At 45.0% G+C, this 144179-nt stretch overlaps 1 protein-coding gene across 1 annotated transcript; it reads right to left on the reverse strand.

Annotated features, from left to right (window-relative positions):
* Positions 1 to 12802: 12802 nt before the first annotated feature.
* Positions 12803 to 116687, reverse strand: TGFA (transforming growth factor alpha). The gene is made up of 6 exons (XM_082641934.1): positions 116625 to 116687; positions 81567 to 81620; positions 30350 to 30470; positions 17690 to 17839; positions 14776 to 14885; positions 12803 to 12821 (listed from the first exon to the last, which is right to left on the reverse strand). Exons 1-6 carry the CDS (start codon positions 116662 to 116664, stop codon positions 12814 to 12816), a joined length of 483 nt encoding a protein of 160 aa, XP_082498060.1. The 5' UTR covers positions 116665 to 116687; the 3' UTR covers positions 12803 to 12813.
* Positions 116688 to 144179: the final 27492 nt, after the last annotated feature.

The raw sequence follows: 144179 nt of genomic DNA on the forward strand, positions 1-144179 counted from the left end.
GAGGGGCACGCAGTGTGGGGCGGGCCTGCGGCGGCAGAGGCCAGCATGACGTTGCAGCAGCCCGTGGCGCTCCGTGCACTTTCCCGGGAAAGCTGTCCCCGGGTCCCGGGACCCCGGCAGTGGCGGGGTGCACAGGCCCCCCGGAAGGCGGGGCGGACAGTGACCCGCGCTCGCACACAGGCCCCGCGGCGGCGGCGGCAGCAGCAGCCCCAGCGTCCCACGCCCGTCTCCGAGGTCCGCGCCTTACCCGCGGCTCGCGCCTGTCTCCGGCGCTTCCCCAAGCAGCCCTCTTAATGCCCTCTCCTCGCGCACCACGAAACAAAAGGGAAAAAAGTCTCTTGCCTCTTCGGCAGCTCCAGACCCTTTCCCCGGACTCCCTCTGGGCTAGCCGTGGTGCACTAACCCCTTCAGGCTCTCTTCCTGCCGCCAGCCCCAGTCCTCTCCCTGCGCTCCGACTGAAAGCCGATACCCGAGCCTCAGCTCCCAGCCCCGCCCGCCCCGGCGGCCAAGCAGACAAGCCTCTCGGGCTGGTGTGTGCCTGAGGGCACCGATCCTCTGTGCGGGAATCTCTCCGCTTTGCCCTCCACACCCCTGTTGCTGTGCTCTCCTCCGCTACTCCGAAGCTTTCCCCCTCCGCCACCCGCAGTCTCCGCCCGCGAAGGGGCTTGTAGTGTGTGGAAACCTTTCCTCCTTCACGGCTCCCTCCCACTGGTGCAGGTCCCGTCCCTATCCTATTGTCTCTGTTTATTCTTTTTTTCTTTTGCCCTACCCAGGTATGTGGGGAGTTTCTTGCCTTTTGGGGGGTCTGAGGTCTTCTGTCAGCATTCAGTAGGTGTTCTGTAGGAGTTGTTCCACGTGTAGATGAATTTCTGATGTATCTGTGGGGAGGAAGGTGATCTCCGCGTCTTACTCTTCCGCCATCTTCCTCCGGGAATCTCTAATTGTGGTTTTGATTTGCGTTTCTCTGATGATTAACGATGTTGAGCATCTTTTCACGTGTGTTGGTCATTTGTATATCTTTGGAGAGATGTCTATGCAAATCCTTTGCCCATTTTTATTTCTATTTTTAAATTTTTAAACTTTAAAAAATGTTTATTAATTTTTTTTTTTTTTTTTTTGGCCACAGAGCTTGCAGGATCTTAGTTCCCCACCAGGGATCCAACCCAGGCCCCCTGCAGTGGAAGCACAGAGTCTTAACCAGTGGACCACCAGGGAAGTTCCTGCCCATTTTTAAATTGGGCTCTTTTTCTTTTTACTGTTGAGTTATGAGTTCTTCGTATATTCCAGATACTTGACTCTTACTGGATATATGATTTGAAAGTATTTTTTTTCATTCTGTGGATTGTCTTTTCACTCTCTTGATGGCATTCTTTTAAGCACAAAAGATTTTAATTATGATGAAATCCAATTTATCTAATTTTTCTTTTGTTGCTTGTGCTTTTGGTGTCTTACTTAAGAACTGTTGCCTAGCCCAAGGTCAAAGATTTACTCCTATGCTTTCTTCTAAGAGTTTTACAGTTTTAGTTCTTTAGGTCTATGATCTGTTTTGAATTAGTTGTTATATATGGTGTGAGATAGGGGTCCAACTTCATTCATTTGCTAGTGGACATCCATTTGTCGAAAAGACTGTTCTTTCTCAATGGCATTGTCTTGGCACCCTTGTCTAAGATCAGTTAGCCATAGATGTATGGCTTTATTTATGGACTTTCAATTCTATTCCCATTAATCTATTCTTAGGTCAATTCTCCCTTGTGCCAATGCCACACTGCTTTGATTACCATTGCTTTGTTGTAAGTTTTGAAATCAGGAACTATGAGTCCTCTTACTTTGTTCTCCTTTGTTTTAGCTACTCTATGTTGCTGGCAATTCCATATGAATTTTAGAATCAACTCATCAGTTTCTATAAAGAAGTCAGCTGAGATTCAGAGAGGGATTGCTTTGAGTCTGTAGATCGATTTGGGGTATACTGCCATCTTTTTTTTTTTTTATGAAACACAAAGCATATTTACTCTTTTATTGGCACAAGATGAGCATTATTGAAGGATCAAATAAGTCCAAGGAAAGTGAAGCAGAGACCATGGGACTGAACAGTCTGTCCTTAACCAACTTCTCTTATTTGTTGAAATTTTAATGTAGCAGATCAAAGAATAAAGAAAAATAAAGGCTATAACAGAATTATGATCAACACCTTATGCAAATAATATTATTGTGCTTATACTCAATAGATACGATTGTATAGACTATACATAGCCCCAAGGCACATGTCCTTTTCCTCCCTCCACATATATGCATATTGCCATCTTAACAATGTTAAGTCTTCCAATCCATAGACATGGGATGTTTTTCCTTTACTTAAGTCTTCTTTAATTTCTTTCAGCAGTGTTTTGTAGTTTTCCAAGTTTAAGTCTTGTAATTCTTTTGTTAAATTTAATCCTAAGTATTTCATTCTTTTTGATGCTGTTGTGAATGGAATTGTTTTCTTAATTTCATTTTTGGATTGTTAATTGCAAACGTATAGAAATACAATTAGTTTTTTAAGTATTAATCTTGTATCCTGCAACCTTGCTGCAATTATTAGTTCTAATATATTTTTAGTAGATTCTAATATGTTTAGTAGATTCCTTAGGATTTTCTATATACAAGATCATGTAATCTGAACATAGAAATCACTTCCTTTTTCTTGCCTAATTGCCCTGGCTAAAACCTCCAGTACAATGTTGAATAGAAGTGGTGAGAATGGACGTCCTTCTCTTGTTTCTGATCTTAGTGGGGTAAGCACCCAGCCTTTCACCATTAAGTATGTATTAGTTAAATGTGGGCTGTTTGTAGATGTTCTTAATCAGGCTGAGAAAGATTCTTTCTAGTCCTAGTTTGTTGAGTGTTTTTTATAATGAAAGGTTGTTGGAGTTCTTCAAAAGCATTTCTGCATCTATTGAGAAGATCACGTGGCTTTTATTTTTTATTCTATTGATATAATGTATTACATTAATTTATTTACACATATTAAAATAACCTTGTATTCCTGGGATAAATCTCACTAGCTCATGGTTATAATTCTTTTTACATGTTTCTGGATGTTACTGGGAGTTACTGAATTCAGTTTGTTAGTATTTTATTGAAGATTTTTGCAGTCACATTTGTGAGATATTGGTCTTTAATTTTGTTTTTGTTTTTTTGTTTATTGTGATGGGACATAACTTTTTTTTTTTTTTTTTTTTTTTCTTTTTGCGGTATGCGGGCCTCTCACTGTTGTGGCCTCTCCCGTTGCGGAGCACCGGCTCCGGATGCGCAGGCCCAGCGGCCATGGCTCACGGGCCCAGCCGCTCCGCGGCATATGGGATCCTCCCAGACCGGGGCACGAACCCGTATCCCCTGCATCGGCAGGCGGACTCTCAACCACTGCGCCACCAGGGAGGCCCTGGGACATAACTTTTATATGAAGTCTGAGAAGTGGGGAAGTGAGGAGAGGGAAGGGGGAGGAGAGGAAAGGAAAGAAAAATAAACACTGAACTAAATTGGGTCTGAAGTCTTCCAAGCAAAGGAGGGTTATATTAGATACATTTCTCAGACTTTTCCCTAGATAGAGTGGCCTGCCTAGTTAAAATTTCTGCTTGTCATAGGGTCACTTTTGGTGACATATTTTCAGCAGGAAATTGGTCAGTTCATGGAGGTTTAAAAGTCATTAGCATAAATGATTAGCATTCTTTGAAAATAAATTTACTCACTATCTGTTATTATAATGCTTTATCATTTCGAATTTTGAGTTTTGGATTTCTTTACCTTTTTTTTTCTTGTTTGGATTTGTTTGTTCAAAGAAAGCACACTTGAATTTATTTACTGAATCAAATGTTTTTCTGTTTTTGATTTATTTATTCCTGGTTTTATCTTTATGGTTTTCTTTCTTCTACTTTCTTTAGGCATTTTGTTGGTTCTTTTGTAAATTATTGAATTGAACATTTAGCTATTTTGTTTGTTCTTTGGTTAATTTAATTAAATAATAAAGATGATTTTACTTCTGAATCAACTGGCTACAGATTATAAATTTTGATATGTAATCTGTTTTTGTTGTTTTGTAGTCAGTTTTCAGTTTTATATTTATCTATCCGTCTCCTGGCCAAAATTATTTGAGTCTTTTCTTAATGAAAACATTAAGTTGTTGTTATTGTTGTAGCTGTTTAAATTCATATGATTTATTTATAGCTTTAGTATATTGTCTTTAGAGAGTGTGAATTGTACACTTTCTGGGTCAACCTTAAAGTTTGCTGTTTCAAGGTGGATGGCCTGGGCTTCCCTTGTGGTGCAGTGGTTAAGAATCCACCTGCCAATGCAGGGGACATGGGTTCGATCCCTGGTTGGGGAAGATCCCACATGCTGTGGAATAACTAAGCCCCTGCGCAACAGATACTGAGCCTGCGCTCTAGAGCCTGTGAGCCACAACTACTGAAGCCCATGCGCCTAGAGCCCGTGCTCCGCAACAAGGGGAGCCACTGCAATGAGAAGCCAGTGCACTGTAACGAAGAGTAGCCCCCGCTCGCCACAACTAGAGAAAGCACACGCGCAGCAACGAAGACCCAACGCAGCCAAAAATAAATAAATAAATAAATAAGTAAGTAAGTAATAAATAAAAGAAAAAAGTGAATGGCTTTGTGAGAAAAAGATTGCTTCCAGTGTTTGATATATGCCCTTTATTCCATGTCAGTATTTCAAATATTCACTCAAGGAAACATCCCAGTCACAGGTTGAATGCTTTTGAGAGTGTTTATGACAGCTCAGAGTTCAACTCAAAGAGCATAGCATTGGAATTGGGTTCTCAATATGCCTTTACTAGAGTTACATCATCTGTACTTTCTTTTCCAGAATGGAAATAACCTAGTGTTCACCTGTATGTATATATTCAGAGAGTAAGGCTTGGATATGGCCATAATTAAACCCTATATGGATCAGCCAATCATATTCAATTGAGAGGTATTTATGTCCACAGTTCCTTAAGTGGGTAGAAGGTCACCGAATGTTTGGAATGTATTTCTGATCCAATTGAAGATTGCAGTCCATCAAAGTGTAGAGGATGAAGCAGATGAAAATGACAGCCTATACTGTGCGCCAGATACAGTTCTAAGCTTTACAAAATTTACATATTTAATCTCTGCAATCACTTCTGAGGGTATCCCCATTTTATGGTGAAGGAAACTGAGGTGAACAGATATTAAATAAATTACCCAAGTTCACACAGCTAATAAGTGACAGATCTGGGATTTGAACTTAGGCAAACTGACTTTCAAGCTGTGTTCATAACATTAAGCTACACTGTACCAAAGATTAGCAGCAGAAGAGTGGTCAGAAGACTACTTGGCTTTGGGAGATCCACAGAGAGTTTTGGTGTCTTTTCCTGCATCCCTACTTTCTCCCCCACATAATCTAGAGGGAAATAGGAAGATTTTCAGATTGGGTATGGAAGGAGGGCAGGGGAGAATATCCGGGTTAGAGTGGTCATAGAGTCTTTAACTTTTCTTCTTTTGCTTCAAAGGTTGGGAAAAAAAACATGGTAGCTCAGTCTGTATACATACTGTATACATTTTTTCTGAGAATAACACACTTTTGTTTACCTTCAGGGTGTGCCCAAGAAGTTGGTTCTTCTCATCTTCTTTCCAATTTTAAATTAAATAAATGTCCATGGGTATAAATGTTTTTTTTCTAGAAAGTGCCTTACCTGTTAGGAGCACTATATACTCTGTGTTCATTTTTGCCTTATGTGTTTTTGAAACAATGCCATTTGGCACACACATGGCACATTTTAAGTTTTTATATCTTCCTGGTAAATGTAACCTTTTAGCATTATGAAGTGCCTTGTGGTACACTTTATCTTATGTGAGTATAGCCACACCAGCTTTCTTTTTACTTGGCTTTTTTTTTTTTTTTTTTTGCGGTACGCGGGCCTCTCACCGCTGCGGCCTCTCCCGTTGCGGAGCACAGGCTCCGGACGCGCAGACTCAGCGGCCATGGCTCACGGGCCCAGCTGCTCCGCAGCATATGGGATCCTCCCGGACCGGGGCATGAACCCGTATCCCCTGCATCGGCAGGCGGACTCTCAACCACTGCGCCAGCAGGGAAGTCCCCAGCACTAGATTTTTTTTATTCCAAGAATCAGGCTGAGCAAGTGGGAGTTTATAAGTTTTACCTCAACAGCTCCCTGAGCTAAACGGGCAGGAGCTAAATAGGCAGGGACTGGAGGTTCAGAAAGAATTAGTACCACCCTAGGGTGACACAGCCAAAAGCAGGGCTGCAGCCAAGCCCAGGTCTTCACCTCCGGGCCTCCTTCCACCACGGGGACCCGGAGCCCCTGTGCTCTGTTTGGGGGCTTCTTTTACAAAGGCAGGTGGGAGCGCCATGCTGCAGGGGACGGTGCCGCTGCGTGCTCTGCCCTGGTGGGACAAGGTTTAAATGATGCCAGCTCTTTACAGCACAGTCCTTCTGGGATGTCACATTTCTAGACCCAAGGAATCCTTCCCTGGAACAGGCAGGGCAGACCAGCCCAGGGAGTGGAGCTGTTCCCTTGCCCAGTTCTCAACTCCACTCCCCTGGCCCCCCTGAGAGGGGCTCCCCTGCCAGACTTGGACTTGCCCTGGAGGACTTCATGGCAGCAGGGGCTCCTCCCGTCCTAGGGCACCTGCATGTTCAGCTGCACATCAGGGCCTGAAGCTTCCATTGAGGTAAATATCCCTGGAGAAAGGATTTTTTTCCTCTCCTGTTTACTCTTCAGTATCAATGTCACATTTTCATTCCCAATTGCAAAATTTGGCTCCTGAAAAGCCATTGCCCAGTCGTGCATAACCTCAAGCATCAGACACATGGTACTCCTCAGGGGGCCCTGTTCCCACAGGTGTTATCTCACTTCTTTGCTTTAGATGATCCCACTTGAAAGGAGGTCCAAGCCTCCCTGTTTCCCCAGGGCTAACATCTGCTGGATATTAAGGGATACTTAACCATGGACTAGGGAGGGACGCCCTGGATGGGTATCTCAGCTCCAGGCATCAAACCTCTCCTGTGCCACGTGCTCCCTGGGGCTTGGCATATTCCAGAGGGCAGTAGGGATTGGATTAGAATCACGGGGAGAGATTTTTAAAAGATGCTCAAGCTCCACTCCTACAGTTCTAGAATTCAATTGATCTGGGGTGAGAGGCACTAGCTTGGTGGAAAAGGCATTGCTCGACCCAGGGGTGTGTGACCACGGGCATTCCTGTTTCTGGAGGTGAAAGGCAGAGGCAGAAAGCTCAGGGCCTGCAGAGCAAGTCCTGTGGACGGCCAGTGTGGAAGAGGGAGTTTCAGGAGATGGGGAAAGAGCACTGGGGCTAGAATTCCAGGCTGCTGCTGGGCAAGGAGCTCCGAGCTAGAGGGGAGGCAAGGCTAGGTCACACCCCAAGGCCGGGCCAGGCAGGAGTCAGGGCATACAGCAGCCAGGCAAAACAGGGGTCTGGTGTAGGCCAACAGCATCCCCAAAGACTGGGCCCTAATGATCCAGACCATGGATTCAAGCTGGCAACTGCAAGTCACCTGGATGAATGAGGGAAGGTCTGGCTGATTCCAAGTTCATGGGGGCTTTTTCCTGGATGGGTCCTCCCCTACCACCGCAGACAGTCCAGTGCACCTGAACGGCTACTAGACACCGGTAACGGCAGAGGCAGTCTTGGCAGGTGGGCTTGGACATCAGGGAGGAAGAGAAGGAAGGGGGCAAGTAGAGAATCCAGTGGTTTAGAAATCGGGCCTGGAGATGTCCTTGAAGACTAAGGTCACCAGGGGGGCCCTGAGTATGGGTAGAGGTCTCTCCCTCCCTCTCCCCAGAGGTGAGTAAAGGCTCTGCTGAGGGACAGATACCAGACCAGGGCACTCAGAATAAGGTGCTGCCTGGATCACTGTCTCCCTGTAGGTTAGGCCAACCCCAAGCCCTTTGAGGCCTGGACAACGGGCTCCACACACCCTCCCCTCACTACAAAGAGCTGAACTTTCCTTGGGACCAAGATCTCACTCTGTACAGCAGCTACTTTGCTCTCTGCTGCTTCTCTACGTGCCCCTCTTACTTTTCACATGCGAGGTCCACACATGGGTTGGAAGGGAAGAGGGTTAACCATGGGAATTCAAGGGCAGCGAGGCTTGTAAGAATTGGGTTGGTAGTTTTAGAACAATTCCTTACAGTTAGAAGCTGAGCCGTGGGGACTCGGGGTGTGGTAGGAGATGGACAGGCCTGTTTTTCTCTTTAACTAGGCTGAGGAGAGAAGATCCAGATAAATGCAGGCCTTACTTCAACACCGTCCTGTCTGATGGCCATTAACTTTGAACACTAAGAGGTAAATTGTGTTAAGTTTCGCTTCCTCTGAAAAGCCTCTAGACAGCCTTTCCTAAAAACTGTAGCCCCACATGAATTTGCGCTTCACTGAGTCCTATAGCACAGTGATTCTCGAACTTGAGCATGTATCAGAATCATCTGGAAGGTGGAGGGGGCATGGGGCATCTCGAGAGTTTTAATAGGTTTGGGGTGGGGCCTGAAAATCTGCATTCCTAAGAAGTTCCCAGGTGATGCTGATACTGCTGGTCTGGGGACCACACTTGGAGAATCATAGCTGTTAACACATACTCTCTACCTTAGAATTTCGGGCGTTATTTGTATTTTGGCTGGAATTAGTCTGGAATTATTTTCTGCATGTCAGTCAGTCTCAGCCAGATTTTGATTCCTTTGGGGCAGGGATTGCATGTTTCATCTTGTCTTTCACACTAGTTAGTGTATTGTTGGACACATAGTAAATGAAATACTCATATATTGAGAAGAACTTCAGGGAATTTGGTTTTTACAAGCAGACAGGGACCAACTAAAGTTAATTTTAGGATTCCCACATTTTGCAAAAGAGCATCTAGTTTTTTCTCATCGTTCACATTTGCAGAGAAAAATCTTAAATGTGCTTCAGCCATCTCCCAATCTCATGAAAGAAAAGCTCTAGTCTTGATTTAGGAAAAAAAAAAGAGTTCATTCCTTCATCCTTCCAGACAAGGTACAGTACAACTGAACAACAATACACATTACTGAAAAACACAACTGCATTTTACATTGCTCACTACTCTTTAAATAAGTACAATTCAGACATTAAAGAACTGCTAATCCCATTAACGCATTACAGAAATCAAAATTAACTTACCACACAAAATAAATTAAAACATTAAATATTAACCTTTTCAGTGCAACATATACAGAAGTCAGAGTAACAAGTTCTAAAAAAAAAAGCATCAGGTTTGTTATAATAAGGTAATGAGAAGTTGAACACTTCAGTAAATTATTACACTAGGAAGAGGGGCTGCGTCCAGTACTATGTGTGTGTTTGCCGTGAGATGTTTTAGAAAGCCTGGTAAAATCAGTGGCTCCAGAGAACAGGTCTTATGTTAGAACACTAAGAACAAACATGGTGTTCATCTTGTTTCTGTGATGCCCCCCTCAGTCCTGGGCTTTTGAATCATCCCCTGACCCCTCCTCAGCTGAGCAGGTTGGGAGGAATCAAAGCCCAGATCCTACTAAGGGGTTGAGGTCTCCTGAGCACTGTTCCTGCCAAAACTGCCTGGAAGAGTAGCCATAGCCAGCGGTTCTTGTGCACCGAGGCAGCCCAGACCTGGGAAACCTGAAGATGCCAGACACTTTGTCCACTTGCACAGACCAGGCTCCCAAGAAGCTCTGGAAGCACACCTCCTCCCTCATCAATATGGATGGGAGAATGTCAATCCCGCCGTCTCCTTTCATGGCAGATAGACTCTGGGGACATTCTGCCCCCCTTCTCTGCTGGCACACAACAGCCAACTCATATCTTGCTTGGTGGCATGTGTATCCAGATGTGTCTTCCAGATCAGGACTGGTTGCTGTCTCTCCTTTCATTAGCAGAAGATGTTTCCCGCCAGTATGCTTAAAGAAGTCACAGCCTGTAGAGCAGTGGGAAAATCCAGGCCCCACAAAAGGTTTGGAAGCACCCCCTCCCCCTTTTTTTTAAACGGGGGCTTTACATTTCTCCTGAGACAGACATTGGAAACGGCCGTGTTCCCTGCCCCCAGGTGTGTGGCTGCTTACCAGGTCAGATCTTGGGAATGATTCTCTGATCGTAATGAACTTGGCTTTCTAAAAAGCAAGGAAACATGGGGAACCTACGGAGATGGATTAGGAGATGATGTTTAACCTGAAAAGGGGGCGTTTTTACAGCTAACCAATGCCAAAGAAGTACCAATGCCATTAATGGCATAGGAATCCAATGCTTGTTGGTCATCTGATTTCTAAGAGAGAAATCACTAAAGCAGCAAGGTTCTCATATCCTGGAGCATGGAAAAAGGTCCAACCAGGCCTGCCTTGACCCCACCTCTGCTTCCAACTCTCTTCAGACCTGCTGGTTTACAGAGGACTGTTTTGAGAGGTACTTCTAGGATGGCACACATTTGAGCCCATTCACTGCATGGTTGTACAGGCACAAGGAAGGGGGCAATGGCAGCTGTGACTTGCTGGACTGGAGCATTCACAGACCCTAAATATGAGGTCCCCACAGGGAACAAAGAAGGTTCCCTCTGCTTCCATCCTTATATTCTCACCCCTCTGCAAAGGCTCTTGGACACCTAAGGACTGGACACTGATCTTCCCACTCAGTAGGTGAACAAAGCCCCACAAGACATTCTCAAAATCAGTTCATACTCTTTAAAGGCAACCAGACCTCAAATAGTCTCTAAAAGACTGAGTCAAGATTGTCCTAAAGTAAAAATGTGATCAAGTTAAAAACAAGTGATGCTACTCCACTTTCATTAGTCTCTCTGAACCGGAATCAGACTTTCAGTAGAGCCTGATAAGAAAAGTGAGTGCAAACTGGTGTCCACAAACCAGTGTCAACTGCATTGGTCTCCTATGGTCAAGCCTCAGCCCACAGATCTGCTGCTGTAGGACCAGCCTAAGGAATGCAAACTTAGGCGTATTTTCTTTTATGACTAAAACCCGGGAGCTGTGGTCAGTTACACTGCTGGCGAACGGATCCCATTTCTGCTACGGGCGCTTTGGGTGCTGCATCATTCAATGAAAGTGCCAGAATTAAGAGACGTGTCCTATAATTGTCTCAACTGTAAGAAATACAGAGAAAATTCACTGAAGGAGACATACTGGGGCAGAAGAATTCGAGGAAGACAAAATGACCTGGTAGGAATTTCAAGCCAACTTGACATATTTTAAAGGTCCCTTTCACGATGTGAGGCGCTACAGGCACTGAAGGGTTAATAGGTAGAAATCTTCCATTTTTCAAATATTAGTGAATAAGAGTTCCCTCACATATGGAGTCTACATATTATTTCATTGTTTTCCCGTTTCCAAATTTGAGTGACAATTCCTAGGGATGAGCTCCCACCATGCAGTTGGAGGGAACTGAAATTTCCCACAGGCAGACCCACTGGGTTGGAAAGCACCCAGGAGGACAATTTCTCCTTCCCTGAGGGAAAAGTGAGACCCACACGGTGGAGATGGCTTGTTAGAGATTTTGTTAAAAAAAAAAAAAAAAGGTATCCTGGATGGAAAAGAAAAAAAAATGTCACTGGAATATTTCTCCTAATGCTTAAAAATAAATAGGAAAGTTCAATTTCTCCCTTTCAAAATAAAACAACAAATCAACTGAGGAGCAACATGGAAAATAAGTGACTGGTCCCCCCTCATGGATGCAGCCCCAAATGCCCGCGGCCCTCTGTTAATGCTCTATTTCTAAACAGATTCTCAGAGGGCCCACTAGACAGTTAGTATGTTGAATAACAGAGCGGGGTAGCCTGTGCTTCCCCCACGTAGAGGCACACACAGGCATTCTTCCTCTTCCTTGACAAGATGCCAGATCTCCACTGCTAGATTTGCTAACTTTTCAACAGGAATGTATCCTGGGGCATTTACTAGTTTTGCGTATTAAATGGCATGACCTCTGAACCCCAATCTTTGCTCCCATCAGCAACTCATCCTCTGCTTCCATCTCCACCTATCCTGGTGGTTTTTCCGAAGCTTCAGCTGTTCCAAAGAGACCAGACATTTCTAATCAGTCTAACTTTTTGGCCAGCAATACATACATCATTAATGTAGACGTCTGAAAGGGTTTTGTGCTTTTTACATTGACTTGAGATTAAAAATAACACCATCGTCCATCTAATAAATAAGAAGTTATCTCTGAGGGTGGCAACAGCTCGGGAAGGTCTTCAACATCATGTGTCTGTGGAAGATATCGGGCTGGTTGAGGGTTTTGTGGACAGAGGACAGACATGGCTCCTCTTACACTGGTGTCTTCACGTAGCAAAAAGCAGTTATGCCTTTGTCCACCTTCTTCCCCCATAAGCGGTAAGAAAAAAACGGTAACAACTATAGGAATCTCCAGTGTCAGGCAGGATGGAGACTGTTGTGGGGAGATGGGCCCATTAAAAAAAGCACAGCCTGGCATCCGTGACTGGCAGAACACACCTACACACACCTGGACGCATATGCCAACGCACACACCTCATTAGGTAAACAGGAGGTCCACCCCATGCCGTTCATTTCTGACCAGTCTTTAGACTGTGGTCCACTTATTTCTTCTCCAGGTCACACTGGATAACCCCAAGCAGACAGAGTTGTGGACAGAGTTTTGAATGAAGGCCCACAAAAGACAAAAAGCCCACACAGGCGAGGGCAGGCAGAGTAGGAAAGGTCTGCTGGCCCGTCCCAGGCAGCCCTCGCCGTGCCATCCTCAAGAAGCTCTTTCTTTCTCAGGCTGCCACAGGCCATTTGGCAGAACTCCTCCTCTGGGCTCTTCAGACCACTGGAAAGAAGGAAAAACAGGTTAAGCTCTGCAGGCCAGACCCCAGCCAGGCTGGGAAAACTGGCTTCGGACAGAAACTTGGGGATGCACCAGCCAAAGTCACCAGGTTCTTTTGGGCGGACAAGTCCACCTTCTGCTGGTTCAACCTCAGGGGCAGAAGCTCCTGAAACTGCGCTTTTGGCGCCAAAGGAAACAAGAGAATGGGGATGTGCGCTGTCATGAGGGCCTTCATTCAACTGGAGGTGATTCAACCTCGTCTGCGGCCAGTTCCCTCATCAGGGGTGGCTTAGTGGGCAGCTCATGAGCTGGTCAGGGCTCTGGCAGCAGAATGGCTTCCCCCGAGGCTATATAAGAATGGACCCCCTTGTTGCTCAATGGGTGGGCCCTGAGGGTATCCTCTGTGCCTGTCACGGGGAGGCAGCGTGTACCCATTCCCCAGGAGCTCCTGAGTCCAGCCCAGCCTGGACATCTTCCTGCTCTGGCCCCTCCCATGGTTCCTCTGGAGGTGGGAAGGTACCTGTCAACTCAAGGAGAGGGGCGTCAGCCTTGGTGGCCATCTCTGGAAGGCCAGATCCATCCCCAGGTTCAAAGCTAACATTCTCTCAAATGTGGGTAGGGAAGAAGTGACATTAACAAGAAATTTACTCTATCCTAAATGACTCTGCCGAGGTGCAGACCGATTGCACAAAATCTACTACAAATTTTCTTTAAAAGGCATACAGTTTTCCTATTGGTGCTAAAAGACAAAACAAAAATATTTATCTTCATTAGCTCAATGGATGGTCCCCTGAGGTAGTGGAGATGTGAGTGGGGCCTTCAGAGGACTTGGGTCTCATCCTAGCTCCCCCAGGGACTCAGGGAGGCACCCATGCAGGCCTTTGGCAGACTCAGTTTACCCACACCCTCCTCCTTAAGGCTATCGTGAGAATTAATGAATCAGCACCTTCCTAAATCAAAAGAGCTGCTCATGCACAATTACCATGGCTCTTGAAATGAAGACCAAGTGAACGGCGCTCCAGGGCCTTCAGTTCCCTCCAGGTCAGATCACCAGGAGGCCTAATGAACATGGCAGCATTCCAGCTTCCCAGGCGCTTTTCTTCCTGTCTTCTCCATGCAACCGTGAGCTTCTGGAATGCTGACTGTGCTACAGCCATACCACTCTGAACGCGCCCAATCTCGTCTGGAATGCTGACTGTTTACTAGAGAAGGACACCCCCAGGTGGACGAGTCTGGGGTGATTGTCTCCTGATCCACTACTTCCTAAAAAGGAACTCTAAGTTTCTGACAGGCTTTGTGGGTCAACCCAGTGTTCCAGAAACTTGTTCATGTGAGACTTTTCAGAGCCTGTCTGGATATATTTGCTATTTGACTCAAGGAGCCCTGAGCAAGGGATGCTCGGATGAGGGTTCCTGAGATGTGAGTTTGGCCTCATATCCAGATGTCCAATCTTTTTTGTGGATGTTGGAGAAAATATTCAAGCAACAATGGTAAACTGAATGAAGATCACAGGATTCTAAGAGTTTAGAGTCCTTCAAGACCTTCTACAGGCCAAATCTCTCATTTCACAGAGGGGAAAGGGGAGATGATTTCTCAAGGGAAAGAGAATGAACATCTGTTGAATGTCTACAGTCTGTGACACACTAGGTACTTTATATCAGTACTTATTCAATTTGCACAACATCTTTTTAACAAGAAAACCAAGGCTCAGAGAGGTTAAGTTACTTGTTAAAGGTCACACAGTCACCAGTAAGGATAAAAGAGCTCCCTTCTGAGTAAAACACACATTAGAATAAACTAAACCTGACTCGGTAGGATGAATATCCTCTTCTTTTTCTCCCTTCTTTCTGCTTCATCCTCTAAGAACTTCTGCCCTGACCTGGAGAAGGTGGTCCTTTTCTCTACCCAGTAGTGTCTCCCGAGGGAAAAAGGCCTTTCCTTGAGGCAGCCCTTTTACCTGTTTCTGAGTGGCAGCAAGCAGTCCTTCCCTTCAGGAGGGCACTGGGCTTCTCGTGCCGGCAGATGAGGGCCCGGCACCATTCACAGTGTTTTCGGACCTGGCAGCAGCTGCAAAGGTGCAGAGAACACGGTCTTGGCAGAAGCCTGGCAGGGGTGCCCAGCTGGCGCAGCATCTGCCCGAGGAGCCTGCTGGGCAGCTCTGGGCTCTAACCCAGCCTTCCCATGGGGTGTCCGGAGGGAGAGACACAGCAGGGGGCTGAGGGCTTTGCAGGGTGGTGGCCTTTGGGGCAGGAGCTGGCCACCTGCGAGAGGACCTGTTGGCCACCCCAGAGGACCAGCCTCATTCGGCTGCTCTGCTCTGGGCTGGCAGGGTAACCTGGCAGGCAGGTACCTGGCTCCAGCTGATAGAGGGGACCGGTCCCCCACTGGCTGCTTGCTCCATAAAGCAGCAGTTGGGTAACTCCAGAAATGCTGGAGCAGTCTCAGAACCGCTGTCAGGACTGGGCCAAAGCCACCACTTCAGGCTAGCCAGGGCTGGGAGGGCTAGGGATGGGGTCATCCATCAGGAATTGCCAGCAGAAAAGCTGGGACTGTGGGTGGGCTGCAATGGACCCACGGAAGGAATGGAAGAATAAATCATGCATCTCCGTGGCTTCGAATCTTTTTCTGAGGACTAACATTCTCTAGTCGTGGCAAACTCATCCTCTCAGTGAACCCAAAACCCGGAGTCCTAAAGCATCAGGACCATGAATGCTCCGGCCTCCCTCTGTGGGCAGGAATGAACAGTCTGCAGAGTTAGCACAAAAAAGGAACCAGAGAACCCAAGAGAAGGGCAGAAAAGAAAGCACTAAGACATTAATTACCTACAGACACTGATGGTTGTTTCCCTTGGGATAGCATGGAGGACTGTTTCCACTCATTCTAACCCTAAGGTATATGTAACCTATACATCCAGTGTCTGGGGCTGGGAGGGGTCTCCTGGCTGACATGAGCCTGGAAACAGATGAGGAAACAAGCCTGTTGCTGTGCTTCCCTGTTGGAGCCTGGTGACATTTCATGATCCCCACCCCAGCTCCTCTCTCTCGCACTGCCCCAGGAGGGTTACTAGAACCCCTGAGTCTTTGGGCAGCAGAGCTGAGAAGGGACCCTGGGACATTTCTGCCCAAGCTGATTCTGCCAGGGGTGGCCAGAGCAATCTCCCGGGCCTGGGTCCCTCCTGAGCCACAGAGTCCGGGTTGGGACCAGCTCACCCCATGCGAGAGGGACCTAGGCCTTGACTCCAGATCTATCAGTGACTGCTGTCTTGCTGTCACCTAGCCAGGAGGGCTTGCCTCCGTCACTACCCAGACAGGAATGGCCCAGGGCAGTGAGATCAAGGCCTCTAGGTCCCTCTGGCATGGGATGAGCTGGTCCCAACCAACTCTGCCACTCAGGAGGGACCCCGTGCCCCGGCAACCAGCAGTCTGGCAGGGGCTTGGTCTCTCAGGGATTCTGAACTTGATCTCTGGCAAGGATGGGCTTGGAAAGGACAGAGGAGAGATGGGATGGCCGCCTCCCTGGGGATTCCTCCCTGGGAATCAGAGAGGCTGCCCAGGTACCCTGGGTTGTTTCTGTCTTCAGATAATATGGCAAAATGAGCTTTTCCCTCCCCCTGGGGAGGCCCACATGGGCACCGAGTCTTGTTCCTACGGCTCTGGGACACTCCTGGCCACAGAAACAGGACTGTGGGAGTGATGGGCGCCCCCACATAGCCAGCCGGCCATGAGAATCGAGGCTAGTGGTCATTAGGTTGCTCCTGCTTCCCCAGGGGGTCTTCACAAGTAGCAGAACCTGAGCTATGCCCCAACCTGCAAACATGTTTTCCCAAGACACATGGGAGTAGAACAGCCCAGCTGAGACCTCATTCCTCACCCTTAACACTGGCTTGATCCAGGAGGATGTGAGTGGGCTGCGGCTACTGTCAACAAGCTGGGGCTCTAGGGGCACCCCATTCATTCCCAGAACCAGGAGTGTGTGCTTTAGATGCTCCAACAGCAACAGCCAATAAACAAACGGGACAGAGACTCTTATTTATCTGTCCAAAACCCAGGCAACCCCAGAGGGCTCAAGCCTGGCTTCCTGCGGGAACACGCACTGCTTCCTCCAGGCCTGGCTAGAGGGGCCTGTCTACTTACTGTTTCCACCATGAGCTACTCTACGCTGAGCTAACCGCAGCCTTTGGCCAGTCTGTCGATTTCTTGTGTGTGTCCAATTAGGTAGCATACTCTGAGGGCTTGCTCTGTGACTTAGAGGTCTCCAGATATTTCCAGGGAATAAATCTGGCCAGGTGTTGGAAATACAGCCCTAGGGCCTCTCCCTTTGAAGAGCAGTCCAGTCGGGAGATATGGGCAAGCAAAGGAGGCTAAGAAACACCGGGAAAAGGGCTCGGTTGGTCTAGGGCTCAGGAAGGCTTCCTGGAAGATGCCAGGCAGAGACTGAGTTTCGGAGGAGGAGGAAGAGGGCAGAGAAGTAGAGAAAGGGGGAGGCCTGTCATAACAGCAACAGTGGCTTTACGATTCGCGAAGTGCCTTCTGTGGAGAGGAAGCGAGGCCGCTACTGCCCACGGGAGGCTGGGAGCCGTTTCTAGTTCCCTCTGGAACCCCCGCACATCCCCATGATGATGGTGAAGGCTCCAAGCCCACAGCAGAGAGAGAGCACCTTTGGCTCTGCTTCCAATGGGGCACCTCCCAGGATGTGTGCTGCAGACCTGCCAGGATGTGTGCCTTTCACACAACTTGGCTGTCACCAAAGTTCCTCTTTGCTTTGCTAACACTAATCAGACATCACAGCAGTAAACTGTCGTGGTGGCCCTGTTATGGCCCCGGGAGGGCCTGCAGGTGGGGGTCCCGGCCTCAGGGGTAGCAAAGACTCACTGTATCAGCACACACGTGATGATGAGGATGGTCAGGGCCACGATGGAGACCACCACCAAGGCGGTAATGGCCTGCTTCTTCTGGCTGGCGGCCACCACGGCCAGGAGGTCCGCGTGTTCACAGCGTGCACCGACGTACCCAGAGTGGCAGCTGAGGAAGACAGGAACATCAGCGTGCTCTCCAGGCAGAAGTCGCATTCTCCCCACTCCCCAGGAAGGCTGGGCCGGAGGGGAAAAGCCCAAAGGGGCCCCTCCAGCCTTTGCTATTGGAGGCAAAGGCATCAGCAGAATTTCTCCTACTCCCCTACACAGGCTCCTCTTGTTTGGAGAACAAGGGATAACTCACCAGCTTATCATCTGAGGGGAAGGTGCTGCTGAGGCACTTCGTTATTACGGTAACCGTGCCAAATCCCGGGGGAGTGAGGAGGGCGGCAAGTGTGTCCAAGACACGGAGCTCATTTTGGCAGTTCATAAAAATCCAGGTTATTTTTAAACTAAATGTGTGTACTCAGAATTCCTAGTGATGAGAGAAAGACAGCATGCTAAACCAGCAGGAGACAAAGACTGTGGTTTGCTTTTTTATCTTCTTCATCAAGTTTAATTAGTTCTGCAGACATCTACCAGGTGGGGCGTGTACTGGACTAGAGGCCAGCACCACTATCTGGTAATCACAGCTGGCCTCTCTCCGCTAGAGGATTAGTAAGGGCACAAAACGATGCATGTTTATGAACATGCAAGTAGCCTGTAAGGGGCAATACCAACACAAGGGGATGGTATTACTTGTATTGCTACTATTCAGAGACTCTTTGGCATCAGTCATTTCCGTAGCGGCCTCCTCCTAAGAGCTGACGGCTGAAGCTGCTTCTTCCACGTAGCCCTCACCTATGCTAAAACTCCCCCCACCCAGATTCTGGCTGGGGCCACAAGGGGTTCTTGCATGGTGATTTCTCAGGACATGTTCTAGGCATAAGGAAGCGATGGTCATTTTCTGATGCAGGCCCCCCTTTTTTTTCCCGCCAAGCATATGATTCTTCTCAGTAGAAGACACTTAGCTTACACACAGGTCCCTTTGTCTGGGGTGACTTTTTTATTGTAATAAAAATGTTTGATCACCACTGCCTTCTCAGGTGGAATAGCTTCCTTCCCACAGGGGACTTCCTTGAGGGGCAGTCTTGCACCAAACGTCACACTGGATTTAAAGGTTTTTGTCCCTCCCCACCACCCTTCGGACAGGACAATGATAGTTAAACATTTTTTTTAAGAGTCTACCTTTTGATGAAATAGCCAGACTGTCACCTTCACTTTTAGATTAAAAGGCTTTGGAAAGGCAAGGAAAATGAAGGGGGATTAAGGGTCCTGGTATGCCTGCTCTCGTGCAGGGCCAGCCCCAGGGGCGTTGCATTTGTGATTCCCTTAAACCTGGGCTCCCGGGCTGCCAGACCCCACATGCCAGAAGGAGTCACAGGACAAATATAGTGCGTTTTCCTGGAGTACAGGTTTTGCTCAATGCTAGCACAAATTGAATCATTTTCAGGTACTGTATGGGTTTAAGGTTATGGCAAACAGGAGATACTGCAAAAATGGCTGCTTAATTAAGGCTACAACCTGGGATACCAGAACATATAGCTTCTGTCTTTAATGCTGCTTAATGGAAAAGTCTCTCATTGGTGTTCTTTATCCCAAAGCCCAACTGTTACGTACCTCCTTTAAAGATATTCTTTAGTTTGAATTCTTTTGTCTGAACTTGCTTTTCTGTTAGAGGTTAGTTGATATTTGACACATGTTTTCTCATTTAGTCTTTGCACAGAAAAGTCAAGTCACTTGCCTGTGCCCACCCTGCCAGGGAAGAGAGAGAAATCCATTCCCAGGTCTGCTGACCCCAGGGTCCGGGTTCTTGCTCACTCAGCAGGGCTGCTGCCCCTGCATACTATCTGGGGATTGTGATGAGAATGCCGCAGATTCAGCTCTTGATTAAATCTGGCTTTTGGTTTAGCCTCCAATCTTGAAAGTGTAAAGGAGATTTGAGGTTTTAGGTTCAACAAGGGTGCAAAGGGTTTGCAGTCTTCAGTTAGTAAGGAAGCTGGGGAGGGCCAACCGGGATGGAAAATGCCATGCAGAGTTCTCTACAGACCCGAGGAGGAGAGAGCAGGCTCCAGAGAGGAGGAAGATGCAGGAGCTCTGGCAAGAAGACGTTGTTTGAAAAAGGATCTGGACCACAGACGTGTGAATAAGAACACAGACTCTCACAGACTTTGGCTAGGAGGGCGATGACTGGGGGCTAGGAAACAGGGGCAAGTTTGCTTTTGTTTGGTCTTAATAACAAAATCATTTTGAGGGCAAATTCAGGGAACAGCTCAGCCTGTAGGCTGGGGAGAAAACAAGGCGCTGGCCCCTTCCCACTAGGGGGGAAGCTGACGGTGGACTGAACTTGAGACTGAGAGGCGATAAGCAATAGGCACAGGTGATACACAAACTGAAGCTGTGGGTGTCTACAGTGAATCCTGCACAGGGTCCCTCCTCCAACCCATCCTGAATATTCACCCTGCACCCGGATGGCTCCCACCTGGGTTGCGGGCTTACTCCATTTGGTATCCAACACTCCTTATCTGCAGGACCCTAATCCACCCCCTCTACTTTATCTCCAGTCACCTAAGTTTCAGCCAACCCAAGAAGTCCCCCCACCCCCAATGTCAACTAAACTAGTGCCTAGCACATAGGCACTCAGGAAATGTTGGCCTGTGAATGAATGAATGAATGAATGACTACCTTCCCCTTGCCCATCTCAGCTCCTGCCACCTTCTCTGCCTGGAATATTATTCCTCACTTTCTTCCTCAAACTCCATCTCAAAGACCACATTCTCCAAGAAGATATAATTTAAAGACTCACTCATTCATTTGCCCAGTCATCCATCTATCCATTTTCCATAGCTCTTTCTATGGATCTCCCTAGCCTCTCCTTCTCTGAAGGCCCTTAGGACTATGCCCACCTCTCTGACTGCCTCTCCCACCAGCCTCACTTTAGGCCAGCCTCCAGGCTCCTGCAGGCAAGACCTAGCTCTACAAAATCTCTGGTGAACCATAGAACAGAAGAGGGTTGGGGAGCCTGGGCTTTGGGATTGATTGTTAGGTGTCTAACCAGGAGTTGCAGTCAAGCCAATGAGACTTCTCTGTAGCTGGGTGTTAGTCTGCTTCCTCCTAGGGAAGGGTAGTGTGATGAGGATTTGCACAGCTATTCGTGAAAGGTCCAGGCTATAGGAAGAGCATCCCAGGAGGCAATTTCACCCAGCTAGAGATGTTCCTACTCTAACCTGCAGGCCCTGGGAGAGGAGGATTCTAACACCTCCTCAACTGCTTTGTTCTGGAAACCCCATGAATTAACAAATCAATGCTGGGGACTCTAAGAAATCCCATTTAAATAAAATAGTGGGAGCTTAGTGCTAATTACATTACCTTATCAACGAAGGCTACGCTAAACCCCTACATGAACTATCTGTTAATCCCAACAATGACTACTGCATGTGAGGTCTGGGCTGCTGTTTACCTTGTTTTACAGATGGGGGCGGGCAGATTCGGGAGTTAAAAACCTAAGGATCTCAACTGTGAAGGAGATCTTTCTCGGGTAATGCAAATTAATCCAGAAGATACTACTCTGGGATAGTGATTCAATGGCAAACTCACAAACTGCACAGCAAAAAGGAAGAGGGGTGGCTGATTGCCCCATAAAGAGGTCTTCCTGCTGTGGGTGTAGCAAGTTGCAAAGATGCCCCCAAACGGTGCCGTCTTAACTCACTAGGGAAGATAACCCTCTAGGCTGGGTCACATTTTGCTGACTTTCCATGTTCTTCCTGCCATGTGTGTTCTGGGCCCTTTACAACCAGCCTGGCCTCAGTACTGCCCCGGCAGAGGTCTTTCCCATTAGGAAAGTCTTCATGCCAAAAAGAATGCCTCTGTCCCCTTAGTGTCACAGCTGTAAACACTCAAACCCCAGTCTCATTGAGTTAGGGAGCTCAGCTTGCTTCTGAATGAAAACTTCCCCAGTGAGGCATGGGGAGCTCCTGGGTTGCTGCCTAATACACGAGACTCCAGGTCATGGCCTAGGTGAGCTCCAAGAAGAGCAAGTCTTAGCACCAAGCAGCCCAACTGCAACTGGGAGGCAGAACAGCCTGTGGTCCAGATACTTGAGCTTCTCCCAGGGCCTCCCAGATCAAAATCTCTCTGAAAATGGGACCCGGGTGTCTTAAAGAAAAGGCCGAAGGTATTCTGATGAAGCCCGAGTTGAAAGCCACCGTGAAGGTTTACCAGTGAAATCAACTCTGGCTGCCCATTGGAATGGCCTGGGGAGCTTGAAAAAATCCTGATGTCCAGGCCACAGCCCAGGCCAACTAAATCAGAATCCCTGGGAGTAAGGCCTGGGCATCAGCATTTTTAAAGCTCCCAGATGATTCCAATGGGTAGTCAAAGTTGAGAACACAATTTAGACTTTCTGGCCTTAGGGTGGAGGGAGGTCCTTTCTTCTCCCCAGTCGACTGTAATACAGGGATGCTTCTCAGTTGCTCCTTACTAGCGGGGGAGCAAGAAAAGGTTTGGTGACATACATTTAAAAAAAATTTCCCAAGCTTCTACTAATATTAGACTTAATTACACAATTAATTTAGCATAAGTCACACAACGAGGGGAAAAGTCACCTCACCTGGTCACAAATGAATCACGCTTGACTCAGCTGCTGTCTCTACCTCAGGTAGGCACTGCTTCCCACCTGGCTGTACATTAGAATCACCTGGGAAGCTTTGGAGACTGCCGGGGCCATGGTCATACCCTTGGAGATGCCCATCCAATTGGTCTGGGCACCCAAGTGACTCTAATGTGTGACCAGGCCTGAGAACCACTGAGGTAGAAGGTCATTTAAGGACACAGAATCAAGAACCAACAATTCAAAATCTGCCCCTCCCCCTTCTCCTTCCTCTCTTGCCCGTCTCTCTCTGGGCATTTCCCCAGGGTGGGAGCTGTACAGTGGGCCCTCTCATTCAGGTGCAGGAGAAATGGGAGATGCAGCACCTCTGTTTAAGAAAGGAGTCTGAGCAAAATAGGATTTTTTCTATCACGAAGGGGAATGGCACATGTGTAAGCCTGAACATTTTCTTATAACATTTGACCATTCAATTTTATCTGTCGAGAGTGGATATCGTCAAACACAGGACTCTGGAATGCTGATTCTGTCTTCATAATTCTGAAAATGAGGCTCTGGAATCACATGTAAGCTGTTTCCCCCAGATAAGAATAAAAAAGAAAGAAGTACTGAAGAAAGAAAGGAAAGAGTGTAGCACAGGAGGGGCAAGGAGCTTGTCTGAGCTGCAGGAGCCACCGTGGCTGAAGATGAAAGGCAATGGGCTCCAGCCAGGCGAGTCCCTGAGACCTTCTCATCTTTGTTACTGATTCAGTTTGGAGGTTGCTTTGGTGCTTTTCTTAGGAGCAAACTTTGTGGCTTAGGCCTCCTCATTTTAACAAGAATTAAATGATCAGTGATATGCCTTTCTCTCTCCTCTGCTGAGGGTCTTCAGACCTTCTAGTCCTGTCCAGTTGCTCAGTTTTTCCCCTAAGTCCCTTTTGTACCTGGTTCACAGTGCCTTTTAAAATTTTAAAGAAATAGGATAATGTATGTAGAGCTGTGCTCTTATAAGTGTGTTTTTTTTCCTTAAGGAAAATGTTCTCCAACTAGAGAAAGAATGTTTCTAAGCAAATTGGAAAGAACATACATCACAATATAATAGAACAGAAAGACAAAGAAAAGTCCACATTGTTGCACACCCTACTGGCAGTCTGATTGACAAGGAGTTCTTCTGGACTACTTCTATGTAGTTTTTAACATAGTTAAGGTTTTTAAAAAATACGATTTTGCATCCATTTCTCATTTAACATCTCTTCACCATTTTACTCTGTCATTAGCAAACTGCAGAAGTTGTTTAAAATGGTTGCAAAGTAATTTATACACGAGTTGCTTCACTGAACCCTTACCGTTTAGGCTGTATCCAATTTTGATATCATAAACAATGCCAGGGGATTATCTTTGTGTACACATTTTGTTTGCATTTGAGATTACTTCCTCAGGACAGGATCCCGCAAGTGGGCACAACATGGTACAGACTGTGGAGCCAAACTGTCATTCGTTTGAATCCCATTCCCCGCGTAATGCCTGTGTGATCTTGAGCAAGTTACTCAACCTCTCTGTGGCGCTCATTCTGCGTCCTTAAAACGTGATAGTAATAAAACGTACCTCAGAGAGTTATGAGCATTAAATGAGTTAACATCTTGTGAAATGCCTGACACAGAGGAAGGGCTGTACGAGTGCCAAAGATGTAAATAAAAGAATGGGAGCATTTTCAAGGCTCTTGAGAGACACTGTCTTCATAAACAATGGTGTTCTCTCTGGCAGGAGGCTAGTGCTCTGATTTTTAGCCACGCCTTTTGGCACAGGCCCCGAGATAAAGTTTTTAATATGGGGGCCAAGGACCAAGGTGACCAAGGGCCAGGGACCATGGTTTTAGAAAAACGTTTATACCAACTTGCCTTTAACATGGAGAAAATCCATAGGGCTGGGGTGGGAGTAGGGACACTGAGTCGCAGGACACCTGTATTGGGTTTACCCATTTTTGGCTTCAAGAACTGGATTTACCAAGTCCTAGAACCTCTCTGCTTGGGGCGCTTGGGAGGAGTGGGCTGGAGGGAGTAGGGGCTTCCTCATCGTACAGCTCTGGGTTCCATGGTCTGCCCAACTTTCACTGCTTCTTCAGCAGGACTTGGATCCTTCAGCTGTGGTGATGGCAACAATGTGCTGTTCACAATGGTGATCGTGCTGATGGTGGCTGTTCTTATGCTCTGCTAGGAACTGGGCTTCAATATTCTCTAATGTGCTAATAGAACTTTCCGTGATGATTCGACAGATGAATGGATAAAGATGTGGTACATATATACAATGGGATACTACTCAGCCATAAAAAAAGAACAAAAGAAGCCATTTGCAGCAACATGGATGCAACTAGAGATTATCACACCAAGTGAAGTAAGTTAGAAAGAGAAGGCAATATCATACGACATCACTTATATATGGAATCTAAAATATGGCACAAATGAACCTATCTATGAAACAGAAACAGACTCACAGACATAGAGAACAGACTTGTCTATTGCCAAGGGGGATGGGGAGTGGGGGACAGATGGATTGGGAGTTTGGGGTTAGTAGATGCAAACTATTACACATAGAATAAACAACAAGGTCCTACTGTATAGCATAGGGAACTGTAGTCAGTATCCGGGGATAAACCATAATGGAAAAGAATATAAAAAAGAATATATATATATATGTGTATCTGAGTCACCTTGCTGTACAGCAGAAATTAACACAACACTGTAAACCAACTATACTTCAATGAAAAAATAAATTTAAGAAGAACTTTCTGCGATGATGGAAATAGTGTCTGTATATGTGCTAATACAGTAGCCACTAGCTGCCTAGAGGTACTGAGTACTTGAAATGTGGCTAGTGAGACTGAAAAAAAAATTTTATTGGAGTATAGTTGATTTACAATGATGTGTTAGTTTCAGGTGTACAGCAAAGTGAATCAGTTATACATATACATATATCCACTCTTTTTTTTAGAGTCTTTTCCCATATAGGCCATTACAGACTATTGAGTAGAGTTCCCTGTGCTATACAGCAGGTTCTTATCTATTTTATATATCGAGTAGTGAGTGTATGTCAATCCCAATCTACCAATTTATCCCTCTCCCTCGTATCCCCTGGTAACCATAAGTTTCTTTCCTACCTCCGTGGCTCTACTTCTGTGAAAACAAAATTTTAATTAATTAAATAAATTAAATAGCCACCCATGGTTAGTGGCTCGTGTCTTGGACAGCAAAAACCCTGCATGCATCATGGTCACTGGGTCCTCATTGCAATCCTGAGAAGTACTAATCTTTCCATTTTATACACAAAGAAACTGAGGCTTAACGGTGCTAAGTCATTCAGATCTGTCTGACGTCCAAATCCATGCCTTTAACTGCTGCGTTATGCTGCCTGGTGTGTGACCCTCAGTACCTGCTTCCGCTGGGGGTAGAGAGAGGGCGTGCGCGTTCTCCAGACTTGTGGGTGCGTGATGTCTTAACGTCTTACCCCTACACCCCACCACCTGCTGGTTACTGAGACAACAGTAGATCTACATAAAGTGGCTCAAGCACCAACAAGAAAACCACTCCCAATCCTGATCTCTCGGGAGGCGTGTTCTTGGTCACACAGGCAATCTGCTTGCGCACTAAAGGCGGTCACCCCTCTGGGTGTTTGACTCTGTTCAGATCCCACTGGAATGTACTGTGGCCAGAGCCAGGTGGAATGTTTTCCTTGGCTGACAGCAATGTGCTTTCACACTTTGCTGTGGGAAAGTCAGGGAGTTCAGTCACCGAGGGGCATTTTTTGGATAGGTGAGACACTTCGATGAGTTGTCACTGGCTGCCAACACAGGAACCCTGAAAACCTGTCACCTGGGTGGCTTCCTTCAACTGTTTTCCTTTGTTTGAAGGTTTCTGCAGGCAGCAGACCAAAGGTTTGCAGAATCTGCCTCGGGGCAAAAAACGGTGTTTGAGTCCTAACCTTGCATTTCTATGGTTTTACTTACTACCTTTGGAAATTCTTTCCCTATTTGTTTTCTGAGGTGGTTGGCTCCTAGCAGGGATTTATTAAAGGGAGACCAAAGATACAATCTAGGGTTCATCTGAAGCATAAATGTTTCAGGATAATGTTCACTACCTTTGGTGATTTCTGACTAGTTATTTGTTTTAACTTTTTTTCCTTATCTCATATTTTAGTGTGAGATGTCATTTTAGTTCTCTGGAAACCTAAGGACTATTGTTCTTATGGAAAACAAAGCTTAAGAATGACAGTATTTTAGAAAGAGCTCCCTCTTTTCGGACTATAATCTTGGGCCCCTGTGGGTTTTCCTGTAAGGCCGTGACTGACACGGCCTTAACTTCAAGGTATGTCAGTTTTATTGACAAGGATGAGGGTGTCAGCTCCCTAAAGCTGGGGTAGTTCTAAGAGCGGGGACAGCATGTTTTGCTTTCTCTGCGTGGACTCACAGTTTTTGGTCTGGTGGGGATGAATGAATTAGAACATTCTTCTATGTACTGTAAATACAAAAAAGTATAAGGCGTGGCCCTGCCCTCACTGAGCTTACAAGCTCATGTGGCGGCAGAAGTGAGCAAAGCAGGCTGGCGTGAGCAGAACAGAGCAGGCAAAAGGAATGACTGGGGACCGACTTTGGCTTCAGTGTTGGGGACCAGCAGGAAGAGGTGGAAACTGGGGAACTGCGGGGTGGGGGGGCAGGCTGTGTTCCAGAGAAGCTGGGTGTCTGCCTGGAGATGTAAAACCTGACTTCCAAAATGTGGACAGCTAATTACAACAACCAAAGCACAAGGCAGACTCATCTACCATGGTATGAAACGTGCCTCTGGGCTGAATACCACCCCTGGGCCGCCAAGATCCAGCGGGGAAACTGGGGTAAAGAGGCGGTAAAGGCTCACGTGGCCACGCCTCCCCACAGATGGTCAGCTTTCCCACACTGCAGCAGGGTCTCCGCTGATTCTGCAGACCCTGCCCTCAGCCCACAGGAAGGATTCATTGAGAGTCTGTGCTGAGGGTAACGAGTGTAGGAATGACCCTGACCTTCCTCTGGAGGAAGGTTTACCTGCAGGGGGAAGGTGCCAACACCTTTCCTGGAAATAAGAGCTATTTGAGGGGAACTCTGTGAGGCTGAGACAGAATGCCCTCAGGGTCAACAGCTGAGAACATGGGTTTCGGGGTTGGAATTGATGGGACTGAACCCCAGCTCCACCACTTATGGGCTCTGGGGCTCCGGGCAAGTCGCCTCACTTCTCTCAGCCTCAGTTTTCTCATTTACACAATAAGGGCAAGAATCTCTACTTGAGAGGGAAGCTGGGAGGATGGGAGGACTCCATGAGTTACTGTATGTGGAGTGCTGGGAGCTGGGCCCGGCACACAGTTACAGCTTTTACGGAGAGCTTACTATTATTATTAACAGTAATAGTTAATAATTACTGGCTAGTTCTTTGTTTTATGGGGATGAGTGGGGAGAGAGACAGCCGGTCTTCCTGACCACCAGCACATAATGGTGTGTAAACGTGATGGACAGTGACCTCCCTGAGCCACGAGCGGGGCTTGGGACCTAGACTGAGCAGAACAAGGGACCCACCACCCCCTGCTCTCAGAAGGCTTTCACCAGCAGAAGGGGGCTCAGCCACAGGTAAGGTTACCTGCTGACCCAGGCTCAAGGCTGCCAGCTCTCAGAGTTTACAACAGTCCCTGATCTGGTGGAAAAACTGAACTTTAGACACACTTTTCATCAGAACTCCCCTCTCTCTCTCTCCAAAGAAGACCCCTCCCATCACACAGACCGGGGCAGCCTGAGGTCCCGGCACCGGCACCGCTGGAGGGGAGAGGGCCTTCCGCCTGCTGCACTGCTAGGCTTCCTGAGATCTAGGCCAAGAAGCCACCCTTCCTTCAGGGCCAGTGTTTTTCCATAATGACCAGGCTGCGATCAAAAATAATCCCATCAGCCTCCCAGAGGCTCCTATGTGTATTTTAATAAGAATAATCATCATGAATGATGAGGACTATTGTCATCACTGTGCTTTGTATTTAGGGGTGGGGAGGGCTCTTGGCTCTGCAGACGTGGCCTGGGGGCCTCACCCAGGCCTCCCAGGAGGAAGGTGGCCAGTGTGCCTCTCCAGGCTTCAGAGGCACCCCGAGGGGCCTGCCCAGGCTCACACAGCTGCACCTCAGGAAGAGGAAAGCCCTACCCACCACCACATACTGTGGCAGGTTTTCCCGGTCCCCAGTCTCTCCTGGGCTACTCATCCGATACCCTTAAGCGACATGGTTAAGAATGCAGTTTTAGGAGCCAGACAGGCTGGGTCTGAATGTGAGCTCTGCTATGTGATCTGGGCACAACTTCTCTGTGCCCACCTCACGGGATCATCCTGAGGATTACAAGAATTAACACATGGATCATGCTTAGAATGATGCCTGGCACGAAGCAAAGCTCAATAAATGCTGGCTTTTATTAACATTTAGTATTATTGACTGGTATTATTAGTTTGGATCATATGAAATTGCTGACCTTTAATCGTTTTTGACCTATAAAAATGGCAACTTCATAGACATGGGTGGTTCTTAACGGGGGCAATTCTTCCTCTGCCCCCAAACCCACCCACCCCCATCCTGGGGGACATTTGGCAAGGTCTGGAGACATTTTTGATTGTCACGACTGTTGGGGGGAGGTGGTGCTACTGGCACCTAGTGGGTAGAGGCCAGGGCTGCTAACACCCTTCAGTACACAGGTGAGCTCCCACAGCAAGGGGTTACCCAGCCCCAAAAGTCAACAGTGCCAAGGCTGGCTATAGGGCCACCTAACAGGACTCCACCACGCACAGATTTACTTCCCTAAAACACCCTTTCCCGTGACTGGCACAGCTCCCACTGCCTAGAGAATAAAGGCTCACTTCCAGCAGGCTCTGGCTTCCAATTCATCTCCAATCTTGTCTCCTCCCTACTGTGGCCTCACTGACTGTAACGGCAGGTCCCCCAACACTCCAGGCCTGGAGCAACCTCTCTGCTCTCCCCACCAGCCAAACCCCGACACCTGCTCCGGGAAGCTTTCCTTATGGGCCTTTCTTGCCCAGTCGGGCTGACCATGGCAATCACCGGTGGCTCTTAATTAATGTGACTCCTGGGTCCCATTCCTGGAGATTCTGATTCAGGGGATTGGGGTGGGGTTCAGCTATGTTTTCAGAAGCAGCCCCGGGGGCTCAGGCTCAGCCTGAGGTGGCAAATGCCACACCCTGGCCTGCATCTTTATTTCCAAGTTGCTTTGCTCTGTTACCACTCATGTACACCAACCCTCTGTTGTGCACTTCTGGCTTATTTTATTAGCTGGATGAGGGCAGAGACCTCATCTTAAGAGACTCCAGCTATTCAAAGGGTTCCAAACAAGTGCCTTGCCCTCCAGAAATTCTAAGTAGTGAATTAAACTTGAACCAAAATTAGGAGTTTGGGATTAACAGATATGCACTACTATATAAAAAATAAACAACAAGGTCCTACTGTAGAGCACGGGGAACTATATTCACTATCTGGTAATAACCTATAATGTAAAAGAATCTGAAAAAGAATATATTCTTTATATAAAAAATATATAGAAATAACTGAATCGCTTTGCTGTACACCTGAAACTAGCACAACATTGTAAATCAGCTATACTTCAATTAAAAAAAAAAGAAAAAAAATGTGAATCCAGGAATTTTCAGACTTCGTTGAACCCAGGAGTCACCTGAGGTGCTTGTTAAAAATGCAGATCCCCAGGCTCTAAACTCTAGGAGTTCTGCCTTAGTGGCTCTGGGCCAGGGCTCTGGAACCTGGATTTTTAACCAACTGGGTTTGAAGCAGGTTTCCCTTAGCCCACTGTTCTGATTCTCTAACACGTTGGCTCCAAGGCTCTCAGGGGCCTCTGGCATGGCTTCTGGAGGGAAGTGCTCTTTTAATGGGTTGCTGGCGCGTCTGCAGCCCCAGCACCCCAGAACCCCAGGGGACACTTACACACATGCTGGCTTGTCCTCCTGCACCAAAAACCTGCAGGTTCCATGGAAGCAGAACTGACTGTGGGAAGCTGGGCAGTCATTAAAATGGGACACCACAGCTGCGGCCACGGGCGGGTCTGCTGGGGAGAGAAAAGACATTCGGCTCAGGTCCAAGGCATAGCGAGACATCCCATGGGTCCACCCCACCGGACAGGGAGACTGGATGGCTGGGGTTTCTGGTCTCTACCAGTACCTCCTCTTCAGCTCTAACTTTCTAACAGCCAGTACAGGACCAGAGATGCCTGCATTGTGAGCTTTCCCGTGGGGCTTTACTTATTTACTTAACTTTGTAGAAAACAAACAATCTTTCCAAAAGACTGAGTGTAATTCAGAGACACCAGAGCAATTTTACTTTTAAAGCCTGTTCCCCAAGAATGACCTAATTTTACTTTTGCAAAGTGATAGTGATGATTTTTTAAAAGATAGCCTTCATAAAAATCTGTTTTAAAGGTAGGAAACCGGGCTTCCCTGGTGGTACAGTGGTTGAGAGTCTGCCTGCCGGTGCAGGGGACACAGGTTCGTGCCCCGGTCCGGGAAGATCCCACATGCCGCAGAGCGGCTGGGCCCGTGAGCCATGGCTGCTGAGCCTGCGCGTCCGGAGCCTGTGCTCCGCAACGGGAGAGGCCGCAACAGTGAGAGGCCCGCGTACCACAAAAAAAATAAATAAATAAATAAATAAATAAAAATAAAAAAATAAAGGTAGGAAACTGAAGAAAGGCACAAAAGAGTACTCTAAAGCCATTAACTTGATGCTGAGGAAGAATAATGATGCAAAAAGATGTTCATGATATATGACTGTAAGTGAACTAGTGCATTTCCAATGTGGTCTGTATAGTATGATTCTATTTAAACAAACAAACAAACAGAAATGTAGATGTGAAGAAGTCTGGGAAGGATTTACATGAACATGGTGGTAGGGCCTCTCTGGCCTCTCTGGCCAAGTTGATTTAGGCGTGATCATGCTATGAAGATGACTTAATGCATAGAAGTCCACCCAGGAGCGGCACAGGCAGTACTGGGAAAGCCTTGATGGGGAGGGAGAGGCAGCAAAGTCGGGTCCACTCAGAGCCCTGGTACCTCTAACTCTCAAGGTTTGGGGGCATCACCAAACCTCTCAGGCCAGCTGGAAGCACGGTCAGGAACCACACATGACCTAATGGCCAGCCCAAAGGGTACCACTTTGGATTTATTTTATTAGACTCCAATAGCCTTGTTTTGTCCAAATAACCCTTGAGACATAGTAGATAGCAATTTCAAGATGGCGTGATAGATGTTTCTGTTGCATCTTTCAGGGGGCCCTCTTATATTTTGTGTTTTGGGCATTTGGGGAGTGGGTCTTTCTCAAGTATTTTTTGGGGAAAAAAATATGTGCTTGGAGTTCTTGCTCTTTGAGTGAATTAAGCCCCAATTTCATATTGTGGGATTTTTGACCACCACGAAATAGTAAACTCATGTTGCTCTCTGTTGCTTCCAGAAGAATCATAATTTTGGAAACCTCGTAATTCCAGTGGAAAAAGCAGAGGCTAAAAATATAGCAGAGTCCATGATGCAGAGGGTGAGAGGGCACTCAGAGGTTATGAGTGTGGGCGTAGGAGGCAGAGAGACATGGGTCTGGGTCCTGCCTCTGCCGCCTGGATGCGGTGCTGAGCTTCCGCCCCTGTGAGATGCGGAGTCCACTGCCTCATCGTGGCCCTGAGGCTGAGCGAGGCCAAGCGGGTTAAGTACTGTGCTCAGCAAATCATCTGGTACGTATCGCTCAGCTGTCAGCTCTTCTGTTATCATCACTGACAATCCCACTATGCTAATGAGTCCCCACACGTGACAAGACCACTCTAGTATATAATCTCCCCCTCCCTCCATAAGTTCAGTGCAGGATAACTGAAAGTCCAGGTGGGTCCTTCAGCTACTAAAGATGGTGACTTTCACATGTGAGGACAAGCAGAGGAGCCCAGAGCCAGGTGGAGATGGCGACCCAGGGCTGTTGGCCGGCCCTGCTCTTGACTGCAGCACATCCCTGTCCAGCAGGGGCCTCTAGGACATGGGTTCCGACTGCCTTGGCTGATAACAGCTACCTGTGAGTCCCAGGCCCAGGTGGCTGATGAGTGACTTGGCCACTTGCTGACAGCGGACACTGGGATGGTAAGTTGAAGCTGGAAGGGTCTGCTGTAGTTCACATAACCAGTGTCTCTGTGCTGACTAAACTCGTCAAGGGGCAAATATGGAGAGATGAAGTGGCTGGAGATTAGTGGATCTAATTTGATTCAGACATTAAAAAAGGCTTTTGATAAGCTCTACAAAAGGCCATTTAGACAACCACCTCCAAGGGGCTAGTGGGAGTCCCTTGTCAGGGCTTAGAGCCGGGCTTCTTAAAATGTGGTCTATGGACCAGCAGCTTCACACCCCCTAGAACCTGTCAGAAGGCCAAGTTCATGGACCCCACCCCACACTATGGAATTAGGGTCCTTGGGGTGGGGCCCAGTAATCTGTGTGACAAACTCTCCAGGTGATTTTTTAAAAGTTGGGTTTACTGAGGTAGAATTGATATACAGTACCATTTGCCCTACAGGTAATTCTGAGGTGCACTAATGTTTGAGAGACAGGCTTGTATCAGAGGAAACAAAGGATAGAGACAAAAGCCCTCTCAGAGAGGTAAAATGACAGGGATCCTGAAAGGGATCCTTGTTGGAACTGATCATCTTCCAGCTCTTCAAACTCTTGTGTAATACTAAAGCCTGGAATCTGCTGAGGTTCTCTGTGGTCAAGTGTCAGGTCAATAGAAATACATTAAAAGGAAAACTCAGGATCTGCCTTTGGGAACACTACTCTCCAGAGCTGACAGGGGAGGGGTAGACTCGATGCCACGATCTCGTTTAACCTGTATTTATGGATATTTTGCCTCATCTCATAAATGACTTGAGGAGCTTTATAAAAATCGGTACCATAAAAAGGAGATGCAAATGGGAAAGATGTGTGTGTGTGTGTGTGTGAGAGAGAGAGAGAAAGAAAGAGAGAGAGAAACAGAGGGAGGTACGGAGGGAGAATTGGGTGGGGGGAGGAGGCAGAGGAGACACACAGACAGGAAGGGAAAGAGGGAAGGAGGGAGAGACAGAGATGGAGAGAAAGGGACAGAGAAGGGGCGTGGGGCAGACAGGATGAAACACAGAGAGGCAGTGAGAAAGGGAAGGACAGAGCAGAGCAAAGGAATATAAGGGCAGGGGTTGAAAAGAGCAAAGAACTCAGGTACCAGGTTACATATGAAGACACACGTCAGACAGTCACGTGCATGTGCTGAAGCTCCATGTCTCCTAGCCATCTAAGCAAGGGTGTACACAGTCCATTAAGTAGAAATGCACCCATTTTGCATTTGCAGGACAGACTCAGCTTTGCCCAAGTCTAAGGTCAGAGAGCAACTTCTCTTCTGCAGCTGCTTTTGAAGGGGACTTCACGTGTTATGGTGGACGACATCCTCCACGAAGACAACAGAGGGGCATCTGCCAATGTAAACCGTCTGTCGTTCAACAGCTCGCTAAGAGCCAAAGAGCCCAGGCAATGAGGAAACTCCCTGCCCTGGTCACAGTGATGGCAGCAAATGCCTGCTGGATTTGCTCCCTGCGGTCAGAGACCAGGGTGAGGAGGGGAGTGTGATGCTTAGAGCTTGGGCTCCCCCTCCTCCACAATCCCACCGTTCCCACTCAAGCCCAGGTGCTGAGGGGACCAAGGGAGCTTGATGCTAGTCAATGATCAGGATTACTAAAAGGCTGTTTATTTTAAACACCGTTTTCCTGATTACAAAAGTGATACATCACTGTGGAAACTTTTTGTAAATGCCAATGTAGAATAAAAAAACATCTTAGGGAATAAAACCCATCTTTAATCCACCACTTAGGGAGAACTATGTAACTACACGCTGCCTGTGTGCCTGCACGTATGCACGCACGTACGCACGCACGTACGCACGCACGTACGCACTCATGTAAACTTCCTGTTTCTATTCCGTTACACAAGCTTGTCCTCCTAATACAATCCCAAACATCTTAAGAGTGAGCATTTAGTTCAAGACTCTGCATTGGGAGCCCTCGTGATCCGTAACCCCGTGCGGTTCATTGTGTATAGTGAGGGTGGGTCCTGTTTCCAACAGCACATTCAGCGGCTTTGGGGGGATGTGGTTTGCACTGGGGAAGTGGACGGGGAGGAGGGAACCAAACACAGTCCGCAGGTGGGCCACATCCTGGCCCTCTGTGCTTGCTTCAACCTCAGTGGGAGGTGTAGGCTCCTGTGCCCGGAGGTGCTGGGCAAGCCTCATGGGCTGAGGTGCCTAAAAGCCCTGCACAGAGTGTGAAGCTCCCCACAGGTCAAGGGAGGCACTGCTCTTGTTTTAGTTTTTTTTTTTTTTTTTTGCGGTACGCGGGCCTCTCACTGTTGTGGCCTCTCCCGTTGCGGAGCACAGGCTCCGGACGCGCAGGCTCAGCGGCCATGGCTCACGGGCCCAGCCGCTCCGCGGCATGTGGGATCTTCCCGGACCGGGGCATGAACCCGTGTCCCCTGCATCAGCAGGCGGACTCTCAACCACTGCGCCACCAGGGAAGCCCTGTTTTAGGGCTTTTAAAGGTGTTTGCCTCAGACACCACTAGAATCAGCAATGAAAACCCCAACAATGCAGCATGCTGAGCTCACACAGACAAGCCCAGTCCTACTGATGTTCCCAGAAGCTTCAGGGGTGCTCTGGAGGAGAGGGACTCTGGGGGAGGCTGGGAGGGGAGAAGACAGTCACCACTTTCTGAGGGTGGGTTACGTGCCAGATGCTGGCCTTACATCCAGGCAGGGCAGGCGGTCACAACAAGTGGAGGATTTGCTAGTAACTTAAATAACAATGAGCTTTATAAGGAAATGCCCCAACTCCCAGCATCTTCCCAGAGAATGAGTCTCGAAGCCTCTCTGTCTCTCTCCTTTCCTCCTCCTCTCCCTCTCCCTATTCTTCCTTTACCCTCCTCTACTTTCTTCCCCTTCTAATTTTTCTTTCTCTTCTTTCTGAAAACTCAAGGAAATATCAAAGTGAAGGAAAGAGAGGCCTAGACACTTAAAATGGAAAAACCCCACCTCATTTAGAAAAGGAAGGCAGTAAAGGCCAACAGGGAAACTCCAAGGGGGCGACCCTGGAAGTCCAGGCAAGGGAGGATCGGGCTGCCCCTTGCCCCGGGCTCGGGACCCTGCCCTCTCCTCCAGGCACCAGGTCTGATTAGCCCGCAGGCTGACTGGAAAATCAAATGCTCTGGTTTGCGGAACAGACATACCAAGCCCATCTGCAGCTGGAGTCTCAAAGCCGCTCAGTTCCTGCTGCTCTGAAATTTATGAGAGGCCGCTCCGGCTTGTTAACCAAACGCATGTCTTGCAGACACCACTGTTCTCCCGAGAAGCTGTGAAAGCTTTGCCCAGAGACCACAGACCCACTCACAGGGGGCCTGGAGCCCTCACCCCACTCACAGGAAGAGGGTCTGGAATAGCAATCGAGGGGCACAGAAGCCACAGATTCGATTCACAGCAGGGGTCTCTCCAGTTCAGAAGGGCTGGGAGGCAGCCATCTGGACAGTGCCTTCTGACAGCCCTGCTCCCCTGGGAGCGGTGCCCACACCGCTGAGGTGATCACCCCCTTTAAAAGCTGCCCTAATTGGACTTTCTGCTGGGCTGGTCGCTGGGAGCCGACACCTCACTCTGTTCTCCAGGTGTTAGAAGTTGCGAACACATTTGCCTGTTGCAAAGCTTACATCATTTATAGGCGTTTCATTACTTCCTCAAATATCATCGCTAACTTTCTGACAATTTAAGAGTGACACCTGGCTTTTTAGTAGGAACTTTCAGCCAGGTTTTTGACTTGGGATGAAGTATTTTCTCTTCAGATGCTATAGTGGGAAAGCCAACTAATGCTTCTGGAATGTCTAAGAGAAAAGGCAGTAGATGAATTTAACGAAGATGGGAACTCGTCAGCAGCCCCGGTGAAGCTAGGGGAGCATATGGACCTGAGTGCATCTGAGATCCACATGCTGATGCTCCCAGGGCCAGGCTAGAGTCACAAAGTCGTCTAGGCTCAGTTCTGGGATGGAGAAGGCTCGCTTTAAGCTGTCAGTGGGCCCATTTTACAGGGATGGAATTCTAGGCTTACATGAGGCAATGCATGAACCTGCAAAATTAGCCAGCGTGTGAAGGAAAGCCTAGTACAGCAGCTTAACACCTGGGTGGCGGAAGTGCTAAGCCAGGGCTTAGAGAAATGGATGGTACAGAGCACAGGCATCTCTCCAGACAGAGACTGGTGAGCAGGGACCCTGGTCTCCCTGGGCATTTGGGGAGTGAGAAAAAGAACTATTAGAAGTTTTATAAATGATCCCAAGGAGGAAGAGCATTGTCAGTATCAAGCATGGTAACACTGCTGACCTTTGCCACAGAGAGGAATGTCCCACAAAGGAAGACAATTAATAAGGGCATTTCCTGGGCTTCCCTGGTGGCACAGTGGTTGAGAGTCCGCCTGCCGATGCAGGGGACACAGGTTCGTGCCCCGGTCCGGGAAGATCCCACATGCCGCGGAGCGGCTGGGCCCGTGAGCCATGGCCGCTGAGCCTGCGCGTCCGGAACCTGTGCTCCGCAACAGGAGAGGCCACAACAGTGAGAGGCCCGCGTACCGCAAAAAAAAAAGGGGCATTTCCTGAGGCTGTGTGAGGGGGCTGATGAACAAGGGGGCAGTTTCAAGCAAGCAGTGGAAGTCAGCAGAGTACAGAAGAGTCAGCCCAGCTACATTCACAGGAGTAGGAAAACACATCTTATTCTTAAGGCCTACTGGCCAATCAAGGGGAATTCGATTTTGCTGTATTTGGGATGTGTGTGGCGGTGGTATGACATAAATATAAGCACTCAACTCATTCACTATTAAAACTAAGGACAGTGGATACTTTAAAAATAATAGATATAAAGCAATTTGAAAGCAGTTTGGCTTCACAGTACCATCATTTAAGAGGGAGCGGTCATTTGTTTTAGTTAAGTGATGAGAGAAAAATAAGTAGCCCTGCAATTCCTCTTGCCATTCCACGGATGGCGGGGGGGGGTAGCACTATTGTTTTCACTACCATCCCCCACCCCAAGATGCTCAATTTCCTGAGAGTAAATCTTTTTTTTTTTTTTTGCGGTACGCGGGCCTCTCACTGCTGTGGCCTCTCCCGTTGCGGAGCACAGGCTCCGGACGCGCAGGCCCAGAGGCCATGGCTCACGGGCCTAACCGCTCCGCGGCATGTGGGATCTTCCCAGACCAGGGCTCGAACCCGTGTCCCCTGCATCGGCAGGCGGACTCTCAACCACTGCGCCACCAGGGAAGCCCTGAGAGTAAATCTTATAGTTAAAAGATATATATTTTTCCTATTACATGATCTCTGAATACAGATTTACTACTTTTTAAGCAATCTTTTCCAACACCAGCTACTTTTGACCCTATTTGATCTTCACATTTCCCTGGTTTTAAACTGACTTTAGACCCTACCCATACCTTCACCTCCACTTGAGAACACGGATACAATTTTATCTCCTAAAACCTCAAACCACCCTGTGGGGTAAGCATTACTCTTCTCTGTTCTTCAGATGAGAAAAGGAAACTAAAGATTAGATAAACTCGCCAGTGGACATGTAGCTAGGAAGTACTAGAGTTGGGATTTTATCTCAGGTCTCTCTGATTCTAAGAGAGTAAAGAGCTGTAGAAAATTAGGATACTATTCAAGTTCAAGAAGACAAATGCTGGGAAGGCACATAATCAAAATCCACAAATCACGTGGCAATGAGGAAGGGGAATTCTTAGCTTGTTAGGTAGTTAGGAAACTAGATTACTTTCTAGTAATCAGAAAGGGGCACTTTTAGGAGAAGCAAGAGGAAGTATTACTTTATCTGGGGGAGGAGTGGGGAACTATACATATGGGACTTATTATTCCCACAAGGGAGTAGTAGCTGAAAAACAAAGATGCAAAAGATATTTCTATCTGTACACAGATGATGCTTAATTGAGGAGTAGCTGGAAGTAGGGTGGGGGGCTGGTCCATAGGATGGTACTAAGTGGTCTCACAAAGCATGCTCCCCCCAGAGCCCCAATCTCTGGGCTACATGGTGCTCATGCCCTAGAAATCGGGAGCTTCTGGCTTAGAGCATAGCTAAAATGGACTCTGAATTACTTTTACAGCTTTAAACATGATGCTGGGGGAAGCTAAGGGAGCATCTGAGCTAATTTAATTCCCTCTGAGCATTTCTCTCTTCGGGTAAAACCCAAGGGGAATCAGATGTGATGGAACCAAATTCAAAGAAAGGTATCAGTGAAGAAGCAGACAACACAGACAACATATTTCCTATTTTCTTACAAAGGTACTGTTTTTAATAACACAACACCTGTGTGCATGTGCATGCGTGCGTGTGTGTGTGGTGGGGTGGGTGGAGAGAGAGAGAGAGAGAGGAAAACAGACACACATTCAGAGAGAAAGTCACCACTGGTATTTGACCCCCATGGGGTTCATCCTGCTTGTGCTTATTTCTAAGGCAAAGGCAGAATCTGCATCACTTTTGGTATCCTTTTCTAACCCAAGAGAAGAAGAGAATCACGTAACATGAACATAAAAACAATGTGCTAGGTTCATATCCCACCTAAAGCGGGCTTAGAGTTTTTAACTGGGCTTAGGGTTTTTAACCCAATGTGGATTTTCTGGGGTTGGACTATGATGATGCGAACGATGATGATGACGACCATTATTATGAATAGTAGCTACCATGAATACATTGTCTACTAAATGCAAACACTATGCCCAGCATTTTATACAGAGGATTCTGTTTAATCCTCACAAGAGTCCAGAGAGGTACTCATTACTACCCCAGACTACAGATGAGGAAAGTAAAGCCAGGGGAGATAAAGGATGTTCAATGTTGCTAAGTTTGCAAATGGCAGAGCTGAAACCAGAACTCATGGCTGGCAGTCTCTAAAGCTCCTGCTCGTCCTAATATGCCCCACTGTCGCTTCAGGGTGTGTGTGGGGGGTGGGGGGGGCGTGGAGAGAGAGAGAGAATGGGGAGAGGGCGAAAGAGAGAAAGGATGAGTTGAGGGTTAAATCCTTACGGGCACCTTCCACAGTTAAGACAACTCCTCCATTTGAAGAGTAAACAAATCAGGAATTACCATGAAATTCTCAGGGCTGTTTTTAGAATTAAAAGAGCTAAAAGTCCCAAGGCAAAATGGTTTTAATTAGCAAAGAGGCTTTAGGAATCGAAAATAAAATCTCAGTGACATCATCTGAAGTATGGGCTAAAACCAGACTCTGGGCGTATGTACTCATCTAAAGATGCTCAGCATACAGATTTCAACTTGGCCTCTCACCTGCGTCCAGCTTTCACCAGTAACACCACCTCCTCCTCCAAAGCGCATGAGGAAGGAAGAGGCGTGTGTGAGATGCCCCGAGTAGCCCCCAAACTGCATTTTAAGTCCATGAAGGATTAAAATGAGATGGAAATAGAAGGGAAAGGCACCACACATGGAAGATTACCCCTCCCCACCCAGCTCTTCCTTCTCCTCCTCACGACCCTGTTCTCCAGCCCCCTGGCTGCCCCTTCCCTCTCTACCTTGGCCTTAGTGATTTAAAGCAAAAAACCAATTAAGAAAATTGCCAGTCATGATCTTGCTTTCAAGACGTAAAGTCAAACCTCCCCTCTCTCTTACAATTTAATAATTTGATTTCAAAGAGACAGATCATCTTTCTTTCACATCATCAAACCAGAAAGCCCCTTATTCTAATTACATCCTCTTGGGTGTCAACCAGCATTTTGAAAATACTTCATTTCAAATTTCCATTTACAAAGTAAACAAGGATATCTTCGTTTGGCTCTCATCGGCCAGCTTTGAATCAAAATATGAACGGCTCTGGGAACTAGAGCTGAGTCCTGCTGGACGGGGAATTCTGTTTTGGCTTTGCTGGAAGAACAGCCCCGTTGGAGCCTGGGGCCACCTAGGTTTGCAGTCTCTGTGTGTCTCTGTTCTCCTCTTTATTAATATCAAAATTGTTAGGTAAAGTGGTTGGCAGGAAACCCTCAATCCACCCTTAGGAAAAAATGCTTCCTCTTGTTGAGTCTTTGAACCATAATCCCTTCAAACCCTCCACACTGAGTACATGTAAATACTACTGGGACAACTGTTTTTCTAGAACACTCTATGCGCTCAGAACTTTTTGACAGATGCCTTGTTCATTTACAGTCTGCAGATGCGGCCTGGGTAGATGAAGGACACTCCTCATTTTAAAGTGAGGAAATGGAGGCATCCAGAGGTAAATTTTAGGCAAAGCTCAACAGCCTTAAAAACATAGATGTGATTTTTGCGGCTGGGACTTTGTCCCATGACAAATACGTGGCTCTTCCTTTTCAACCTGGCAGTTATACTGATGATTTTTGGTTGACCTTAGATAAAAGCCCTTTAATTAAGATTATATTCCAAAAGGAAAACACCGAGACGTTGAGAGGGTGGTGGGATTATGGGCAATCATTTTCTCTTTCATAATTTTCCAAATATTATAAAATGAACATTTAGAGTTTGAAAATAAAAATTATTTAAAATTAAAACTGTACAACGTTAAAAGATACTTTAAACCATTTTTATTTTTCATTGTTTTACTCACAGATAAAACTGTAGTTTTATAGAAAATGGCCTTTATGAATCTAGATTTGAATCTGCATAAGATAAATCATGTTAGTGACTTGTGTTTTATCATTAAAGGGGCCATAAGGAGGAGGGATACACAAAATAAATGTTTAGAGAAGACAGAGGATGCTAAGATGAAAGATGTTTAGTAAAAGCTGACCTCAGCCTTGGCCTCTAGGTGCAAAAACCTCACATGCTCCCACTATAAACAACAATGAACCCCAGAAAGAACATGGCCTGTGTGATCCACTCCACTTCCAACTCCTACACTCATGTCGTTGTTTTGTTTGTTTTGTTTTGTTTTTAATTGAAAGAGGACATTTGGGAAACCATTCTATGAAGGAGGCAGGGAATGAGAAGAAGGAAAAAGTCTGGGGCAGAAACTCCCATGAGTTCCTCTAAACCTCTGTTGTTTTCCCTCCTGAACACACAGACTACATTTCCCAGACTCCCTTGCAGGTAAGTGTGACCATGTGACCAGGTTATGGCCAATGGATGTGAGCAGAAGTTATATGCACCACTTTGGTCCATATAAACCTCTCCAGTGAGATCTCTCTTTTTCTTTCCCTAGCTGCTGGCTAAATGGAGAGAACTCCTCCAAAGGCATGGAGGAGGGAGGAGCCACAAGATGGAAGGAGCCTGGGTCCTTGGATAACTGCAAGGAAAGAAGTCTGTAAGGCCAGGAACACCTGCACAGACTTTGAAATATGCAGGAAATAAACAGAGTTCAGGGCTTGTCTATTACAGCAGGGAGTGTTACTCAAGTGCTAAGTCTGAAGTATGAACAGTGTTTGGGGGTTAGTGAATTTCTGATGAGGGAGAAATCCTCTTAATAAATCATTTCCTTTTCTCCTCTTCTTCCATAGTCCCTTCTGGGAAACTCACCCAAAATACCAACATGTTTTACACTTAGAATCTCAAGTCCATTTGACCCTTACTGGAAGCCTCCAGTTTGAAGCCCTTGCTCCTCAGCTTATGGTATGTCCTGTCCTCTCTCTGGTCAGGTCAACCCTCACAAACCTCTACAGGGTTGGTAATAATCTTTTGGGGGCCAGGAGTGACTTGTCCTTGCTCAATGTTTATGCGACCAGCATTTGTAACTGAGCAAAGTATGGATGGAGCAAAGGCTACCTCTTCAAGTGTAAGTCTGAGAACACAACAAAATATAAAGCACTGTGGCCACAACTGAGAGCAGGCAGGGTCCAGCTGTCTTGTTTGAAATGACACAGCTGATGTGAGTTTACTAGATTATCAAAACTCTCTAAACAAAAAATTCACCAAGGCAGGAGAGCAAGGTGTCTACCACATCTTCAGTCTTCCTGATACAGAAGGTGGTGCCCTATAATTTCTCCAAATTGCCACATCTTGTATCTCACCAGTTACAAAATCTTAAATCATCTGCCTCAGAGTGTCTTGATAATATCTCATCAATATCACTGAGGGCTTTCCATCCAGGCTTTAGTTTTACTGGTGGTGTGTTACATAAAAAACAACTTTTTATAACAGCCCCAGAAAGAGTTTTATAATTTGTTATTTAAAAGGTAATACCTATTCATTGTCGAAATTTTAGAAAATAGAAAAATCCTAAGAAAATTACTCGCCATTGCTGAGAAATAACCACTGCTTTCACAGAACATTTTATAGATGCTTATGATTTCTAGTTGTTTTCCCTTTTTTGTTGTTGTCCTTTGCATAAGGGACTATGTTTCTTTGACTTCTTTTCCCTTGTAATGATTTAGATATATCTATTTATGGTTATCTTTAAATTAAAAATACTTAACTTATTTTCTCTAATTATCAATATTAAGAATGAAATTGGATGTTCCATTCGATATGGAATTCAGTGTACTTTTACTTCCTCCTTCCTCTTGTCCCCAGTTACCAGTTACTACAGCCTGATTTCATATCCCTTTTACATTATTTCTATATGTAACTTTTGTTTTACTAATTAATTGACACTTGTACTAAATATAACTAAATCAACAACAGTTACTTGGACACACATCATCACTGTTTTTTCTACACCATATCTTTACCATTTTGGGGGCTTTTAATCTTGATACAGCTGCTATCTAGCTGTGTAGGATCTTTGGACATTCTTCCAGGAAGGGCATGAGAGGGGTATGTCTACATCATGAAATATTATGTGTCTGAGAATATCTTTCTATGTTCTCGCCCACATTCATGGCTTTGCACGTGAATGACGACTTGGGTCACAATCTGTAGACCCCGTAAGGCCTCCTACCACTGACTTGTGGCTTGTAGTTGATGAGAAGCCCAAAGTTAGCTTTACTGTATTCTTTTGTAAGAAACCTGTTTTTTGTTTTCACCTGGACGCTTATGAGATTTTTTTCTTTGTAATGAAAACCTGTCAAGTCACATTGAAAGTTAATGCTTTCAACCTTAAGGACACATCTTTTTCAGCTTCAGAAAGTTCTCCTTAATTACTTCATTGATGACTGCGTCAACCTTAGTTTGCTTTCTTCTTTTGCAATTATTATTATCTGTATATTGGATCGCTTAATTCTGTTTTTCAGATTTTTCTCCTCTGTATTTTTATCTTTGTGTCCTTCTGAGCTCTAAGAGATATTTCCCAGGTCATTAAAAAAAAAATCACTGGGCTTCCCTGGTGGCACAGTGGTTGAGAGTCCACCTGCCAATGCAGGGGATACGGGTTCGTGCCCCGGTCCAAGAAGATCCCACATGCCGCAGAGCAGCTGGGCCCGTGAGCCATGGCCGCTGAGCCTGTGCGTCTGCAGCCTGTGCTCCCCCAATGGGAGAGGCCACAGCAGTGAGAGGCTCGCGTACCGCAAAAAAAAAAAAAAAAAAAAAAAAATCACTGATTTGATTTACTGTTACATCTAATGTTACTCATTAGTCCATTATGAATTCAAAATTAGGTGCCCTATTCTTCATCTCCTTGCAGTTGTTTTTTTACTAATAGCTCCCTGATGTGGTTTCATAGATGCAATGTCAGCTTCATTCTCAAAGACACGAATTAGAGATAATTCAACATCTTCTCCCATTTCTTAGAAGTAGAGACAGTCATTGAAATTCCTCACAAATATTCTTCTCATATAATATTGGGTTGGCCAAAAAGTTCATTCCGGTTTTTCTATAACATCTTACAGAAAACCCCGAAGTAACTTTTTGGCCAACCCAATAAATCTTTCATGTGGCCAGTAATTTCTTGCATCATTCATCTTTACAGATGAAGATCTACTTTGTAGAGTATGATGGAGAGTTAAGATAGGTTCCGTCAGAGACCGTGTGGCCCTGTTCAATATTTTTGGCCCAGATAAAGAGAGAAAGGGAAAAGTTTAAATATTGGCTTTAAATATCTGAGGCATCTGTTCGGTAGAAGCAGGAGACAGAGCAAGTACAGCAAAGGGTTTTATCTCTGGGACAGAAGCTTTTTCTTTTCTTCCCTTGTTTGCGAGGCACCCATGCCATGCCAGGAGTAAGAGCTGACGGAGTTCATCATTCAGTGTGGCCCTGACTGGTGTCCTTTCTTGAGGTGTAGACAGGATCCAGATGGACCTTCCCTAACCCCACTGCCACATGGCCAGCTCTCACCTACATACCCTGGCCTTCCAAGGTGTGATTCTGCTGCTGACAATCCCCTCACCTCCTGGAGGGGTGGATGCTGTTCTGGGGGGGATGGGTCCCATCTGAACAGTCACTGGCAGAAATTCTTCAGAGCCTCTAGTACTGATACAAGTATAGAAATAGTTTCATGTTCCACTGATCACTCATTTCAATGAGCATCCAAGGGCAGATGGGAGAAAGGAGGGGTGAAAGTGGTATGCTCACATCTCCCTTCATTTTCCTATAGACATCTTCTATTATGGGTGACCAGTGTAACACTCCCTCACCACCCGCCACCAACCCCCTTAAGTTTCTCCAGGAACTTCATTCTCAGTTCTCCCTATGGAATCCCCAGTGAAGTGTCAGCAAGTACTTTTGCATGCTCAGAGTGGACTGGTTTCCCCCTGGTAGATGTTTGAGCTTTACCTGGCCAGTATCTCCCAGAACTGCATACTCAACCTTCTCTCCAAGGTCTGCTGGGATTCCCAAAGAAAAAACTCAGTGCCAGTGTTCCTGCCTCTTCCATGATCTAAAGGCTTTGTCTCATAAAAAGTTGGGAATTCCTGGTTTTAACTCCACAGGCTAGGTGTAAATCAACCACATCAGAACTCTGTTCTTAAAAGGAGAAATGTAAGGGGATTCCAGAAACACCAAGGTCACTTTACCTCTTAATAGCTTCTCCAAGCCACACTGGTTCAGAAACAAAGATCTTATATTTTGAAGAAACATTTCTTTTCTATCGAAAGTAAAAGAAAAAAAAGAAAAAAGCCCTAAAGGGTCCCATCTCCCCAGATTCTTCCCTAACCAAGCAATGAAATATTACAGAGATGGAGGTGCTCAAATCTAACTTTCTAGCTAGCTCAGAGACCATCCCTCCATATGGTGTCCCTGAGGGGGGCACCCCACCTGTGCTTGACTTTTCTTATACACAGGGCTCACTACTCCCTAAGGCAACTCCTTCTCTTTGGAGCAGTTTATTGCAAGGAGGTTCCTCCTTAAACCAAGTTGACATATGCCTGCCTGAAACCTCTCTGTTTATTGGTTTGACTGTTGGAAGCCACACAGAATAAGTCTCTCTCTTCTAGAAAACAGTCCTTTCATGTATTTGCAGTCGGTTTCCAAATCTCTGAGACTTTGTGGTGATAAACCCAAAGATGGCTCCTAACGATCCCCAGCTCCTGGTATCCATGGCCTTGTGAATTCGCCTCCCACACTGTCTCAGGATTGGTCTGTGTGACTGATAGAATATGGGTGGTATGTGACTTCAGAGGCTAGGTCACAAAAGGCACTGTAACTTCTGCTTTCTTCTACTCTGATCATTTACCCTGGGGGGGAAGCTAGTTGCCAGATCATCAGGAGAGGTCCATGTGGCAAGAAACTGAGGTCTCCAGACAAGAATTATGTGAGTGAGCCCTTATCCAGCCCCCAGTCAAGCCTTCAGATGACAGTGCAGCCTTAGTTGATATCTTGACAGCAACCTGTATAAGACACCCTGAACCAAAACCTCCCAGCTAAGCTGCTTTGGAATTCCTGACTCTCAGAACCTGTGTGAGACAAATGTTTACTGCTTTAAGCTGCTACATTTTGGCATAATTTGTTACACAGCGATTGATAACTAATATACACTCCAATTCCTATAAATGTTCTTTAAGTGAGAAAGTCTGTCAACTTTTTGTCTGTCTGACATTTTTTTTTTAGTGCCATTCTTATAATAGTCCACTACAGGGTAACACTGATAATAACAACTATTACAAAAACATTTACCAAATGCTTTAGGTTTACATGCATCATCTAAGTTAATTCTTACAAAAGCCCTGTGACATAGTTCTATGACTCTAACCATTTTACAGATGAGGAATACAGGTTTAGAAAGGTTTAGGGCCTTGCCCAAAGGCACAGAACTAGGAATAGGCAGAGGGGAAATCCAAAAACAGGGGGTGTGACCCCAGAGCCCACACCCTAAAGCTCTGGGCTATGGGAACGGAGGACAGCAGGAATCAATCTCCTATGATCTGATTTCTACAATAATATAACTCAATTCTCCATCAATTTGCTAGCAGTTCTAGAGCTTATATAAGCTTGTGGTCAACTAAAGCCTCTAGCTTTTCTCCACATGTATGATTGTCAGACTTGGCCTCATATCCTTCCTAATTAAATAGTTATTCTTAACCTAGATACTGTTAAATGTGTCACTGTTCAATTTAACCTGGTTGGTTGGCTTTGATCCATTGTTCTAGCTCGATACTTTTTTTTTTTCCCCCTTTTGAGTCTTTATTCTATCATCCAATGCTTCAGCTATCATTCTGGGCTTTCGTCACCTCTAAAGTTGATAAATTTGACTTATATGTCTTTTTTCAAGTTGCTCATAAAAATCTCAACAGAAAAGGAGGACAAATCTTGCTGGCAAACCCTTGAGGCCCCCTCCCAGGTCAATATGAATACATCAGTGACCACTTTTGGGGCATGTTCTGATTACAAACTTCCTGTCTTTCCCAAAAGTTCACCTGGTGAATCTGTGTAGGGTATGCCTGGGGATTCACTCATTTAAGGGGGTCTCTACCATTGTTCCATCTTATTGATCAGCCACCTTTTTAACTCACGTTTCTCCATTTTGTACTACTGAATACTTTGATTTGGTCCTGTGCCTTGCTGAAATCAAACTGCGTTACCTTGATAACATTGTCCTAGCTGCATTTTCCTCATCAATCTATAACACCAAAAAGGAAATAAAGTTGGTCTGCTGTAACTCATTTTTGATGGATTCATTCAGAGGCCCAAGAATTCATTCTCTATCCCCTGTAATAGTTAGATCTGGAGTTTTTCTGAGAGTATCATCAAGTTTTCTCATCTATAGTCTAAAGAATCTTAAGGTGTTTACTTATTTAAAGTCAGAAACATCTTTGTCTTTTTTCAGTCACTGAGCAATTTTTTTTTTTTTTTTTTTTTTTTTTGCGGTACGCGGGCCTCTCACTGTTGTGGCCTCTCCCGTTGCGGAGCACAGGCTCCGGACGCGCAGGCTCAGCAGCCATGGCTCACGGGCCCAGCCGCTCCGCAGCATGTGGAATCTTTCCGGACCGGGGCACGAACCCGTGTCCCCTGCATCGGCAGGCGGACTCTCAACCACTGCACCACCAGGGAAGCCCCACTGAGCAATTTTTACATTTCCTACTACTTCTTAAAAATTCCCGACAGGGATGGAAAGATTTTTGCTACAAGAGTCCTCAGTATACGGAGGTGTAATTCATCTGTACCCCTGAAAATAAATTCACTTATGGCCTTAGGTGGTCTTACTAGGTTCCTCATTTGCCTTTCTATTTCTTATTTGCTATGTTTTATCTTCTATAGTTAAAATTTTAGCCAGTACTAGTCTTTTCTTGGTTCTGCACTAACCTCATTCCAGCTGCCCCAAGGAATGGACATATTTCTTCCTTCTTTACCTGTCTGTTCCCAAGTATAGGGTTAAAAAGTCATTTTCTTGTGTGGCCAATAGCCATGTGGGCAAGCCTCTGTTTCTCATGTCCTTCAGTTTTCCTGACATTCTCGTAAACACCTGCCAGCGCCCAGAGTAACACCTGGCACCCAGGAGGCACCAACGTGCTTGTTCACTTAACAAAGTGCCATTCAGTACTGGTCTTTGTCATCTCTTGGGGCATGTCTTTCTTTTGATCTTCTCTGCACCACTTATTAAATGGTACCGCAGAGACCTCCCTCTGCAGATGCACTTGGGTCTTCTTCAAATGTTTACTCTTTGTCTTTATCATGCACCCTCTGACTACAAACTTGGAACCATTATGAGCCTTCCAAGCTCCCCAGGCCATATTCCTTTTTAGAATCCTACTCACGGGATCACATTTGGTTTTCCTCTGAATTTCTGGAGACTCTGCTTTTCTGAAGTTGAACTATGCCTAATGTTTCCTTCTTTCCTGTTAGAAACTTTAAAATGACACAGAGACACACCAGCCTGTTATCCTTTCTGGTCAAGGCTGCATTCAAAGGAGCAGGTGTCTCTGTCTTCTCTACTTTCTGAGTGATACGACAGCTGACAGGTATGTAAAGAAATCTTCAGGTGTTTAATTTGTGGCACATTGAGACTTCCAGATAATGTACCAATCTGACATTTGCTGTTAAACCACATTCTATCCTTATGACTACTTTGTAATCAGGATCCATGCAGTGTTAATTACTTGGGTAAACCATCTACCCATAGAATTGACCCATGATGATATTACTTTTGGTATTCCCTTTTTATAACCTTGAATTAAACATCCATGTCTCTGTTGAGCTCATGCTCAACAATTTAGGGCTGCGTGGCAAATATTTCTCCACTTCCAAACGGCATCCAGATTTTCTTTTGGGGAATTAATTGTTCCACCATGGGTTTATACTGGTTTATGGCCAGACACCTACCCTCCCTCACAGAATTTGAATCTTGAGAAGACACAGAGATAATGAGGGTGGAGGTCATGCATTACAATGGCAGTGTGTTGAACACAGTTCTGTCCTGAGATGCCTGGCTCCCTGGAGGCACCTTGGTTACTGTTCATTTCCAAGCATGATTCTCCAGCTTTCTTGCTGATTTTGTGGGCTGTCAACAGCCTTCCAACAAGGTTGCTTCTGTTTAAGGTAGCCAGAATTGATTGCTGCAACCAAAAAACCCTAGTTGCTATACTCCAGGTCAAGGCATATTCTCCAATCACTTATTCCAGTGATGTTCTTCCCACCAAGTCTCCAATGCCCACAGCATCATGGAATCACCCATTCAATTCACTAGACTCATCCATTTATTTGTTTTTCAGAAACAGTCCCCTAACAAGCCCACATGGCATAAACCGGATTAAAATTTCAAGTTGAATTTATTCGTTGCCCCCAAAGAGAGCTCTGAGACTACAGTTACCAGAAGTTTTAAGTATTGTTGATAGTAATGCTGTGTTCTGCATTATTCTTGTTCTTTGCTAAGCTCTCCCTTCCTAAATTGATAAATATAACTGTATGGCCTCCTTTAATGTTTTGAGAAATTAAAAAATAAATTCAATATTGTGACTGAGAATTAAGAATCAACTCAAAGGGGCTTAGTGCTGCTTAATTTTCAAACTACACTTGCCACCCTCTCCGCAGCATCTGGCTTTATATTTTTATTTGAATCTTTATCTTTCTCACCCCAAAATTTCTGTTTAAGGACATACTGATTAGCTGGGGGGCTCTTTTGCCGAACATGTGCTTACTTCCTTGTTTATACATGCTATAGTCCATCTCTTGATGAAATCTTTATAGGCCATGGTCATATATATATATATATATATATATATATATATATATATATATATATATACACACATACACACATACACACACACACACACACACACACACACACACACGTATATATGAGAAAGACCAGACACCTACTAATTAGCTACACCGGGATCAAGACTGTACCCTTCAACAGGATGTAACAGTTCACAACTGTACTGCTTCCTCCTGGAATTGAGGACTCTAAGGGTCTTCTACTCTTCAGGTGGTGTCAAGGTGATGGTATTTGAAAGGCAAAAGCTCACATAACTAGTCTCTTAATTAACCTGTCCTGAATATATTTTTCCTAGCCTTCCAAGTCAGAAGCCATTGCTTTCTACTACCCACTGGAGTGTAGCTGTCCTGCATATACCCACTTGTGAGACGCTTTGTGTGAATGGGGAAGGTCTATATTTGCCTCTGGGCAACGCAGCAGAAATGTCCTCTGTAGACCTAGACAGTGAAACCACGAACACTCTGATCTATTGCTCCTTATGGGAAGGAGGGCCTGGGGAACAGGGCAGGGTATTTTACCTCCTTTGATCCTGGTTTGGGCACCTCTAGGGTGCACTCCTCCTAGTGGTACCAGGCCCTGACCACAGGCCACTTATATAGTCTCTCAAAGACAGCTGGGCAAATCCCACCCAGATTCTTACAACTACAACCCCTGCCTTTCTTTTGTCTTCCTTGTTTTAATAACTTTTGAAATTTCCAAAAGCAACATATGTTCAAGGCAGAAAACTTGAGAGAATAGAAAAGCACAAAGAAAAAAAAAAACTAAGTCACTTGTAAGCCCACCACTTACAGATAACCACTGCTGGCCCATCACTCAGGGATTATCAGTATCAGCACTTGGGAGTATAACCTTTGTCTTTATTCTGTGCCCCCACTCTGTCCCCAACAGGAATAAAATGATGCTATCATGAACATTTCCCCAACTCAGTAACATTATAGTACAAGGTAATCTTCAATAGCTGAAGTTTTCCACTGATATACATTTTCTCTAACCAATCTCCTCTTGTTGGACACTGTGATAGCTTCCCAATAACTCACTCTTGTAAATGATACAGAACTGAATACCCTTCTACATAGACCTTTGTTCAAGCACATTTATGATTATTTTCCTGGGAGCAGAATTGGTGTGACAAAGGAATGCTCATTTCTAAGACTTCTGAGGCACATTGTCAATCTGCATTCCAGGACATTTGTAACAATTTATGCTCCAGTGAGGAGATGAATGCTCCTATCCTTCCCAACACTGGATATTACCTTCCCTTTCCCTCCTTGCCAATTTCATGGAGGCTTATGGAAACCTCTTATATAAATTTGCATTTTCTTGATTACTTATGATGTTGAATTTTTTTTCATATTATTATTAGCATTTGTGTTTCACCTTTGGTGAATTAGCTGCTTATATCTTTTGTCCATTTTTGTACTGATATGTTCTTTCCTGTTTATTTGTAAGAGCTCCTTAAAATGATAGGAATGGGGCTTCCCTGGTGGCACAGTGGTTGGGAGTCCGCCTGCCGATGCAGGGGACACGGGTTCGTGCCCTGGTCCGGGAGGATCCCACTTGCCGTGGAGCGGCTGGGTCCGTGAGCCATGGCCGCTGGGCCTGCGCGTCCGGAGCCTGCGCTGCTCAACGGGATAGGCCACAGCAGTGAGAGGCCAGTGTACCGCAAAAAAAAATAAAAATAAAATAAAAATGACAGGAATGATAACTTGGTATCCTGTTATATACATATATATATGTATAGCCAATAATCTGTAGTTTGCGTCTTCATTTTGCTTGTGCAGAAATCACCTCAGTGTTATGATTAGAGGCCTTCCCTTCCTTAAGATTATGCAAATATTTACCTACATTTCCTTCTACTATTTCATTGTCTACATTTAACTCCAAACAATCTATCATTTATTTTACATTTACTTATAGTGTGTACTTTGTTTTCTAAACAGCCAACCAATTTTCCCAACACCATTTATTGAATAGCTCATCATTTCCCTACTGATTTGAAATGTTATCTCTATCATAACTATACTTATTTTTGGTCTTTCTGTTTAGTTCCACTGAGATTCTATTTCTGTATCAGTACCAAACCACTTTATTTACTGTAACCCCATAATATGGTTTCATATCTGGTAGTACAAATTTATTGTTCTCCCTTGCCCCCATGACACATTATTTTTCAAAAAAACTGTTAGATATTCTCATCTGTTTATTTTTTCCAGTTGAACTTTAGAATCATTGTCAAGCTCCCTCCCTGATATCCAAATATTTTGGAGACTGACATGAGAAATTAACTTAGGGGCTTCCCTGGTGACGCAGTGGTTGAGAGTCCGCCTGCCGATGCAGGGGACACGGGTTCGTGCTCCGGTCCGGGAAGATCCCACATGCCGCGGGGCGGCTGGGCCCGTGAGCCGTGGCCGCTGAGCCTGCGCATCCGGAGCCTGTGCTCCGCAATGGGAGAGGCCACAACAGTGAGGGGCCCGCGTACCGCAAAAAAAAAAAAAAAAAAAGAATAAAAAAAGAAATTAATGTAGAGATAACTGGATAATATGACGGTTTCCTAGTCACAAACATGCTATGCTTTTCCATTTATTCAAATCTCCTTTGTGTATCTTGCAGTCTAGTTCTGTGGAACTCTGCACACAACAACCATCGCTGCTGTGTAATGCCCTTGGCTTGGTGTGAACCGTCCCTGATAGGATCTGCAAAGGCCTCCAGCCTCGCTGGCCTGCTGTAGCCCGGTGCGCAGGAAGCTGCAAGGGTGCGCCAAGGCTGGAAGGATGGCATCATGAAACACTGAGGTGGCAGCCTGGGTCCTAGTGGTGGCTTGGACACCCACTCTTCATGACTTTGGCCAAGTCACTCCTTTCCCTGGCTCTCAGTTTATTCCTCTGTAAAATAGGTTCCCAAGGTTCCCTTCATATTAAAATTCTGATTCTATCAAAAGTGAGATGGTGGATGAGAGAGCCCTTGGAGGAGGATGGAGTCTCACAGAAATGAAAAGGTAACGTCTGTTAATAATGGTATGCTTAGATGCTGAAGGAGTAAGGAAGAAAAGGTGATTATTTAAATGCAGCTAGTTTAGTCTGAGGAAGCTTGCTGGAGAAAGTGAGCTTGAACGTGGGATCTTCAGAAGGGCAGAGCAAATATGTGCAGTCAGTCCCCCGATGTGGAACACGTGTGCAGAGGTGCAGAGGCAAGAGGTAGGCGAGCCGGTGGGGGAGGCACATTCGATCTGCTCGGATGGGTCTGGGGAGCGAAACCACAGTGGACAGAATTTGAGCAGGTTTTCCTACGTCTGTTTCTTTTGGCTCAGTCTTGGGCGGCCGTTCTACAGAATTCACCCACTCTCTACATAGAGGGGCCTAGTCCAGAAAGTCCAGCCCGGTCCTAAGACTTCCTTGGTCCAAAGATGGTCAAAGAATCCAGGTAAATTAATTTAGGGGTCTTGGCCTTGAATCAGACCTTTCCAGGCACTGAGAGGGCGTGGGGAACACAGAGCGAGATGATCTTTCCCAGCTTGGGGGACAGGACGGGGCCTGGAGACCGTTTGTGGGGTCCCCAGGCGGGGAGGCGTGGGCAGGAGCTGCCCCTCCAGTCCACACCCAGGCCCCAGAGCGAGGCTCAGACAGCCGTGCCCCCAGAGCTCTGCCAGGGCACCCGCGTCCTGGTGCTCGGCACCGCCGGCCTCTCTGGGCAGGTGAGCTGCTGGAGAGGCGGGCGTTGGAATGCTGCTTCGAGGCACCCTGGCATCGCTCAACCTGGTGTTTCACACACCCATTCCTTAACCTCATTCTCAGCCCATTTCATTCCTTTTCCCACGCACTGTTTACCGAGGTCTCTCATCCCCACCAGATGAAGCACGAGACCAGCGGTCCCAGGGCTGCCTGGGGAACGTTCCCTCAACCAGGGGAGCCGCCAGAGCACAGAACACAGGTCGCCACCCTATCGACTGTGACACCCAGCCACCCACTCAGGGGTGACAGACCCCAATCTCCACCTCGGGGGTGACTCATGTTCTCAAGGACAAACCGTCAAGGGAGGTCTGAGAAAGAGGGGTTTTTCCTTTGGGGTTTGCAAATAGTAATAATTTAAAAAACCTCATAGGAAAAGGAAGATGAACTCTGGTGGCTTTGCTGTTTGTTTACACAGCAGGGGACAGCAGTCAGGGGACAAGCGGGAACCTGAGCAGCATATTATCATCACTGTGTCTGCCATCTGGCATCGAGCTGTAAGTCCTCTTCTGTAGTCTAGGACCTCGCTGCTCAGTGTGGTCGGTCCGCAGACCAGCAGCACTGGCACCACCCAGGGGCTTGTTAGAATGCAGTGTCAGGCCCCACCCCGGAGCTGCCGAATCAGAATCTGCATTTTAATCAGACCTCCCCAACCCCACAGAGGGTTGTGTACACACTGCAGTTTGCTAAGTGCTGCTTTGGTCCAGCACTTCTCAGTCTTGGCCACACATTGGAACCACCTTGCAAAAGTACCTATGCCTGGGTCCAGCCCCAGAGATGACAATTTAATTGTTCTTGGGTGCAGCTGGGACAATGGGATTTTTTAAGATTCCCCAGGTGATTCTAATATGCAGTAAAGTCTGGGAACCACTGGTCTAGTATACATAAATATATTAAAAGAAAAAAATTAAGAAATTCCTTCTGGAATTCCTGGACTATAAACAGAACCACAGAAAACTTTGCAAACAACTAAGCAAAATTCACTGAGAAGAAACTGGACACATAACCACTGATGTGATGTGCCTTTGCTATATGGTGTCAATAAATGATGTCCTTAAGAAAGAGAAAAATAAAAACAAGGTTGAATCATACTCTTTGGTGAAGTTAAAAGGTAACACTTCCTCTCTCCCATCTTCTGACTAATAAAAGAAAACCCTCCTCATACAACAATTTTCAAACCATGGCAAGTGGGAATATTTATGTGCTCCTGTCTTATTAGAACAATTTTACTTCTGCCTTGCAAATTTCGGGTCTGATAACACATTCTGCACTACGGTCCCATAAGCACAGTGGAAGTTCTTGTGTTCACTGGCAGAATACAGAGTATCCTTTTACTCACATACTCCTTTAATGTAGCTGGACATCAATCTTTCTAGCCTAGAAAGGAGGTTTTATTTCATTGCCAGGGAACAGAACTTCCAAGAAACACAAATGTCTTTCAGCATCATGTTGGGTAAATAATCAAGGGGGTATGAATTGGTCTCTCTCTGACTTCCTGCTTTATTTTGCTTTAAACTCATAGGTGAGCTATGAAAAGGCATCTGCCCTCGTGTTCCAGCCACCCAGGCAGGAAGGACATCAGGCCCAAAGCCAAGTCTCGGCTTTCAGGGCTTCCTGCACTTTGCACATTTATCTGGCCCTGGAGCCAGCACAACAAGGTGCAGACATATCTGTGTACCAGTCAGCGTCTTTCCTTTCAATTCAAGCCATTCATAAAAGTGACTCAGGAAAATATAAAGGGACTCCTGGCTCGGGTTTCCCAAATCATATCAGGTTTGACATACGACATGACCATATTCAGTGGGAACTGACAGTGGAAAAAATGTTCAGTATTCAGTATTTCAAGCCCAGGGGCAGCACAGAGTTCACCCACCTACCCACCCACTTTTAACTCCTAAAGAAGGCACTGTTAGCTCCCACGCCCCACCAGAAACCCAGCACGTTCTCTGAGAGCCGGGCTGAGGACAAGGACCTGAGCTGCTGGCTGGTGCTTCCCTCAGGCTATTCAGCCCCAGGTGTGCAGGGTCAGCAACGTGCTAGAATGGGGTCCCCCAGGACAAACCCACGTTGAGGAAGGTGACAATTAGGTGTCAGGAGGTTGGCCAGGACCAGCAGCTTGCAGCGTTCAGGGGACCAACAACCTTCCAGACCAGACCAAACTTTCCAGTGTGGCACGGTCCCGAAGTCACTCCACCACACATGTGCAGAGGAGAACTGAAGCCCACCTGTGCTTCTGTGAGTTTCCTTGGCCTGTGAAATGGCCTTTATGAAAGTTGGTTTTTAAAGACATTCATTCCCTTCATCTTCTTGAGAATTCACAAGGAACACAAGTGTATACTGTGAGAAGTCTCCCTCTCACCCTGCCCCAAGCCAGCCAGGCCCCCTTCCTGAAGACAGTGGCCTAACAAGGTCTTATGCCCAGGACTGTTGGTATCACTTTCCTTCTCAGAAGCGCTCTGCTCTGAAGAGTGAAAGGGTTTCTTTGCTCTCCTCTGACCCCCTAAGAAAAGGCTCGTATACATCTTCTGCGCCATGTGGAAGATACCACGACTCTGTCAGTTTCCTACCCTCATCCCTTGGGAACTCCCAGGGCGCCAGTCCACACAGCATGGACTAAGAGTTCACACAGTCCAGGAAATGAGTTGCACAAAGGTACCTCTCCAGTGTCTCGGAGGTGAGATCTTCAATTCTACAAGTTTTTAAAACTAAATATGAACTGAGCTCTTTACCTGTACAGGAAAACTTAGTACAGAAGAGAAAAACCACAAGCAAGTCATGCCCTACCTTCAAGGATCTTATATTCGGGTGAGGTTACTACTCACGCTCCAGTTTGTGCTGATACAAAGGAGAGAAAAACAAAGGTATCAAGAGGGATGAGAGGAAAGGAGGCAAGACTACAGACAAACCCTGCGTCTCAACACAATAAGGGATAGAGAAGGGGAAGACGAGCAACAGAGCTTGTCTCATACTGATGGGAGCCTTCCACAGCCACCACGGGCGGGGCCATGACAGGTGCTTGAGTGTGGCACCTCCTTCTCCACACCTGGCCAAGGTGGGGAGACGGGAGAGGATTCTAGAGCAGTAATTAATGAGCTCCATCTTGGATCATGGTCAGTTGAGCACTGCGCTGGCATCTTCTCAGCTGGGCTGTACATCTGTTGAGGTCACTCATCATGGACAGGATGAGTGGCTGCATGTGTCAGCCATCACCCCTATTTCTCACCACCACCAGACAAGAAGGTATTATTTTTTTCCCATTTAATAGACAAGGAAACAGACTCAAGAAGTTAAGTGATTTGCCCAAGGTCGCTCTGCTGGTTGGCAGCACAGCCATGACTGGTTAATCAAGCCAGGGATTTTTTTTTCCCTTTTTTTTTTTTTTTACTGTGCTAGGCTGTTTTGTTCACCTTGACGTTCCTTGATATCCCTTTTGATGACTGAAATGATATCCCACGTTTAACTTCAAAACCCCAGTTCCATTTCACGTTTCCACATGTTGGGATAACAAGTTATAACGACACCCCCCCCCCGGCATGGTTCTCAATCACCAACTGTGCTTCCAATTGCTCTGAAAACAAAGATTCTATCAAGTTATTCCCTGATAAACACAGCTTTACTTCTGGTGTGCATGCTAAGTTCTACAGTAGTTCATTCCCAATGGTGATAAGACGAATTCATTCTCAATTTAAAATGTAGCTTGGATCCCTCATAGGAACAAACTTCAATTTGAAAACTACGTGTATGTATTTATCTTTAATATAGTCATACTCAAACAGTAATGGATACTGATTGTGGTTCTTGTGTTTATATGCAGAGGAAAGAATGTACGTGATAAAATCCCGAAATGCCCATGTACCAAGTCATTAAACATGCATACACTCTAGTATCAAGTGACAACTCTCACTGCTAATGGTTTGAACAGTTTTCTTCAGCAATGTTTTCTATGCTCCTTCTGTGAGCCAGAGAGCAGACCACATGTGAGGAGAGAAGATGAATAAGGCCCACTTCTCCCTCCTGGGCAGGTCCTGTGGGTCTGCTGGGCAAGCGACTATGGACACCTGGGCTGCTCCACGGCAGGGCCGTGGTATGACATGATAGTCTCAAACTTCTCATTCTGAATGTGCAAAACTCTGCAGTGATTTGGAGTAGGGGTCTGAGTAGGCGAGATCTAGAAAATCCTCCTAGAAAGATCTCGGATCACCATGGGAGCGTCTGTCAGGCTTGCATGCCCAATCTCAGGTCGCTTTGTAATCCACTTGTTGTAGTGCTAACGGCTTCTGACCGCTGTGTGTGTCTTCACTTGACCCCACAGCGCTCACTGTGCTATTTCAAGACCCTCCGTATGAGGACACACCACACACCCAGGCACACAGCCCGAAAGGGATAATGCGAACAGCAGTGTAGTCGACTTCCAAAACAAATCAACTGAAATTGATTCACCAGCCTCACACACTTATCAGTGTCATCATAGTGATGTATTTAACGACGGTAAACAAATGCTGGGGAAGACCAGAACTTTACAGCAAGAAGTGAACCTTAAGGATGAAGAAAATGAGATCTAGAGAGGTGACTTCCCGAAGTCATGACCAGAATCTAGGTCTCTGAGCTTCTCATCTGGGACCAACTAATATATAACTACAGCTCAAGTATCAGTTTGATTTTTCCTCCTTTTCCAAATGTATTTGTTTTCTATTTCACTATGCCAAATTACCACAAACCTAGTGACTTTTTAAAAACACACACATTTATCATTTTATTGTTCTGGAGGTCAGAAGTCTGAAATGAGTCTTATGGGGCTAAAATCAAGGTGTCATCAGGGCTAGTTCCTTCTAAAGACTCTAGGGGGGAATCGCTTCCTTGCCTTTCCCAGCTTCCAGAATCAGCCAGAACTAGTCTTTGACTAGACGCAGCATCACTTCAATCTCTGCTTCCCGCATCTCCTCTCCTGTTTTGACTTTGGGCCTCATGCCTTTCTCTTATAAGGGCCCTTTTGATTACATTGGGTCTGCCCAGATAATCCAAGACAAGCTCCCCATTTCAAGGCCCTTAATTTAATCCGTCTGCAAAGTTCCTTTTTCCATGCAAGGTCACATAGGCACAAGTTCTGGGGCTCAGGATGTGGACATCCTTGGGGGACCATTATTTAGCTACCATACCTAACAAAAAGAATTCTATTTGTCCAGTAATCTGTTGTCTGCAGAAAAATATTTGCAAGTTTGATGGCCCTTCTAAAATGCAAAAATTGGTAGAACGGGAGGAAAAGGAAACCTATACATATATATTTTTTTCTTAATAAATTTTTATTTATTTATTTTTGGCTGCGTTGGGTCTTCGTTGCTGCACGCGGGCTTTCTCTAGTTGCAGAGAGCAGGGGCTACTCTTCATTGCCGTGTGCAGGCTTCTCATTGAGGTGGCTTCTCTTGTTGCAGAGCACGGGTTCTAGGCACATGGGCTTCCGTAGTTGTGGCACGCGGGCTCAGTAGTTGTGGCTCGCGGGCTCCAGAGGGCAGGCTCAGTAGTTGTGGCACACATGCTTAGCTGCTCCACGGCATGTGGGGTCTTCCCAGACCAGGGCTCGAACCCGTGTCCCAGGGTTCCCATTGGCAGGCGGATTCTTAACCACTGTGCCACCAGGGAAGTCCAAACCTACATTTTTTGCTTGTATGATTATAATCCGAGGGCCAACACAGTTATAAATTCAATCAAATAACTATGTCCACAGGTACTATACAAACCTAAGCAAGTGTTCAATAGTTCAAAACTATAAATGAGAAATGTGGACCCCAATTCATAGTAACCTGAAAGACACAAACCTGAAAAACTTCCATCAAAATGAAAAAACAAAACCCTAAAAACAGGCCATCAAATGCATCATTGCCATTTACTTGTACACTTCTTTGGCCCCTCAGATGGTGACCTGAGCGCTAAAGGTTCTGTGTGGTCCAGTAATATGGACACAGGCTCTGCCCACCATTTCAAAGCAATCCTAAACCTTCCCCAGCACCTTTTACCATCTCAATACTTGGAGTTTTCCTGAAAAATATCTTGCTGCCATGAACATCATCATAGCTAAGTCATACAAATCTACCCACGCTTATTTCCTTAGGATAAATTCTTAGAAGTGTTATTTCTGGGTCATTGGGTAAGCAGGGCATTTTAAAGACTTACGATGAGTATTATGAAACTGCTCTCATAAACGTGAGACTTACAACTTACACACCCAACGGTATGAGTCTCCAACCTTATCTATTTTGTACATCAATTTTTACCTTAGCTAATTTGATCAATAAAAATGATATCTTGAGTTAATCTGCATTTCTTTGATGACTAGCAAGGCTGGATATCTTTTCTATGTTTATTGCCCACAGGTATTTATTATTTTGTCACTTATCCAAATAATTTGCTTGTTCTCTTACTGGTATATTAAAATTTTTGTTATTGGTTTGTAAGAGTACTTTGTTTTAACGATTGGCAAGTATTATCTATGACTTTTCTTTATAGTGTTCTTTCTGTGATATTCAGAAAATTATGATTTATATATATCTATTTTCCTTTATGGTTTCTGTCTTCAGTGTTCTGATTAGTTCTCCTTTTGTGTAAGTCATATAAATATTCACCTATATTTTCTTAGATAAACTTTTTGCTTCCACTTAAACAATTAACTCTAGTCAGCTAGAACTTACTTTAGAATGCCATTAGGTTTTCCTATCTAACTTTGTCTCTTTTTCAATGTTTAGCCTGTGACCCCAGAATCATTTGTGACATCATCCCCTCTTTCCCTAGGGATGTGAAATGCCACTTTGTATTACGTCAACCTGTTACACGTAATTGGCTCTCTTCTGGAAACTTCCACGCTGGCTCATGAATATATCTATTCTTTTTTTTTTAATCTAATGCTTTTTAAAAAATTATTTGTTTATTTTATTTTTGGTTGCGTCGGGTCTTAGTTGCGGTCCATGGGATCTTCGTTGAGGCATGCAGGATCTTTTGTTGCGGTGCATGAGCTTCTCTCTAGTAGTGGCATGCGGGGTTTCTCTTCTCTAGCTGTGGTGCGCAGGCTCCAGGGCACGTGGGCTCTGCAGTTGTGGCATGCGGGTTCTAGAGCACATGGGCTCTGTAGTTTGAGGCACGCAGGCTCTCTAGTTGAGGCGCGGGACCTCAGCAGTCGTGGCGCATGGGCTTAGTTGCTCCACGGCATGTGGGATCTTAGTTCTCTGACAAGGGATTGAACCTGCATCCTCTGCATTGGAAGGTGGATTCTTTACCACTGGACCACCAGGGAAGTCCCGCATGTATCTATTCTTGTGTCAGTGCCATAATGTTTTAATTAGTGCAGCTTCATATTAATTGTTAATACTTGATGGCACAAATCCCTCCACCTTTTAAATCAACATTTTCTTGTGCCTTATTCTTAAAGGTAAACTTCAGAATCATTTAGTCAAGTTGCCCCTTCCCCATTCTGATCCTGTGTAAAGACTATCTAGGACTGCCTTGGGTTTATAAGGTAATAATAGGCAGGTAACAGTTCATATCATTGTGCTTTGCTATGGAGGCATGGCTCTCTTTATTTAGTCAAATCAGTTACCTCAAAAGGAAAACTTTACGGTGTCCTTCAAACAGATTCTGAGCACATCTTTTAAAGTTTATCCCTACATAGTCTATAGTCTATGTTTCATAACTATTTTGAAGGTGACCTTCCCCAGCACACTTTTAATTGATTTTTAGGAAACCACTGATTATTTTCTTACTTGCACCCTACTAGATACTCTTAATATTTCTAACAGGCATTCTGGTGATTTGTGTGTTTTCCAGGTATATAACAATATAGTTTTTAAAGACAGCAATTTATCTCCTTTCCAACCAGTTTACTGGGCACCCTCTGTCAGTCTTCTAGTCTAAGAGGTCTGGCTGTGACAGATCTCAGTGCTGCTGTAAAGCTGCTGCTACACCACTCAGAGGAACCTCAGAAGCTCCTGCTGCTGGGCAAGTGTTGTTACCAAGCATCATCAATGTTGCCTGGAGCTTAGCCCTGCTTTCCATTTGCTGCCATAATTATTTTTATTTTCCAAAACCTAGACTTTAAGACATGCGTTACTTCTCGAATCATCCATAATCCTCAGGCTCAAGCAAATGTCTATAGCTCCCTCCAAAATATGCTTCTGCTGGAATATTTGTTTCCACCAGATTCTTTTACACAAAACTGTAGGAAATGACCTGTTTCAAGGGCCATGGACAAGAATTTTTGAGCCACAGGAATAACCAAAATACTTGCTATTAACAAATCCATGAAGGTACAGAATAAGGCAAAAATCTGAACCATAACCTCAGACCTGACTCTGGTACAAACTTTTGCAGGCAGGCAGACTGAGATCAAATCTCAGCTCTTTGTTACTAATTCTGAACTTGGGCAAGTCCCTGAAACCCTCTGGGCCTCAGTTTCCCCATGTATCCATAGTGAGTGTTGTAAAGATGCAGTGGTAACGTAAAGCACAAATTCATTCATTTCTCCATTCACTTACACAAATATCAAGTGCCTTCCATGTGGCCAGCATTGGGCTGGGCACAGGGAGCCGTTAATGAACTAGCCAGACAAGATCCCTGCACTCAAGGAACTTAGGGCGACTGGGGAAGGCAGGCAGATAAGTAAATAAACACATGCAATCATTACAGACAGCAGTGAGTGCTACGAAGGAAAGGAAGAGAGGTGTGATGGAGAGCTGCCGCCGGAGGTCACCATCCAGGGAAGAGCTCTCTGAGAAGGGGAAGCAGATCTGAGACCCTCAGGACACAGACAAGTCAGTTATGGGAAAACTGTGGAGAGAGCATCCCAGGCAGAAGGGAGATCAAGTGCAAAAGCCTCGAGATGGAGAAGGGTCTGACACCTCTGAGGAAAACAAAGGAGGCCAGAGACGTGGAGCACGGAGAGGAAAGAGGAAAGAGGCGTTTGCTGCAGTTGAAGAGGGACGTTGGAGCTGCATGCAGTGGGGCCTTGTGGGGCAGGAGCGGCTTGGGTCTCTGGCTGCTGCTACTGCGGTGGCCAGTTCTTATAGCCGATGGTGACATGGGAGATGCTGCATTGGGTTGAGATTCAAACCAGAGCTCAAATACTTATTCAACTATCTTCACTTGCAAGAAAGCACAGGAGATCTGACCTAAGCAGGCTCATTTTCAGATTGCTAAGCATTTCTGTTTAATTCAACGAATCTCTGATGTGTGTACGAGACCTGACACCATGCACAAATCAAGGAAAAACATCAATTGCACCTACCATGTGGGAGGCACTGGAAATAAGGAAAAGCTGCACCTGCAGTCCCTGCAGACAAGGAGCTGAGCCCTGGAGCTCTTTTCCTTTGGGCACATGGCACTGCAGCCCTGCTGACTTCTGAGAAAGAACTCAGGTGGAGAGGACGCTCTGGTTGATGGGCAGGAAGGAAGTGGGCTCCAGCTTTTGGAAAGGTCAGTGTGGCCTGTAATCTGATGCTTGACATAAAACCTCCACTGACAAGTTCCTCAGCCGTATTAGCTGGACCGGTAAGAATCGTCTCAAAGGATCTGTATCACAGCTGTCTAGGCTGATGGATGCTTTTGATCCTTCTATAAAGTGAACAATTCACATCAAATGCACAAAATGGGTTATTTTCATAAGTGGTACTGCATTTATTTCCTGAGAGGTACTCTTGCATTGTTCTGCCTTGGAAATTGTTAGACATGAGAGGAAAAATAATTAAAAACAGCTTATTCTAGCATAAACTCTCAGCTCTGTCAATGGAAGAAAGCCAATGTGGTATTGTTAAAACTAAAGAAAACTGACTTCGGAGGCCATTCCCAGGTTATAGAATGGCAACATTTCAAGAAGTTGTTGCAAATCAGTTAGTGAGATCTCAGGATCTAACCTGAAATAAAATATTAAACCACAGGAAACAAGATATTATAAAGAGTGGGTAAGAGTGCTAGACCAGCTGGTCTTACCTATTGCACACTTCATCTCTCAAGTTCTGCTGAGTCTGCCAGTCCTAATGATACTGCTATGGGACAATGCCTTGGAATCCAATTTTCTGAGAATATGGATTTCCTATGCTGCTCAAACCCATCAGAAAGCAGGAAGGGGCCTCCTCCAGGGCCAGGGTGCTTGCTGTCTGCCCTGGCATGGGACTGGGGTGTCAGTGGGAAATGAGCTTTAGGGACAGGTTGGCAACATGGTTGTAGGGGCTTAGAGTTATAAGGCACAGGCCTCAGAGTGAAGGGACAGTGAAGGGAGGGGCCTGGGAAAGGAGACGGCACAATAAGCGCCCTAGGCTAAGCGTTCTGGAACAGATGAGGGAGAGGAAAATAGAAGTGGGGAAGCGTTTTTTTCCCCTCTTTCGCTTCCTTTTATCATGAAAATAAGCAGAGGGGAGGGGGAGGGAGGAGGGAGGAGGGACCCCGCCACCCCTAATTTACCGACTGTAAAAAGGAGGCAGATGCGGGCTTCCCTGGTGGCGCAGTGGTTGAGAGTCCGCCTGCCGATGCAGGGGACGCGGGTTCGTGCCCCGGTCCGGGAAGATCCCACATGCCGCGGAGCGGCTGGGGCCGTGAGCCATGGCTGCTGAGCCTGCGCGTCCGGAGCCTGTGCTCCGCCACGGGAGAGGCCACAACAGTGAGAGGCCCGCGTACCGCAAAAAAAAAAAAAAAAAAAAAAGGAGGCAGATGCAAAGGTGGGGAGGATGCTTTGCTTCCCCTCCTGGCTTTGTGTGGGGGAGGGAGAGGACTGGCATGTGTGCATATAAGAATGTACATGAATCCAGTTTATAAAAAGTCCACACCTGCCAGTGTATAATTGTAGCCAATATTTGTTCAATATTGTAGCTGACAAATACTTTCACATTTGTTTGATCTTCACTGCCACTGACAGGTATGCAAACCAAGGTTTAGTCTGTATTGGAGTCAGGATTCAAAGGCCCTTGCTCTTTTTCCTGCACCTGTGGTTTTCTACTCTGGCCTTATACTAGAATCTCCTGGGAAGACTGAACAAATACTAATGCTTGGACCTCACCCTCAGCCTCTGTGAATTAGGGTCTATGGGGGATAGGGCCAGGGCATCAGTGTCATTAAAACTCCCCAGGTAATTCTAATGTGCAGCCAAGGTTGAGAATTCCTGTCCTACCCAATGGGCCCCAAATGTTAGTGTGAATATGGACCAGCAAGGAGTTAAAAATGTGGATTCCCCAGCTCCACCTCAAAGATTCGCATTTGGCTTGTGTATCAATATATGCATCCCTCGACTTCTAGGCACACAGGCTTGGTCTCCCCAGGCCATTGTATAGGTACGGCCATATGCGTTACTTCAGGCAATGAAATGTGAGCACTGAAAAGTGACCCATAACTTGGTGAGAACATTCAACTGTGGACACTAGACCTTACATCCCACAGGAGGTTTAACCTGAACCATCGGTTTCCCTGCAGAGTCACCCAGAGCCCACGGTGAACTTTTTATTTATTTATTCAGCTGTGTCAGGTCTTAGTTGCAGCGCACGGGCTCTTTGTTTCGGTGCACAGGCTTCTCTCTAGCTGTGGCGTGCAGACTCCATAGCGCGTGGGCTCTGTAGTTGTGGCACGTGGGCTCTCTAGTTGTGGTGCACGGGATTAGTTGCCCCATGGCATGTGGGATCTTAGTTCCCCGACCAGGGATCGAACCGGTGTCCCCTGCACTGCAACCACTGGACCACCAGGGAAGTCTCCCGCAGGACTTTAAATGTGTGAGAAAATTTTGCTGTTAAGGCAATGAAATTTTGTTACTACAGCATAATTTAACTTCTCCTGACTGAACCTGTTAGTCTAGAGTGAAGCCTGGGAATATTAATTTTTATAAGCCTCTAGCTGACTGTTATGCTAGCAGCCTGTGGCCTCCACTTTTAGAAGTAAACCCAGTGCTATGTGAACTTGCTGTATTTCGTGTGTTTATACAGAACTTGGTGTTACAGAGGGCTAGTGTTCATTTACTCATTCAACTTTTACTGTGCACCGGCTGTGTCCGGAGTGGATTAAGCATTCACCTTATATAGAGAAGAACAAGACAGTCCCTTGTCCTCAAGGATTACCACAGGAGAGAAGGCAGCAGGGGGAAAAAACCAAATATTTCCAATATTTCAAAACAAGAGGATGGGACAGAGGAGGGATGGATTAATCTTGCCCAAAGGTGGTCAGAGAAGCTTTCTAAAGGAAGAGATGTATGACTTAGATCTTAAAGCCAAGTCCACATTCCCTAAGCAGAACATTGTTACAGGTACAGGTACACGAGAAAGCACTAGACACGTGGGTTGGAGCAAGATACTGGGATGAGGCTAATGAGAGATAAACCAAGGGGCTGGCTTTTAGGGGAAGACCCAGGATGGAGGGAAGTGATGTCAGTGGGAACAAATGTGCTGCAAGGCCCTGGGGTTTGTATTGTCTAGTAGCAATTAACGGGAGCCGCTTAGGTGATTTGGCATTTTCTGAAAGTCACCTTTCAGGAAAAAAAGTGAAATTGATTTGAATATTTTATTTAACCCAATATGGTCAATATAGTGTCATTTCAATAGATGACAGGTATTAACAGGTATTAATAAGATAGTACATAAAAAGAATAAGAAGTCTTCAAAATCTGGTGTTTATTGTATATTTTAACGTATCTCAACTTGGCTCCATAGCCACTGGCAGCTGCTGTATTGGACAGCGCAGTTCTAGACAGCTGCCAGAGGCTTCTAAAGACATCCTCTCTTCAAGGAGGATACACTGAGCATTGAGCGTTCATCCTCTTAAAGGCAAACCATGAACTGAGCATGCTCCATGTGCCAGATTTTTAATTATATAAGCCTTTGAAGACCAATACAAATATACTGATAGTTAAAAATACTGACATTGTCAAAGCCTCTCCCCAAACAACATCCTGGTTCAGGGGATTCTATTTACTCATAAAGTTATACTATTTAAGCCAAGTTAAAAAAAAAAAAAGTCAACCTGCAGCATTAATGGGCAAAAACATACCTCTGAAGAATTCCTTTGACTTAATTAGCCAACACGAGTTTTTACAAGAGTGACTATTTGCATAGCTCTGTAGTACCAACACTCTTTACCAAGGTTGATCATTTTAACTTGAAACGTGACCAGTAGGAAGCAAGGCCTGCTCAGCGGACCTCCTTCCCTCAAGCACAGTGAAAACGGGCTGTCTGTGCCTCCCCCGCTGTGCCCTAATCACAGGTGCCCCCCCATCCTTCTAGAGGAGCCAACTGCGGGCATGACTGGCACAAGGCACACCAAGGTGTACACGGGGAACGGGGGGCCTAGACTTCCCCTTGTTTCAGAATCCTCAACAAATATTACATTTCACTTGTTGAAAAATGGTCTGGAGGCCGTATCCTTTTCCGTGGTTCACAGACGAGAGATCCTGGACTCTGAACCACTCAGGATCCTCCAAACACACATTTTCAAGCCTCCTATTGTTGCTGAAGCTGATTCCAAGCTGAGAAGGCTGTCCTTGGAGCAGAACACAGATTATTCACAGAATTCACTCCTCTAAGGAGTCTTCTTCAGGCCCTCGGGCAGAGGACGGCCTGCACCTGGCCCTTTCTGACAAGGATTTATTTATAATTCTGGTGGGCAGTCATTTACAAATTTTTAAAAAATTTATATTGTAGTAGAGTTGATTAACAATGTTGTGTTAGTTTCAGTGTACAGCAAAGTGATTTAGCTATACATATACATGTATCTATTCTTTTTCAAATTCTTTTCCCATTTATGTTATTACAGAGTTTGGTGGGCAGTCATTTAACTCAAGTAAGGTTTGCAGTTTTACTCCTCACTTTTCCCAGTTAAAGGGCCCTGAGCGCGGGGACTGTCCCTTGCTCATCTCTGATGCCCAGCACAGCTGTCTGTAGTAAGCCCTCACAGTCAATCATGTGAATATTTTTTCAAAAATTTTTAAAAAAGAAAATAAGTCAACTCAAATTCGGTCAAAGATCCCTTCAGTGTAATATCCTCTTTCTCAAGCTAAAAGCCATTTAATCCCAATAGCTCACAATCCTCAATTAGGTATGTTCTCAGTTTCACTAGCTAATTATTTCTCCATCTTTATACATTTCTAACCTGTGCTTCCACTTAGATTCTGAAAGCATTAGAATCAAGAGGGGAATTAGGACTGAACTCTTCTCTTCTAATAGCTATAAATAGTCCCACACAGGACCACCAGCCTCTCCCTGAAGCCTTCACAGGAGGGAGAGCAACCCATTCGCACTTTATTTTAAACAACGGTGTCAAAGGCCTTCCATGTAGCGGGAATGTGAATCCCTCAAGCATGTGACTGTGCCGTGTCCACCTCCGTGCCTCTGCGGCCTGTGCCAGGTACCCCGTACAGGGACCTGAGACCTTCGCCTTGCTCGTCTGCCCTCCGGTGCCTTGGCTTCTCATGGTGGTTCAGTTTCTCTAGCTTCTCTACGTCCCTCCTAAATCTCACTACTCAGCAGAGAGCACGACATCCCACATATCCCATCACGGTCACCGAAGGGCCAGGCTGTGTTTCCTCTACGTTGGGTACCACAGTTTTTTTTTTTTTTTTTTTTTCTTTTTGCGGTATGCGGGCCTCTCACTGTTGTGGCCTCTCCCGTTGCGGAGCACAGGCTCCGGACGCGCAGGCCCAGCGGCCATGGCTCACGGGCCCAGCCGCCCCGCGGCATATGGGATTCTCCCAGACCGGGGCACGAACCCGCATCCCCTGCATCGGCAGGCGGACTCTCAACCACTGCGCCACCAGGGAGGCCCGGGTACCACAGTTTTAAAAGGAGAGCTTAATTTTGGTATCTTCTAAGTGGCAGGTTCTATAACACCACTTCCCAACAGGCTGAGTGGGGCTTCCTCTGACCTGTCCTTTAAGTTTCGAGGGCAAGCCCCTGAGCGTGGAGTTATATGGCTTACCCTGGCTCCGTCCTTTACAACTTTAAACTCAACTCGTGTCCTGGCTACCAACTGCTTCAGGCCATCTCCGTATTTCGAATACCATTTCTCACATATATATCACTGCTTTCACTATCTTTGAAAAGGTTTTTGTGACCAATACACAGACCTTACTCTGCACCTTGCCCTGTTTGAGCACTTTACAGGTCATCTCTTTAAACCTCACAATGACCCTATGAAGGACACTCTGTTGTTACCTCTACTTTACAGATGGGGAAACTGAGGCACAGAAAAGTTAACTTGCCCGAGATCACAGTCCCCAAAGGGCACAGTTAAGACCTGAATCCAGGCTGACTCTAGATTCTACTGTAACTACTGTGCTATCGGCCTTATGATTTTTATTTTTAGGCACCTTTTCATCAAGCCACACTTAAGTAGGTGAAAAGGCATAATTCCCTCACCTGCTAATGAGAAGCTGAAATCAAGTAGAACTGAAGCTCCAAGAATAACTGAGAATTTCTAACCACTTCCACTGGATATACACCCAAGGCAGCTAGCAAATGGGGCCACCACACATGACAAAGCTAAAGAGTGGGAGGGCCACGTTATTACCCACATGGACTTTGTGACCTTGGAGTTCTCTAGATTTAACCCCTTGTGTTTCAAAAGCCGAGTTACAACCACCTTAGGTAAATCTATGAAAAGGTTCCCTTAGGAAGCACCTTTCTGTGACTAGATCTATGCAAACACTTAAAATGATAATAATCTATACACCTCAGAACAAAGTCCACGCACGGTCTTCCTCAGCTGGCTACCGCTTTCTTCCAACCTCACCTCCACACACCTGCAAGCACGTCCTCTCCCCAGAAGTCTGCCTGCCTAACTCCATCTCAGCCTCCAAAACTCAGTTCAAAAGTCACTTCCTGTGAGAAGCCTTCCCGGATGCCTCCCAAAGAACAAGTTTAGGTTCCCTCTCTCCCTCGGCACCTTGTACAGCCACCCGACAGCACATGTGCCACCTGAGGGTGTGATTATCTGTTAGCCAGACAGTTCTGCCCTGAGACGCTGAGATTCTCAAGGGCAGGAACGATGTCTTAGTTGTTCCCCTGGGACTCAGCAGATCCTAGGGTTGAGTCAGTCTTCGCTGAATGGAAGAATAAGTGTATAAAGGAAGATTCCACAGTTTTGTGTTAAGAAGAATATAAAATTAAACAGAAGCTTATATATGTATACATATATGCTCACACATGAGCACTCACATGTGCACATGCATATACATACATATACATGCCCATGTTTTGTTTTAAGATGTAGGTCTAATTTTTAGTGGAAAAGAGGATTAAAAACCCAAGAAAGTTGGTCCCAATTTGTCTTGTGGAAGGTAGAAAAAAAAAGAGAATTAGAGAGTTATTTAATGCTAGGTGTTGGTAAATCTTCCCTCAAGTAATATCTGTGGTTTGAATGAGATACACGTGTATCTGTGTGTGTATTTTTCAAGCCTAGTGGTGAAGTGCTTACAACAATGCTGTTACCTGGGTTCAAAGCCGAGTTCTGCCGCTTTCTATGTGATCTTGGGCAAGTTACTTAACTTCTCTGTGCCTCAGTTTTTCCAACTGTAAAATGGGGCTAATAATAGTACCTTCTTCCTAGAGTTCTAGGAATTAAATGCAGATATATAGAAAAGTATCCAGCATACAGTGAGAGTTCTATAAGTGTTAGGTCACATTACTATGTGAACTCTGTTGTGATCGATAAAATACAAATTTACTTCAAAGTGTTCCTGAGTTCTCATTGCAACTTTCATATATTAATTAATTTAATATTAAAGGCACAACTACTATCCATGAGGTGTCACATACTTTTGACGTTCAAATTGGGTTTTTTTGCGGTACGCGGGCCTCTCACTGTTGTGGCCTCTCCCGTTGCGGAGCACAGGCTCCAGACGCACAGGCTCAGCGGCCATGGCCCACGGGCCCAGGTGCTCCGCGGCATGTGGGATCCTCCCGGACCGGGGCACGAACCCATGTCCCCTGCAACGGCAGGCGGACTCTCAACCACTGCGCCACCAGAGAAGCCCTCAAATTGGGTTTTTATTCTGAAAAATGTTGGGAGGCACCGACCTAGGGTTAAATCCTTAGGAAACTGCCTACAATGACAACTATGATGTGGTTATCATCTGGTTAGATGTGCATCTAGGTTTCTAGAGCCTTTCACTGTGCTGGGCTGTGGTTATTTAACAGGATATCAGGTGGAAAGCCTGCTAGACCCAGCTTTTATAGAGGCTCCTGTAGATGGTTACGTGATTCATGATTATATTTCCATTTGTCACGCCCCAGAGCACCAGGAAGATTCATTAGTGCCAGATTTCCTAGTAAGAGCTAACATTTTTCACTTTCAAGATTCAAAACATGCCTTCTTAGACCTACTGTGTAAGGCAGGGAGAGATGTTTATTATATCCCAAGCCCCCAACAGTCAGGACAAAAAGGGCCAGAAAGAGAGCTTCCTAGGCAGGCTGCTAAATGACAAGTGAGAAGAAAAGCATCCTTCTTCTGAACCGAGCTCCATGGCACGAGTAACACTGAGCCCTCCATTCTATTTCATCTTATCCATTTCCCCCCCCTTGTTTAGTGCTAGCCTGTTGTGGTATTTAAGAAACATTTTAGTCAGGGCAACCTAGTGATTAAATGGTCAAACATGTGAAAATCACCTTCTGTTATACATTCTGATAAGAAAGTTGCACAATAACTTTCCAGACAGGAAACGAAGAAGAGACTCAGAATGAAACTGTAAATCAAAGTTACTGAGGCTGCTAGGAGGACATCTGAACCTGGCTCGATCAAAACAGTTAAAGGTCCCTTCATTAGTAAATAACCAGACACCCAGGCTGTTCCCCAAACTCAGAAGCAGGAGGTTTGGGTCAGGCTCTCAGAAAACAAAGCTGATGCCTTACCCCAAAACTTCCATGTTCATCATTTCGTCACAGCAAGGTTAACAAGAAAGAGGATGTTTTGAGGTGATGGCCCAAGTTCTGAGGTTTTGGGTTGTCTTCACCAAGCTTCCAGGTGAATGCTAGAAAGTCAGTCCTGGAACACAAACATTTCACAGACTCCCAGAAACCGGCTCTGTCCAGTGAAGGAGCAAGAACTCCAGGGACGGGGAGGGGCTGTTGTCTTATGGAGAAAGCCCCTCAGCCTACAAGGGTGTGTACCACTCAGCTTCTTCCCATCGGGCCTTAGCAAAATGTGGTTGAGGACCAGAAGTGCTGATTTGGGCCACATGATGACGGGGGCCCAGAAATCTGCATTTTAACACAGTCAGCAGGATGACTATTCTGCACATTGAAACATGAGAACCACTGCCTTAGAACTTAACTGCAGGTGATAAAAGCACCCATAAAGATACAGGTCTGGCGTCATGACATGTGCATCACCAATAATGTAGTAAGAGGGGTAGCAGCAGAGTACCTACGTGTGTGTGCACACAGCTCCAAGTGTTTTACATGTGATCTTTTAACCCTCACAGCAACCCTAAGAGCAGGTCCTATTATTCCTATTTCGTAGATAAGGAAGCTGAGGTACAGAGAGGTTAGGTGATTTGCTTAAGGTCTCACAGCTAGTAAGTGGCAGAGGGAGAATCTGAACTCTGTCCAATTCCAGAGTTTTCACATTCTAGAGACTGACTCTAGGGCTGAGGGCCTGGAAAAGCCCAGCCTCTCTGTTGAAACCCAGAGATAAAACTGGATCAGGGGCTTCCCTGGTGGTGCAGTGGTTAAGAATCTGCCTGCCAATGCAGGAGATCAGCAGCCCTGGTCCGGGAAGAACCCACATGCCGCGGAGCAGCTAAGCCCATGTGCCACAGCTACTGAGCCTGCACTCTAGAGCCCGTGAGCCACAACTACTGAGCCTGCGTGCTCTAGGGCTCGCATGGCTAGAGCCCATGCTCTGCAACAAGAGAAGCCACTGCGATGAGAAGCCTGTGCGCAGCTGCGAAGACCCAATGAAGCCAAAAAAAAAGGTGGATCAGGATTTAGGAGCCAAAGTGTCACCCAAGAAGAGTTTGGATGAGCATCCCCAGAACTTAGAGGTGAACTGGCAATTATCCTGTTGGGGTCAACATCTCCAGATAGCGAGGTCCCTGGGGGTGGGTGCCAAGCTGCAGGGACTGGGGCAGCCCTCATGCAGGCCAGTATGGCAGGTCCCTGTGCTCCAGAAACAGCGGGACTGCCCGAGCCTCAGTGACAGCTGCAGCCCTGGGACAGCAAGACCGAGGCAGCCTGCATTCAACCTGTGCTGGCCAATAGACCTGCAGGGCAGGATGTCAGCCACAGCCTTTTCTTTCTTTTTAAAAATGTAGCCCCTTTCCGGACTTCCCTGGTGGCGCAATGGTTAAGAATCCGCCTGCCAATGCAGGGGACACAGGTTCGATCCCTGCTCCGGGAAGATCCCACATGCCGTGGGGCAACTAAGCCAGTGAGCCACAACTACTGAGCCTGCACTCTAGAGGCCACGAGCCACAACTACTGAAGCCTGCGCACCTGGAGCCCATGCTCCGCAACAAGACAAGCCACCGCAATGAGAAGCCCACGCACCACATCGAAGAGTAGCCCCCGCTGCCACAAATAGAGAAAGCCCGCGTGCATCAACAAAGACCCAACACAACCAAATAAATAAATATACAAGTAAATTTATTTTTAAAAATGTAGCTCCTTTTATTTCTGACTATAGTATTAAAACATGCTTGCTGTAGACAAGGAAAGTACAAAGGAAATTAAAATCAGCTATATTCCCATTAGCCAGAGATAATTAATGTTAATACCATATGATGTTTGCCCTTTATTTTTGCATCTCTCTGTACAATTTTGAATATATTATATTCAATTTTATATACTACTTTTTCTGTTTATTTACATGTGCATTCTCCCATATCGTTAGATATCCTTCAGCATGATTTTAAAGGGCTTTCATTTAAAATCTATCCACCTGTCCCATAACTATTTCCCTCTTGCTGACATTTAAATTGGCTATATTTTACTATAATGGAGAATAACCTAACATCTCTGGTTATTTTTGTAAACTAGATGGCTAAAAGTGTAACTGTTGAGTCACAGGGCATGGACAATTTTAAGGTTCTTACTAATACTAAGGAATCAAGTTCCCCATTGATACTAAGCTCTTTCCTAGAAAGTCAATATGCACATCTGTAAGCAATATATGTAGCTGTCTCACCTCACACACACTAGCACTCAGTGTTGCCATTCTCAAAAATGCACCGATTTGATAAAAATTTAATAGTATGTCTATCTTTCCCAGCGGAGTATAAGGTTCTTAAAAACAAAGACTTTATTTTGATCAGGGCCTGGCACATAATAAGTGCTCAATAAATCCTTGTTGATCTTTGGCACCTTGTTACCTGCAGCTTCCCCTTCCCAGTCCTGCCACAGCTGTTGGGTTACCACTTGACCAAAGGGCACAAACCGATCCAATTCTCTCTCTTGAGACTCTGAGCTAAGTGGCGCAGAGATGGAATGAACTGGTATTAGAATGATCTTCATGGTAGGTACGGAGTAAATGGCCACAATCTGTGGGGCCTCACTACTCAGCAATTCTGTGGATTTTGCCAGTTCCACAGATGCCAACCACAGCCCAGACGGGTGATCAATCAGATGGAAAACCAGCTCGGCACCACAGGCCAAACTGAGCACGAAGCAATTTATCAAAGAAAATAAAAAGTATACAGTTTGGTGCTTGGATTAAAAATGGGAAGTCTGAATATAGTAGAAGCAGGTGTTTTCTTCAAAGAAATCCATATGGTAGATCACATGGTCTATGTTTATGATTTACTTTGAGATGTAAAAATTATCATCATCATCTGCCTGACCCTATGCTCTCTGATGTCAGCGCTCATAGTTACTTCTCATGTGTATCTCCAGGGCCTAGCACAATGCCTGGTATAAGGTAGTACTTAATAAGTGTGTGCTAAATAAAAGTTGAAAACTAAAAAGTGGGAGAACAGTAGGCTTCTACAGGCCTTGATTTTTAGAAATCCAGGAGTTGTGTCACTTGCTTTGCTTTTTTCAAAGCTGGTAGATGCTCTCTTATCTGAGCTCAACTTAAACCAGGGCCTTGATTTACCCAATCCATCCTCTCCATTCCTTTGTTAAAACAACTAGACCGGGCTTCCCTGGTGGCGCAGTGGTTGAGAGTCCGCCTGCCGATGCAGGGGACACGGGTTCGTGCCCCGGTCTGGGAAGATCCCACATGCCGCGGAGCGGCTGGGCCCGTGAGCCATGGCCGTTGAGCCTGCGCGTCCGGAGCCTGTGCTCCACAATGGGAGAGGCCACAACAGTGAGAGGCCCGCATACCGCAAAAACAAAAAAACAAAAAAACAACTAGACCAATGTCCTCAGAGTGCAAAAGCTCAATTAGTTGGCTACTCTAGCTTACCAGACCGTGTCTGTTCTTACCAGTGAAGCTATATATTTACCAAGAGGACACGTGTGTTTGTTCCCAAACCTGTTTATGTCAGTTGCACTCATTATTGTATTTACATAATTTAATTACATATTACATAAACTAATGACATATCTATGCATAAGGAAAGAGCTGTTGTTTCTATTGTAAGTGGAGTGTTCTGGAAAGACTTGATAAAGATGAGTAGATAAAAAGAACTGCTGACATATATACACTACCAAAAGTAAAACAGATAGCTAGTGGGAAGCAGCCGCATAGCACAGGGAGATCAGCTCGGTGCTTTGTGTCCACCTAGATGGGTGGGATAGGGAGGGTGGGAGGGAGATGCAAGGGGGAGGAGATATGGGGATATATGTGTATGTATAGCTGATTCACTTTGTTATAAAGCAGAAACTAACACACAATTGTAAAGCAATTATACTCCAATAAAGATGTTAAAAAAAAAAGAACTGCTGTCAAATTAGGGGTGAACAAGACAACTAAAAAAGACTAGGTGTATGGGGGGAAAAGTACAGGTAAATCTACAAAGATTTACAGCACTTACTTTGCAAGCGTCTAAGTTCTTACGCTGAAGAAATCAAATATGGAAATTACAGAGGATGCAGTATGGGTGCAGCTTACACAAGTAAACGAATGCAGAATGCCAATATATAAATCTGTGAATAACCGAAACAAGAGTATCATGAAACATTACCTGACTTTCCTTCATGTAATGCACTCTGAAATTCTCTAGTCTAAACTATTCGATCTCCTTTTAAAAAATGTTGGTTGTGACCCACTAAAGTGATTTTGTGACTCACAGTTTGAAAAGACTGCCTTAATCCAACTCCTTAATTTTACTGAAGGGGAGCTGGGGTTCAGGGAGATTTAGGAGCACTACAGATGTCACACAGCTAGTGAGTCAGAATTACGACCCTGGATTTCACATCCTATGGCCTGTCTACTACCCCAAACTGCCCTCTGATCCAGCACAGTTTCCTCTGCAGAAAGTAAAAGGTAAAATGAGGAAAGGAGAAAGAGTCCCTCTTTCTCTCCTGAGGCTCCACGGTCCACTAAGTGTCCTCTGAAGTGAGCTAGTCCCAGCACCTATGGCTGTCTGTGCCTTTAGCCCCTAACAGAGTCATACCAAGTCTCTTGTGCTACAGACACATATTTGGAACAGTGAACCACGTACCTGGGTAGAACACGTGAGCTTTCTAATTTTAGAATGACTTCAGCTCCACGTGGGAAAACTCCAGACAATGGAATGGGGAAGTGGTTTGCAGCTCTGAAAAGCTTTTGTTAGGTGAGATGAGCAATAAACAGATCCCTTGCTTGCTGGCTGACCCATGTTCTACCTGTTTTCCAAACAAGTAACGCCTTCAAAGACTGCTCCCTATAATCGGATTTGCCCTCCCACTGCACCCTCAGCCCAAACTCGCCCTTCTCAACATAGTTAAGCCCAAAGTCCCCACCAAAATCTGACTGCCATCTCCCCAAGCAAGCCGATAAGAGTGACCTTCCCCAGGAATAACAGCACTGTGAATTTTCCATGGTCTTTTATCATCGCCTCTGAAGTCTCCCAGATGCTAAATTAAGTAAGGCTTCCAACACTGCCCGGTTCCCGGTGGGGGTCATTAGACACAGGCTAGAGGAAAGAGCCGAATTCAGAGGTTTAAAGAGCCACCCCGAGTACCCACATCGTGCAAGGAAGATAGCACAGGGAGCCTGGCTCCCAGGTGCCTGAGCAAGGCCCTCACCACACCCCTCAGTCATTAGAGCAAGTCTCACGAAAACATGAGAACCTCGTGGGCAGCCTGGGAACTACGCAACATTTTGGAGGGTTAAGCAAGCAGCCACCCAACAACTTAACCAGGATGCATTCTGTCCCTTGTCAGGGGCATTAAAAGGTGCCTTTGAAGGTAGGTTGTAACTCTTTGTGAAGGATGCGAAACTCTAAGCTGTAGGTGCTGCCTGCCACCCTCACCTTGCCTGCAGCTAATGATTCTCTGCATGCTTTCCAAGTTGACAACCAACCAGATACAAATTTTCTGTCCTGACCCCCAGACTACTGACTTCCTCTTGTAGCAATTATTTTCTAAATCATGCACTAAGCAGTCAGCTGTGGTTGCCTTCTGTCACTATGAGGCTCTCATTATGGGTTCTCATTATGGGTTCACCTGTGTAGTGGGGACAAGGACACAGAAGTTGCCCAGTAACTATAATGTTAGAACCTGAATGTAAAATACCACCTGGCTCCAATAGAATGAGATACATGGCGGTCACACTACCACCAGCCTATCTGAGGCCTGTGGCAGGCATCGCCAGTTGATCACTGCCATATTTCCTAACAGTCTGAAGGCAGCCTTATAATCCTCAGCAAAGCTTTCCAAGTAGTCTCTATCTATCCATCAGAGTGATCACGTGAAAAACTTCACAGGTTATTTCTGATTCAAGGCCAACAGATGAGGAAACTAAGATCCAAGCAGGAACCAGATGAATAAGTTGCCTAGGGACTCGACAAAACTCAGACCAGATGGGCCCAATGCCCAGGATTCCTAACCTTCAGCCTAAGGCATGTATCCCTCCAATGTCCCACCCAAAGCAATGTCTGAAAAGCATTTACTGATGACAATAATGCCCATTTCCCATGCCTCTGGCATCATCTACCCTCCACATATGGGGCTTTATAAAAAGGAAGATTGGAAGGAACCAATGAAACCTCAACAAGAAAGTCAGGAGCAACCATGAAGTCATGAGAACATTGAACTTTTTGGGGGGAAAAGCACAAGAAAGCCACATGGGATCAGCCCCTGTTCCTTCAAGCTCATATTCTACTCCTGATTGGCACATGGAGTTTGCAATTTTCTCTCTACGCTGCCCCATCAAAATGTTAGAGCTTAATTCTGAGTATGCCTGCAGTCCTTTGCTCCAGCACCATCAATCAGGAATGTACCAAAACCTTCTTATGTCCATTACTGTTTCTCATTCCAATCAACTCTTAGAGTGAAGAGACCTGCATATTTATGCCATGGGTGAAGCTCTCATAGCTTCTGTCCTAAAACAACCCATCTTCACACCTAAATGGAGAGTTTTAGGATTTAGTAAATGAGCGCACCAACATCCAGAGCATAAGGGTTATAGGAGGGGCTCAGATGTGAAAGTCAGTCACCCAGTATATAAATGAGCACATTTTACAAAAGCAGTGTTGACCTGAAAGGAAATATAAGTAGAAAGCAAAATATGAAAACATCAAAGGGAATGAAAATTAGGGACTTCCCTGGCGGTCCAGTGGTTAAGATTCCTCAGTTCCACTTCAGGGGGGCATGGGTTCGATCCCTGATTGCGGAACTAAGATCCTGCATGCCACGTGAGGGAAAAAAAAAAAAAAATCTAGAACAACGACAACAAAAATCTAAAACGTCTAATCTTGTGACAAAGGGAATGCAAATTAAATGAAGTGCCACAAATTTGAATTCAGCATCATCCATCCTCCATATTTAAGGATCTAACAAAAAAAAATTCTTGTTGCTTTTGTTGGTGTAACTGAACTATGGTTTTGTTTTTAAAGTTCTTACCTGTTAGATATAAGCAGTGTTCACAAGTGAAATGGACTTTGTTTTAAACTATCCCAACAAAGATAAAACTCAAAAAGGTGAGAGAACAGATGAAAGAAAAATTGCAGAGTGATCCTAATTGCTGAAGCTGGGTGATGGTTATATGGGGATTGATTTCACTATTCTTTCTCCTTTTCTATGTATGAAGATTTCTATTATAAACAGTAACAAATAGTTCTACTTCCTGAATTAGTCAAGAATTAAATACACACATACCCCAGTGCTGGGGTAGTGAGTGTGGCTGGCAGGGGTTGTCCCCAGTTTGAGCTGCATCCACAGCAGGATTTTAGCCATGTCTGGAGAAGACAGAGTGGGGGTGGGATGGGACGGTCAAGGCCTACCAGGGCCTGGGGAGTCTTCTAGGAGACAGGAAGGCCACCCTAAAGAAGAGAAAGTTGAGCAAACCAGCCTGATTTAGTCACAAAGCCCTAGCCCTTGGAGGGGTCGCTATGACATGGCCATCACCATTTGGACTTGTCTACTAACTAGCCCATCCCTCTCTGGACTCATGTCTCGGTCCAATGGAGTAGGGCAGAGAGTAAGCAAACATGGAGAGAACTATTCCATTAACCTCTCTGGGGCACAAGTCCCATAGCTAAGTAACCCATCAAACAGAGAGCAATGCAGAGGCCAGATTGGCAGCCCACCTCCCTTCTCCACATATCACCAACCAACTCCAAGATCTCAAGGCCCCCTGGACACTAGAAGGTGTGGCACTGCCTCTACCCTGACCCACCACACTGGGCTACAGAGTGGCACTCAGCCAGTTACAGGGTCATGTGCAAAAGGGCATGACACAACTACTGTTTTCTGAACATACATCATCATGAGGGAGAGTATGTCTCTGATATCAACAAGGACCTGAGACTATCTCACAGAAGCAAGTCCAGAAAGGAAAGATGGAAGAGAGGTTGGTCACTACTGCAGCAAGGACAGTCATTTTCTGGATAAGTGTCACAGGTTTTCCCATTTCTACCCAGAAGAGCCTGTGAAACCACAAAGGGCCTCAGCAGGAGCCACGCCAGGCCTCTGAGGGGACTGGCTGAGGTACGACATCCCCTAGGCCTTTCTTGTACAAATGGATGCAATGAGAGGAGGGGATAAAATAACCAGGAGTACCCATCCCCATGGAGGTGGCATCAACATCTGCCATCACCACAAACTGTCACCTACAAGTGACTTGGTGGAGACCCCGGCTCTTGGCCTGCCACGTCCTACAGTGAGGACCAGGAGGGGCTGGAGATGCATCTGGGGGGTAAATGCATCCCAGGAGGGGGGGTGGGGCAGTTCTGAAAACAGCATGGGGGAGTCACAAAGCTATCTCCCCCTCCCTAAATAGCATATCTGAGCCCTTTGTGATGGGGGAAGAAATTAAAAAGTGAAAGAACTACTTCATGGAAACTCTGGCAGACCCTGGACTCTAAAAGCACCGCTTTGGGAGGGACAGATCCTTCTACCCTGAGTCCCAGAAAAGAATAACACAGAGGAAGAAAGGCATCTGTGGCAACATGGGCCACCAAGTGGCTTGGACACCTTAATGGTTCAAGTGCATCAAGGATAACAGCTCCTTGGGGCTTCCCTGGTGGTGCAGTGGTTGGGAGTCCGCCTGCCGATGCAAGGGACACGGGTTCGTGCCCCGGTCCGGGAAGATCCCACATGCCGCTGAGCGGCTGGGCCCGTGAGCCATGGCCGCGGGGCCTGCGCGTCCAGAGCCTGTGCTCCGCAACGGGAGAGGCCTGCGTACCGCAAAAAAAAAAAAAAAGAAAGAATAACAGCTCCAAGAGGAGACTGGTACTCAGTGGGAGTGGCAGCATCCCCTCCACTGTGTTTGGATGGAAAGGTCTGGAAGGAGAGAAGAGCCAAGTTCCAGGGACACTGTGTGGTTGGTTAGAGAATTTATGAATGCATAGGACCACCTCCTGCCCAGGCACCTCCGTGAGGTAACTAGGGAAACACAGCAGGGGCCACTGCAAAACAGATGGGAGCACACTCCATGTCAACGAGGCAACAGTGAAACTGGCAGACTCACGCATTGCTGGCGTAGAAATCAGCTCGATTCACTTGGAAAGCTATTTGGCAACTTGTTAAAAGGTTCATAAATATATTTATCCTTGCTCCTGGAGATACGTCCTAAGGAAAGAATCCAGAAGAAGGAAACACCTTCTAGGCATCAAGATGTAGCATTATAATTTAAACTGGAGGCGACACAAATATCCCACGGGAAATGCCTAATTAAACCACATATGCCTGTTTTAATGGAACATCATGACATTTTAAAAGGATAAATTTCAAGACTTTCTAGCAACATGGAAAAACGCACAACTCCAAACCTTGAATTTAAAAAGCAGGAATCCAAATAGTTTCCCCATCATGACTAACTGTATAAAAATATTAGCACGCATGGACAAATGTTAAAAGCCGATGCCTTCTGTGATCCTCTGCCCATGAATGGTTTGCCTCCCACGTTTCCCAACTTTCCAATCTGTTGATCGAGGATCTTGCAAACGAAACCAGGGAAATATGACTACAAATGTCAAAAGATAAACTGGAAAATAACTAAACAAAATCACCAGGCAGAAGGAGACAAGAGGGTTTAGGAATCTGGGTTCTTCTTTAGATGGACTATAACGTGATGGTTCCCAGCTTGTGAGTTGTGCAGGCTCTGCTTTCCAGCACCCCTGCTCACAGTGACTGTCTGATCAGAGAAGGGAGAGGGCGAGCCCTGAGGCCAGCAGTTAAGACCTCCCAGGAGCACTCCCTGGGCCCCTGGGACAGAGGATAGAGAGGGTGCCGGGGACAGCTGTGCTTAGAGCTCAGGCTCCACAAGGCAGCCAGGGTCTGCCGCCGTGCAACGCTCCGCACACCACCCCACACCAAGGGGACGGGACTCACCACTCAGAGCGGACGTACTGTTCTCCAGGGCCTGGCACACAGCCAACAAAAGACCTGTGAGGAGAAGAAGAGAGGACAGGTGAGAGTCTGGCCAGCAGCCCACGTTCTCAGGCTTCGAGAGTGGGCCCTCGCAAGGGAGAGTTGGTAGTTTCACAAGGTGGCCAAAGGCAGGCTTGGTGACATACTTTGGGGAACTCAGTGCAAAGTGAAGATGTGGGACCCTCTGGACCCTCTGTCCAAAAAGCAGGGAAAAAGTGCCTATCTAATGGGCACTCGAAGTTACTAAAATATCAAGCTTTTCCCTTCCTTTCCTGGTCTCTCTGTCTCCACTTGTCATGATGTTTCTTGTTTCTGTCTTTTTAAAAACACCTTATAAATATTTTTATTGTGGTCAAACATACATAGAAGTTACTATCTTAACCGTCTTTCAGTGTACAGTTCGGGGGCTTTAAGTACTTACACACTGTTGAGCATGTCATGACATTTCTTATTTGCTCTTTCTGGTCTTGCCCTCTTTGGGGTATGAGGAGACTTGCAGGGTGAGCACAGCTCCTCAGAGGCACCCTGGGCCCCTGCGACAGTGCACAAGTGCACACGTGACCCCGGCCTGCCGCGTTTCCCCTCCCCCAGCGGCGGGATGGATGTGTGCGACCCAGCTGGGGGCAGGGGAGCCTAGTCAGGGGTTTCTTCTTCCAGAAACCAGTCGCCCCAACCCAAGGTGGGCAGGTGACCCACGAGGCTGTTGCAATATCCACCCTGGCAACCTGGACGGGGGGAGGGGAGTCAGTCATCCACAGAAACGCAGTGGGGCTGCCAGCCCAGGATGGGGCAGCTACCACCATGCCCTGCTCGGGATGCCGTGGGGTGTGCACACCTCACCCCAGCCTTTCTTGTGTCCAGGCCCCAGGTGGCAGGGGTGAGAACCCACCCAGGGGAGGCAGGGGGGTGATGGTAGGTGGGACCACAGGAGGCGAGGCCCAAGTCCTCCCCGGTGCACACCCCACAGCCCCATTGAACTTCATTTACAAGATACAAATGCAAAGAGAAAACTGTTAAGAATTTCAAGACTGCAGCTGTACAGGGGCAGCGGCGTTAGCCCCCAAGCCCAGGGCCCACCTGAGCAGGAGATCCTGTGACCACCTGTGAAACTGCCCCTGCCAGCAGATGACCTTATATGCCAGCATGTTACAGTACCAGACGTTTCAGGAAACAGAGCAGCAAAATTCTGATGAAAAAGGAACCTCTCTGAGTTGTGCAATCAGCATGAACTAAGTTAGAATGACTTCCTAAAACCAAACTGCAAAAAGACGCCGTGGTGGCCATGCTAACAGGCTGAGCCATCTGCAGGTTAGCCCAGAGGCGGCAGAGAAAACAGGCAAACTTCTGCGCTGTGACCCCTACCCCAATGCTCAGGACCAGCTCGTCCCCCGCCCTGCAGGCTGTGAGGGCTCCTTTCTCCTGTCCCTCAGAGTGTAGATGCACCAGCCCTTGACTCTCAAGGGAGAAACACGCTTGGAACAGATGTGGCAATCTGCTCATGACTTTTCTTTAGGCCTCTGACATGAGAAACATCTCAAAAACTTCAGACCGCTTTTACTGCAGGCTTGGCATGGATTTCCCAAATACTCCTACAGAGTGTTGAACCAGACATCTGTGCTGGAGTTGGGCTGGGGGAGACCAGTTGACGGTGGGGGACAAGGAGAGAGAGTTAGTAAAATCACACATCTGCCTCGTGCAATTCTTTCTTGTTGCTCAATAGACACTAACTTTGGAAGCATGGTCTTCGGGTTCCCCTGGACATATCTAAAAGGCCCAGTTTGTAATCTGCACACCAAGTGTTAAAACGAGGCTTTCCTACCAAAGCCAGAAAAAGCCTTAGAAGTTTCTCACTGTCAGCTGGGGACCTGTCACAATCTGATTTTGCTGACACCACCACAAACCACTCTGGGCCAAAGGTGGCCCGTGACCTGTGGTCCCAAAAGGAATGACTCGGGGATGCTTTGCATACCTCTCGACAGAAAGTGCCAATGGCCTGTCACAAACTATCCCTGAACGAATGAATTACCTTCCCATCTCCCTGCCCGGCCCCATATCCTGTCAGTCAGTATAGTTCCTGGGCTCCACGGTGACCTCTGCTTAAGCAAAACCAGAACAAGAAAGCAAATACTGTCCAACTCTAGCCAGGACAGAGATGCTCACCAGCCTGCAGGGTGTGTGGAGGGGGGGTCCCGCAGACTCGGGGTGAGCCCCCTTGCCCGTTCTGCTCCTTACCTGGGAGCCCTCAGCTGCCAACTTGCAAAGATGTCTTGGGAACTAATTAGAGTTTACAAAACCACCATGTTCCACCGATGAAAGGCACTGGGTTTTTATTCATAATTTGAGCAACAGGAGAAGAATAGTTCCTTTCTATACCCTCACATCCCCATGGAAAAACGTTATAGTGCCCTGGGCTCTCTCTGCAATCTCCATTCAGGCACAACTTCAGTTGAGGCCCTGTGATGCAAGGTGAGGTCTCTGCTTTCCCTTCACTATGTGGTGGGCTCCCTAAGAGGGTCCCAGACCAAAACGACAGGGTCAGGCCTCTTTCAGTTCTCACGTGGGTGGATACCCTTTATTGGACAGGTGCCACTCTCAGGCCCACCACTCGGCTTTTACATGGATTATCTTATTTAGTCCTCACGATAAGCCATCATACAGGGCACCTCCTGGCCTCCCTGCCTTCTGGTTCAGCCCACGGAAACACCGAGTTTTACAGATGAGGAAACTGAAGCTTAGAGAGGTTGAGAAGTTTGCCCAAGCTCCTGCAGCCAAATTCAAATTCAAGTCTGTCCAACTCCTGTGCCCAAGGCAGTGTTTAATTACCACCCCAAACACCAGTCCTTCTGACCATAGCCTGTCATGACACACTGGAAGGTGTGTGTTTACCAGTTACAACCCCCAAATCAGGCCAGACAACAGATTCAGCAGGCTTAGCCTCCAGGTTGATCCGTCTTTTCCAGAGGCTACATCAGTTACCTCTTGGGATACTCCCACTGCCTCCAATTCCCCCACTAGGAGCAAGGTCTGCCGAGAAGGGGCAAGCGTGTGACCGTCCAGACTCCCTACAGACCAGTATTCGTAAGCCCAGCTGCCCAGACTGCCAGCCCCCACCCCCGGGCTGTGCACAGGCCTTCCAGAAACATGTGGACTTGGCAGGCTCCGAGGCTCATCAGAAGCAAAGGAAATCCTTCCCTGGAGCACCTGGATGGGGACAGTACAGGCCCAGGGACAATGCCACAGTCAGCAGCTCCGGGGAGACGACACACACTCCAGACGGAGGCTTGGCAGCCACAGGTGTCTCTCACCTGAGGTTCAAAGCCAGACCTCGCCTGCCGCAGGGCCACCCAGCCAGCCTCCCTCTGGGCCAGGAATCCCTTCTAGGCTGTTCCTGCCAGCAACCCATTTCTGTTTAAATAGCTCCAAAGAGGGGAATCCCTGCACTGTGAACTTTAAAAAGAAAAGGGGGTGGTGGTGAGGGGAAAACCACACGCAACGGAAGAAAGACCTTATGAAAGGCGGACCCCGTTCCTTGGGGTAGAGTGGGAACCCAGGCTGCCCTCCAGGAAGGATAAGGGCTGCAGTGCTTATAATTCAGCTGTTTGGAATGCAGACAGACGTTTCCAACAGGAAGAACGTCAAGAGAAAGGCTAGCTTACTTATCTGGTGAGCTCACAGGACGGGGCCATTGTGAAGCCCATCCACCTCTGGGCCAATGGGAACTGCTGCTGATGGATGCTGGGCACTCCCCACCCCCAGGCCACAGAGCAGGGTGCCCCCTCCATGCACGCCTTCACTCAGGCACAGGACTGGAACCTGGCTGCGCCTTCAGCACGGGACACCCTCCACCCATCACCTGTTGGCCTACTGACTGCCTCGCCTCCTCTGTGGACATTCAGCTCTAGTGCCCTGGCCTGGAAGAAGCACCCTCAGGCCCCCCAGTCACCCCAGCAGAGTTGACCATGCCCTGCTCTGGCCTCTGCTACAGCCAGTATTTGCTCCTACCTACTCCACTGTATATATCAGCTGTTCTGGTGATGGCCATTCTGACTGGTGTGAGATGATACCTCATTGTAGTTTTGATTTGCATTTCTCTAATGATTAGTGATGTTGAGCATTCTTTCATGTGTTTGTTGGCAATCTGTATATCTTCTTTGGAGAAATGCCTATTTAGGTCTTCTGCCCATTTTTGGATTGGGTTGTTTTTTTGATATTGAGCTGCATGAGCTGCTTGTAAATTTTGGAGATTAATCCTTTGTCAGTTGCTTCATTTGCAAATACTTCCTCACATTCTGAGGGCTGTCTTTTCATCTTGTTTATGGTTTCCTTTGCTGTGCAAAAGCTTTTAAGTTTCATTAGGTCCCATTTGTTTATTTTTGTTTTTATTTTCATTTCTCTAGGAGGTGGGTCAAAAAGGATCTTGCTGTGATTTATGTCATAGAGTATTCTGCCTATGTTTTCCTCTAAGAGTTTTATAGTGTCTGGCCTTACATTTACGTCTTTAATCCTAATCATTAGAGAAATGCAAATCAAAATTACAATGAGGTTATCACCTCATACCAGTCAGAATGGCCATCATCAAAAAGTCTACAAACAATAAATGCTGGAGAGGGTGTGGAGAAAAGGGAACCCTCTTGCACTGTTAGTGGGAATGTAAACTGATACAGCCACTATGGAGAACAGTCTGGAAATCCTTAAAAAACTAAAAATAGAACTACCATACGACCCAGCAATCCCATTACTGGGCATATACCCTGAGAAAACCGTAATTCAAAAAGAGACATGTATCCCAATGTTCACTGCAGCTCTATTTACAATAGCCAGGACGTGGAAGCAACCTAAGGGTCCATCAACAGATGAATGGATAAAGAAGATGTGGCACTTATATACAACGGAATATTACTCAGCCATAAAAAGAAACGAAATTGAGTTATTTGTAGTGAGGTGGATGGACCTAGAGTCTGTCACACAGAGTGAAGTAAGTCAGAAAGAGAAAGACAAATACCATATGCTAACACATATATATGGAATCTTAGAAAAAAAAAAAAAGGTCATGAAGAACCTAGGGGCAGAATGGGAATAAAGACGCAGACCTACTAGAGAATGGACTTGAGGACACGGGAAGTGGGAAGGGTAAGCTGGGACAAAGTGAGAGAGTGGCATGGACATATACACACTACCAAATGTAAAACAGACAGCTAGTGGGAAGCAGCTGCATAGCACAGGGAGATCAGCTCAGTGCTTTGTGACCACCTAGAGGGGTGGGATAGGGAGGGTGGGAGGGAGACGCAAGAGGGAAGAGATAAGGAGATATATGTGTATGTATAGCTGATTCACTTTGTTATAAAGCAGAAACTAACACACCATTGTGAAGCAATTATACTCCAATAAAGATGTAAAAAAAAAAAAAAAGGATGCCTTGGATTTAGAGATGGCGAGCAAAGGCCTATGGAGAAAGTGGTAATGCAGAGGGGCAGGAATCAGGTGAGAGAGGCAGAAGGGAGTGTGGGTGTTTGGAGGGTAGCCAGGATCCCTCCTTCCTCTCCTGCCATGCTTGGGGTCTCGGGGTCATAAGGGACAGAACAGGAGCTCAGGAAGTGAGGGTGGTACCTAGAAGGTGAGAATCCTGCATCTCAGCATGAGGTCTTCAGGTGACACTCACGGACAGCCATGTAGGGCACAAAAATATATGGAAATGGGTCACGGGGAACCCAGGGCCTGCTGGTATCTTCTGGTACCAGGTTCTAAGGTATCTTTTCTTATGAATTATATTCCAGCATCTGAATTTTATCTGCAAACATGGCAGGATTTTTAACTGCATAGCAAAAACTGCAATATTGTGTGACTTTATCAGTATTTTTAAATGCAAGAGGTTTGATAGCCAGGTGAAGATGCTGGCTTCAGGGTCAGAACTGACTTGGAAGAAAGAAAAAGGGAACACACTGCAGGCAGGGACAAGGAGGGAAGCTGGTAGGACCAGGAGACCTGGGCCTGCCCTGCCTTCGAGAACATCCATAAATGCCATGGTCGAAAGCAGCCACGAGGCATCCCCCTCGCCCCCAGTGCAGCATTTCTCTCCAAGGAAGAGATGACAGTTCACAAGTGCTCCTACTTACAGAGACACCAGTTACACTGGCTTCAGAGGATGGCAGGCAAAGCAGCAGAGGAATTTGTGGAGGAACTGGCCAGACGGGATTAGGACAGCTCAGGGGAAGGCAAGGAGGGTTCAGAAATATGTGACTCGGGAATGAATCACCTTAGGCCGATGGGCTCATGGCACAGAGGGCTCTTTCTTTCACCGTCCCAGCATCTGGAACTCTGCTTTCAAAACACAGATTGCATTCTGCTACCCAAGGAGAATCTTATCGAGGAATTATTTGAAATGGTTAGTGCTGTGTTTCAGGTGGCGAGTCCAGACACAAGGAGCAAAGAAACCAGCTCTGCAGGGAGAGGGCAGCTCTCAGTTACAAACCCACCCAAGTGAGGTTCTGACCCTGTGCCCAAACAGCCCCACATTGGACACATGAACTGAGAAGACACTTGTATGTTAGTGGCGGGTGGTAGAGGGAAGACCACCAGCGCCTGATTGGTCTTCTGAGCTCCCTCCTCACACCGTTCAGCCATAATTATTATTGTGGCTGATGGCGTTATTAACAATAAGAGCAGCAATATTTGAGCACTTATGACATGCCCTGCATCATCTCATTCAATACTCAAAGCCAGTCCTAGGAAGTAGGTACTATTTGTTCTCCCATTTCAGAGGTGAGAAAGTGGAGGTACAGGAGATGAAGTCACCTGCCCAAGGTCACCCAGCTTGTAAGTGACAGACACTGCAGGCTCATGTTACAGGGCCCAGCTGGCCCCCCTATGCTTTCCCTAACCCTATGAAGTGCAGCCAAAGAACACAGACATGCTAGAAAAGTCCACCTCCTCCTCTTCTCCTGGATCTAAGCCAGATGTACTGGGATATGCAGGCTACCAAGGGGTCCAGAGACTAGGGTCATTCGTGAATGGTGTCACCTTCAGCAAGTCCCTTCACCTCTCAATCTTGGGCTCCTTACGTTTAAATGACAGAGTTGGGCCAGAAGATCAGCTCAGTCCTTAACTTCTGAGACAGTATGGGGCTGTGCATCTTCTTCAACCGTCCATCTGGGGAAGGGGGGTGGGGACATACTTGGCCTCATTCCAATGCTTTGTAGGTGGATCCTTCGCCTTGAACAAGGATCAGGCAAGACGCAGGCTGCGTGTGCTTATCTCAGTGAGTGTGCTCGGTTTACAGTAATTTTGTCTTTCAATTTAGCATGGCACTTCCATCAAATATCAGAAGATGGGAGAGATCCGAAAACCGCAACCTAAAAGGACACTTTTCATCTACATTTTCAATGCAGTCTTTTTTTTTTTTAAATTTATTTATTTATTTTTGGCTGCGTTGGGTCTTTGTTGTTGTGCATGGGCTTTCTCTAGTTGCAGAGAGCGCAGGCTACTCCTCAATGCGGTGTGCAGGCTTCTCATTACGGTGGCTTCTCTTGTTGCGGAACACAGGCTCCAGGTATGTGGGCTTCAGTAGTTGTGGCTCATGGGCTCGAGAGCTCAGGCTCAGTAGTTGTGGTGCACGGGCTTAGTTGCTCCGCGGCATGTGGGATCCTCCCGGACCAGGGCTCGAACCCGTGTCTCCTGCATTCAGGTGGATTCTTAAACACTGCGCCACCCAGGGAAGCCCTTCAGTGCAGTCTTGACACTGGCTTGATGATATATTCCAAGCTTATAGTCCATGAGGAATGCTCTTGGGTCAGTGAGCTTGGGACACTTCCTAATGACCCCTGGGTGGCCATAAGCAGCAAAGCCCAACTTGATGCGTCTAAGGCAATACCTCATAACTATGACATTGTGGAAAATAAGCCAGTGTTACCTGAATGCTCATGGGTATTGTCTATATATCTGTGGATGGGAAAACCTCAAGTATTCAGAATGAACCTGCAGGATGGGGAGGTGAAAGAGACAGGCAGATGGGTGCCTGCACTGCAACCCTGTACCATTTTCTATTCCTGATTCAGGGTCTATTACGGCAGAGCAGAAAGGAGCCTTGCCGTCAGGCCTCTGTTCAAATCCTGGCTCTGCCACTAAGCTGTGGGACCTTGGCTAAGTTATCTAACCTCGCTGAGCCTCTGTGTCCTCATCCATAAATAAGGATAACACTTCCTCACGTGACTACTGCAAGGATTAAATCAAATAAAATGGTGTATGCAGAGTGGGAGGAAAATGGACTCTTCCATACTATATCGAAGGCAGATGAGTATGGGCTGCTGAAGCCAACACACAAACCCCATGTTCCCATAGACACTTGCCCACTTCCAGGTCCCACGCACCACCTCCAATCCTGACCCCTCTCCAGAGGCGTGTACCTCAGATGTCGTATTCCAAAATAAACTCACCTGTCTCCCAACCGTTCCACTCTCCCTCCTTCGTTCTAGGTGGGGCTGAAGACCCGACAACTGTCATCGACCCCTGCCTCTCCTTTACCCAGTATCCAAGCCAAGGTCTCCTACACGTCCTGCCTCCACCTTATCCATCCCCCTGCATCCCCACTGCCCCAGTTCAGCCTCATCATCTCTCCTGGGCTATCACAATAGTTGCCTGACTGGTTTTCCTGACAACAGCTTTTTTACCTTTGCTCCTGCTGGCAGAAGTGAGCTTCCAGAGCACTTCTGGGCCGTCAGACTCCTTCCCTCGAAACCCCGCTCACAGAGCCCCCTCCCCCAGCCAGGAAGTCCCAAGCAGAGACTTCAGGTGCATAGCCTGGTCCCCAACTCCATTTCCATCTGGCTCCTCCCACCCGCTCCTGTTAGGCACCAGCCGCCTGGCCCTGTCCCCCTTCCCTGCACACGACCCGTCCTCACTCAGCTCGGTGCCTTGGGGCTCACGCCACTAGGGTCCCAACTCGAGTCCTCGCAGCTGTGTGACCTTTGCTTAGTTGCCTGAGTCTCGGATTCCTCCGCTATGAAAAAGAGATAACGATAGTGGTCTCCGGCACAGGGTTACTGTAAAGACTGAGTGAGGGGACTCAGGAGAAATGTGTAATACATGGAGTGGCCCGTCACAACCATGCAACGTGTGGTCGCTGCTACGACTGCGAGTTCCCATTTCTATCATGCTGCTCTCTGAGCCGGCCAGCCCCTTCCTCCACCTGTAAACAAATTTGCCTCTGAAAGCCTCGCTCAAATGTCAGAAACAATCATTTCTTCCTCAGTGCCGTCCTTATTAGATCCCACCTTGTAGTTAAGAAGTTTTCACGTCTCACCCCTCCCTGCCAGTGAGGTCGGTGTCCTACTCATCTCTACCCTCACACCTGGTGCAATGCCTGGCATCTACTTAGGGTTTGGATACATCTATGTTGAACTGGATTTCTCTAAGAGGTCACCAGATTGAGTTGGAGGGGGGTGAGTACTGAGAGTGTACAGGTGGGGAGTGGGAAAACCCACCGACCCCCCGGAATTCCCCCCTCACTTCTCCCCCAGCTACACCTCTGTGTCGGTTCTTTTTCTGATTTCAGTGGAGTTGGAGAACATGGAAACCTGTCATTCACTCATTCAACAAGTGTTTACTGAGCACCCACTACGTGGCAGAGACTGCTCTAGAGGTTGCAGAAATAGGGGAGGGACTCAAAGGCCCCTCTCTCACATCTGCAATGTACTCGTCTTGTGAGGAATAATTCTTCCAACCCTTAGAAACCATCACACTCAACTCCATTATAGAAGTCAGGCTGCACCATCATTCAGTCCGGTGCTGAGATAAAAATGCCTCTTCTCTTTCAATCCTGGTTAACGAGTCTCACTAGAATACAGAGAAGACCACGCAGGATTGGGAAGCATCACCCTTCTCCGAAGCCTGGAGTAAGTCTGCTGAACCAAGATCATGCCAAGATGACACTGAGTTGTTTGGTCACCTGATGAGATGACCCCCGAAATGTTTTACACCCTGAACTTATTTTGTCAGTTTTTCCTGAAATCTTTATGAGAAAGCAGGAAGATACGGTTGAAGCAAACACACTCACCTGTGTCCTGGGAGCCTCTCCCACGCTCGCTATTCAGGTCCTTTGTTCCACCCAAATGTGTCCACCTGGCCCAGGCCTCTTAAATATTCTCACTCGCTCTCTCCTGCCTGGAAAACCCTCAGGCTGCCCTGATCTCACTTCTTTGCAGTCCCCAGGCCCAGACCTCTTTTCCCACCATCTCTGACTTAGGAGAACAGATTACTATCTTCCTTCCGTACTTCAAAGGCCAAATGAGAATATTTGCAAAATGCTTTGGACTCGTTAGAGTCAAGGTCCTAATAATTGCCCAAGACTTATACCACATGCACAGGCATCAGAGAAGCAATGCAGCTATAAAAGGAGGTGGCGTGCTCATCCTGACTTCTGGAAAACATGCAAAAAAAAAAAAAAGACTAAATAAAAAATCCGCAGAGACCCTTGCAGGAGGGGGTGGGTGCTGCCCTGTTGAGAAACCTTTGTTTCTAAGGCCTGGCAGGTGTGACGCAACCCCTTACACTGCTGCATACATATCTTCCTCTCTGCTCTCCCCAACCCCCACCCACGTCAAAGCCTTAAAGAACAGTGCTGCCTACTGATCCGGTGGTCTGAGAGGACCCCCTCCTACAAAGCAAACGCACACAGGACCAAAATATCTTTGCCAAACAGTAAGTTAACCAGGATGCACAAAGCATCTCCTCTGGGCGAGGCGGGCCCTGTGCTTGCTGCCATCTGTGCCCCACCCTTTCTCGTTAGGAGGAAGCAGAGCTGAGGGTTTATCAAAGACCTGGACCAGGGCTGGCGACTGAGTCAAACTTCCTCTCCTACAGGCTCCCATGCTGGCTGGGCGAGGGCCCCGGCCAGGGATTGCAGGGCAGCAGGGCGAGTATCACCGAGCCCTCCCGGAGTTTCCCAGCCGTTGAATCACCAACAGGCTCTACCAGGGCTGAGCTCCGAGGCCACAGGTAGCTGTGCGGAGGTGCTCGCGACCCCGTTGCAGCCAACTGACACTGATTTGAGGAGTAAAGGTGTCAGCGCCAAGGGCCACGCTCGCCTTTCCCAGAGTCCCGGAGGGAAGGAGGGGCGGGAGAGTGGACCTGAGACAGGGCCGGGATCAAGTGGTAGATGCAAGGACACCACCTGCAGGGCCCGGGCCCCTCAGCTGCCGGGAATTGCAGAAATCAAACACCAAGCCCCGTCCCGCTTCGTGGAGGCCCACCGGCCCCCTCCCAGCTTCCCCTGGCCTTGTGGTGTCCCCATAATTACCATCCTCCGGGCCCAGGGTCAGCAGTGGCTCTGCCTGTGTGGACCTCAGCCCAGCAGAGTTGGCCTCTTGGCAGCCCCAACAAAGCCAGGCCCATCCCTCAGCTCTGTCAAGGCCCTATGTACACATCACTCACCACTAGTGGCTTGGAAGTAGGCTACGAGCGGGGAGGTAAAAAAAATAAGCAATCCTTGAACTCTGCCCCGTTTCCTCCATGTGAATAGCTGGGTGATGACAAACTCATCCCTTCCCACAGCTCCGCTCAGGACACCCCGGGACCCCTCTGTAGAAGGCATGACGAGGCGTGGGGTTTGAGCCAAGATAAATACCAGTGTGACTTGGCCGAATTTCAGATCAATGCAGCGTCAGCCTTGGGGGCTGGGGGAGGGTTGGATGGAGGGGACAGCGCTGCACCAATGCTAATCGCCACTGTCAGGCTTCCATCGTGTTCTGTGTTCTCGGGGCTGACCACAGAACACCCCTTAGGAGAACTCACTTGACTGCATGAGGACCACTGATTGAGAAGCAGGGTTCAAATGGAGAAAACAAATCCTCAGAAGCCTAGATTTTCAAGAGTTAAGGGAAAACACCCTGAAGTTCTTGAAACCCCACGTCACACTGCAGGCTGGAAAGATGTCTAAGTTCTTCTCCTTGGGTCCTGGAAGTGAGGGCAGGAGGAGGAAGAGGGGAGAGCAGACGAAAAAGAGTGTGGGTGAAGACAGCAGGTACCAGCTGCTGAGAAGGGCCCGGACGAGGAGTGGGCAAGAGGCACTCAGAGTGACCCCTTTTAACTAGGAGACCCTGACCAAACCACCCCTAGCCCAGGGGTTCTCATCGCTGGTAGGGCCTCCTGGGGGCATATGGTAACAGGTGGGGTTGTTGTTTTTTTGGGGGGGGTAGTTTTGATTGTCACAATGACGTGAGGGGCTCTCTTGGTATTTAATGGGTGAGAGCAGGGATGCTAAACTGCTGTGGTGCACAGGATTTTGTCCTGCCTAAGATGCTAATAGCGCATCTTGTTGAGAAATTCCAGACCCCAGCAGGGAAAGTCCCTTCAACCACAGGTCATTCAGCTCTCCAAAGGCACGCGGGCAGAAGCACCCTAAACTCAGGGGAGATGGAACAAGCCGGCAGTCACATGAATGGACAGGGTGGCTCAAGAGAGCCTTGCTAATGGTCTGGGGAAGCTGGCAGCAGGACTGTGGGGTCAGCCTGCCCTCAGGAAACTGGGATGCTCCCTTCCCCATTCAGTGATGCCCTCCATTCTCCGTTCATCTGTCTGCCTCTGTATAACAATCTGATGCATCTGGGTTGCACAATAGGAAGCCTACCTATAAAATAACAAGACCGATGAGCCATCGACAAACCTGCTCCCAGGGATTTGTGGTCCTGGGGCTCCAAACAGACTCCTGGGAGCCCGGAGAGGGAGGGAACTGCAGGAGGGGTGAGGCAGGCAACTGTCTCTTGGTGCACTGATTTTAGGGTCCCTGACGTATTTCCCTTTGGCCAATGTATGTTCTTCTGGCCACATATGGCAAAGCTGTTCAGCGAATGCCCCCAAAGCACTTAGTCATATGGGAAAAGTCTTATTTACTGACTGGAGACAAACCAGTGAGGAACAAGGTACACCTGACCCCACAGTTTTGGGTGAAGAGCATCACGTACCTTTTAGGAGTATCAACTTAAATCATTTTAAAGGAAGACAACAAAACCCTGGGGAAGCATGGTAATTCTCCCCTACCAACGCTGCTTCTGCCCTTCCCCTACTTACCTCATTGACTTTTGGCAGGGAGGGTAGAGGTGCGAAGCAAAAGAAAAGAAGGAGGGAAGAGGAGGTCTTCTGCTAGGATGGTTTAGCTCGAGCAAGAGGAAGATGACAGAAAGAAGAATGTGTGTGGCATCCCTGGAATATTCAGCATATTTCCGAAGCACTGCCCAGAAAAATCAGACTCCTCTAAATGAAAGTGGTGCTGGAACCAGAACAAGCTGATGAAAAGGTACAGCCACTTTGGAGGACAGTTTGGTGGTTTCTTACAAAACCAGACATAGTCCAGCATATGGTCCAGCAATCGAGCTCCTTGGTATTTACCCGAACGATTGAAAACTTATGTCCACACACACGCACAGAAAGCTGCACACAAATGTTTATAGCAGCTTTATTCACAATTACCCAAACTTGGAAGTAACCAAGATATCCTTCAGCAGGTGAATGGATAAGCTGTGGTACATTCAGACAATGGAATATTATGCAGCAATAAAAAATGAGCTCTCAAGCCACAAAAAGACATGAAGGAAACTTAAATACATATTTCTAAGTGAAATAAGCCAATTGGAAAAGGCTATGTACTGTGACTGTGTGATTCCAACGATATGACATTCTGGAAAAGGCTAAACTATGGAGACAGTGAAAAGATCACTGGTTGCCAGGGGTTTGGGACAAGGGAGAGAGAGATGAACAGGGGAAGCAGAGAGGATTTTTACACAGTGAAACTACTCTGTGTGATACTACAATGGTGGATACATGTCATCACACATTTGTCAAAATTCATAGAATGCACAAAGAATAAGCCCTAATGTAAACTAGGGACTTCTGTTTACATTTAACCTTAGTTAAAAAACATTAACTTTCATTAATAATAATGTACCAATATTGGCTCATCAATTATAGTGAATGCACCACACTAAAGCAAGCTGTTAATAACAGGTGAACCATATGGGAACTCTCTGTACTTTCTGCTCAATTTTTCTATAAGCCTGAAACTGCTCTAAAAAAGCTACAGTCTAGAAGGGGGCAGTGCTCAGCCCACCTGGACCCTCGTGGCCAGAGGAGGCCCTGTTATGGAAGCAACCTAAATGCCCATCGACAGACGAATGGATAAAGAAGATGTGGTACCTATATACAATGGAATATTACTCAGCCATAAAAAAGGAACGAAATTGGGTCATTTGTAGAGACGTGGATGGACCCAGAGTCTGTCATACAGAGTGAAGTAAATCAGAATGAGAAAAACAAATACCGTATATTAACGCATATATGTGGAATCTAGAAAAATGGTACGGATGAACCTATGTGCAGGGCAGGAATAAAGACGCAGACGTAGAGAACGGACGTGTGGACGCGGGAGTGGGGGGATGAATTGGGAGATTGAGATTGACGTATGTGCACTGCCATGTGTAGCTGGTGGGAACTTGCTGTATAGCACGGGGAGCTCAGCTTGGTGTTCTGTGGTGATCTAGATGGGTGGGATGGGAGTAAGGGGTGCCAGGGAGGTCCAAGAGGGAGGGGATATATGTATACATAGAGCTGATTCACTCTTTTGTACAGCAGAAACTAACACAACATTGTAAAGCAATTATAGCCCAATAAAAACAAACAAAAGACTACAGTGTATTACAGACAACTGTATATTGATGGTGGCTGCCAGGGAGAAGCTTTGATCAGTGGCTGATCTGACTGGACTGAGCCACTGTGGACCCTGAGCCTCACTCTCAAACTGGGAGTGTGTCAGGATGGGAGGAAGCAGAGGAGAACCCTCTGGAAATAGGCCACGGATAAGGCAGGTGGGAGCTTGGAGGGGAGGAAAGGGAGGAACAATGGGTGAGGGGTCTTCCAGAGAAGTCTTCCTATAGAGAGGTTGAGAGGCACCACCGGGAATCTGAGCAGCTTTTGCAACAACCAAGGAAATGCAGTGCCCTGGTTTCAGGCAATTGGCCTTGCTTCTGTGGTTTCTGACGTAAAATAGATGATGTATCCTAGATGTTCCCTCAGCTGAGGACAAGTGATCAATACAATTTTCAACCTGTAGCCAGCCAGCTGTCACCTCTGAGACCGAGGGAACAGAATTCAAGAGTTGCTAGAAGGATGGTTTAGTCCTGCTTCTGGACCCGCCTGCTGTATCTAAGAGGGGGGCTCCTATGTGGGTATCAAGCACAGCCTTTGGCATAACAAGATGCAGCTACAGAGAACTCTTCCACCCTCCTCTTCCTGTCCTTTCTTACACTTCAGGTAGGAAAGGAACAGAGAGAACTGGATGGCTTTCAACTGCCCGAAAGCATCCTTCTGTGAAGACCGATTTGCGAGGTAATGAAGCTAGTGACTCACCCCCATCCCCAGCACTGTCACAACCTGACAGTTTAGTGTAGGTTTATTTGTTTATTTTCTGTCTCCTTGGCACCAAGTGGGGGACACCCTCTAGGCAACAGTGTATGACGCATCGACAGCTCTGAACAAATACCTCCTGAATGAATTCAGTTCCTTTTAAAGCCAAACCTGGGAGACAGTTCCACAGAGATGTCTAGGAAGTGTGAACTAAAGAAGGTGACACTCAAACTCCTATTTGAGCAGGAGCATTTTATACAGACTTTGTGGAATATAGGTTCTTTCGTTCTGGAATAACAAGACACCATTAAAACTTTTCTGTGATGACAGTTCTCCAAGAAATAATGCAGACACTGGAGCATTTTCTTCATCATGGGTGTGTGCATAGATAAAGTCATCACAGATGTCCTTTCTGAACAGGTGACATCTAACAAAGACCTGAATAAAATGAGGGAAGCAGTCCTGCAAAAATGTGGAAGAAGAGCAGTCAAAACTGAAGGAACAGCAGGTGCAAAGGTCCTGAGGTGGGAATGAACTTAGCATGTTCAAGAAAGAGCAGGAAGGCTGGTGCAGCTGGACGACAGCAGTGGGAAACGAGGGTGGAAGGATGCCAGGCAGGTGTCTGTCACAGGGAGCACTAGGAATCTGAATTTTTCCAAGCTGGGCAGCCACTGGACGGTTTTGAGAAGAGGAGCCACAGCATCTGATTAGATGGATCACTCAGGGTACTGAGAACAGAAGAGGCCTTATAGAGGCAAGACTGGAAACCAGAGGAATGGATGAGGCTACGGCAGTCCAGGCGGAAGATGAGAGGGACATCTGGGAGGGCATGAGGAGTGGTCGGGTGTAGAACAGAATCAGAGCCAGCAGGACTCGGGAACTCGGGAGGGCTGAGTGTGGGACCTCCTCTCCTCACCCCATCTCTACCTCTACTATTTCCTTGCCTTCTTTACCTTCAAGACCAGCTCAAACATCAATGTCTTCAAAAACCTTTCCTGACCACCTCAGATGGAGGACCCCATCTCCCTCAAAAAATTAAAATAGCAAGCAAATGAGTCAACAGGAACACAGGTCTGAAGAAACCCATTCGCAAGTGCCAACAAGCACCAAAGCCACATAAGTCAATCTCATCTTGGTCCTGATGTTCTCACATTTCTCTAAAGAGTGTTCATTAACAGGGCCCAGCCAGGGTCTGTCCACTACCCCCAAGATCCTCCAGGATGCTACAAATTGGAATGAAGGCTCTGGCCCTGCTCATCCCCAGACAGGTGCTAGGAATCTCAGTCCAAGGGAACCCCAGGCTTACCTGTGAGACTCACATTCAACATCCAGGATAAGTTAGGGTCCAGACAACAATGGCTATGCCCAAGGCTTTCTGGAGGCTCACACAGTATCTAATCCTGCTCACCGTACACCCCTCTGCTACCACCCCCGGGGTGGCCTAAAGCATCCCAGACTCAGAAGTGAAGGGCCCGCGAGGAGCACAGCGAACAGGCTCCGAGCCAATCTGTGACCAGAGCACAAGCAGCTGCAAACGTACAGACCCAGACACCATTCTCTGCTCCGGGTTTCTCTGCCCCACAAGTCCTGCCTCTGCCGCAACCTCTGTGCCCCATGTGGACACAGCCCTTCTCTCTACTTTCTTTCTTATCCCCTCATGGTGCCTGTGCGGGACGATTAAACAGGGATGGTCACCCCCACTGATGCGGGTGTAAGGATGCTGATGACTGCTGGGGCGGGAGTGCCATGACATGCTACATACCCTCTAGGTAAAGGAATCCCTCCCTCTAAGAAAGCGAGATATCAGTGTTCCCTTCTGACTAGCAGGCAAGCCAGGACACTCCTGCTAATAACCCAATGAGGGCCCAAGATCGGCAGACATGAACATCAACACAGAGCTTTGTCATCCAGCGTTACCTGTGGTTTTCTGCTTCTTACTTTGAAGGTAGGCAAATACCCCCGTGTCCTGAACGACAACAGGATGTACCAGTCCATACCCTCACAGGCTCTCTGCCTTGCTGGATGCTAATCCTGCCTAGCAGAACTCAGTAGCACTTCTACATGGTTATGGTATTAGGTTTATGGAACATATTTTAAAAATTAGAGTACTGTATTTTTTAAAAGGCAGGAAATGTAAGCAACACCAGTGGGAACATCTTCAACTAATTCCTTGGAGAAACATATGACTTTTTCTCATTCTTAAGAAAAACGGCCCACCATCTCAAGCAGGAATGCAAGTATATGTGACACCACCTCCACACTGGGTCCACAACAGACATTACTAATTGATCACAGCACTATTTCCCACTGAACTCAGATACAGCCTCCAAATCCTTAGAAACAGCCATTTCCAAGGGATCACAGTTGGCCTAGAAAATGGAACTATTTCCCACTTCTGCTCAAAAAATACCTGCTGCTATGTTAGTGATGTTTTGAAAGTTAGAGGTGGGGAGGGGAAGGAAAGAAAAGAGAAGTGAAGAGAGACTCTGGGGGGTAAATTATTTGTCATCAATAAAAACATAAGGATCAATCATTAAATGTTAGGTATTGTGTGAGGCACTGCAGAAGTTGAGGATGGGGGCAAGAGGAAATCTGAAATAAAAAGCCCATGAAGTAGGAAACGAAACCTCTAGATGAAACACATGCACACGTTCTCACACCCTTGCACACAATTATTGTCAATGGAGCAAGATGCCATCTGTTGGTATGGCTACAAATGAAAGTGGATTCTTCTTTTCTCCACCAGGATAAGGGAAGCAGTACCAGAGAATACCAGTAACTCTTCATACCAATGTGTCCACCTCCTCAAAGCAAAAGGTTTTTATATAAATCAAAGCCCTAGATTTTCAGAACATTTCTGCCTGTGAAGCCTCTGAAAATATCTCAGGTGATGAACAGCCCAGGTGAAAACAATGACTGAACCAATGATAAAAGAGGCTAAAGTGGAAGCAACCAAGAGCAGCACAGAGATAGGTAGTTAGAACAATGCAGATTTCTTTAATGCTTTCCAATTAACTTACTGGGAATCTAAACATGCTCATTCACAAAAGGTGATGACTTTATCTTCAAGGCCAAACAGTGAGGCCATTTGCCCACTTTTGCTCTGCTTACAGTAGAATCAGATGACATCACAGTCCCCAGAGAACATCCTTGGCTGAGCCAGGACGGCTTCTGGGGTCACAGCACGCTCAGAGATGAAGACCACACACCTACAAGGGGGTCTCACCTTGCAGGCTGACCCCCTCCCCCATTCACCAGAGCAGCTGGTACCTGCCTTGTTTAAGGAAGTATTTTTAAGGGAAGGTGCATATCATATCCTATTTCTTTAGGATAAAAAACATACCCCCCCCCCATAGCCCTGTGGTTCATTTCTCAAGGCTGAGAGCTCAGATAAGCTGTCCATCCACAGGGCGGGCTTGTGAGGGCTCTCAGCAGTGGGGGCTGCCTCTCCATCCTTGGCCCGTGAACAGTCACCCACTGGAGCAGAACCCTCTCCCTGCTTCACATGGTTCTTCCCACAGGAGCACAGAAAATGGTCGGAAAGCGTTCCCTGATTAGTAGGTGAAACACATGTGTGAATGATGAAGCACGTTTATTTTCTTCCTGCTGCAAAACAGCTAGGATTATTTCCCTAGTCTTTTCCTCGTTATCACACACCAGCCCCGTGCAATTTTGGTTCCTTGGGTTCTGAGGCACAAGCTGAAAAGATGAAGACATTTTGTCCCCAAAGGATTACCCTGCTCCAAAATGTTAAAGCTTTCTTTTTTTCTCTCCTGTTGAGTGTCACAACTAAAGAGCGTCAATCAGAGGAAGAAACGTTAGATAGCGGGTCACTAAGAGATTAGAAGATGCAGGCAAAGATCAAGGAAGCCTGCAGCCCAGTGTGGAGAACACCGTGGAAAATTCAAGGAGGCCCTCTGCTCTGAGAATATCAGGAGTTTTATAAGTAGCTACCATCTGTGTGGGTAACTCTCGGGGGACAGTTTAGTTTCTTGGCTCCCTTAAAACATCAACTTTTTCTCCCCCGTGGCCAACTGGATGGGCTTTAACACAATTCCCAGCTAGTTAACTTTTTCCTGAGAGGAGTCGCCACAGTAGAGGCAACCTACTTTAGGCAAACCAGAGATCTGAATGATTTAGATTTACAAACCAATTAAGGAGAGATTGTTCTAGAAAAGGATTATCAAATAAGGTCCTTTAAACAAGATACAGATTTTTTAAATCCCACATTTTTTTTCAGAAGCTCACTCGCTGCAAAAGAGGTCTGTCCCACTGGCTGCTTTGTGTGTTAGTAACACACTGACTGCCAGTGCATCTGACCCCATTACCTTTACCTACAGGGAAAAAAAAAATCACCTTGAATCAACCTTTGTCGACTGTCCACGCTGCGGCACTGTTCTAACACCTGGGCATCCGATACTCAACTGTCTATTCAGAGGTACAAAGGCCATCAAAAATGCTGCCAGCTGAATGAATGAAGTTCCTACACACAAGTGAAACAGTAAATGCTCTCTCTGTTCTGATCTGAGATTCTATCAAGTCTCGAATTTATTATTAGAGGCTCCCTGGTCACAACAAAATATATTTTAAGTCACACACACCTCATGTGGTTATCTGTCTTCTGAACATCTGAACTTTTGATTGAAGAAGGGGGGATAAAACCTCTACCACACTTGTTTCTCTACATTTCATGGCATTGCGAAGTAGTAATATTTCTTTTTAGCCAGCATGACAATTACCTTCATGGCAATTACTCTCAATATGTAAATATTATTTAGGGGAGCAGCTGTCTGAAAGCCTGATTACATTTAATGTCTACTACAAAATGGCACTCTCACACATGACTGATGCCAGGAACTTCAGTATCCACAGCATTCCATGGATGACCTGGAGAAGCAGAACAGCGGGAAGGCTAGGACAACAGGAAAGGGTCCTGGGTTCAAATCCTTGTCCTGCCACTTGCTGGCTGTAGGAACTTCGGCAAGTTACTTAACATTTTTGTGCGTCAGTTTCCTCATCTATAAAATGCGGATCATCACTGTATGTCACAGGATTGCTAGATGGGTTAAAGGAATGTGTGCGATATGTAAGGCACTTAAAGAAATTACCATGTGCCAGGCACTGTTCTAAGTACTGGCCATTATCTCCTCAAAGAGTGCCTTGCCCCATCATACCAAGAACGCTCATCTTTTCTTTTTTCATTTTGGCCGCACCACAAAGCTCGTGGGATTTTAGTTCCCCAGCCAGGGATTGAACCCGGGTCCTCAGCAGTGAGAGTGCAGAGTCCTAAACACTGGACCACCAGGGGAATTCCCTCAAGGACCCTCCTCTTGATCCCAAGGTATTCACTGTGTATCTCATGTCATACTGTGAAAAACTGTGTGTTTGCTTCTGCTACAATCTACAAAGAATTCAGGGGCTGGGGGCAAGGGCAATGGCCCTCTTTGCTTTAATATCACCAAACCCAGCAGAAGGTCTGATACACAGTTAAGTGTTTGCTGAAGTGAACAATCCATGTACAAAATAACCTAAGCAAACAAACAAACAGCAGCCCTCACCTTGAGCTGACAGATCTTAGTTTTGTTATTCATCCCTTGGGCTCTAGAAGTGAATAAAGTAGCTACCTTGAGTGAATTAAGAATAAAATGTTAGGCCCAGTTCACAAAAATCACAACTACTGTTTCATCATTTGGAGCTATTCTACATGGGATGACAGCTGAGATACTCCCAATGCCTCTGGTATTACTGTTAAGAGAAAAATGTCCTGCCTTTTATCTGAAATCCAATCCAATTTAGTTGAAAGGACTTTTTATTTTTCCCTCTGTTCCACAGTAGGGGAAAGGGGCACTTCACAAGAAAGTAAATCAATATTACATAGTGAGTTGATGTTTTTCTAAGTGTAAATCTCTGACTCTCAAGTGATTCACTGGGGCATAAGCAATCCATTCACCGAAACCTTCTACAACCTACAGAGGGTTCAAAATAAGAACTGATTTGAAAGGATGGCTTCAGTCAATGAAGGTCCCACTACCTTGATCCTAACAGAGCACTAGTCCAGGAACCTGGAGTAATGCCTTTTATATATTTTTCTCTCTCCACAAGGAAAGTTAAAACAGAGTTCTGCTTAATTAAGGAAGAAAGCTCTCCTCGTTCGCAGGTAGTAACGGAAGTTTTGCATTAACTACAGGTACCACATGTAGATAAAGGATTTACTAGTGATGATCTTCAGGCACTGGGAGACCCTGAATCATTAAAGAATCATTAAAGAATGATGAAATTACATAACAATTTTTAACCTGTATGCACCTAACAATAAAACATCACAATACGTGAGGCAAAAATGAATAGAACTACAAGGAGAAACAGATGAAACCACAATTACAGCTGAAGATTTCAACACCCCTCTTTCAGAAATGGACGAATCCAGCAGGCAGAAAACAAGAACACAGTTGAACTCAACGACACCATCAACCAACTGGATATAATGGACATCTATAGACTCCTTCACCCAGTGACAGCAGAATATGCATTCTTCTCAAGTTCACATGAACATTTACTGAGATAGACCACATTCTGGGCTATAAAACACACCTTGACACATTTAAAAGAAGAGAAATCATACAATGTCTGCTCTCAGACAATAAAGGAGTTAAACTAGAAATTGATAACAGAAATATAGCCAGAAAATCCCCACATACTGGAGATTAATCTAAATAACACATGGGTCAAAGAAGAAATCTCAAGAGAAGTCAAAAAGTATTTTGAAGTAAATAAAAATGGAAACACAACTCATCAGAATTTGTGGAATGCAGTGAAAGCAGTGTCTAGAGGGAAATTTATAGCACTGAATGAATATATTGGAAAAGAAGAAAAATTTAAAATCAATAATTAAGTTTTTACCTTAGGAAAACTTAGAAAAAGGCAAATTATATCCAAAGGAAGCAGAAGAATGATGAAGATATTCATTTTAGTTACTATTCTGCTCTAAGTATCTGAAAATTAGTCATCCACATGGGACAGTACTTCTCAAACTTTTCCATTAAAACCCCCAAAATGGCAAAGAGAAGGAACTCATACCCGCTCCTCTAGAGTCTGGGGGCACAGCCTGAAACAATCGAAGTGAAAAAAAAAATCACAATTTATTTGAAGTCTTGTATCCGAAAAATTAATTATGACATTTCAATCTTGCATTCTATTTGCTAATATATCTGAGTTTGTTTTAATATATAAAACAATGTTATGACTTTCCAGTGAGGTTCCTTTCTGATTAATTATTTCCTTTACTATGTCATGGGAGATGTGCCAGGTTTGGTCTGTGGCTCCAGGTATGCCATGGCAGATTCCACCGTCCTCCCATTTGAGAAGGCGACATGAAAATATACAGTGTCAGTTAACCAGAATGTCACATGGAGTGAGGACTGCAGGCCTGCCTCATGTCCCCCAACTCCTGCAAAGCACAAAGTTCCAGAAAAAATAGGAGGGCAGAGGCAGGTTCACCATGCCTTTCAGGACAGTGAGACTCAATGCCCACCCAATGCCTGCCTACTTCTCAAGATTTTTCTGCCCCAGGTTCCTGGGGCAATAACACATTACCAGCCCCAAAGAATGGTTCATTACAGGGTGAGCCTCAGATTAATGGAACAGAACAGGAACTCCAAAAAGACTCGAGTACACCTAAGAAAGTCTCAAGTGACAAAAGTGGGATTCGAAATCAGTGAGTAGAGAATAAATCCAACAAATGGTGTTTGAGGAACCGGATCATTTCGACAAAAAGGCAAGTTAGATTTTTATCTCACATCTTACACCAAAATGCATTCCCAAAGAAGTGAAATTTAAATCCAAAAAGTAACAACATAAAAGTACAAGGGGAAATGAGAGATCAGAGAGTCATAGTAAATCCCTTCCTACCACAAGACAAAAGTAGAAATCACAAAGAAATAATGAACAGATTTTAAGTCCTTAAAGGTTAAAAACAAAAACAAAACCATACTTCTGTAAACCCAAACATACACACATATGTAAATTTAAATGACAAAATAAAGAAAATATTTAATGTATCTTTTACAAAACTGTTTACAAATCAATGAGAAGATAATTCACCCACCCAAAACGTGACCTGAGGACAGAAATGGGTAAGTCCCAAGAAAAGAAATTCAAATACTCAAACATGAAAAAGCATTCAATTGTAGCAGACTTTGGTTTTAGCCAAAGAAACACAAATTAAAACAAGGAGATACCATTTTGCCAACATGATTAGCAAAGTCTAGAAAATGATAATATTCATCCTAGGCAAGTTTGCTGCTGATAAACAGGCAGTCACACATAGGACAGAAGTATAAATTTGTCTACCTTTTCTGGAAGGCAGATTGTCAAAACATACTGAGAGGTGAAAAAGTGTGTACCTTTTGACCTAGTAATCCATTTCTGGGGATTTGACCATAGAAAATAATTCAAAGATGCTGGTAATGTTTAGCTGTAAACATTTTCATTTCAGGTTTGAATCTTTAAAAGTTTGAAACAACCTACCTCTCTATCAATAAGGGGTGGATAAATGAATAATGACAGAGCTGTGTAATGGAATGCGTTAGTCATTAAGACTAGATTGATAGATACATTTGTATCTTTGCCACAGAAATATTTTCTCCATACACCGTAAGTGAAAAGCAGATTTCAAAATACCAAATGCCATTTTTGAAGGAAAAAGAGTGAATATACAAATATATCCGTAACCACACACAGAAACGGATCTGGTAAGATCCCTGACAGTTCAACCTCGTAAGAGGATGTCTCTGATGAGCTGAATGTGCGGGTGTTTTCTAGATACTTTTGTTTGTAGATTCTGATTTCTATTTCGCTGTGGGAAAAGAATGATTAGTATTTAGCGAGGCTGGCAGACAAGGAGGGCACCGAGCGGCCCACATGGGAGGTGGCGACCAGAGGCTGTGTGTTCTGGTAACACTAAGTGGCCCGCACTGGGGCCAGCACATAAGATGTGTTTGTTTGGGTTTTTTTTTTTTTTTGGTGGGGGCGGGGGGGGACATGGGAGTCTTTGATGAGGTTTAGGGAGAGTCCAGATCCAGAAGGATTCCCCATCAATGTGATCTATGAGTTTACCTCACCTCCCTAAAAAAATGCTCAGGCCCCGGGCTTGCTTTCATTCTAGTTCAGGGACCTATGATTCATCCCCTGAAACTCTAATTATAACACCCAAGGTCTGCTATGTGCAAAAACATCTGTCATTGTTCAAATGTGCTAGCAGGGAGTGTGTACGGCACACAAACCGGCCTGTTGATGTGTTCCTTCAATGCAAAAGTGGTAACCCAGAAACCAGTCCCAGGTGAGAAGTGCCCAAGCCCAGAGTTTCCAGCTGAGCTCAGTGACAAATAAAGTGACCAGGTTATGTCCCTCAGCAGCTCACATGCGAATTCCTCAAAGCCACCGCCACGGTGAAAGTTACAAGTCTTACGTGTTTTCTTTCAACCAAGAAAAGTATCCTAAGTTTGTGTTTTCCCTGTTGCCAAGGCCTGGCAGAGGGAGGGGAGCAGGGTGTGTAATTGCAAACCGCTCGTTTATCAGCTTTGGCTGCTTTTGTGTCACCACTTTACGTGTACCATTTAGCCAGTTAATCTCCCGTACCTCTTGGAAGTATAGTAGTTACACAGAGAGTGCCTCAGCCCTGGAAAGAGATGACGAAAGAGCCATCAAGGTATATCTATTCTCTAAGCACCCAGGAGAATTGTTTACTAACCTCATTCAAACTCAGATTAGAGGCCTAAAATCCAAGAGGAAGACATGGTCTCTTTGTCAGAACCCAACATTTTTTTACCTAGAAGTACTGATCTTAAAAACAAATGAAAAAAATAAACAAAAAGCAAATGAGCAAACAACAGAAATGTCCCATTTGCTCCAAACACTACAGTAACATCTAATGGACACAACAGTGTCTCTGGAGGTTTTTAAACTTTTGAAAGCTTAAGAAACCATCAGGAAGCTACTTAGCAGCCTCTGCTAGAAATCACAGTGCCATGTGTCATCCAAGTCAGAAATGGCATTATTACAACAACTTTGGCACATGCATTTATGCAAATAAACCATCAGATATGAAGCTTTGACTTGAATTTGGTTGATGATTAAAAAGAAGTTTTTCTTCAAAATATCATTATCAAGAAAAACAAATTAAAAATATATTTTATTTGGGGGGACCTAAGTGTTTACTTTGCTTCATATTTGGTAAAGTCATATTAACTGAGGTTGCAGGTGCAAAAGAAAACTTTTTAATTAAAAGGAGATCATTTATAAATCTGTGCTAAAGCTTTAGAAATCTGAATTGAATAGACTGTGAGGAAAATAAATAATTACCAAAAACACCTAAAGAAGTAGAAAACTTGAACTGATCACTAAAAAGGAACCAAGCTCAAAAGTTTCATAAGCAATTTCTTTCAAGCTTACAAGAACCATTTGATTTCCATGATATTTCAGCTACTCCAGAGCGTAAAACAGATGGAACATTTTAATATTTATTTTAGAAAGCTGACATAACACTGATATCAAAACCTAAAAAAGAAAAAAGGCCCCAAATACTTCAGAACAGATCAAATCTAGCAGTAGATACAGAGAATAATACCACACAACCAAGAAGGTTCATTCCAGGAATTTAAGAGTGGCTTTAATTTAACTGAGTCAATAAATATCCTCAAAACATTTGGAAAAACAACAACACATTATCTCCCCTGCTTTAAAAAAACAAAGCAAAATACCATAACTTTTAGTAAGTTATGAAGAGAAGTATATTTTACTAACATGATAAAGTTTATATATATATACAAATACAAATATACAGTCACATATATATGTATATTATATATAAATAACTGAAAAGTCAGCCTCTTGTGTGACTTAGTTAAATGCTACAAACATTAGCAGTACATCAAGAAAAATACAAGGGTATCTACTGCCTTTAAAAAAAATGTTGTTCTTAAAATTCTAGTCAGCATGATAAGAAAAAGTAATGAGATGAAAATATAAAAGGAAAGAGGCAAAGTTATCACTATTCAAAATTACATGATCATCTACATAAGAAACCTGAATCAACTGAAAGACTATTAAAATTAACAAAACCCATCACAAAATACAGTTGATCCTTGAACAACAGAGGTTTGAACTGTGTGGGTCCATTTATATGTGAGGGTTTTTTTTGATAGTAAATACCACACTACTACATGATCCAGGTAATTGAGTCTGCCCATGGGGAACCTTGGAAATGGAGAAACTGGTGATGTGAGGGCTGACCATAAATTAAAGGTGTATTTTTGGAGGGTTGGCCCCCTAATCCTTGTGTTGTTCAGGGGTCAACTGTAAATATAATTCTTAAAAAGCTTTTAGATAGAGAAATGCAAATCAAAACTACAATGAGGTATCACCTCACACCAGTCAGAATGGCCATCATCAAAAAATCTACAAACAATAAATGCTGGAGAGGGTGTGGAGAAAAGGGAACCCTCCTGCACTGTTGGCAGGAATGTAAACTGATACAGCCACTATGGAGAACAGTATGGAGGTTCCTTAAAAAACTAAAACTAGAACTACCATATGACCCAGCAGTCCCACTGCTGGGCATATACCCTGAGAAAACCATAATTCAAAAAGAGTCACGTATCACAATGTTCATTGCAGCTCTATTTACAATAGCCAGGGCATGGAAGCAACCTAAGGGTCCATCGACAGATGAATGAATAAAGAAGATGTGGCACATATATATAATGGAATATTACTCAGCCATAAAAGGAAACGAAATTGAGTTATTTGTAGTGAGATGGATGGACCTAGAGTCTGTCATACAGAGTGAAGTAAGTCAGAAAGAGAAAAATACCATATGCTAACACATATATATGGAATCTAAAAAAAAAAAAAAAGGTTATGAAGAACCTAGGGGCAGAATGGGAATAAAGACGCAGACCTACTAGAGAATGGACTTGAGGATACGGGGAGGGGGAAGGGTAAGCTGTGACAAAGTGAGAGAGTGGCATGGACATATATACACTACCAAACGTAAAATAGATAGCTAGTGGGAAGCAGCCACATAGCAAAGGAAGATCAGCTCAGTGCTTCGCAACCACCTAGAGGGGTGGGATAGGGAGGGTGGCAGGGAGGGAAGCGCAAGAGGGAAGAGATATGGGGATATATGTATATGTATAGTTGATTCACTTTGTTATAAAGCAGAAACTAACACACCATTGTAAAGCAATTATACTCCAATAAAGATGTTAAAAATAAATACATAAATAAATAATTTTTTTAAAAAGCTTTTAGATATCAATAACCAATTAGAATACAAAGCAGCGGAAAAGGTCTCCCCCACTAGAATACAAGATCCATGAGAACAGGGATCAGTCTTGGCTGATTCCCTAGCACCTAGAAGCAGTTGCAGCACAGAATAGGTGCTCAATAAATATTTGTAGACTACCTGAATGAACAAGTTCACAACAAGGGCAAAAGTACAAAATAGAAGAACCAAACTGAACTCCCACAAACAGATTCAAGTACTTAGAAGAATTTAGCATATGATAAAAAATGGAATTTCAAACCACAGTAGGAAGGATAGATTATTTCACAAATGACAACTGAGAATATTAACTGGTTGGCTGTTTTAAAAAAAATGAAACATGAGTTGTATTGATACCTCACACCATACATTACAATAAATTACAGGTAGATTAGCTCAATATAATGAGACCACTGAAGAATTAGAGGAAAAAAATAAGTAAATGTTTGCCTCAACTTAGGATAGGGAAGGTTTTCCTAATTATACAAGCAAAGGTAGAAAGCTTAAGGGGAAAGATTTATAGTTTCTGTTACATAAAAACAAAAACCTGAGGCATGTCAAAAATAGTATAAACAAAACAGTAAAAGACAAACAATAATGAACACTTGCCAAGTATTAACAACCTTTTAACATAAAGTGTGTTATAAAGTTCTAAGAAAAGGATGACCCATCAATAAGAAGACATTTTGAAAAGGTTAAGATGCAAATAACAGGATGACAAATGACGCACAAACTTACTCACCCTGACAATTATTAAATATGAAATTGGGCTGGGATTTTTTTTCTCCAATCAACTTGGTAAATGTTAAAACTAACTTTTGGTTATAGAAGAATCTAGAAAGTAAGCATTCATATACTGCTAGTGGGAGAAAAAGCCAATTTCTAGAAACTTATCCTAAATAATCAAAGATGAGCCAAACATTTATGTACAAGAATGTCTGTTGTGTCATTTATGTTCCTTGACTTTAGCATTATAAATTCAATATATGCTTGTTATAAAAAATGAATCAATTCAAACCATGGCCCAACACTATACATCTGGTTCTAGAACCTGCCTTTTTGATTTTAATATTTCATAAAAACCTTTATTCTGTTAAATAGATACATAATAAATAATTGTATTCATACATAAAAATATCTTATGTAAGGAATCTCCTTAAAAAACTATAACAGTGTGGTACTGGCAACTTGTTTACTATTATAAACAAGTCAATAATCATCAGCCTTTACATTTTTCTTCATACTTTTAGGCAAGTATTTTTGTAGCATATATATCAAAAAGTGAAATTGATGACCCAAATTATACCCACGTAAAACTGACAGCTATTGTCACGTTGACTTCCAAGAGAAGCTGTATCAATTTATATTCCCAACAGCACTGTGTGGATTATTCATAACAGTGAGAAATAAGAAAAATCTATATGTCCAAAGGGCTTCAAAATTATAGTAAACATAATCAAGGGATTATTTCCCAGCCACTAAGAATGATGTTATGGATGAATGTTAAATGATATAAAAATGTTTATCATGAAAGATGGTTAAGTTACAAAAATAAGTTAAACAGTGTGAGCCTCTTGGAATTCATACAAGTTTTTAAAGAATATCTATTGACCTATACATTAATCCATCAGGCTGTGCAATGGAATGTTAATCATAGTTATCTTTGGGTGGTGGAATTACAGGCCATCAAAATAACTTTTCTCTTATGCTTTCCTGAATTTTCTATGTTCTAGAGAAAAAAATATGTTTTTGCAATCAAAAAGAAATCATAATCTATTTTAAAAAAATAAAACACTCTCTGAAAACTAGTTGTATAGAAGAATTTATATGCAACCATTCTTGATTATCATAATGAAGAGTTTTTCAGGATAAATGTTACCTACCCAGCCAAGTGTTTGCCAACTGAATCAACACTTGGAGTACCGGGCACCCCAAGGAGTCATCAGGTGCTCACTGGTCTCCCCTGAAGGTCAGCCTGTGCTCAGGGTGCCAAAGGCAAAGATGAAGACCAAGGGGCTCTGCCCTCAAGGAGCCCTCAAACTAGAAGGGAAGAGGGGGCAAGTACCAGCCAATGTTAGTTGAAGGCAGGACTTGGAGGGGTCAGGACACGCTGTTGAGGTTCCCAGCCAGAAAAGTTAACACATTCAAAAACTAAAACCAAAAGAGGAAAGGCAATAGCAGGCTGTAGCTATACAAAGTTATACAAGCTTGTTATACAAGGGAGTTATGTGTCAAATCTCTCCTAGAGGAAGCCCCAACCATCTGCAAGTACTTGAGAAGTGTAAACCCTAAGGTGGGGAAAACTAAAAGCTTTTCAAGGTAAGAGGACAGCAGAATACAAAGGACAAAACTACTGGGCATATAATACACTAGAGTAGGGAAGTGAAAGAAAATTTTGTTTCCTCTGACTTAAAAGAGAAAGAAATAAAAATACTAGCAAATACATAAAATTCCATTTCAATAAACTTCCTATTTTTTCTAAGCCCAGGTAACAACTATTCAAGTCATATTTAATACAACTAATTCATAATGCTTCAAAAGAATTTACCCAGATTTTTAGAGACGGTCTAAAGGGAATGTGCCTTGTGCTTAAAATGAAGAGTTCCTAAGACATGGTTCTTGTAGCCTAGATTTCTGGCTTTCCTGATTCTACGAAAGATTTTTATACTTGACATTTCACAGGAAAAAAGAAAAAAGCAAAACAAAAGTCACCATAAAAGTGCCCCAATCCTCTATCTACATGCAATCTAATACATACTAGCTTGAGCACAGAATTAAGTTGATACTTTAAAATGAGGGGATGAAAAATATTTGAAACGACAGCAAAACAACAGTCAATTTTTGGTGATCCACAAAAAAGAAAGCATGACATGATTAGCTTTGGTCAGCTTGAGTTTAATAACACGGGATCATTACATTTTCCATAGGTAAAGTACAAGAACATTTAGAACAGGTAAGAGTTCTCAGCATGACTTCTAACTCTGCTCTGGTAAACAAGACAGGCCGTAGAAGTGCCTTTAATAATGCTCATAAACCCACGGCGGCATTTAAAACATCAAACGTGCTTTAGACAAAATGCAACTCGTTAAGCTAGAAGCTTCCCTAACAGCACCGACTGTAGAGCGGTGGGTCTCAAAGTGTCCCTTTACTCTCCTCCCCACCAGCAGCACAAGCCACACTGGGGAACTTTTTACACACACCAACTCTCCCACCCCCTGCCCGGCCATCTGGTTTACCAAGCTCTCCAAGTGGTTGTAATTTGAGGGTACTGCTGTGGAACACACTACGGAGGTCGTGAGTGTGAAACCAGGCACAAGATGCCCAATTCAGTGTGTCAGGCCAGTTCCATTTTGTTTGACCCAACCTCCACTTCCCATCCCCTGTCACTTTTAGTGGGCAGCCCAAAGAGCAGGGCCTTGTTCAAAGCATACTTTCAAAAGAACTTTAGAGATAGGTCTAATGGAAAAACCATCTATTTTTCATATGTTACCACAGGAACATGAAGCATCATTTACTCCTATAAGAAAGGTCTCCTTTGCAGGGGACACTGAGTATTTACAGAAAGATCCCTTTATCCTAGGAAACCAGATTTTGGAAAAGTAAATACAGGAAACTCAGTCTCTAAGCCTTCCATATACACCTTTACAGCCCTTGTTCAAAGTGAACTTTCCCTAATTTCAGCTGCCCAATAATGAAAACATGTGTCCTGGGCAAACCTCCACTGTTCACTCTGAAAGACATCATTGCCAAGTAATGGAGAAGAGAACCGTCTTACTTCATGCCCCCTGCTGGTCCCTCAGCCCCGAATCCACAGGGAAGCTGACCTGTTTCCTCTCTACCCATCCTTCGTGGCATTTCGTGTCCTAGGACATCCTTCTTTTTTTTTTTTTTTTTTTTTTTTTTTTGCGGTACGCGGGCCTCTCACTGTTGTGGCCTCTCCCGCTGCGGAGCACAGGCTCCGGACGCGCAGGCTCAGCGGTCATGGGTCACAGGCCTAGCCGCTCCGCGGCATGTGGGATCCTCCCGGACCGGGGCACGAACCCGTGTCCCCTGCATCGGCAGGCGGACTCTCAACAACTGCGCCACCAGGGAAGCCCGGACATCCTTCTTTAGCCTACATTTAGTCCTACTTCTGGGAGCTGCCATAAAAATAATAATGCTTTTTTCTGGATGATAAGACCCGTTATAAAATCAATGTGATTTTGTGTGTAGTGTTAAAATTTATTTTTATTTATTTTTAAAGTTTACAAATAGCTTCAATGTTTACCATCTCATTTTATTCTCATAACAACCTGTGAAGTGGGTAGTTTTATTATTCTCACTTTATAGATAAGAAAACTGGAACTTAGTGCTGACTTCAATAAACAACTGACCACTGAACAGTAAGGAGGAAATACAAATGTTCTGCATCAAAAGTTAAAGAATTCACAAGGTCCAAAAGAACTCCCAAACTTTCCTGAAGTTGTCATCTGCCAAACGATATTTGCTAAAATCTCTGAGTAGGTTTCTAGTTTAGGTGGTATTTTCTGTCTTAGGAAGGGTGGGGAGATGGAAAATGAGATAAGTAAGACAAACTCTCAGTTACAGAATGGACATAACCTGCAATGATACCTGGAATTCTATGAGGTTCAAAGTGACAATGACGATGATTGATTAGACTCTTACTATGTGCTAGGCACCATTCTAGGTTCATTAATTACATTCAATGATCCTATTAATATCACCATTCTACAGATGAGGAAAACAAGGCACAAGGAAGCTAAGTAACTTGCCCAAGATTACACATCTTGCTCCCTTGACACAGGGAGGACCTGGAACTGGAGAAGCCAAGCCCCTGTGAGGTTTGCTCCGCCAATGACGGAAACCTAACATGGGAGTGCAGCCACCACAGGAACCTAGATTAAGTTCCCAGTGTTGCCATTTAAGCAACAGTCTCCACGTTCTCTTGGCCAAAACATCAATCAAGTAATCAGAAGAATCAGCTGAGACTCCTAATAGTTCCTTCTCAGACTGTTCCCATGGAGGTGGGGAAGGAGGGGAAAGACCACGGTTTTCTAGATCTTGATTACTGATGGAACACTGGCTGATTTGCCTGGAACTGCCTTCAACTAATTTAAGAAAAATTAGCGAGGAAAGCAGCTCTGGAGGAAATGTGCAGAATAAAGATGCACATGGCACTGACGGGTATTTAGTAATCTAGCAGAAAGTGAGGCAGGAGGCAGAAGTGGTAGTCAATGCACAGAACAACATTGGCTTTTTCTGGCCAAGTTCAATGGCTTTTTTTTTTTTAAGCAATATAAATAAAAAGGAATCCTCACTGGTGTAAGTTCCTCCTGCCTTCTTTTCCTCTACTTTTTTCAACTGCTCATAGTTTGGAACTGTATGAGCCAGCTTTCACATATTGATCAACCTTTGCAAATTTATACATCTTTTTCTTAAGGAAGGAAACAAAGATCAAGTTGAACTCAGGCAAAAGAGAAAAATTCCATGATGAATGAATGCAGTCTTCATGGGCAAGTATAGTATGATGGGGGGGGGAGGCAGGGGCAACTTTACAAAGCTTCCTCAAATTTGCTTACCTTCATTGTTTCTTGCCTCTGATTTTCACTGAATAACCTAAGACCGCCTTGAGATCCTGAGAGTCCAAAAGAAAACCCAATTAAAGCAATCTCCAGGGTATTCCACCCATCTCGACTCGAGGAAAAGTCCCAAACCTGGGAGATGCGACTACAGTGACCACAGTCAGGTGACTTTTAATATCCACATTCCTTCCACACTCTCGTAATTCTGGCCCAACTACCTACTAACTGTGGGACCATGTGCTTCACTTTCCTCCTCCATAAAATGGGGACGATAATACTTTCTTCATCAGGTTGGTGTGAAAATTAAATGAGTTAATACATGCACAGCACTTAGAACAGTACCTGGTACAGAGTAAGTGCTCAAAGAGTGTTAGCTATTATTATTATTACTATTAGCATTTGCAAAAAAAAAAATTACATAGGGACCCAAATACAGGAGGCTTCTACTGTATTGGTAATGTTTTACTGCTTTAACAAAAAATCTAAAATTAGAACCATCAATACAAAAATATAAAAAGGTCGTGGGAAAAGAAAAAAAGCCACTCAGAGTCATGCCACCTGTTGGTGAGTTTCAGGTGTGGGTACACCTCGGACAGCTGTGGAATCCCGTTCCACGGCTGCTCTGTATTTCCCTTCTATGATGCCTCCACTTCTGCTGCGGTTCTTAATCAGCGTTTCATGGGCAGGATTACGGGCGGGTCCATGAACCCCCTGAAACTGTACACGGAACTGGGTGGGGCTGCGGCTCTGGGCATTTTGCAGGGAGGGGTTCTACAGCTTTTCTCACGCTCTAATAAATGATCTTGTAGGGAGCAACTTGCTTTACAGGGTTAAACGCAGGAGATAGCGACTGAACAATTCATTTCACGGAGGCTACGGCAGTAACCAGGACTCCTGGGCTGTCAATCTGCTATCTCAACACGAGACCCGGCGCCGCGAGGGGCAAGAGCCGGCCGGGCAGTGACCTTCACCGTCGAAAATCTCACCGGCTCCCCAGACCCGACTTCCCCTCCCTTCCCCCATCCCTCGTTCTCTTCCAAGAACAAACTCAAAGGAAATCAGCAGCGCTTCGTCTAGGGTTTCACTCCTGCCCTCGGCTGACACTTAAATCACTTCTCCAAGGGAAGTTAATTAAAAGAACAATTAATCCGCACAAAAGTCCACCCTCAAAGCTCGAGAACTCTCAAAGTTAGAAGACCGAGGCGGCCCTGCTGATGGTGAACATCTGCCGGTCGCTGGGGCTCACGGGTAGGCGGCGGGTACGAAAGGGAAGCAGCCAAGGTCCGGCCGGAGGGTCGGACGCTGGCCACCCTCTGCGAGTCTACGCGCTACCGACGCCGGTGAAGACGGGCTTGGAGGCAGCCAGGTAAGCAGGTAGGTGTGGGCAAGTGTACGAGCACACAGAGAAGGCGGATTAAAGTTCAAGCCCGTTCACCCACCGCTCCCCCTTCCCCGGCGGGTGTTCTCACGCACCGCCCGGCGGCCACTTACCGGGGAAAGCCTGAGCGCTCGACGGTCCCTCTCTTTGGAATAGGCTCCCCCAGTTCCTAGTAAGCCCGACTGACTCCCCTTGCCTCCCAGCCTTCAAGCCTCGAAAAGCATTCGCTGCCCTCTCCTCTCCTAGGCGGGCGCAGAACACCCCCGGGAGAGAGAAGTGGAGGGGACAGGGGAAAGCGGGGTGTCGCGGAGGGCAGGTGCCACCGGGCGCGCAGCAGGCAGCGTACGTACCCAGCACGAAGAGGGCGAGCTGTCCAGCCGAGGTAACCATTTTACGAGCGGCGGGCGGCAGGCACTCCAGCCTTCTGCCCTACCTGAGGTGCCCAAGTGGCGAAGCGGCGCCGCGGTGCGGGGGAAAAAGGCGCCGGCGAGGAAGGGCCAGCCCCCGGCGCGGGCGGGCGGAGGGAGGACCGCGCGCCTCTGCTTGCACTCGCCCCGCCGCGCCGCCGGCCGGGCGGAAACGGGAAGACGGTTACCGTCACCTCCGCCACTCGGCTACTGGGCCCGGCGGACCACCTTCGCGCCCCGGTTGGGGGGGCCCCTCTAGGGGCAGGGGTGTGGGGGTGGAGCGGGGGTGTGGGTGGAGCACGGGCGGGGAGACTGCGTGCACCGTGCCGGGCCGGGCGGGGCGGGGCGGCGCGGCGCGACCCGGGAATCTCCGAGTCCGCGGCGCGAGCCGGGCACCCAGGCCGAGGGAAAGGCAGGAAGCGCGTGATTTCAGACACCACCCTCAAGACTAGCAGCTCAGTGCGGAGCCCGAGCGGCCGGGCGCAGTGGCCGCTTCTAGGTTCCAGGCGGGGGAGCGGAGCGGCCCTGGCGTCTGTCACTTGCGCCAACGGCAGCTGCCGTGGGCTCTCCCGGCCAAGGCACTGGGACTCGACCCGGAACGGGACCTGCGAGCTTCACCTGCCCCTGCCAAGACTTGCCCCAAGGAAAGTGCTCCCCAGAATCGAGCGAAGAATTTGTTCAACCAGATTTCCCACCTGCGCCCCCATCCGAGAGAACACTGGATTTTCGGGACGCCTGCCGCAGGAGCTCAGCCACCCCACGTTCTCAGGCGGCACGTTGTTAAGATCAGCGGGCTTTCGTGCATCTGGTCTAATGCTGACAATGAAGATAGGTCTTTGCTGTGGGGCACCTGGTTATCCATCACCACCAGTACCCCCAGACCACTCCACCCCATCCCCGCCACAGGCAGTCGAGGCCAAGAACAAGGTAGCATGCAGACATATGTCCCTGAGAGAGGATGTGTATGGGCGGGAGCTACCTGAGTGGTTCTTTCAAGGATTTGTGGCCTTGAGCTGGCCCCTGGTGCTGGAATTTGGGGAAGTAGAGGGAACAGAGGGAAGACATTCTGGGCAGAGAATGGAAGACTCATAGGTTCCCTGGGGACCATCCATAGGTGACAGTGTGCCCTTGAGAGGCTGTGACTGGTGTATTCTCCAGATGCCCCGAGCTCAAGGATTAAGGATTCTTCTGGTCCCTCTAGTCTACCTGCTCAGGGTAGACCCACTGTCCTTGAAGGGGCAGGGAGCAAAATCTCTTGCTGTTGCCTTGGCGCAATGCTCAGACTCTCAGAGTTGATGTTTGTTAAGTTTATTTCATAGGAGCTGAGTTTCAAAAAGGAAGCACTAGGCCATTGGCCTCAACATTTGAGCAGGAAACACCGTGTAGAAATGGATTTTGAAAACTGTAAATTTACTCTGAGAAACCATTCTTTGCAATACATTTGTCAGAGGATATTTTGCTGCTCTTTCAACCGTTAATGATTGGTGATGAGGGTTTCATGATAAGTCCTTGGGTACATCTTTTTCTAAGGCCACACCCATGCATGTACAGAGCACACACACACTCTCTTTAGTGAGTGCTCCCTGACTCCCTTCAGTATCTGTGTCTTCATCCTTCAGACTGGTCTTGACCTGTTCCGATGGCTCTTCTGTCTCCTTCCTAGACTAGCCTGCCTTGTCTATAGGAGGGAAGAAATCAGGAGTTCTCCACACCCTTCTCCTATTCTCCAGGACCCCCAACTAGGAGTGGAGAATTGACCTGTCAGCTTGTCTCCTGCTGGGACACACACATCAAGTTCACTGTGGCTGAGGGCTGACTGTCCAAACTGGCAAGAGTCAGGTTCAGCAGTTTCCCCTCCTCTGCCCCCTGCCTGCACACAAAGTCGTGGGTGGAGGGAAGTAGCAGCAGAATCAAGACAACGAGCTTGTCCCCTTCAGGGTTGTAAAATCTTTGTAATCAAGATATAATATGGGGGCTTCCCTGGTGGCACAGTGGATGAGAATCTGCCTGCCAATGCTGGGGACATGGGTTCGAGCCCTGGTCTGGGAAGATCCCACATGCCGCGGAGCAGCTAAGCCCGTGAGCCACAACTACTGAGCCTGCGCGTCCGGAGCCTGTGCTCCACAACAAGAGAGGCCGCGATAGTGAGAGGCCCGCGCACCGTGATGAAGAGTGGACCCCGCTTGCCGCAACTACAGAAGCCCTCACACAGAAGCGAAGACCCAACACAGCCAAAAATAAATAAATAAATAAATTTATAAAAGATCTGAAACAGATCTTCATGAAGTGAAGGTCCATATAAGGTCAACATGACTTTGTCTTTGAGATCTGTTTATAAAAAAAAAGATATAATTTGATATCTTGAAGGCTAAAGAGTACTCACATCAAAGAACATTCTGATGCTTGGAAATCATTAATTCTTCCCTCAAATTGTCAATAGCCAGTCCATATCTGTAGTTTTATCGACCTTCCAAATCATTCAAGTCAAAGAGACAATCAGGTGTTGAAGTTTTTTTCTAAACATCTACAACATTTTTTTGTAAACTGAAAAATAATTTTTGGACATTTATAGAAAGAACTAGGAGGAAACCCAATATCCTAAAATGTTAACACTCTGACTTTGGCACCTTGTATATCTGATTTAATCCTCACAACAACCCTGTGAGATAGATTCCATCCTCCTTTTATATGAAAGCAATCGAGACCTAGAGAATCTAGTAACTTACCCAGAGAAACAAAGCCTGCAATTGGCAGAGCCCGATTTTTGAAAGCAAAATGAGCCAGTTCCAAAGCCTCTGTATTGGCTTCTGGACCATGCTGCCTCAGTTCCCATGGTTTTAATAAGGATAATACTGAACTCACTGGGTTGACGTGAGGACTAAATGGAAGAATTTATTTGCATGCTTAGCACATTATTTAATATCAACAAATATAACTGTTGCTTAAAGAAAAACTCAGTGGACATAAATTTCCCACTCTCTCAATTTCCTACCAATGTCTTTTTTTTTTTTATCATTTCCATATCAGTTCTTTGCTTGTGCGTGTGTACACCTTCCCACAGGGGATAGTTTCACAGGTAAGTCAGGAGCTGTGAATTTGTTTCTCAGCCTGTGGTATAAGAAGAATGAGAAAAAAATTACAGAATGCGATTTAGAGGGAAGAAATCATTTTTCCTAGAGGATGCTATGATGTTTTTGTATTTTAGCAGTATGGAATAATGGCACCCCAAGCGGAGTGAAATTCCAGTGGTAGCTCCCAGATGCTGCATAGAGAACGCCGCTGCGTTCCTTTACCTACAGGCATGGTAGCTGTCTCGCGTGGCCACTGAAAGTCCTGTTTCTGTGTGCGTGGAGGCTGACCAACGTGTGGCCTTCCTCCTAAGTATACGCCTGGGCTACCTCTGCACATGCTTGATTCAGCTGGCCTTGAGCTCAAGGATAATACCTTCTGTAAAGGGCCAAGCACAGCCTTTTCTCCCCGTGCAAACAGGAGAACTACTCTATCTTCTGCTCAGAGGCCAGCAAAGTCCCACTGTCAGTTTTCCCGTTCCTTTCTCCTACATGCTTATTACAGAGTGTATGTTTAAAGAGTCTCCTTCTTCACTGTAATCAGCCTCCCCCTCCTTCCTGATTCATTTGTGGAAGTGATTGTAGGACCACTAACATCAGAGTCTTCCCTGAATGATTCAGGCCAGCAGAACTCGCTGTTTAGATAGGCAATTAACCCAGATATTAGTGAGTAAACAGCCCAGACATTCTTAGGGCGGAAGCACTGCCGTGGGCCACTGCGTTGAAGGAATTACAATTCCTGCAGACAAGCCTTGGAGGGCAGTGAGCAGAGAAGGCTTCTGGTGGCTGCAGGACCTTCCTCGGTCACAGCAGTAGACAGGGGGACGCAGAGGAAAAACAGGAAAGGGTGCCTGACTCAGTAGGATGTCAAAGGTCAGATGTCATCTGTGTATGAGAGAGAGAGAGACAGAGAGAGAGAGAGAGAAACAGAGAGAGAGAGGTTTTATAAAGGACTCTGGAGAACTGTGTTCAGGCAGAGTGAGGTTTTAATGTGTTAAGGGATTTAGGAAAAGAAATCTAATCCAAAGTAAGGTATTGTTCGAGTATCAGCCCCCTGCAAAGCCTCAGCTATTAGTGTATTCCTTATCTCTAGTAGGAAACCTTATGCGGAGTCCACTTTTACAGTTTTCATCACCAGCATAATGGGTGAGGTAAGAAGCCATCAGAGGCGTTTGCTTTGTCCTCAGCTACCTTGGTGGTTTTCATGCCAGTATTGTCGGAAGACTGGTCTGACCTTCTGCTTAACATCTTCCATCTCCCAGCTCTCAAGTCTACCTTGGGAATGCACATTCAAGTTGTGTGTTCAGCTTGAATCCTTCCTTCGCAAGGGATACTGCAGGATGGCTCTAAAGCCCAGTATTGAAGTCTGGAGGTTGATGGTTCCACAGGTGGTCCAAGCGGCTCCAAGATGTCAAGGTATTAGAGTCTCTAAGACTCAGAGTTACCAGATGGCTGCTACAACTAAAATCCTTATCTTCTCATATAGCTCGTGAACTGCCTAGTTGACCAGCATGCAGGAGAGGTAGCCAGAGGATTCAGCACAGCTGATGCCAAACCATTCCATTAAGCACACTTGGAGTCGGAAGAGCTATGCATTCAATTCTGTCCTTGCTGCTGTCCCCCCACCTCCTGCAGCCTCAGCCGTACAGCCAGAGCATTCTGAAGACTGGGAAGATTGCCCCCCAGATTCTCAGGAGTGCCGGGGGAAAGTCCTAAGTCAAATGCCTAGCTATCCTTACGCAGGTGAAACTAATGGTATTGATGGGAAAGGGTAGTGATGATCAAGAGAAGCAAAAGAGAGACAGGAAAAAATATATAAAGAATTGAGGAAGGAAAAATCAAAGAAAGATAGAGAGCTGCAAAACGGACTTAATTATTTTTTAGTGATGGGTCAATCTGCCTGATAAACTCAAAAAATTCTCCCCAAACTCAGAGGAAAAGGAAAAAAATTATGAGAGATAAGATATGAGACAGAGGGACTTCCCTGGTGGTCCAGTGGTTAAGAAGCCACCTTCCAATGCAGGGGACATGAGTTCTATCCCTGGTTGGGCAACTAAGATCCCACATACCACGGGGCAACTAAGCCTGCACACCACAACTACTGAGCTGGTGCACCCTAGAGCCATGCACCACAACTGGAGAGAAACCCACATGCTGCAACTAGAGAAGACCACGTGCCGCAGCTAAGACCGGACGCAGCCAAATAAATAAATAAATAAATATTTTAAAAAATATATGAGACAGAGAAGGACAAAGCCAGGATATCCAAAATATTTTTAACAGCCAAAAAGGGAGCATACTGCTGATAGAGGAGAAACTGTTCTTGTGTCCCAAGACAGGAGGGGTCAGCAATAAGGGGAGGGGAATATACATCCCACAGATCTATAAGGGGGAGGGGATTTTGAGATAATAAAAAGCGCAAGGACAGACTTCTATTCTGTGACATACATTTAAACCATCACATTGAACTTCTCCTCCTGCCTCTCTTTCAAACTCCCATTGCAACAGGCAAAGGAAAATAATGACGGGGGAAATCTGCCATTGTTTAAAACTGAAAAAGGATTCCACCCACATAACAGACATTTTAAGGAATTTCTCTAAGACAACGCAGATGAGACCAGCTTGAGAGAAGGCTTTGACAACCTTCAATTTACCTCACAGAAAAGAAAGGTATCTCTAGGGAGCCGCCCCCATCAGAACCCAGCAATGCTCCTGAGGTTGGTTGTAACAAAGGCTGTAGGGAGAAATGAACCACAGAAAAGTCAGGAGGGGCAAATCTCCATCCTCTTGAAGAATCCAGGGAGTGTCCAGGTACCGGGGTGCACACAGGGCAGGGATCCCTTGGCGGGGGCGCTCACATTTGATGCCTGGCACAGAGAGAACATTGCCAAGGGGGCCGTGGTGAGGGCAGCCGCACTGGCTCCGAGCTAGCGTTATGTGGTTACACGTGCAGGGGAAAGAAACTCTTCAACGTGCAGGTGAAATGCAGGGGCTCTTACGGGAGTCTCCCACAGACAACTGGCTCTTTTTTCTTTCATCCGTTCATTCCACACATGTCCATGACAAGCCTGTTATGTTCCAGGCACTAGGGATTCAACAATGGACAAGTAAAGTGCTCTCTTCTTTGTGAAGCCAAACAGGCAGAAGAATCAGGTAACCTCTGAAGGAAACACAACATCTTCACGTTTGCTGCATAAATGCCAAAACCAACAAAGCGATATGTATGGAAAATGCATTTTGGGGGGAAATGATTGTAACACAAAATTCTGTTTCTTACCAAGCTACTTCAGACAAGCAGCTATAAAAAATGTAAATCATTCATGTACCACCCCAATGGAAAAATAAATAAATAAAAAGACTCCACAGAAAATATTCCAGCCAAGCAAATAAACTCAGTAATGTAAAAGAAATAGTGTAACGGAAATGGCAGTGAATGATAAAGCAGTAAAACTGTTGAGCCTTACTCCTGATTTTTAATATATTGTGGCACTCACTGTTGGATGCCAATAGAATGAACATTTTCCATTTCTTCCTGCTAACAGAATCCCAGTTTTGTGTGATTGACAGCATGCACTGACCCAGAGGATGAAGCAAGAGGATTCCTTGCCCATTGTTGATGATTGGCTTAGGGCTGGGCATGTGACTAAGTTCTGGCCAATAAAAAGTCAGGAAAGTCTCCTGTTAGGCTTCTTGGGTAGAAATGTGCTGCTGCTGCTTCTTCTTCCTTTCCTTCTTTTTAATTGAAGTATAGTTGATTTATAATATTATATTAGTTTCAGGTGTACAGCATAGTGATTCAGTATTTTTGCAGATTATACTCCATTATAGGTTATTACAAGATAAAGGCTATAATTCCCTGTGCTATACAGTATATCCTTGTTGCTTATCTATTTTATACATAGTAGTTTGTATATGTTAATCTCATACCCCTAATTTGTCCCTCCCCCTTCCCTCTCCCCTTTGGTAACCACGTTTGTTTCTGTATCTGTGAATCAGTTTCTGTTTTGCATATACATTCATTTGTATTTTTTCAAGATTCCACATATAAGTGATATCACACAGTATTTGTCTTTCTCTGTCTGACTTTTTTCACTAAGTATAATATTCTCTAGGTCCATCCACGTTGCTGCAAACAGAATTTCGTTCTTTTTATAGATGAATAATATTACATATTGTGTGTGTGTGTGTGTGTGTATACCACATCTTGTATACACACACACACACCACATCTTCTTAACCCAATTTGAACATTGGGGTGCAGATTACCTTTTCAAATTAGTGTTTTAGTTTTTTTGCAGATATATACCCAGGAGTGAAATTGCTGGATCATTTTAGTTTTTTGAGAACCTCCATACTGTTTTTCATAATGGCTGCACAAATTTACATTTCAACCAACAGAGTACAAGGATAGCCTTATGAGAGTTCCCTTGTATGTTATTTGTTGTAGCTTTCAGACTTAGTATAGTCTGAAGTCTGGGAGGTATAACCTCCAGACTTTGTTCTTTTTGTCAAGATGGCTTGGGCAATTTGGGGCCTTTTGTGGTTCCATATGAATTTTAAGATTATTTGTTCTAGTTCTGTGAAAAATGTCATGGATATTTTGATAAGGATTGCATTAAATCTGTAGATTGCTTTGGGTAGTATGGACATTTTAACAATATTAATTCTTCTAATCCGAGAGCATGGGATATCTTTCCATTTCCTTGTATCATCTTCAATTTCCTTCATCAGTGTTGTATAGTTTTCAGAGTATAGGTCTTTCACCTCCTTGGTTAAGTTTATTAGGAATTTTCTTTTTGAAGCCAGGCAATGAGGTAGCCTGACCTTTCTTCCTGTCTTGAAGATAGTTGTCTAAGGATGACGTATCTGGAGTGTGACATCCACCTTGTGACCATAAGGAGAAGGCCAAGAGAATCTGAGAGCACCTTGGCATTTTAGAGCTGCTGAACCAACCATAGACCTGCTTCCATTCACTCTCCTTTCTATGTGGTGTAATTAAATGTTCTTAATGTCTGAACCACTGTTAGGTGAAGCTGAAGGTATGGTTGGAAACTTAATAAAATTATTGAAGATAATTCTTAAAAGAAAACATATATACATGGATTAGTAGTCAGGATTAAATCATAGTAATAATCTAAATCTAAAGGCCCAGATTATTGTTATAGAAACTGGGAGGACAAGGTGTCATAGAAGGGAAAATAAAAATGTGCTTATTTTGTTATCACTGAAGAGAATTAATAACTATTATAAAATTATTTTCTTTGATAGATATATAAATTCATTCAAATATTTAAAGGTAACTATTAATAGAATAAAAATACAACATTTAGGGCTTCCCTGGTGGCGCAGTGGTTGAGAGTCTGCCTGCCGATGCAGGGGACACGGGTTTGTGCCCCAGTCCAGGAAGATCCCACATGCCACGGAGCGGCTGGGCCCGTGAGCCATGGCCACTGAGCCTGCGCGTCCGGAGCCTGTGCTCTGCAACGGGAGAGGCCACAACGGTGAGAGGTCCGCGTACAGCAAAAAAAAAAAAAAAAAAAAAAAAACAACATTTAACATCCAAATTTCTAGAGGAAAAAGGGGAGCAGAGAGAGACATATTGAGTTAGCAGGAAAAGGGAATGAGGAAAAAGTCCAAAAAATGTAAAAAATGATACATATGATCAGATGGTAGAAGTAAGCACAAATGTATCTGTATGCCAATTAAACATGAATAGTTTTAATTCCCCTTTTAAAATACAAAATCCAACTAGAGGCTTTAAAAAAACTCACCTGTCAGTGATATAAAATCAAAAACTGTAAATACAAACCAAAGGAAATGTGGTAGGGTAACATAATTATGAGAAAACTAAAATTTGTAGCAAAAAAATGAATTCATATATAAACAAGATTATTTTGGTCAAAACTATTAGAAATGCAAGGAGAACTACAAGAACAAATTGTCATCCTTTTATGTGCTAGACTCTCACATCAATGGTCCCCAATGACACATACTTCCCGATACCCATGCTCTTGGATTGCCCCCTCCCACACTGAGTCTGGGTTTGACCATGTGTCTTTCTTAGTTCAATGGGACTTCAGTTAATGGGAGGATACAAGCAGAGACTTGAAAAACTCCTGTGCATTACAGCTTGCTGTCTTAGAATGGTTCCACCACCATGTGCAGAAGCTCACTCTGGTCTACTGGAGGATGACAGGCCATGTGGAGCAGAGACAAGCCACCAGTCCTGAACACAGCCCCAGTCTGATCCACCAGTTGAATTCAGCTGTAAGAGTGAACCCAGCCCACTCAGAATCCTGAGAAATAATAAAATGTCACTGTTTTAAGCCGCTAAATTTTGGGGTGGGTTGTTATGCAACAATAGATAAGGGATACCCTTTTTGAAACTGGAGCATCGCTGTGGCACCTGAAAAGAAAAAAAAAAACTTAGTAAATTTACAATGAATTTGGATAATTTATCTAACGTAATTAATTTAATATTTACAAATTAAGATTTTTATTCTACAAATATAAATACATTCCTTTCAAAAATCCTTAGAAGATTTTTAAGAAATGAACATATGCTGACCTTCAAATGAAACCTTAAATTCCAGGAAGAAAAAACTTCTTAGGCTATAGTCATTAACTATAATTCAATTAGATTAGAATTTAATAACAAAGGACAACTTAAACATACAATAAAAACATTTTTTCCTAAATTACTATTGGATCTAAGAGAAAATTAAAATTATACTTCAAAATAGTGATGAGAACAAAGTCAAAATATTTGGGATTCAGCTAAAGCTGAAATTTGTAGCCACAGATTTCCTTTTATTATTAAAAAATAATTAAACTAAATGAAGTAACAATTTTACTGAAATAGAAATTAAAAAATAAAATATATCTAAGGAAAGCAGAAATGTGGGGTCACAATTAAAGCAAAAATTAGTGAATTAGAAAAGGCAAAAATCAAGGAGTTCCCTGGTGGTCTAGTGGTTAGGACTTGATGCTTTCACTGCTGTTGCCCAGGTTCAATCCCTGGTTGGGGAACTATGATCCACCTGGCGCAGCCAAAAAAAAAAAAAAGGCAAAAATCAGAATAAATGAAAGAGCATCTTTGAAAAGAATAATAAAAGCATGGCAAGATTAATCATGAGTGAAGAGAAAATAAAAAATTTATAGTGTTGGGAATGAGGTGTGAAATAGAACATATGTAGAAAAGATTTTTTAATTATAAGAAAATAGTAGGGCTTCGTTGGTGGCACAGTGGTTAAGAATCCGCCTGCCAATGCAGGGTAAACGGGTTCGAGCCCTGGTCTGGGAAGATCCCACATGCCGCGGAGCAACTAAGCCCGTGCGCCACAACTACTGAGCCTGTGCTCTAGAGCCCGCGAGCCACAACTACTGAAGCCCACGTGCCTACAGCCCGTGCTCCACAACAAGAGAAGCCACAACAATGAGAAGCCCGCACACTGCAACAAAGAGTAGCCCCCGCTCACCACAACTAGAGAAAGCCCGCACACAGCAATGAAGACCCAACGCGGCCAAAAATAAATAAATAAATAAATAAATAAGAAAATAGTAATGTATAACTCAATGTTAATGAATTTGAATAATTTCATTAAAATAAATAAATTTTTTAGGAAAAATATAATTGCCATATCAACTCAAGAAGAAGTAGTAACTAGAAACAACTAATAATCAGAAAAGAAATGGAAAGGTTGTTAAAAAAATTACTCCAAAAAAGATGCCATTTCCACAGGTTATAAAGTATATTTCTTTTAGCCTTCAAGGAATTTAATGTCTTTGCTGTTTAAGTGTTCCAGAACATAAAAGAGGCTGGAAAGTGTCACAATTCAGTTTTTCAAACTAAAGCAACCCTGATATCCCAAACTAACAGAAGTAGCAAAAACAAACAAAAAAGAAAAAAAAAGCTGTAACGACCAATCTGACTTAAGAGGAAAGATGTCAAAAAGTAAATAAAATGCTAGCAAATCAAATCCAAAATGTCATTAAAAACAATATTCTAGGACCAAGTAGAGTTTGTTCTGGTAATTCAGGTAATATTTTATCAATAAATAATTACATTTAAAAATTGACATATAATTGACATATATTAGTTGCTGGTGTACAACATAATGATCAGATATTTGCATATATTTTGAATTATCACCTCAATAAATCTAGTTAACATCCATTCTACACATAGTTACAAATTCTTTTTTTTACATTTTAACATCAAAGATAAAATGTAATTATCTCTATGGTTATAGGAAAAATATCTTAGATATAGGCTACCTCATTAACATTAGGAATACCTACATCAAATCAGCATGTGTAAAATTCTTCATATGAAAACATTAGAGGCAGGAACCGAACAAGGATGCTAATCTAACCACTATTCTATAACATTCTCCATACAATTTGATTTGGTGAAGAATCTTAAGGTTTTTGATACCCATTAACTTTATCCATTTTTTCCCTACTGATCTGAAATAATACCTTTATCATACCACAGATCTGTTATAGTCTTGATCCTGCCCATCCCCCAAGCTTTGTATTCTGTATTAATAACTTGTCTATCTCTGCTCTCCAACTTACACTGCTTTGCACTATTTTAACTTCATAATATGTTCTTATGGATATTTTAAATCATACACACACACACACACACACACACACACACACACACACACATACATACACACAGGATTACCCAAATTGCCCTACAGAAATGTTTAACCAATTCACGTTCCTACCAGCTGTGTGGTAGGTGGTCTCCTACATTGGGAATTTTCCCCCAAGCCAAGTTAATATTAAGTCATTGGTTTTTGGAGTCACATATCTTGGAGAATCTGGTGAAAACTATGAACCATCTTCCCTGCTGCCCCCGTATAGCTAAGTCTTTATCTATGTCCTTATCTATATCTATATTTGTGTACCAAATTGTGCATATGATTACATGCATTTATAGACTCTTCGAAGCTTATGCATGGACCCCAGGTTAACAACTGAAATAAGTATTCATCTGTATTTATTCCACCACCTTTTACAATTAATTCTTTATTCCAATTGACATTTTTGGGGGTGATGATTTACAATACATCCCTAAGCAATGTACAGTATGATCCAAATGTTGCTCCTCCCCCCATAAATATGTTACTGTACATGCATCAGGAAACAGATAAAGGCTATAGATACACCAAAATGGTTAGCACTTATGTCTGGGTATTTAAGTTGAGTGATTCTTTGCCTATTCTTCTCTCTTCGTCTTCTGATTTAAATATTCCACAATGAATTTGTTTCACTTTTGCAATAAGAAACAAACTGCTTTCTCTCAGCAAGAAAAGCAGTGAGCACAGTTGCACAGGTTTCAGAGTCCCCGAGAGTGAGCGATGAGAGGGTTTCTCTTTTTTCGTTGAGGTAGAGATGATCACGGGGGTCGGGGAGAGCTGAAGCTTGAACACCAACCGTGTGCACTGCTGCACAGCGTGGAGGAATCAGGGCCTGTCCCACTGGCCAGACACAAGGGGCCTCAGTGTGCACTGGGGCCTGTGATGGGCAGATACTGTGCTCCTGGAACAAGGGCCCTGTGTCTACCACCATCCAACACAAAGGACAGAGGTCCCCTGTTTACTTTGGATTCGAAACGTTCAAATGAGGGAGAGCAGAAACATTTGAGTTTTTCCTCTTTTCAGTTTCTTACAAAAAAACAAATTGTAGTGAGTCGGGGATTTTTTGGCATCTTCCCTGAATAAAAATCAAGCAGACTAGATTGCTGAGGGAGTCTTAAAGAGCTTCCCTTGTTTATTATTTGTTTTAGATTTATGGCTTAAAGGCTGAGAAGTAGCAGTGACTGACTAGGCCCCGAATTGTCCATTCACTTCCCAGGAAATGGGGCATACCCAGTGCCTTGGTCAGCTGGAACAAGTGACCTCTGACCTTTGGCAATAAGCTCATTCTAGGCTGGAAGCACCCATGTCTTCATGGCCGTGCCTCCTCCTCCCTCCCTTCCACCCAACCTCTCACACACTGGAAGACTCTTTTCCTTTCAGGTACTCATTCAAACCCCCACAAGTTAGAAAATCAGACCTATAAAAGGATAGAAGTTTTATCATACAAAGGAGTCTTTAAATCATAAAAGTCAAGGTGGTTCTACAGGGAAAGACCGTGCCTGGGACTATGTGGAATGGGCTCTCGAGTTTCTGAGTTCAAATCCTAGCTCTGGCACTAATGACTCAAGGACAACTTTCTGAGCCTTTCCAATTGGCAATGTTCTTACCTATACAGTAGGGCTAGTCATAACACTCAGCACAGAGTCAATAAGGAAGATTAAATGAGATGACGTGTGTTAAGGGTGTGATCAGAGCCGGATGCATGGAAGCCATTCAGTGCATGGTGGATGTCACTGCTGTGACTCGCAATTGTTGTCACCTCATAGGGGATAGGCAGGTGCAGTGTCTGCCCAATTTGGGAAGATGAGGCTAAAATGATACAACTGCAGGACTGACAAAGCACAGTTTGCAGTGACAGTGACTTTCTGTCTGATGCTGGCTTGTTCTCAAGTATAATATCAGTACTAGCGAAGGGGGTGGACATAGAAACCTTGGGGAGGGGCTTCTACCTTTCACGTCTGACCTGCCCTCAGAGTCTGTTGTGCTCTTCTAGCAGTGAGAAATTGAGAACGGCCACCTGTGATGAGACATGTCCCCAGCAGGGGTGTGGTGTGCAGATGAATGGTATGGAAAGGAGAAAGGTGAGGCCACTAATTTATATCCATGTTATCATCCTCCGGCCTGTTAAATCCAACCTGTGACTAGCATCATCAGGGGCAGGTTTCTGAACTGACATGTACTTGGCACATTTCAGATCCTAAGGATTCTTCAGTCAGATCTTCTAGGGATGCTATTCCAAGTTGAATATCTGGGGATCTGGCACAAAGCAGGAAATAGCTGTTCAGTAAGGCAGGGCATGCCCACTTCTTTCTCTCTGCTCAGTTTTTATTGGCCACCAGCGGGAACATAGGAAAAAAAAAGTAAACCAACAGATTTGAAGCTACAACTAAGATCACACAAAGAAAATTCCTAAAACTTAAGCCATTCCTTCACAACAAGCATTTCTTCCTAAAACAGGTAGATGAGCCATTTCTAGGCTCTGAGAAATAATCAGAAAACCAGTCAGTAATAACTGACTTTGGGGTCCGTGCTTCACGTGACAAGAGCCGTTTCTTTGGCTCTACTTCAGCTTGCCCTCCTTGCTGCCTCCCGGGACCACTCACCCTGCCTCGCTCTCCAGTCAGCTTTTCCTGTTCTTTTCTTTACTCTGCCCATCTCTCACTTTTTCCTTCTCTTTACCAGCAGCATAAGAAACTGAACATTCAAATGACTTTTTAAAATTATTTTATTGAAGTATAGTTGATGTACAGTGTTGTGTTAATTTCTGCTGTACACAAAGTGATTCAGTCACACACACACACACACACACACACACACACACACACACATATATATACAGTCTTTTTCATATTCTTTTCCATTATGGTTTATCACAGGATATAGAATATAGTTCCCTGTGCTATACAGTAGGACCCTGTTGTTTATCCATCCTGTATATAATAGTTTGCATCTGCTAATCCCAAACTCCCAATCCATCCCTCCCCCACCTCCCCTCTCCCTTGGCAACCAGTCTGTTCTCTATGTCTATGAGTCTGTTTCTGTTTCATTAAGTTCATTTGTGTCATATTTTAGAAAAATATGTAAGTGATAACATATGGTATCAAATGATTTTTAATTTAATTTTAATGAGTGAGAGTTTATATTTTACCCTTAGTTTTAAGAGAGTGTGTTGACCTTTTAACTTTTTTTAATTAAAAAAACCTGAGTTTAGTGGCCTTTATTCAGTGAGTCACATGATTCACTTAATTTTTTGCCCTTTTAGTGTGTATATAATTCTAAATTAACAACAGCAGCAAAAATCCTTTGACTTCTATCCTGGTCTGAAAGATACTTGATGCCGTCATTTTATTTCTTACTCTTGTATGACTGGACCTCTGGTATTTTTTAATTAACTTTTTCCTGTGAGCAGTTGTATAAACCTTCAGGTGCAAGTTTGCAAATATAGCAATAAACAGTTCAGCATAATCTGGTTGCTGCCCACAACCCAGTCTGCCTATGCCTGAAATGGCACCCCAGACCTAAGAGCAGATATGCCTGTCCACAGTATCTCTTGCCTGGTCCTTTTCTTCCATATCACTAGAGATCTGGCCTGCCAGTTCTCATGGGTCTCCGGACACCAGACAGGGATCTGCCAGGTGACCTGCTTCTCCAGTTGGGCAAGACCTTGGAATTCCCCCAGACTGGACCTCCAGGTGGGGCAGGTTCTAGGATATTGTGGTTGGATCACACTGAGTAAGATAACCAGCAATTCCTTCTCATGGCACCACTTACAAAGAGCTTCTGAATAATTATCTCATTTGATCCTTACATCAACCATGTGCGATGAAGCTACCAATGTATCCCCACTTTACAAATGTGTAAGCTGAGACTCAGAGAAATTAAATGATTCTTCTGGGGTCACACAGCCAGGAACCGTCAGAGCAAGAATCTGAACTCTGGCCTGCGAACTTCAAATCCAGGGCCTGGCACAGAGTGGGCTCAGTAAACACTCATCCCCCTCATTATACCTGCCACAAGCTAAACAAAGGTCATTGCTTCTCTCTTGCAGGGTCCTCTCTCCGAGAAAGGACATTATCACCACCAGGACCCTTGGCAAAGAGGCACTGAAGACACAGTCCTGCCGTGATGGTAACTATTCAGATCTCAGAGCTCTCTTGGACTCTTTGGATTCTCCCTGACAGCTCAGCTGATGAGATCGCTGTTTTATGTATCAAACAAAAAGCTGCATCAAAAAGAAAGGAATTCCCCCCACCATTTCTCTCAGAAAATAACAGTCAGTAGTCATTGTCACAATATAATAGAAATGTTAACAACCAGATTCAAGGAAAAACTAAGTGACCCTTGTGAATCGCCTCTGACTCTATCCTGCCCACCTTCCACTCCATCCTCTCTGTAATTTCCTGGGTGCTGGTGGGGGTAAGCTATACAGCAGTTTCTGACAATAACCAAGAAGGCTTTTTCCTTTTAAATAACAATAGAATTGGCATAATTGAAAATGAGGATAGAACTTGGAGCCAAGTCAGAGAAGACAGATTGTATGTAGAAGGGCTGTTGAAAATATAAAAGTTGGTTGCATTATTCTTGGGGTCTCAAACTTGGGAAGGTTAAATACCATCATTTTCTCATTTGTTCTGCATTTTGATTCTGAAAAGAGAGCTTGCTTCGCCCCTTTCTTTTTAAAACTTGTGAAAAAAAAAAAGAGAGAGAGAGAACAATTGAAAACATTACAGCCAAAAGAAACTACAAAGGCTCTAGATAGCGAACCCAGTGACTAAGAGAATGAGGAATGATGAGTATGCCTCCCTTTGGGAGGGGTTCTCCCTGTGCAGATCTTCACATACAGGAATCTTAACACCAAACTTGTTCTCACATGTAGTGGTGGTGAACAATTTGAAAGAAATCAAAATCAGAACAAAGGAGAGTCTGGTACATGTTTAATGATTTACCTCTATAGATCATTCTACACAACCTAAAATTTGGGAGACATATCCAAATTCCCTGGCTCTTACAGAATTCAGCTAGGAAGTAAGAACCAATACCTGTTCCTCTGGGAATGTCTCCAAAAGTCCCAAGAAGGTAAGAAATATCTAAATGTGAGATTTAGTTGAAGTAGCCCTATTCACCAAGCTATACTCACAATCAAAATGTCATCCTTCTAATTCTAGTAATAAACTTCTCTCCCTTACTAACATTCTCAGGAAACACACACACACACGCACACACACAAAACCTTCCACACCACCAAGACTAAAACTTTCCTAGTTCACTCCTACTCTCCTTCACGGCTCAGCTTAAATATCACTTCTTCGGGGCAGCCTCCTCTGATTCCTCAGATGTGGTCAGGGCCACCCATGAAGTCTGATAGTATCCTACAGGCTTCTCAAGGGCACTCATAGCATCTCCTTTGTTCCCATCTCAGGGTGTTTTGTCTGACCTCAAAATGCAGATATGGATGCCCTTCCACCCCACCCCACCCCTCGCTAGGTTTTCTTGGACTTACAAGGATCCTGGGATGTTAAGTGGAAGGACCCCCAGAAGGATGTAAAGACCATGGGCCTCCTGGGTGGGAGTGGGGGCAGGGTGAGCATTGGACCCATGAGGGATCAGGGCTGGAGGAGAAGGTTGCTGACTCTGTGAGCCTGACCACACAGCACACTCTTCTCTGGAGTGACAAGGCTTCTGGTAGATCACTGCTAAGGTGCCTATGGAATCCAGGCACTAAGTCTGTACACTTGAACCCTTGGTGGCGCCTCTCATTGGTCAAGCTTGGATAGAGAGAATGGAGCCTCCAGAAGAATGGGCTACCACTGCAGGGCAACATGGGCCAGGATAAGAGTCAGCCAAAGTGGGAGCCACCGAGCTTGAGGAATGGGCCCAATGCTATTTTCCTGCATGACATCAGCCCAAGGGTAACAGGGGTCACCAGGGTGAACTTCATCAACCTGGGCAATCTCTCCAGAGAGATTTAATTTGACTTAGGAGAAGTAAAAGATCTCTTCCTTCATCTAAATTCATAACTATTATACCCATACCACAATTATACTACATAAGGACTTCCAAAATTGTTGGGTTTATGTCTATCTTTCCCCATTAGAAGTTTATGTACCTAGTGCAGTCTAGAACATATTCGATTCTCAATAAATATTTATTCAATGAATGAGTGAATTAATCTTTGAAAATTCTTTAAATCTTTCAATAAGCCCCAACCCCTCTTTTGGAAACTTACCAAAATGAAGTTGTAAAACTATCACCATCCAATATGTTTTTGAGAAATCTATGTTAACACTGCAAGTTTGAAATCACAATTTTTGAAAAACAAGTTGTTTTTTTTTTTTTAAGGTAAGAATAACATTCACCAGGAGTGGGCCTCAAGCCCCTGTGGATGACATACCATAATTACGTGCTCACCCTCTACCTCTGGTGGATCCTACTGGACCACCCTGTTCTCTCACATTTCTCCAACTTTAACTGCCTGATCAAATGTTTTGAAAGAATAAACCCAGGAAGGAGACTTGAGAAATAAGCAGCTGAGACTGGAGTTTTCACTTTGCAGAGAGCACATTGAGTGGAGGTTTCAACTGATGGGAAAGACAGTGGCCCAGTGGTTAGAAAATGTGACTTGTCAAGAGGGGTTCAGGGGAGGAGAGACAGGAAAGAGGGTCTCTTTGTGCTGAAGTCAGTGCAGTAATATCTGATGTGTATACAGGAAAACAGGTCCTGTATAAATAGCTCACTGCAAGTAACAAAATAATAGCATTCTCTGAGGTCTGGCCTCTGCAGTGTATTTCTTTACACCATTCATGCACAACACAAACCAGGCAGTCCTATTTCACAGATTGCTGACACTTCGCCCCTCTCCCTAGTGACAGATCTAAACACATATATAAAAAAATGGTAGCCACAAGGAAATGACTTCTGGCTTTAACACCATTTGACTAGAAGTGTATGAGGCAGCCTCTCCCAACTTACCTTATGTTATTCATGAAAACAAAGAAAAAGACAAGAACTCAGAAGAACACTGGAAATGTCAACCCAATCAATGGCTTGACCAGATTCTGGTAGGCATTTTCATTAATCATAAAGTGGGACACAGTGGACTGGTACAAACTTATCCAGGTTATGGCTCATGTAATTGAGCTCAGTGGGAAACCAGCTGCCCCTACTTTTTGTTACAGACACAGAGATCCAAGATCTGTACCAACTAGAACACAAAGTGCTTACCCATATGCTATGGAAGTGCTGCTTTTTGAGGATGCTAGTAATACATCTATTTGGAGGTAGCACCTCTCAGGAAATAACTGGTCAGGAAGTGTGTGTATATGTGAGGGAGGGGGAGGAGGAAGGAAAACCAGCAATTTTGTGCTGTATTCTGGGAGGTGCAATATTTACAAGTTAAACACTAAAGGCGGGGCAGAGACAGGAAGATCCCTAATATACACAATATCAGTTGCAATTTTGCAGGTGACTCCATGTCAGAGGAATAGGGAACCTGGTGGAAGAATGTGCTATCTCAGTAGAATGAAGCCATGGTAGGTGCATGCCTGCTAGAAACTGAAAATTGCTCTGGACACGCTCTGCACGTCAAATTGTACTCCAGATCTGAAAAGGAGATGCTCATCACGCAGTGGATTGGCAGTGTGGTCAAGGGCAACACAATTATACTCACTAGACGCTGATGACCAGCATCAAGTCTGGAAAGACTTTATCTTAGTTGGAGGTGAGGGAAAAAAAGAAAACAAATCCTGCTGTTTATACCTCAAAACTGGGCATGTATAAAAAATCCTACAGAACAAGGAAAAGCTTGGAGTAAAACTTTCATATTTGTAGATGACATGATTGTATATGTATAAAACTCAATAGAATGTATAAACAATTAGAGTAAATAAGTGACTTTAGCAAGGATGTAGAATATAAGGTCAATATAAATATCAGTTAATTTCTATGTACTGGCAATAAACAATTTAAAATGAAGTAAAAGTGCTATGTACAAGAGCATCAAAATCATCAAATACATAGATGGAAATAGATACATAGATGGAAATAAATATGACAGAAGATACATACAAGATCTATACATTGAAAACTACAAAATATTGAAGAGAAAAAAATACTAAGACCAAAATAAATGGAGAAATATACCATGTTCATGGATCAAAACACATAACATTGTTTAGATATCAATTCTCTCCAAAATGGAGTGCGTTCCCAATCCAAATCCCACATGTTCTTCTATAATGTGACTTTGCTGCTGCCCCATCTGTATATGGAGTCTAATTTTCCTTTCTTTGAATCTAGATTGGCTGCATGACTTCCTGGGCAGGTGATAAATGGCAATGAAATTTCAACCTGGTTTACTAGAATACTTATTCTTTGAGACTTCAGTTGCCATGGGGAGCCATGCTGTGAGGAAGCCCAAACTAGCCTATGTGGAGAGATGACATAGAGAGGCCCCATGACTATATGAAGAGAAGATTATATGAATGTCTGGCCAGCCCCCAGCTACTTTAGTTCCCTGATGTTCCAGCTCTAGCTATCATCTAACTACAATTGCATGAGACCCCAGAAACATGGAGTTAAGCCCTTTCTGCATTTCTGACCCACAGGAACCAAGGGAGATAATGAAATGATTGTTGCTCTTCTAAGTCACTACATTGTTTTAAAATTTTTTACTGAGGTCTGATTGACTTGTAAAAAGCTATACATATTTAATGTACACAATTCGAGTTTGAGGATTAGTATACACCCAAGAAACCATCCCAACATCAAGGTCATAAACATATTCATCACCTCCCAAAGTTTCCTCCCACACCCTTTATTATTGTCTTGTGTGTGTGTGTGTGGTAAGAACACTTAACATAGATCTACTCTTTTAGCAAATTTTAAGTATACAATACTTAGCTATAGGCACAATGCTGTGTAGTAAATCTCCAGAACTTATTTATCTTGTGTTGACTGAAAAAATGCACAGTCTAAAAGTTGAGAATTACTTTTGTTTGGGGAATTACTGAGGACTTAAGTCCAGGATACAGCCTCTCATATAGCTCTGAGGAACTGTTCTGAAGAGGTAAGGAAGGAGACAGGATATATTGGAGTTTTTGGAAAAAAATGTACCAGGTAGTCGAACATCAAAATATTACTGCTGGGCTTCCCTGGTGGTGCAGTGGTTGAGAGTCTGCCTGCCGATGCAGGGGACACGGGTTTGTGCCCCGGTCCGGGAAGATCTCACATGCTGCAGAGCAGCTGGGCCTGTGAGCCATGGCCACTGAGCCTGCGCATCCAGAGCCTGTGCTCCACAACGGGAGAGGCCACAACAGTGAGAGGCCCACGTACTGCAAAAAAAAAAAAAAAAAAAAAAAAAAAAATATATATATATATATATATATATATATATATATATATTGCTTTTCTATGTATGGTATGATGCAAGAGTCTGGGCTCATTGAAATTATTCCTTTGATATGCACCTTAACTATCTAGGGCCAGTATCCTGTTTATTTTCATCCTGAGTTCCCCTTAGAGTACACCATTGGGGGTGGCTGCAGTAGCTGAAGGTTTGATGGCCACAACATCCTTTATTTACTGAAATAGCAGGTGACATTCTTTGACCACACTTGTACAACTGAAGCTTCATACACTTTGACCCTCAATTCCCCATTCCTCTACCCCATGCCCCTGGAAACCACCATTCTATTTTCTGCTTCTATGAGGTTGATTATTCCACATATAAGTGAGATCATTCAGTATTTGTCTTTCTGTGTCTGGCTTATTTCACTTAGCATAATGTCCTCCAAGTCCATCCATGTTGTCACAAATGGCAAGATTTCCTTTTTTTTTTTGAAGACTGAATAATATTCCATTGTATGTATCTTAGTCTGTTTGGGCTGCTATAACAAAATACCAGAGACTGGTAGCTTATAAACAACAGAAATTTATTTCTCACACTGTGGAGCCTGGAAAGTCCACAGTCAAGATGCTGACAGATCCAGTGTCTTGTTAGGATCCACTTCTTGTCATAGATGGCACATTTTCACTGTGTCCTCACATGGTGGAGGGGGAAAGGGAGCTTTCTTGGGTCTCTTTTATAAGAACACTAATCCCACCTATGAGGGCTCTACTCTCATAACCTAATCACCTCCCAAAGTCTATGTTTCCTAATACCATCACCTTGGGGGTTAGAATTTCAATAGATGAGTGGGCGGTGGGTGGGAGGGGCACAAACATTCAATCTGTAGCAGTATGTATATACCACATTTTCTTTACTATTCATCTGTCGATGGACATTTAGGTCGTTTCCATATCTTGGCTATTGTAAATAGTGTTGTAATGAACATGGGAGCGCAGGTATCTCTGCAAGATCTTGATTTCAATTCCTTCAGATAAATACCCAGAGCTGAGATTGTTGGATCATCTGATAGTTCTATTTTTAATTTTTTCAGGAACCTCCAAATGTTTTCCATAATGGCTCTACCAATTTTCAGTCCCACTCTCAGTGTATAAGCATTCCCTTTCTCCATATCCTTGACAACACTTACCTTTAAAAAAAAATAAAGACATCATAGCAGAGTGAGGTGATATCTCATTATCATCTTGATTTGCATTTCTCTGATGATTAATGATGTTGAGCACCTTTTTATATACTTGCTGACCATTTGTATGTCTTCTTTGGAAATGTCTATTCAGGTCCTTTGCCCATTTTAAAATCTGGGGTTTTTGTTGTCGTTGTTAAGGAGCTAAAGGAGTCTGTTATACATTTTGAATATCAGATATATGGTTTGCAAATATTTTGTTCCATTGTGTTGCCTTTTCATTTTTTTGATGGCTTCCTTTGCTCTGCAGAAGCATTTAAGTTTCATGTATCCCACACGTTTATTTTTGCTTTTGTTTCCTGTGCTTCTGGTGTCATATCCAAAAAAATCATTGCAAATTGTCAACTGAAAAAAAAATCACAACCTAAAAGTTGAGAATTATGTTTTATTTGGGGCATTACTGAGGACTAAAGTCTGGGATACCACCTCTCATATAGCTCTGAGGGACTGTTCCAAAGAGGTGAGGGAGGAGCCAGGACATATAGGAGTTTTTGTAAAAAACAAATCAAAACAAAACAGGTAGTTGAACATCAGAAGATTACTGCTAATTAAAGAAAAAACAGACATCTCAAGTTAATGAATTTAGTGCTGTTCTATGTATGGGAAGATGAGAGTCTGGGCTCATTGAAATCATTCCTTTGATATGCACCTTAACTATCTGGGGCCATTATTCTGTTTTTCTCCATCCTGAATCCCCTCGGTGTGCACCATTGGGGGTGGCTGCAGTGGCTGATGGCTTGATGGCCACAAGATCCTTTGTTTATTGATATGGCAGGCAACACTTTTGTCCACACAAGACATATGTCAAGGAGCTTCCTCCTGAAGGTTCCAGTCCAAGATGGCGACATAGAGGGCTCCTGAATTCACTTCCTCCCATGGACACACCAAATCTATATGTACACATGGATCAATTCCCTCTGAAAGAAATCTAAAAACTACCTCAGTGACTTCTACACATTGGGCAAATGAGAAAATGCTCACATCAAAACAGGTAGAAAAGGCTGAGATATACTCTTGCCATAAACCTTATATCCAGCTACAGCAACATACAGTTGGGGGGGAAACCCTGAGGAGCAAAAGGTTTTGACTCAGAATCTAGCACCACAACTTTTAAGACTTCCACCTGAGGAATGGGCCGCCAAAACAACTATTTCTAAAGGCCCCTGGGGCTTGTGTCTACAAAACCCACTAGATGATAGCAAACAAGAAACAGTTCTTAATGGGCTCATGAGGATTCACTGTGGCTCTCCCCTCCAGGGATCAGCACAGAGGGAGCAAACAGAAATGCCCATCTCCCAGTCTTTCTCAAAAGAGGTCTATTTGCAAAAGTTGCTGTCTGGGGGCCAGGATTCTAATTTAGCATACATTTGTGATTCTACCCAGAGACAGGGAGGCTGGCAGGTGTTGTCTCCACATGCTCCCTCTGGCCTGCTCCGGGTCATTGGTGTCTCCCTAGAAGGAGCTTGTGCATATGTCTAATGCATTGTTTTTTTTTTTTTATTAGTTTCTGCTTTATAACAAAGTGAATCAGTCATACATATACATCTGTTCCCACATCCCTTCCCTCATGCATCTCCCTCCCTCCCACCCTCCCCATCCCACCCCTCCAGGCAGTCACAAAGCACCGAGCTGATCTCCCTGTGCTCTGCGGCTGCTTCCCACTAGCTATCTACCTCACGTTTGGTAGTGTATACATGTCCATGCCTCTCTTTCGCTTTGTCACAGCTTACCCTTCCCCCTCCCCATATCCTCAAGTCCATTCTCAAGTAGGTCTGTGTCTTTATTCCCGTTTTACCCCTAGGTTCTTCATGACATTTTTTTTTTAATTCCGTATATATGTGTTAGCATACGGTATTTGTCTTTCTCTTTCTGACTTACTTCACTCTGTATGACAGACTCTAGGTCTATCCACCTCATTACAAATAGCTCAGTTTCGTTTCTTTTTATGGCTGAGTAATATTCCATTGTATATATGTGCCACATCTTCTTTATCCATTCATCCGATGATGGACACTTAGGTTGTTTCCAGCTCCGGGCTATTGTGAATAGAGCTGCAATGAACATTTTGGTACATGTCTCTTTTTGAATTATGGTTTTCTCAGGGTATATGCCTAGTAGTGGGATTGCTGGGTCATATGGTAGTTCTATTTTTAGTTTTTTAAGGAACCTCCATACTGTTCTCCATAGTGGCTGTACCAATTCACATTCCCACCAGCAGTGCAAGAGTGTTCCCTTTTCTTTTTTTTTTTTTTTTTTTTTGCGGTATGCGGGCCTCTCACTGTTGTGGCCTCCCCCGTTGCGGAGCACAGGCTCCGGATGCGCAGGCCCAGCGGCCATGGCTCACGGGCCCAGCCGCTCCGCGGCATATGGGATCCTCCCAGACCAGGGCACGAACCCGTATCCCCTGCATCGGCAGGCGGACTCTCAACCACTGCGCCACCAGGGAGGCCCGAGTGTTCCCTTTTCTCCACACCCTCTCCAGCATTTATTGTTTCTAGATTTCTTGATGATGGCCATTCTGACTGGTGTGAGATGATATCTCATTGTAGTTTTGATTTGCATTTCTCTAATGATTAATGATGTTGAGCATTCTTTCATGTGTTTGTTGGCAGTCTGTATATCTTCTTTGGAGAAATGCCTATTTAAGTCTTCTGCCCATTTTTGGATTGGGTTGTTTGTTTTTTTGCTATTGAGCTGCATGAGCTGTTTATAAATTTTGGAGATTAATCCTTTGTCAGTTGCTTCATTTGCAAATATTTTCTCCCATTCTGAGGGTTGTCTTTTGGTCTTGTTTATGGTTTCCTTTGCTGTGCCAAAGCTTTTAAGTTTCATTAGGTCCCATTTGTTTATCTGTGTTTTTATTTCCATTTCTCTAGGAGGTGGGTCCAAAAGGATCTTGCTGTGATTTATGTCATAGAGTGTTCTACCTATGTTTTCCTCTAAGAGTTTGATAGTTTCTGGCCTTACATTTAAGTCTTTAATCCATTTTGAGCTTATTTTTGTGTATGGTGTTAGGGAATGATCTAATCTCAAACTTTTACATGTCCCTGTCCAGTTTTCCCAGCACCACTTATTGAAGAGGCTGTCCTTTCTCCACTGTACATTCCTGCCTCCTTTATCAAAGATAAGTTGGCCATATGTGCGTGGGTTTATCTCTGGGCTTTCTATCCTGATCCACTGATCTATCTTTCTGTTTTTATGCCAGTACCACACTGTCTTAATTACTGTAGCTTTGTAGTATAGTCTGAAGTCAGGGAGCCTGATTCCTCCAGCTCCGTTTTTCGTTCTCAAGATTGCTTTGGCTATTCGGGGTCTTTTGTTTTTCCAAACAAATTTTGAAATTTTTTTTCTAGTTCTGTGAAAAATGCCAGTGGTAGTTTGATAGGGATTGCATTGAATCTGTAGATTGCTTTGGGTAGTAGAGTCATTTTCACAATATTGATTCTTCCAATCCAGGAGCATGGTATATCTCTCCATCTATTTGTATCATCTTTAAAAGCCAGTGCATCAGATATATGCACAACAAAAGCCAATGCATCAGCAGCAACAAAAGCCAACAGAATCCAATGCATCAGATACAAAAACCAATGCATCAGCGGCTCTGATGCATTGGTTTTTGTATCTGATGCATTGGATTCTGTTGGCTTTTGTTGCTGCTGATGCATTGGCTTTTGTTGTGCATATATCTGATGCACTGGCTTTTGTTGCTGCTGTTGTTTTGACACCCCTCTTAACTACCTGGCTCTGGTATCCAATTTAGCTTGCATTTGTGGTTCCTACAGGACTGTAACAAAGAAAACAAACAGTTTTTAACCAGCTAGCACCTCAGGGCTCAGCACAGAAAGACCAGATAGAAAAGCCCATCTCCCAGTCTTTCCCTGAAAGAGACCTATCTGCATACTTTAGAGGCTGCTCCCTGAGAGTCAGGCTTCTAGTTTAGCACACATCTGGAGGCTGACTGCAAACCTCTCCCAAGACCAGAGAAGCCAGCAGACATCATATCTACATTCTCCCTGAAGCCCATTCCAAATCACTAGTATCTCCCTGGAAGGAGTTTGTACACACAACTGATGTCCCTGTTTTGTGGCTGCTGCCCAGGGAAAGCAACCCTTGATTGCTTGGCTCTACTGCCACGTTACACTGTGTTAGACCACATGAACTTAACAGATAGTTACAGAACATTCCATCCCAAAGCAGCTGAGCACATTCTTCTCAAGTGCACATGGAGCATTCTCCAGGATAGATCATATGTTAGGCCACAAAAGAAGTCTTAATAAATTTAAGAAGATTGGATTCAGATCAAGCAGCTTTTCCAACCACAATGGTATGAAATCAGAAATAAATTACAAGAAGGAAACTGGAAAATTCACAAATATGAGTAGATTAAACAATATGGTACTGAAAAACCAATGGGTCAAAGAAGAAATCACAAACAAAATAAAAAAGTATCTTGAGACAAATGAAAATGGAAATACAACATACCAAAACTTACGGGATGCAGCAACAGCAGTTCTAAGAGGAAAGTTCATTGCAATAAATGCCTACTTTAAGAAAAAAGAAAGATCTCCAATAAACAACCTAACTTTATAGCAACTAAAAACAGAATAAATAAATCCCAACATTAATAAAAGGAAGGTGATAACAGAGATCAGAGTAGAAATGAATGGAATAGAGACTAGAAAGACAATAGAAAAGAACAATGAAACTAAGAGCCAGTTTTTAAAAAGGAAACAAAATACATGAAACTTTAGGTAGACTTAGAGAGAGAGAGGAAAGGAAGAAGAGAGAGAGAGAGAGGTATCTCAAATAAATAAAATTAGGTACTAAAGAGAAGACATTATAGTTGATACCACAGAAATGCAAAGGATCAAAAGAGACTACTATGAACAATTATATGCCAACAAATTGGACAACCTAGAAGAAATGGATAAATTCCTAGAAACATACAACCTACCAAGACTGAATCATGAATCAATAGAAAATCTGAACAGACCAGTTACCAGTAAGTGAAACTGAGTTCCCTTAATATTGTTCCTCTGCAGAGTTTATGATTAACCTCTCTATCCAAAACATTATTCCCTTTCTTATCTCAAACCTCTTTCTCTCAATATTGAGGAGTATCAAAGAAAAGGAGGGATTGAAACTGAGCAGGACACTGCAGGGCCCCTCCGTGTCCCCTGTTTCTTGCTG

Source organism: Mesoplodon mirus (genome assembly GCF_964341445.2).
Source record: "Mesoplodon mirus genome assembly, chromosome: 14".
NCBI lineage: Eukaryota > Metazoa > Chordata > Mammalia > Artiodactyla > Ziphiidae > Mesoplodon > Mesoplodon mirus.

What these genes read in the sequence shown, in the direction of transcription:
- TGFA (XM_082641934.1), bottom strand. Translation starts at nt 116,664, where the DNA reads ATGGTTACCTCGGCTGGACAGCTCGCCCTCTTCGTGCTGG. An exon ending in GCTCGCCCTCTTCGTGCTGG is followed by an intron (nt 81,621 to 116,624) that starts GTACGTACGCTG and finishes TTCTCCTCACAG; the next exon opens with GTCTTTTGTTGGCTGTGTGC. An exon ending in ATCACGTGTGTGCTGATACA is followed by an intron (nt 14,886 to 17,689) that starts GTGAGTCTTTGC and finishes GCACCTTTGCAG; the next exon opens with CTGCTGCCAGGTCCGAAAAC.